Source organism: Pleurodeles waltl, chromosome 1_2 (assembly GCF_031143425.1).
Source record: "Pleurodeles waltl isolate 20211129_DDA chromosome 1_2, aPleWal1.hap1.20221129, whole genome shotgun sequence".
In the NCBI taxonomy this organism is placed as follows: Eukaryota; Metazoa; Chordata; class Amphibia; order Caudata; family Salamandridae; genus Pleurodeles; species Pleurodeles waltl.
The window spans coordinates 533,239,649-533,383,827 of NC_090437.1; positions in this window are offsets into that span (position 1 = coordinate 533,239,649).

Sequence of the window (144,179 nt, forward strand, 5' to 3'; positions counted from 1 at the left end):
CCATGACTATGGAACTGTGGGCTATTACATTGGTCCCTTGGTGTTCCAGGGTGGCAGTTAATGTTTGCGTTAGCCATGAGGTGTCCAAGGGTGTGTATCCCATTGTCACAGGATGATCAACATAACTACCAGTGTGTCTCCTATCTTCCAAAACATTAATGTGCATTTATACTGTTGACACGCACAGTGCAGGCTATGGGATGGAGCTCAGCTACTTAGCAAATGAGTCCCTTGGCGCAGTGTATATGAGGTCAGTGATTTCCTGTTTTTTCCTACTAGGTCCTACTATGACATCCATGATCTGCACTGTCTGACTGTGTCTCTGCCTGCTGTTAGTCCATTAATTGTATCTGGTACAGACATGATGGTGTTGTGAGTCAGTGAGTGTTGCATGTGAGGTTGCACTACAGTAAGTGTGGTACCACTTCTCCCACATCTGGCACCTTGCATGTGATGGGCACTGATATTGTATTCCTATGTGTGTGAGTCAATGTGTCAGGCAGATGTCTCTGCACACTACAGGTAAGATAGGTATGTGTTGAGGAGATGCAGTTGATATAGGCACAAGTTGTGTGGTGTTTGATTTTTGTTCTGTCAGTGATTTGCACGGCATGACTTGAGACATCTGTGCCTATTTGGAAGTTACATGAGATGGGCATGGTGTATGCCTTTGACATGTCTGTGCTATTCTTTGTTTGGTGTAGTGTATCTGATGAGTACATAGTGGGCAACTTGAGGACACTTGTAGTGGTCTGTGTAGTTCTGCTATTACCAAAGGGTACATGTCCGCCCCTGCCCTTCCTGTGGTGTGTCTGTCAAGTTGTGGGTGTGTTACATACATGTGGGGGTTTGTATCAGTGTTGTGCACTGATTGTGCTGTACTGCAGCAAGGTACATATGTGTTATCACCTGCACATGTGTGTTACCCTGGCCATATGAAACTGCAGTGGTGTATGACTTGTGTGTCCAACAGGGTTGGTGTGTTGTGTGTACATTATTAGATTTAGGGGGTCATTCTGACCTTGGCGGACGGCGGAGGCCGTCCGCCAAGGTACCGCCGTCAGAACACCGCACCGCGGTCGAAAGACCGCGGCGGTGATTCTGACATTTGCCCTGTGCTGGCGGGCGGCCGCCAAAAGACCGCCCGCCAGCCCAGGGCAAATCAACCTTCCCACTAGGATGCCGGCTCAGAATTGAGCCGGCGGAGTGGGAAGGTGCGACGGGTGCAGTTGCACCCGTCGCGTATTTCAGTGTCTGCTGGGCAGACACTGAAATACTTTTTGGGGCCCTCTTACGGGGGCCCCTGCCGTGCCCATGCCATTGGCATGGGCACGGCAGGGGCCCCCAGGGGCCCCGCGGCACCCCCTACCGCCATCCTGTTCATGGCGGGAGAGCCGCCATGAACAGGATGGCGGTAGGGGGTGTCAGAATCCCCATGGCGGCGGAGCGCGCTCCGCCGCCATGGAGGATTCAGACGGGCAGCGGAAAGTCGGCGGTACACCGCCGACTTTCCGTTTCTGGCCGCGGCTGAACCGCCGCGGTCAGAATGCCCCGCGGTGCACCGCCAGCCTGTTGGCGGTGCTACCGCCGACCTCCGCCATGGCGGTAATTACCGCCATGGTCAGAATGACCCCCTTAATGACTTACCCAAAAGTAGGCCATTTCTAAAGTGTCCATCCTGGAACTGTTGATTGATCCTGCTGTGTCGGAATATGTAGGCATCATGGACACTCCCAGGAAACTTGGCCAAAATGTTTATGAACATTCCGCTGTGGTCCACTATGCTCTGCACATTAATGGAATACATGTGCTTGGGATTCCGGTATAAGTGCCCTGTTGCTGCAAGTGGTATGAGCCTGACATGGGTGCAGTCAATTGCACCAAGCACATGTGGAAAGCCATGGATTTGATAGAACCCCTGTTTGTTCTCCTGCTGTTTTTGCTGGATGTTACGGATGCTGATGTGGCGGAGTGTCAGGGAGATGATTGCATCTAACACCTTTGGCGGGATGCAGAGAACGATGGCTGTGAGGCACCAGCAACCAGTGCACCCGTTGTTTGGAAGGAACCACTTGCCAGCATGTTCAGGAAAGCAAGCAGCTTTGTCATAGGTGGTATGTTGTGTGGGGTCTGCAGGCTGGCTGAAATGTATAGCTCAATGTGGTGCAGCAGGTGTAGTATGGCTTGCTGAGTGAGTCTGTAAGTCCTAACAATGTCCAGGTCCCTGAGGCCAAGGAGGGTTATCCCTCTCCTTCCTTCTGAGTTGCCTTTGTGGGCTGCGCTGTTGTGGTGGTGAGTGCAGGATTCGTTGCTGTCCTGGGCGCCATCTAGCAATCTGTATCAGTACCACCTCCATCTTCTCCTGTGGGTTGTAATGTTGCTTCTGTGTGTTCTCTTTAAGTAGTGGTATGTTTAACGTCTGCCCTGACCCAGGCATTGAATTTTGACGCAAATCAGAGTCAACGTCATTTTTTGGGTCCACTTCCCACCCGTGCATCATTTTTGCCCGGGTGGTTACAGATGGCACAAGGGTGTTTGAGTAATTTTTTGGATGGAACGCCTACCTTGCATGTCATTATCGCAAGGAGGTTTCGTGCATCTAAAAATTCTATTAACACCATTATGTTGATACTAGATATGTATAGTGTAAAAATATAAATATGGTGTTGGGTTTGCATTGAATTAGCTTAAAAAAATGATGCTAATTCAGTGCAAACAGAGTATAAATATGCCCCTCTGTGTCTTTCTGTTTATGTAGCTCGAACAGTCCCAAGCAATCTCCTATTGATGTGTACTCGCATCTATGCATCAAAAAGGGAAACTGACTGAGCTGGCCCATCAAAGGGGGATGCGATTTGCAAAGCAAAGATCTTTCACTACAGTGCCTTAGTATTTCCAAATGTAGTTTAGGAAATTTGGAATAGGGTTTAGATTAAGGTTAAGGTTTCAGAATTTTGGAAAATGTCAACTCAAAAATATGGGTAATCTGATTTAGAAAAGTACAATGTTAATATGTTACTATGTTTGCTTTGCATGTCAACATATTTTCTAGGAGATTAACTGTACCACTAACCTGGAATGATGATCTTGATGTTGAGGGATGACATTGTTATGTATGGTTGGGTAAGGGGGGCAGGTGTGGGCTATCGCAATAGAAGATCCCACAGTGAGCTGGTTTCGCATTTAACCACATTCGCCTCACCAAGTGTGTGATCTATTTGGTGTAAATTAAGACACGCCTATACAAATATCACGCATCCTGGGGGAAGAGGGTTAGGGGTTTGATGAATGGATGGGAAAGAGGATTTGGGGAAAGGTGTCACTAAAACAAAAACAACACAAGAGCAATATTCATCAGGGCGATGTGAAGCACATCATCATCTTCAATATGCTGTGGAAGAAAACAAAGGAATTTGTATGACACAGTTCAGTTAAATGTGCTGCAAGCAGTATTATGGAAGATTGAAGAGAACCTCTCCATGTCACAGTGCCCTTTCCTTGAGATCTGCACGCTGCTGAACAAAACGCCCACCTCCTGGCGTCACCAACTCAGAAAGCTATCGGAGCACAAAGTTATGATGAAGCCAGGTGGGGGGAAGGGAATTAGGGTAGGAAACTGCAGGGAGAGAGATTTGAAAAGAAATGGTTAGAACAAATATGCATATACTCATTCATAACAGTATAAACTCACTAATAGACTCTTGAATAAAGGCGTCTCCGTGGTATCAGATTGAGACCTTTTGTGAATTGGGCATAGCCCCTTCTTTGAATCATGGAACAAGAACAAACTGCAACCCCTGAACCTAGAGATGGCAAGAGCTTTGGACTATGGTCATACTCTGAATATCAATCATGTAACAATTATGCATTCATAACATAAACGTTTGATCTCAGCCTAGAAATTCTCAAAGACTTAAATATGTATCTCACATATTATGCTTCCCAAAAAACAAGGAAACTATAATCTGCTTATCTCCAAAATGTTTTCACATTTACTACTAAGGCCTGAAGTTTTACTCATTGAACTTGAAGCGCTTTGTTCGTTGGGCAGAAGCACCTTGTTTGTTGTTCATGAAGCGCTTTGATCATCATACATGAAGCGCTTTGTTCATTATGCCAGAGAACGCTTTTACTTTTTTTTGTCTGAAGCGCTACACTCATTGTGGGGCGCTTTACTCATGTGGCCTGAAGCGTTTTGATCGTTGTGCCAATACCGCTTTACTCAGGTGGCCTGAAACGCTTTGATTGTCGTACCAAGGTCGCTTTACACTTGTGACCTGAAACGCTTTGCTCGTTGTGCTGAGGGGGCGCTTTACTCATTTGGCATGAAGCGCTTTGACCGTCGTGCCAAGGTCGCTTTACTCGTGTGGCCTGAAACGCTTTTGATTGTAGTGCCAAGGGCACTTTACTCGTGTGACCAAAAGCGCCTTTGATTGTCTTGCCAAGGGTGCTTAACTCGTGTGGACTGAAGCACTTTGATTATCGTGCCAAGAGCACTTTACACGTGTGGCCTGAAGCACTTTGCTCATTTTGCTAAGGGGCGCTTTACTCATGTGGTCCGAAGCACTTTGATCATCACGCCAAGACCGCATTAGTCGTTTGGCCTGAAGCGCTTTTATCATCGTGCCAGGAGCGCTTTACTCTTTGGACTGAAATCGATTTGCTCGTTGTGCTAAGGGGCGCTTTACTTTTGGAAGTAACGAGTCCCTTCAAGATTGGGCTCATCAAGACCTTACCAGTACGAGTATGACCTACTTGTATCTGAATTCACCATGGAAACAAGGATACTCCGATTTGCTGTCAATCTGCCATGCAGGAAATCTGCTCTTCTTCAGAGGAACCCCCATGAGGTTTGACTGCATCGAAGTCTTCAAAATAGTGAGCAATGTGCTTGGGTGTGGCTGGGCTTTATAGGCCTGCCGCACCCCAAGATGGCCGCTGCCTCTAGAAACCTGGGAATTGTAGTCTATTCATAAAATAGCACTGATAAGTGCATCTTGTCCACCAATGTCCTGACCCTGCAGCTACATAAGCTTTACCACAGGGCAGACGACCTTGATAAGAACTTCTAGAACAAGAGGGGAGGACAAGTGGTGTGCATGAAGTGCCACAAATAAGTGCAGCGGAGTTTCAGGCGGGAACTGGGCTTAATTCCTGACATTACACCCCTCTCCCAAGCGCGGTCCAGGGCCCGGCTTATCAGGATGGAGGAGAGGAAAGCATCACACCAAACGTGGTGCATGGACATGTCTTGCAGGTTCCCATGAGTCATTTTACGGTCCGTATCCCTTCCAGGACTCTAAGTACTAAATGGAAGACCCACGATATCTAGAGTCTAAGATAGATCACACCTTATACTCCCAATTACCTTGGACTAATAGAAGAGCAGTTTGTGTGACACTTGAGGGCGAAGCAGGTTTAAGAAGTGAAGTATGAAATACCGGATGAATTTTCAAGGACGATGGCAATTTTTGTTTATATGTTACAGGGTTCACTTGTCGCAGGACTTCATAGGGTCCTATGAATCTTGGATGAAACATATTTTTAGTTTTGAATACAAAGTTTTTCATGGATAACCAAACTCTATCTTTGTCTGTATACTAAGGACCAGGCTGGTGTTTTTTGACATATTGCATTTTATATTTTGTCTTTGCTTCATGTAGATTTGTTTTCAATTGTGAATGTACCTTTTTCATGTGTTTTAACAAGTCCATGACTGCTGGAGTGGTTTGAGTAGAAGCAGGTAGTATAACTGGCAAAATGTGTGGATGACGCCCATATAAACTATAGAAATGAGTTGAGTTTATTGAAGAGTGGTGAGAGTTGTTATAAGCCAGTTCTGTAAGCCACAAGTGATCCAGCCAGGTCTTAGGAGACTCTTTTGCATAACATCATAAGTATTGTTTTAGAATTTGTTTCAGTCTCTCTGTTTAGACCATCCGTTTGTGGATGATAACTAGTGGATAAAGTCGAATCAATTTGTACAGCCTTGCAACATTGCTGCCAAAAACGTGCAGAAAATTGTGTCCCTCTATCAGAGAGAATGACTCTTGGGAGTCCATGAAGGCTAACAATGTTTTCTAAGATGATAGTTGCTAAGGTGTCGGATGTTGGGAGACCTTTACATGCAATGAAATGAATATTTGGTAAGACTATCCACCACTACTAAAATGGTTGAAAATTGCTTTACTTGCAGAAGACCAGTAATAAAATCCATAGAGATATATTCCCAAGGATGATTGGGAACGGATAGAGGTATCAATAGACCTTTAGGCTTGCTATGTTCGCTTTTGCATCTTGCACATACTTCACATGATTGTAGCATTTGCTTTAAGTCATGAACAAATGTAGGCCACCAAAAATACCTTTTCATTAGTTCTAGTGTTTTTTGAGGACCTAGATGACCTGCCAGAGGATGACTATGCAACCAATGAAAAGCTGTCTCTCTTAACTCCTCAGTAAGCAGGAATACCTGAGATTCGTGTAGAGGTAGGCTTTGTTGAATGGACCTTTTGGTGTCTTGTTCTAACCACTCTTGCCACTTGGTGATGTGAAAATGATTACGAATGAGATCAAAGAACTTCTCAGCTGCTATTAAACACAACACTTTTGAAGGCGTTATAATAGGCATGGGTTTTCGTTCAGTATGTGTGATCAAAGAATCTTGTCTTGACAATGCATCGGCCTTACGATTATCTACTCCTGGTCTAAAAGTCACTATGAAATCAAATTCTGCAAAGAATAACATCCATCTCAGTTGCCTGGGAGTTAGTAGCCTGGGAGAGCTCATAAATTGTAAGTTTCTATGGTCAGAGTATACAGTTATGGTGTGTTTTGCTCCCAATAGATAATGTCTCCATTCTTTGAAAGCATTACGAATGGCTTATTTTTCTGCTATGGTGGAATTCTGTTCTGCTTCATTCAGTTTTCTTGACACATATGCTATGGGATGCAATTGTCCAGTTTCTCGGTGACGTTGGGACGTTGGGACAGGATGGCCCCAACAGCGACAGCGGATGCATCGGTTTCCACAATGAATGGTTCCTCCACATTGGGATGAGCTAGAATGGGAGCTGAAGTAAAGGCCTTTTTTAAGTCTTGACATGCTTCCTCTGTCTCTTGGGACCAGTTGAAGACAGCCTTTTTCCTTAGCAATTTGGTAATCAGTGCCACCTTTTGGGAGAAGTGATAGATGAAGCGTCTATAAAAATTCGCAAAAGCCAAAAAACATTGGATGTCACGTACTGATTTAGGTGTGGGCCATTCTGATACAGCTTGAATTTTTCTTTAAGTCATTTGCATGCCGTCAGGTATTAAAATGACTCGCAAAAATTCAACTTCTTTGGTATGGAATTCACATTTGCTTAATTTGCTAAACAAATTATGGTTTCGTAGAGTTTGTAATACCTTTTTTACATGTTCTTCATGTATTTCTTCAGAGTTTGAATAGATCAATATATCGTCAATATAAACGATGACAAAGATATCCAGGTATTCTGTCAGAACATCGTTTAGGAAATATTGGAAAGCTGCTAGGGCATTACATAGACCAAACGGCATCACTAGATACTCAAAGAGACCATAACGAGTCTTAAAAGCCGTTTTCCACTCATCTCCCTCTCGAATTCGAACTAGGTGATCAGCACCTCGTAGGTCAAGTTTGGTGTAAATAACGGCAGATTTTACCCGGTCTAACAAGACTGATATGAGAGGTAGTGGATATTTATTTTTAACAGTGATCTTGTTCATTGCTCTAAAGTCAATACAAGGTCTCAATTTGCCATTAGCTTTGGGTACGAAAAACAGCAGAGAAGCCGCTGGAGATCATGATGTCCGAATTAGCTCGTTGGCTAAGCATTGTTCAAGGTATTCTCGTAGGACTTGATTTTCTTTCTCTGATAATGCATAGATTCTACAATTTGGAATATTGGCGCCGGGTACAAGGTCGATCTGACAGTCGTACGGCCTGTGAGGTGGTAAGGAGATTGCTTTTTTTTTCACAGAAAATTTCTGTATATTCTGAATACTGTGGTGGCAGATTAATTTCCTTCTCGATTGCAGTAGCAATAGAATGTTGAAGATTTCCTTCTCTGTCATGTCTTGGTTGAAGACATTTTTTTAAACAAGAGGAAGAGGAAAAACGCAAAACCTGGTTGCGCCAGTCTATGCATGGATTGTGTAACATTAACCACGGCATTCCTAAAATAAAACCATATTGGGGTGCTTGGATTATATCGAAGCTAATTATTTCACAGTGGTTCAGATTCCCATCATCTTTGCAAATCATTTGCATTTGTGAGGTTTGTTTAGGAATGGGACTCCTGCCAATTCACTACCATCAACTGCATAAACAACTTCAGGAACCTTTTTCTTGACACTGGGTATATGCAAGTCTAGTGCAGTTTGTTGGTCCACAAAATTTCCTGCTGTCCCTGAATCAATTAGAACTTGTACATTATGTTCTTTTCACTGTACAGTCAGTTGTGCTTGAATTAAAAAATGTTTGACATAGCGATTTGTGCAAGAACACACTGAAGGGATTGTCAATTTGCCCAAGAGGTCCCCTTCATTTTTTCTTGGGCACTTTAGGTTTCCTGTGAATTTTCCAAAGCAATTGCTATCTTTTTCTTTGTCACAAATGTTGGATCAATTTTACCTTTGGATTTCTTTTGACATTCCTTTACAAAATTACCCTTTTTTCCACAATACAGACATTGTCCATTTCTTCACCGCATGTCTCTCTCCTCTTTGGTCAATGATGGGCGAACAGTTCCGATATCCATTGGTTCTGTAATAGGATCTGAGGACAACTAAAGGTTGCTGGACCTTTCCATTCACCAGTTGGGTTTCTCCTTTTCTTTCTGAGAGTCTATGATCTAGCCACAGGATTAGTTTAATTAAATCAGTACAAGTTTCTGGTTGCAGTTCCACTTGGGCCAATACATCTTTCAGTTCGTCTTTTAGCCCTTGATAAAATACCGCTGACCTTTTTTCCTCTGGCCAAGCGGTTTTTACTACTAACCAGTTGAAGTGTGAAAAATACGCTATCAAGTCTTTGTTTCCTCGGTGTAATTCTAGTAAGTCTTTGTCTGCAGACATAGTTATTGCGTGCCTGTCAAATACCTTTTCAAATTCTTCTACAAAACAACACCAATTATACAAAAGGGGACTGTCTAATCGGACTAAAGGCACTGACCAAGTAGCTGCATCACCATTCAGATATGATATAAGGAATGGAATTCTAGATTGTACGTCCGGAAAGGCACTGGGAAGACATGTAAAATGTAGTTCCACCTGTGTGAGAAAAACTTAAATCTTGTTGGGGTCCCCAGAAAACCTTTCTGGTGCAGCTAGAGGAATCTGTTTCAGCATGTTCACAGCTATGTTAGTAGGTGTGGAAAGCGTAGGACAAGACTCAGATTCAGAACCATCCACCTTACTCTGTACCTGGGTTACTTTGTTAACTAAATCGGCTGTAACATTTTTTGATTCTGTCAAATCTCTTTGCATTTGAGTGACTACTTGCATAAGGGTGTCTAAGGTGGCCATCTTGTGCAGCTCACGTACAGACCAAGAAGAAAGGATACATTTGTGGGCTCACTATTCTGTAACAATGCCCTTTCCTCGGGATCTGCACGCTGCTGAACAAAAGGCCCACCTCCCGGCGTCACCTACTCAGAAAGCTATCAGAGCACAGAGTTATGATGAAGCCAGGTGAGGGGAAGGGAATTAGGGTGGGGAACTGCAGGAAGAGAGATCTGAAAAGAAACGGTTAGAACAAATATGCATATACTCATTCATAACAGTATAAACTCACCAATCGACTCTTGAATAAAGGCGTCCCCGTGGTATCAGATTGAGACCCTTTGTGAATTGGTTGTAGCCCCTTCTTTGAATCATGGAACAAGAACAAACTGCAACCTCTGAACCTAGAGATTGCAAGAGCTTTGGACTATGGTCATACTCTGAATACCAATCATGTAACAATTATGCATTCATAACATAAACGTTTGATCTAAGTCTAGAAATTCTCAAAGACTTAAATATGTATCTCACATATTATGCTTCCCAAAAAACAATGAAACTATAATTTGCTTATCTCCAAAAGGTTTTCACATTTACTACTAAGGCCTGAAAGTTTTACTCATTGAACTTGAAGCGCTTTGTTCATTAGGCAGAAGCGCCTTGTTTGTTGTTCATGAAGCGCTTTGATCATCATACATGAAGCACTTTGTTCATTATGCCAGAGAGCGCTTTTACTTGCTTTCTCTGAAGCACTACGCTTGTTGTGCTAAGGGGTGCTTTACTCATGTGGCCTGAAGCGTTTTGATCGTTGTGCCAATACCGCTTTACTCATGTGGCCTGAAACGCTTTGATTGTCGTGCCAAGGGCGCTTTACTCTTGTGACCTGAATCGCTTTGCTCATTGTGCTAAGGGGGCGCTTTACTCATTCGGCATGAATCGCTTTGACCGTTGTGCCAAGGTCGCTTTACTGGTGTGGCCTGAAACGCTTTTGATTGCCGTTCCAAGGGCGCTTTACTCGTGTGGCCTAAAGCACCTTTGATTGTCTTGCCAAGGGCGCTTTACTCGTGTGGACTGAAGCACTTTGATTATCGTGCCAAGGTCGCTTTACACATGTGGCCTGAAGCGCTTTTATCGTCATTCCAGGAGCGCTTTACTCTTTGGACTGAAAGCGCTTTGCTTGTTGTGCTAAGGGGCGCTTACTTTTGGAAGTAACGACTCCCTTCAAGATTGGGCTCATCAAGACCTTACCGCTATGAGTACAACTTACTAGTATCTGAATTCACCATGGAAACAAGGATACTACAATTTGCTGTCAACCTGTCATGCAGGAAATCTGCTCTTCTTCAGAGAAACCCCCACGTGGTCTGACTGCATCGAAGTCTTCAAAATAGTGAACAATGTGCTTGGGTGTGGCTGGGCTTTATAGGCCTGCCATACCCCAAGATGGCCACTGCCTCTAGAAACTTGGGAATTGTAGTCCATTCATAGAATAGCACTGATAAGTGCATCTTGTCCACCAATGTCCTGACCCTGCAGCTACGTGAGCTTTACCACAGGGCAGGAGACGCTGATAACCACTTCTAGAACAAGAGGGGATGACAAGTGGTGCACATGAAGCGCAGCAAATATGTGCAGCGGAGTTTCGGGCGGGACCTGGTCCGTGCACAGCCTTATTCCTGACAATCCAGTTCTAAAAACATGATTGTCAAAAGAAAAATTATACTGCAATGCAAAATAGGGTGGTGCATATGCATTCTCCTGCCTGTCTATCACACTTGGGTGTCTGTCTAAAATGTACCAGTAGGTAAGCAGAAGGGTTGAGCTCTGCTTTAGACTTTCATTTGTGCAGGAGAGGAGAAGGCCTTAGGACTGTAAAACAGAAACTGCATTGTACAGTCAAGGAAAAGGACAGAAGGAAGGTAATCTTCATGAGGAGTCCATCAAGAGAACTCAGAGGCAGAGCAAAAAACAAAAGTACTCAGAGTTTCACTTTTGCCACCAGTGCTACACACACACTCAGCAGCATCTCCCAAATCAACACACCTCTCTCCATTCCACATAGCTGGATACTAGTCCTCAGAGTCATGGTTTTTCTTTGGAGTTGATAACTTCCTTCTTCTAGCTGTTTATTGAAGTAGTCCTGCACTGAGTCAATCTATCCTCCTCCTGACTCCGAGTAACTCCATCCCAGTTCAGACCCAAGAGATATTGACCTGCAGTATACTGCAGTTGAAGAGCAAGTAGAGAAAAATTATTGCAGTATTTTGCATAGAAATGTGTTTGTTAACTAACGTGATTGGTCTGTCTGGCCTCTGAAGAACCAGAAAAAAGGAGTGGACCATACAGGTAATTTTGTGCTAAGTAAGTTTGTAAAGGACAATCACCTTCAGGGAAAATGATCACCCATCAGGCATCAAACATTGCAATTCGGCAATACATGTGATATGACTAAACAATTGTGGGGGCATCATAAATCAGACACTAATATAATGTTTCACTAGCAACCCTTTTTTACAAAGAAAGAAGTTCAACAAGAAATAATTTAAAAGTCCTATGGTCGCATTGGCATACTCAGTTTGAGAAATAGAGTTCATTCTCAAACTTAGGTGTTTTAACTAGAAGTTGGTCAGCTAACATACTTGGGGGCATATTTATACTTTCTTTGTGCTGAATTAACTCCATATTCATATTCTGGGGCTGGACCTGTTTAGCGCCAAATTATAGGAGTTAGCGTCTCTTCTTGGATGCACCAAAACACCTTGCATCCGATTGCGACAATGATATGCAAGCTAGGCGTTCCCATCCACAAAATGATGCTAACCCCCTAGCGCCATATTTAACCCCGATGCAAAAAATAACACGCAGCTATGAATCGGAGTGAAAAAATGACATTAACCCTGATTAGCATTGAATTTTAAAGCATGGGTCAGACCAGGCATTACAATGAGGCCCACACACCACTACTTAAGGGAAACTCACAGAAGCAACATTGACAACCACAGGACAAGATTGAAGTATTACTGCTCCAGCTCTGGACACGACACAGAGGACAACAACCACAACAGCAATCTCCAACACTACTGCAGCAACCACACCCACCACTATGGCACCCACAAAAGCAATGCAGAAGGCAGGTGAGGAGATTCTGCAACAGAACAACCCTCAGTGGCCTCAGGGAACAGGACCTCATCAGGACTTATAGTCTCAACTAGCAAGCCATACTACGCCTGCTGCGTCATATTGAGCCACAGATCACGGCCAGGCTGCAGACACCATGGGCCAGACGTGTCATTCTTCACATTGGCGATTACCTAATTGCAATTTTTTGTGAATCACAATTAATTAATCGCTATTGGAATGTATGAAACTCCAGGAGTTTCCAGGAGTTTCATACTGCGATTTGCAAGGGGTTGCAAGTGGACCTACCTCATTAATATTCATGAGGTAGGTCGCAGCAGACCACCATGTCTGTGATTGCTTTTCAATAAAGCAATCTTTTTTTTTTTTTTTTAATGCAGCCCTTTTTCCATAAAGGAAAACGGGATGCATTTAAAAATGAAAAATTTTAAGTTTTCTTTTCATTTATTAGGAGTAGGCAGTTTGACCCTGCTTGAATACCCAAATGTGAATTTGAAGTGGGGGAGACTTCAAAGAGTGGCTTGGGAGTGCACAAGGTCCCCTTTCAGTTTTATCCTGTCTGCCGGGGTCTCAGTAGGGGGTGTAGCAGTCCTTTTTGTGAGGCCAGGCTACTGTCCTTTGACATGAAAGTGTCAGGCCCTCCACCCTTCCAGCCCAGAAAGACCCATTCAATATGCAGATGTATGCAAGTGTGGCTGAGCATCCTGTGTTTGGGGTCTGTCTGAGTGAAAGCGCAAGAGACCTGTCAACTAAACCTAGCCAGACGTGGATTGTAAGGCACAGAAGAATTTAAGTGCAGAGAAATGCTCACTTTCTAAAATTGGCATTTCTAAAATAGTAATATCAAATCCAACTTCACCAGTCAGCAGGTTTTTGTATTACCATTCTGGTTATACTAAATATGACCTGGTTACTCCTTTCAGATAAGAAGCTATGACTCAAACAGCATATGAGGGTAGTCCTAATGTTAGCCAATGAAAGGAGCATGCCTCACAGCAGAGTAAAACAAATGTTGCAGTTTTACACTACTAGGACATGTAAACTACACAACTACACAGGTACATGTCCTGCCTTTTGTCTACACAGCACTCTGCCCTATGGGTTACCTAGGGCCTACGTTAGGGGTGTCTTATATGTAGAAAAAGGGGAGTTTTAGGCTTGGCAAGTACTTTTAAAAGCCACATCGAATTGGCAGTGAACTGCACACACAGGCCTTGCAATGGAAGGCCTGAGACATGGTTAAGGGGCTACCTATGTGGGTGGCACAGCCAGTGCTGCAGTCCCCTAGTAGCATTTAATTTACAGGCCCTGGGCACATGTAGTGCACTTGACCAGGGACTTACAAGTAGATTAAATAAGCCAATTGGGTAGGAACCAATGTCACCATGTTTCAGGGAGAGAGCATATGCACTTTAGCACTGTTAGCAGTGATAAAGTGCGCATAGTCCTAACGCCAGCAAAAATGAGGTCAGAAAAAGAGAAGGAGGAAGGCAAAAACTTTGGGGGTGACCCTGCAAAAAAGCCATTTCCAACACCTACATACAATCCCACTCACAATACAGAACAATTGCATGGTACTAAATGTTCAAAAGTGTCCCATACATGTTTTGGACTCCAAAAGGACTCCATCTGGATTGGGTGAGCTACTATGTGTTGAAAAGTCCAATATGATCAGATATCCAACATCACATTGAGTCGGAGTACAACTAGCAATGTAGGTAGGTTGTTCCAAGAGATGAATACAGACCTGAGATGATTTCTAACTGTTATATCATACAGTCATTGTTAGAGTCAGCTAGGTTGTGGGTTGCTGGAATAATTGCATGACCATGTTTCCTGGACGGTGTGGATGGACAGCTCAGAGATACCCACTGATAGTTCCAAATAGTACATGCCATGTCACCTGGAGACTACACATGTGCTGTGCCATATGTTATGATATGTGTGCATGACATTCATTACATTTCACAAATACTGCTAAACTAACAAGTTGCCAGTAGGAGGAGGAGGCAAGATCCCAACATCACCCAAGTTACATGTTGGATTCTGTCCCCACATCACCACACAATGCAGTTATAGAAGATGTGTACAAAGCAGTAGCTGCCACATATCTGTGATTGATGGAGGACATAATAAATAACTTCACAGTAATGCCCTAAAATAATAGTGAAATGAACAGAGATACTCCAACACAGACACATCAATGATTCCAGGTCTATCCTTCACATAAGTATATTGAGGCTGGTCAGGTATGTTCATTACCCAGACATCTTTGGAGCTACTATAACACCTTCACCTGGCACCACAACATAAGCCTCTTACATACACCACCATCTGTACCATGCCAGTAGTTGATCGTTGAGACCAGTACACTCATACAACCCCTTCACATGCTGCACTTGGAAACAGATAATTAGTCCCATGAATGTGAGATGTCCTTCATGTGCAAGCATCCAAGCACTGCAATGAGAGGGGAAGGCCTGACATCAAGTGCTGCATAGCAGAGCAGCACATCCTGGTCTATGTGAACACATTTGTCCATGTGTAGAACCACTGGGGATTCAGCATAGGCTGCTGAGCTCCAATCATTAATGGGCGAGATCCCAGCTTTGTTAAGCCACAGACCACTGTCCTGACTACATCAACATATGACATAGTTAGGTACCTGTTGTATCTGCGCAGGGTCAAGAACAAAGTGGAGCACCAGGAACCTGCAGCTTCCCAAACAAACATGTGTTTCTTTTGCCATTCATACCCACACAGTGATGATGGAGTGTAGCCCTGCTAACTATGCCACACTGCAACACTGGTAGCCTGTGATATCGCAGACTATGTGACAGTAATGACAAACATGAGCAACACAAATCTGAGAGTCCATTTGGAGGCTAGCACACATACACAACATATCTCAACACAGTATCAACCATAATGGCCCTGGCATTGTAATGTGTCAGGATTCAGGACAGAAAATAACCTAGCCGTACAATGATGGCATAAGTAGCAATACACCTGTGGCATCCTTATATAATCTCCACATGTGTTCTCACATTCAAATTTTATAGGTGCCCGAGATGTGACTGCATATGCAATAGTCAAATTCCAATATCTGCCCATGCTGTCAGATTGTAATGTGACCTTGAACATCCCCTTCAGACACCAATCTCATAATGTGTTACCAAAATGCACTTACATTTGTTTCTACACACAAATGGCATATAACATATATCACTAAAACTGGTGTCACCAGCAACCGTGATGCATGGGCAACCACATGACACACGTGTACCTGAGCAACAAGACAGAACATTCAACTACAAACAACAGAGTCAACACACAATGCCACGTAACTCATTAGTGGAAATGTGATGTTAAAGCAGTTCATGTACACTGCATACTCTTAGTCCAAATTGTAATGGGTGACACATGACTGAGCATGTGTTGGAGTCAGGCCATCTCATATCATCAGTTATGGGTATGTCTAAACACTATTGTCACAGAGTTTGCTAAGTGGTACAACCACACATTCAAATACCTACAGATATCTACACATGGAACACACATGTGCCAAACATATATGGACACACATGCATATTTATGCATGTCATGAGAATGATTGCATGCTGTTGACTGCAGAACACACTTATTGGTGGAACCAACCAATCACACCCTTACCACATTGCTTCATGGACTTCCACATGAGGCCATACCCCATATGCCACATTGCAGCACAGCCATGTCATATGTTTGGTGAATCATGGTGCATTCAAGGACAATGCAAAAAAAATGCAAACAACAAATGAGGAAAAAATATGACACAATGGCATCAAAAACATCCACCAACATGAAGGAAATGACACATAGGCCCTTAGGGAGAATTGTACATTCACACTTCTCTTAATTCAGCCTTGCGTGAAATAGAGGCCTAAATGTCATGCGTCATTATGTACAAAATAAGTCATATCACCAGAATGATGCCTAGCCCGAGAAACTCAATCAGACATAAACAGGCTTTTTTACGCCTTGACCAGATGGAATCCCTGCATTACGTTCAAGCGTCAATATAAATGATGCACGTGTAGCATGCGACTAATAAAATGACTCAGAAGCCTAATGTGTAAAACAAAAACATGCATAACTGAAAAATGTGATGCACACTCACAGGAAGTGATGTAACAGGAAATCCTATCTACAAGCATGGTACATTGGTTGTAATTTAATTTTCTCTTTACAGTCTGTTCCTTTGTGACTGTGTGAGGTTGTTGAGTGTGATTGCAAGTTTGTGGTGTCCCTTGTGCCATGTCCTGTGTATTTTGTGTGCGTTTAGTCAAAGAAGTTGTTGTTTTATGCAGTTGTTGTTCAGTTCTATAATTGGATTGTGGGGTGTCTGTCTGGGGTAGTTAATTAGTTGGGATAGCTGGATTAAGTTAGTGGGATTAAGTTTCCTTTTATTTTTCATCAAAATGTTTTGGGGTGAACTCCATTCGTCGACATGTCTGGCAAGGGCAGGATGAACAGAATGTCTGTAGTTGAGTGGGAGGTTTTATTTGGCTAGTTGCACACTACCTGCCAATGATTCTGCAAATGGTTGCCCGGGTGATGCTCGGCTACCGTACAGATGCCAGGCGGCTGCGGTGGGGCAGGGTGCTCCACCACCTGAGGTGTGTCTACAATACAGGCCAGAATGACCACCAGTTGAAGCATCACTGGGCAGATCTTGTGGCCAGGGAGCAGGATCTACTGGATCACCTGGGGATCAAGATCTGCGGAACTGTTTGTAAGTCTCCCATTGGCATACTATTGACTGTTTATTGCTTTTGAATGAAAGTAGCAGATACGTTGGAGTACTGCATGGAATGCTTGTGAACAGGTTGTTTGCAACCGGTATGAAGAGTCTCTGTGCCAGTTCAGGCCTGGAGTTCACTTGTACAACAATGAAACCAATGCAGGTCAGATGTCTAATGAGTCCTGCACAACCATAATGAAGGAATACATTTCAGAGACAATAGTCACAAAAATTCAACGCATGATCATTGTAGACATTCAAAAGAGCTGCACTTCAATTACAAAGTGCCTCTGGGTGCCTTGCAGGACTAGCTTAAGTATTTGAAATATAAGTCTTGCAAAGCGCAAGTGTAGTGTTATGTATTTCCAACACTCTCCTTACACCATGTTGCACCATTTTGTATACACGGCCACACATGGTGCGTGCTAGAGGGCACACTTCATGTGGGCAGCACTAGGGGATGGATTCACGAAAGGTTAGCGCTGTCCTTGCATCATTGTGTGACACGTAAGCAGCACAAATTTAATATCAAACACATGATTTGTAATTTTGCGTTGCTTGTGCGTCTGAAAATGATGCAAGGATGGTGCTCACTTTTCATTAATCAAGTCCCAAGTGCTGCACCACTGTTGTCCTATCGGCCCCTTTGTGTCATTAGGCAAGGCCATGTAAGGAGATTGAACATGAATTGGGAAGAGAATACTGGCAGTTCCATGATCCAATTCATGGTCTGTCAAAGACAGCCTCTACCGCCCCCATACGACACACATGTGCAAAGTCTGTTCCACTGGCTTACAGCTCCTCACTGACAGTATAAGGCTGTACTGCATCAGCTCCATCTCTGCCACATCACTCACTACCTGCAACACTAGATGCATCCTCTGACTACAAAGCAAGTGTGCCCGTGTTGAGCACCATTTCTATGTCCATGTACACCTCCCTTGCTGAATTAACAATAGTATATAATGGCAACAATGGCAGGCCACCCACTATTTGCAACACATACATGTCACAGTTAAGTCAGTGTGCAGGTAGGTAAACCAACTACACATGAGTCCACAGCCATAGCAATTCCTTCAGTTTGCCTACCTTATGTTGGCACACACATTTAACTCTGTTCATTGCAGGGTATGTAATGCAAATCCCTAACACCTTGCAATACCCTCACAATCTCATGGTAGTAGCGTGTCTGTGAGCTATGATGATGACGTAGATGTTTCCTACATATGTGGCAGGCAGAAATGCTATGGGTATGACATTGGTCCTGCCACTGCAACAACCATAGAATGGCCCTCAGATGGAAAATACTTCATCAAACAGTCCCATTGGTAATGGAGTTGTTGTGCCCACAGACAGCTGCATGACAATGTCACATATAAATGTTGCAGGGTGTAGCACCACAGGAGTCTCTCGCCCAGTGCTAGTGTTCAGATTTGTGGCTCTACCTCATCTGAATGTATGTCTCATTGAGTGATCATAGTGGTGTGTCTGTTGCACTGATTTCCACTAGGATGACTAACTCACTCCTCTTAACTAGTTAACACTGAAATCTATTTTCCACTAGAAGTGACTATGATTTGATACCAATCATGGTTTACCATTCATGTATTACAGGTAGACTGCCCCCTACACAATTGGTGAAGTCCTGATTGATCCAGTAAGTGTGAGAATGCGTGTCCTGTGAAGTAATCCAGGGTTTGATGTGAATGAGCCATGTGAGTGAGTCATGTGTGTAGAATACAATGCTAGATGTTATAAACTGTCCAAAGATCAGATATAATATTAGGCTGGATGGTGATATCATGGCCCATTTTTAAGAGCCCCAAGCACCACCAGAGGGTCACATCTTGTGATGCTCGTGGTATGTAATGGCCAGCACCATGTATACAAGGCGGTGACAAGCCACATTTAGGGCGATATGTAACTAAGAATGACTGAGTGCAACGCTGTGGGAAAATTGACAGTGGTGCACTGCGTCATTTTCACAACACAGGGATGCACCATATTTAATCATATACAGTGCACCCCTGTGTTGTCCCCTGCATTGTTGATAATTTTGCAGCCAAGCCACAACGCAGCCACCCTTGTGCCATGGTGCACAGATGGCTGCATTTAGAATGGGGATAGCTGTTTTGCAGGAGGAACATCCTCCTGCACAAATCTGTCTCCATATGTGAATTGCTCCTACTCTGCCTGTTGCAGAGTGCAGCACGAATAGAAAGACCAACAAGCAAGGGGATATGTCAACTTTTCTCCTCATTGCACCCTGCTAATGCCACCCCTGGCATGTAGTTAGCCAAATTTGCTCTGACTCAGGTGTAAGTAAACTCAAATATCTGTGGCAGCATGATGAACAGCAATGGGTGTTGCTGTGGCACACCACAGCAACACCCACTGCATTTACATGCAGTCGAAAATAAACAGATTTGCTCACACTAGAGTGAGTGCCAAATTCAGCACACACCCCAAGTGGGGGCCTTTGCAATGCACAATAAAAATGAATACTTTTAATATGCTTTGTTTGGGATCTTTCAATGGCTGATGCCTTAGGCAGCACACATCTAACTATATCTTATTTGCCGGTTACTTTATTGTGTTGTAAAGTGGCCCTTCCGGCACATAATCAAACTCCACCTCAATGCAGCAAACTATCCACCATGGGGCAAGGCTCCCTGGATTGACAGATGTAAGCAATATGTGCCCAGGCATAGGTGACAACACAGGGGTGCACCATAATTAATTTAAATTGGTGCATCCCTGTATTGTTAAGAAGGTGGAGGACTGGGCTGCCAATTTTCCCCCAGCAGGGTGCTCTGTCTTTTGCACTCCATGTATGTTTCACTTTTGTGGCATGTCATTGGCTTGCATGCAGGTCAAGGCCCTACGTGTGCTTATATAGAACTGTGTGTGAAAGGTATGGGTAATGCAGATCACGTATTGATGGGTGTCTACACCTTGGCACATGAATGTAGATGTGATTGACAAATGGATACCAGCTTCCTCGTTGGTAGCCCTCCTGACATATGGTCCAGTCCTTGACTCCATGAATGAGTGGTTCGGCCTTGATGAATGACCAGGACTGTTGAGATGATGGATAACATGGCCATCCCCCCCTAGGCTCAGAGGAAGAGGAATACCAAATTTGTAGGTAGATGTGATGGTCATAGTGTAGGTAACAGTTATGTTGATCAGGCTTGCATATGTACCTATCAGCTCTGACCCCTTATGGTGACAAACATCATCCCCTCCTCCCACTGACATGTCCAACATACTGGTGATGTATGGTTGGAAATAGACACAGATGAAGAGGAAATTTGGGCCTGATTTACGAAAAGCTAGAGCATCCTTTGCGTTATTTTTAATGCAAAAGCAGCACAAACTTCCAAAATATAAATATATTTTGTACGTTTGCGCCCCTTTTGCATAAAAAATATGAGCAAAGGCAGCACTGGCTTTACATAAATCAGGCCCTTTGTCTGTTCTGGAATGTGTGCGGGAGTGCATATGTAATTAGATGTAGCAGTGTAAAATAGTAATCTGTACAGACTCTACCCAATGCTGACACTGATTGTTGCTTGTCTTCATATTACAGCTGCCAATATGACAAATGAGGAGAGGCATGACTCCCAGAAGAGGGCAGTACAGTGCCACCACTTCCTGGAAGTGGAGTCAGGATGTGTATGGGTCGCTGCTACCGGGTGGCGAAGGCTACAGGGAAATGGCGGACATTCCCACAGGGGCCCCCACACAGCCTAAAAAGGCTCACAAGCTTCAGGCTCCTCAGCAGTGTGGGGTCATAGCTAGCACTACCCCAACCACATCGGATGCAGCAGTCACCACACCGGCACAACAGCTCACACCACCTGCTGCCATTGCAACACAGTTGCTGCAGGATCTGCAGAGGGACATGTCCCTCGTTCTAATTCGTTTGAACAAATTTGAGGAGGAAGTTGCAGACAACAAAATGATGTTAAAATACATCAAGAGGAAGCTCACAAAGGCCAAACTGTGACTTCATTGTGAGTTGCAACCTCCCAGTTCAGTCACCTCCCTTATGAAGTTATCTGATATTTTATTGTGGGTTTTAGAGGGTTAGTGTTAGACCAGTGTAGGTTTGTAGATTAGTTGGGATAAGTGAGGTTGGGGGTTGTTTTTTTTCTTCTTATGTGTTTATTTGTGGGTGGTTGGGTGGGGGGGTCATGTTGGGGTATCTATGTGTTTTATAAAAAAAATATAAAAAACAATAACAAAATACAAAAGAAGATATATTTGTTGACGATTAGTTAGTAAATGTGTAGTATTTGTTGTCCTGCATGTGTCCTGTAACTTAAGAGGGTAGGGTGGCAATGGTTAGAGTGTGGTGTTCAATATGTAAGTTAAGTTTAGGATAGGTTACATAGCTTTAGTTGTTGGATAAGTATAGTTAGTATAAGTTAGTTTAGGATAGTGTAGGTTTTCGCTTTTTTAGGTTACTGGAATTTATAATAAATATGTTTGCATTCTCCCATACAATTTGTTTAATATGCTTGAGTCTCAGGGTCTTCCCATGAGTGCACAGGGCAAATTGGGGGTTGTCCTAGGGATTCTGGCCTGCCTTCAAATCCCTCTCTTAACATATGCGTCACCTGTTGACAACTGAGGTGTCACATTGGCTGCAACATCAAATCTTCTAAACCATGCATCTGCAATTATGTCTATGTCTGCTTTCTCTTGGGCAGGTAAGTCTGGTCCTTTGGCTGTCATTGTTGGGGTCCTGTTTGGACAATGTTGGGAATTGTGACAGATCTGACATCATGCCCTAATGGTACTCTATCCTTCAACATAGATGGGTGCCCATCACTGATGAGGTTAGCTACCTCTGTACCACACCAATTAGTTATTCTAGTACTCCTAGCTGGCTACATTGCCTTTTACTTGGTTTTCTGCCTGACCTGCCGTATATCTTGACCGAAGTCTAAATGTATCCATCAGTTTATGAGAAGCCTACATCAGATGCCATTGTCATGTTTAGATCCATGTGTGTAGCTTTGTGTTCGCACAGTTCAGCACTCATGTCCCAATCTTCTGCAGTCATTGACATGGTTTCACTAAATACTATTATTTTGCGGAGTAGATGGATCACAGAAAATGTTGACATGGAAAATGTGAACAAAGTGTTTATTTACAGGGGGAAAAGTCTACGTGATTTAACAACAATGTCCAGTTGTGATACCTCATTTGTGAATAAAAGTTTTTTGACATAGTCAGAGTCCAGGGTTTAGGGACATGTCCTCAGACATGCTTCAGAGTAGTGTTGATCAGTGGGGATCAACACAAATCAGAGTCAACGTCATTTTTTGGGTCCACTTCCCACCCGTGCATCATTTTTGCCCGGGTGGTTACAGATGGCACAAGGGTGTTTGAGTAATTTTTTGGATGGAACGCCTACCTTGCATGTCATTATCGCAAGGAGGTTTCGTGCATCTAAAAAATTCTATTAACACCATTATGTTGATACTAGATATGTATAGTGTAAAAATATAAATATGGTGTTGGGTTTGCATTGAATTAGCTTAAAAAAATGATGCTAATTCAGTGCAAACAGAGTATAAATATGCCCCTCTGTGTCTTTCTGTTTATGTAGCTCGAACAGTCCCAAGCAATCTCCTATTGATGTGTACTCGCATCTATGCATCAAAAAGGGAAACTGACTGAGCTGGCCCATCAAAGGGGGATGCGATTTGCAAAGCAAAGATCTTTCACTACAGAGCCTTAGTATTTCCAAATGTAGTTTAGGAAATTTGGAATAGGGTTTAGATTAAGGTTAAGGTTTCAGAATTTTGGAAAATGTCAACTCAAAAATATGGGTAATCTGATTTAGAAAAGTACATTGTTAATATGTTACTATGTTTGCTTTGCATGTCAACATATTTTCTAGGAGATTAACTGTACCACTAACCTGGAATGATGATCTTGATGTTGAGGGATGACATTGTTATGTATGGTTGGGTAAGGGGGGCAGGTGTGGGCTATCGCAATAGAAGATCCCACAGTGAGCTGGTTTCGCATTTAACCACATTCGCCTCACCAAGTGTGTGATCTATTTGGTGTAAATTAAGACACGCCTATACAAATATCACGCATCCTGGGGGAAGAGGGTTAGGGGTTTGATGAATGGATGGGAAAGAGGATTTGGGGAAAGGTGTCACTAAAACAAAAACAACACAAGAGCAATATTCATCAGGGCGATGTGAAGCACATCATCATCTTCAATATGCTGTGGAAGAAAACAAAGGAATTTGTATGACACAGTTCAGTTAAATGTGCTGCAAGCAGTATTATGGAAGATTGAAGAGAACCTCTCCATGTCACAGTGCCCTTTCCTTGAGATCTGCACGCTGCTGAACAAAACGCCCACCTCCTGGCGTCACCAACTCAGAAAGCTATCGGAGCACAAAGTTATGATGAAGCCAGGTGGGGGGAAGGGAATTAGGGTAGGAAACTGCAGGGAGAGAGATTTGAAAAGAAATGGTTAGAACAAATATGCATATACTCATTCATAACAGTATAAACTCACTAATAGACTCTTGAATAAAGGCGTCTCCGTGGTATCAGATTGAGACCTTTTGTGAATTGGGCGTAGCCCCTTCTTTGAATCATGGAACAAGAACAAACTGCAACCCCTGAACCTAGAGATGGCAAGAGCTTTGGACTATGGTCATACTCTGAATATCAATCATGTAACAATTATGCATTCATAACATAAACGTTTGATCTCAGCCTAGAAATTCTCAAAGACTTAAATATGTATCTCACATATTATGCTTCCCAAAAAACAAGGAAACTATAATCTGCTTATCTCCAAAATGTTTTCACATTTACTACTAAGGCCTGAAGTTTTACTCATTGAACTTGAAGCGCTTTGTTCGTTGGGCAGAAGCACCTTGTTTGTTGTTCATGAAGCGCTTTGATCATCATACATGAAGCGCTTTGTTCATTATGCCAGAGAACGCTTTTACTTTTTTTTGTCTGAAGCGCTACACTCATTGTGGGGCGCTTTACTCATGTGGCCTGAAGCGTTTTGATCGTTGTGCCAATACCGCTTTACTCAGGTGGCCTGAAACGCTTTGATTGTCGTACCAAGGTCGCTTTACACTTGTGACCTGAAACGCTTTGCTCGTTGTGCTGAGGGGGCGCTTTACTCATTTGGCATGAAGCGCTTTGACCGTCGTGCCAAGGTCGCTTTACTCGTGTGGCCTGAAACGCTTTTGATTGTAGTGCCAAGGGCACTTTACTCGTGTGACCAAAAGCGCCTTTGATTGTCTTGCCAAGGGTGCTTAACTCGTGTGGACTGAAGCACTTTGATTATCGTGCCAAGAGCACTTTACACGTGTGGCCTGAAGCACTTTGCTCATTTTGCTAAGGGGCGCTTTACTCATGTGGTCCGAAGCACTTTGATCATCACGCCAAGACCGCATTAGTCGTTTGGCCTGAAGCGCTTTTATCATCGTGCCAGGAGCGCTTTACTCTTTGGACTGAAATCGATTTGCTCGTTGTGCTAAGGGGCGCTTTACTTTTGGAAGTAACGAGTCCCTTCAAGATTGGGCTCATCAAGACCTTACCAGTACGAGTATGACCTACTTGTATCTGAATTCACCATGGAAACAAGGATACTCCGATTTGCTGTCAATCTGCCATGCAGGAAATCTGCTCTTCTTCAGAGGAACCCCCATGAGGTTTGACTGCATCGAAGTCTTCAAAATAGTGAGCAATGTGCTTGGGTGTGGCTGGGCTTTATAGGCCTGCCGCACCCCAAGATGGCCGCTGCCTCTAGAAACCTGGGAATTGTAGTCTATTCATAAAATAGCACTGATAAGTGCATCTTGTCCACCAATGTCCTGACCCTGCAGCTACATAAGCTTTACCACAGGGCAGACGACCTTGATAAGAACTTCTAGAACAAGAGGGGAGGACAAGTGGTGTGCATGAAGTGCCACAAATAAGCGCAGCGGAGTTTCAGGCGGGAACTGGGCTTAATTCCTGACATTACACCCCTCTCCCAAGCGCGGTCCAGGGCCCGGCTTATCAGGATGGAGGAGAGGAAAGCATCACACCAAACGTGGTGCATGGACATGTCTTGCAGGTTCCCATGAGTCATTTTACGGTCCGTATCCCTTCCAGGACTCTAAGTACTAAATGGAAGACCCACGATATCTAGAGTCTAAGATAGATCACACCTCATACTCACAATTACCTTGGACTAATAGAAGAGCAGTTTGTGTGACACTTGAGGGCGAAGCAGGTTTAAGAAGTGAAGTATGAAATACCGGATGAATTTTCAAGGACGATGGCAATTTTTGTTTATATGTTACAGGGTTCACTTGTCGCAGGACTTCATAGGGTCCTATGAATCTTGGATGAAACATATTTTTAGTTTTGAATACAAAGTTTTTCATGGATAACCAAACTCTATCTTTGTCTGTATACTAAGGACCAGGCTGGTGTTTTTTGACATATTGCATTTTATATTTTGTCTTTGCTTCATGTAGATTTGTTTTCAATTGTGAATGTACCTTTTTCATGTGTTTTAACAAGTCCATGACTGCTGGAGTGGTTTGAGTAGAAGCAGGTAGTATAACTGGCAAAATGTGTGGATGACGCCCATATAAACTATAGAAATGAGTTGAGTTTATTGAAGAGTGGTGAGAGTTGTTATAAGCCAGTTCTGTAAGCCACAAGTGATCCAGCCAGGTCTTAGGAGACTCTTTTGCATAACATCATAAGTATTGTTTTAGAATTTGTTTCAGTCTCTCTGTTTAGACCATCCGTTTGTGGATGATAACTAGTGGATAAAGTCGAATCAATTTGTACAGCCTTGCAACATTGCTGTCAAAAACGTGCAGAAAATTGTGTCCCTCTATCAGAGAGAATGACTCTTGGGAGTCCATGAAGGCTAACAATGTTTTCTAAGATGATAGTTGCTAAGGTGTCGGATGTTGGGAGACCTTTACATGCAATGAAATGAATATTTGGTAAGACTATCCACCACTACTAAAATGGTTGAAAATTGCTTTACTTGCAGAAGACCAGTAATAAAATCCATAGAGATATATTCCCAAGGATGATTGGGAACGGATAGAGGTATCAATAGACCTTTAGGCTTGCTATGTTCGCTTTTGCATCTTGCACATACTTCACATGATTGTAGCATTTGCTTTAAGTCATGAACAAATGTAGGCCACCAAAAATACCTTTTCATTAGTTCTAGTGTTTTTTGAGGACCTAGATGACCTGCCAGAGGATGACTATGCAACCAATGAAAAGCTGTCTCTCTTAACTCCTCAGTAAGCAGGAATACCCGAGATTCGTGTAGAGGTAGGCTTTGTTGAATGGACCTTTTGGTGTCTTGTTCTAACCACTCTTGCCACTTGGTGATGTGAAAATGATTACGAATGAGATCAAAGAACTTCTCAGCTGCTATTAAACACAACACTTTTGAAGGCGTTATAATAGGCATGGGTTTTCGTTCAGTATGTGTGATCAAAGAATCTTGTCTTGACAATGCATTGGCCTTACGATTATCTACTCCTGGTCTAAAAGTCACTATGAAATCAAATTCTGCAAAGAATAACATCCATCTCAGTTGCCTGGGAGTTAGTAGCCTGGGAGAGCTCATAAATTGTAAGTTTCTATGGTCAGAGTATACAGTTATGGTGTGTTTTGCTCCCAATAGATAATGTCTCCATTCTTTGAAAGCATTACGAATGGCTTATTTTTCTGCTATGGTGGAATTCTGTTCTGCTTCATTCAGTTTTCTTGACACATATGCTATGGGATGCAATTGTCCAGTTTCTCGGTGACGTTGGGACGTTGGGACAGGATGGCCCCAACAGCGACAGCGGATGCATCGGTTTCCACAATGAATGGTTCCTCCACATTGGGATGAGCTAGAATGGGAGCTGAAGTAAAGGCCTTTTTTAAGTCTTGACATGCTTCCTCTGTCTCTTGGGACCAGTTGAAGACAGCCTTTTTCCTTAGCAATTTGGTAATCAGTGCCACCTTTTGGGAGAAGTGATAGATGAAGCGTCTATAAAAATTCGCAAAAGCCAAAAAACATTGGATGTCACGTACTGATTTAGGTGTGGGCCATTCTGATACAGCTTGAATTTTTCTTTAAGTCATTTGCATGCCGTCAGGTATTAAAATGACTCGCAAAAATTCAACTTCTTTGGTATGGAATTCACATTTGCTTAATTTGCTAAACAAATTATGGTTTCGTAGAGTTTGTAATACCTTTTTTACATGTTCTTCATGTATTTCTTCAGAGTTTGAATAGATCAATATATCGTCAATATAAACGATGACAAAGATATCCAGGTATTCTGTCAGAACATCGTTTAGGAAATATTGGAAAGCTGCTAGGGCATTACATAGACCAAACGGCATCACTAGATACTCAAAGAGACCATAACGAGTCTTAAAAGCCGTTTTCCACTCATCTCCCTCTCGAATTCGAACTAGGTGATCAGCACCTCGTAGGTCAAGTTTGGTGTAAATAACGGCAAATTTTACCCGGTCTAACAAGACTGATATGAGAGGTAGTGGATATTTATTTTTAACAGTGATCTTGTTCATTGCTCTAAAGTCAATACAAGGTCTCAATTTGCCATTAGCTTTGGGTACGAAAAACAGCAGAGAAGCCGCTGGAGATCATGATGTCCGAATTAGCTCGTTGGCTAAGCATTGTTCAAGGTATTCTCGTAGGACTTGATTTTCTTTCTCTGATAATGCATAGATTCTACAATTTGGAATATTGGCGCCGGGTACAAGGTCGATCTGACAGTCGTACGGCCTGTGAGGTGGTAAGGAGATTGCTTTTTTTTTCACAGAAAATTTCAGTATATTCTGAATACTGTGGTGGCAGATTAATTTCCTTCTCGATTGCAGTAGCAATAGAATGTTGAAGATTTCCTTCTCTGTCATGTCTTGGTTGAAGACATTTTTTTAAACAAGAGGAAGAGGAAAAACGCAAAACCTGGTTGCGCCAGTCTATGCATGGATTGTGTAACATTAACCACGGCATTCCTAAAATAAAACCATATTGGGGTGCTTGGATTATATCGAAGCTAATTATTTCACAGTGGTTCAGATTCCCATCATCTTTGCAAATCATTTGCATTTGTGAGGTTTGTTTAGGAATGGGACTCCTGCCAATTCACTACCATCAACTGCATAAACAACTTCAGGAACCTTTTTCTTGACACTGGGTATATGCAAGTCTAGTGCAGTTTGTTGGTCCACAAAATTTCCTGCTGTCCCTGAATCAATTAGAACTTGTACATTATGTTCTTTTCACTGTACAGTCAGTTGTGCTTGAATTAAAAAATGTTTGACATAGCGATTTGTGCAAGAACACACTGAAGGGATTGTCAATTTGCCCAAGAGGTCCCCTTCATTTTTTCTTGGGCACTTTAGGTTTCCTGTGAATTTTCCAAAGCAATTGCTATCTTTTTCTTTGTCACAAATGTTGGATCAATTTTACCTTTGGATTTCTTTTGACATTCCTTTACAAAATTACCCTTTTTTCCACAATACAGACATTGTCCATTTCTTCACCGCATGTCTCTCTCCTCTTTGGTCAATGATGGGCGAACAGTTCCGATATCCATTGGTTCTGTAATAGGATCTGAGGACAACTAAAGGTTGCTGGACCTTTCCATTCACCAGTTGGGTTTCTCCTTTTCTTTCTGAGAGTCTATGATCTAGCCACAGGATTAGTTTAATTAAATCAGTACAAGTTTCTGGTTGCAGTTCCACTTGGGCCAATACATCTTTCAGTTCGTCTTTTAGCCCTTGATAAAATACCGCTGACCTTTTTTCCTCTGGCCAAGCGGTTTTTACTACTAACCAGTTGAAGTGTGAAAAATACGCTATCAAGTCTTTGTTTCCTCGGTGTAATTCTAGTAAGTCTTTGTCTGCAGACATAGTTATTGCGTGCCTGTCAAATACCTTTTCAAATTCTTCTACAAAACAACACCAATTATACAAAAGGGGACTGTCTAATCGGACTAAAGGCACTGACCAAGTAGCTGCATCACCATTCAGATATGATATAAGGAATGGAATTCTAGATTGTACGTCCGGAAAGGCACTGGGAAGACATGTAAAATGTAGTTCCAACTGTGTGAGAAAAACTTAAATCTTGTTGGGGTCCCCAGAAAACCTTTCTGGTGCAGCTAGAGGAATCTGTTTCAGCATGTTCACAGCTATGTTAGTAGGTGTGGAAAGCGTAGGACAAGACTCAGATTCAGAACCATCCACCTTACTCTGTACCTGGGTTACTTTGTTAACTAAATCGGCTGTAACATTTTTTGATTCTGTCAAATCTCTTTGCATTTGAGTGACTACTTGCATAAGGGTGTCTAAGGTGGCCATCTTGTGCAGCTCACGTACAGACCAAGAAGAAAGTATACATTTGTGGGCTCACTATTCTGTAACAATGCCCTTTCCTCGGGATCTGCACGCTGCTGAACAAAAGGCCCACCTCCCGGCGTCACCAACTCAGAAAGCTATCAGAGCACAGAGTTATGATGAAGCCAGGTGAGGGGAAGGGAATTAGGGTGGGGAACTGCAGGAAGAGAGATCTGAAAAGAAACGGTTAGTACAAATATGCATATACTCATTCATAACAGTATAAACTCACCAATCGACTCTTGAATAAAGGCGTCCCCGTGGTATCAGATTGAGACCCTTTGTGAATTGGTTGTAGCCCCTTCTTTGAATCATGGAACAAGAACAAACTGCAACCTCTGAACCTAGAAATTGCAAGAGCTTTGGACTATGGTCATACTCTGAATACCAATCATGTAACAATTATGCATTCATAACATAAACGTTTTAACTAAGCCTAGAAATTCTCAAAGACTTAAATATGTATCTCACATATTATGCTTCCCAAAAAACAATGAAACTATAATTTGCTTATCTCCAAAAGGTTTTCACATTTACTACTAAGGCCTGAAAGTTTTACTCATTGAACTTGAAGCGCTTTGTTCATTAGGCAGAAGCGCCTTGTTTGTTGTTCATGAAGCGCTTTGATCATCATACATGAAGCACTTTGTTCATTATGCCAGAGAGCGCTTTTACTTGCTTTCTCTGAAGCACTACGCTTGTTGTGCTAAGGGGTGCTTTACTCATGTGGCCTGAAGCGTTTTGATCGTTGTGCCAATACCGCTTTACTCATGTGGCCTGAAACGCTTTGATTGTTGTGCCAAGGGCGCTTTACTCTTGTGACCTGAATCGCTTTGCTCATTGTGCTAAGGGGGCGCTTTACTCATTCGGCATGAATCGCTTTGACCGTTGTGCCAAGGTCGCTTTACTGGTGTGGCCTGAAACGCTTTTGATTGCCGTTCCAAGGGCGCTTTACTTGTGTGGCCTAAAGCACCTTTGATTGTCTTGCCAAGGGCGCTTTACTCGTGTGGACTGAAGCACTTTGATTATCGTGCCAAGGTCGCTTTACACATGTGGCCTGAAACGCTTTTATCGTCATTCCAGGAGCGCTTTACTCTTTGGACTGAAAGCGCTTTGCTTGTTGTGCTAAGGGGCGCTTACTTTTGGAAGTAACGACTCCCTTCAAGATTGGGCTCATCAAGACCTTACCGCTATGAGTACAACTTACTAGTATCTGAATTCACCATGGAAACAAGGATACTACAATTTGCTGTCAACCTGTCATGCAGGAAATCTGCTCTTCTTCAGAGAAACCCCCACGTGGTCTGACTGCATCGAAGTCTTCAAAATAGTGAACAATGTGCTGGGTGTGGCTGGGCTTTATAGGCCTGCCATACCCCAAGATGGCCACTGCCTCTAGAAACTTGGGAATTGTAGTCCATTCATAGAATAGCACTGATAAGTGCATCTTGTCCACCAATGTCCTGACCCTGCAGCTACGTGAGCTTTACCACAGGGCAGGAGACGCTGATAACCACTTCTAGAACAAGAGGGGATGACAAGTGGTGCACATGAAGCGCAGCAAATATGTGCAGCGGAGTTTCGGGCGGGACCTGGTCCGTGCACAGCCTTATTCCTGACAATCCAGTTCTAAAAACATGATTGTCAAAAGAAAAATTATACTGCAATGCAAAATAGGGTGGTGCATATGCATTCTCCTGCCTGTCTATCACACTTGGGTGTCTGTCTAAAATGTACCAGTAGGTAAGCAGAAGGGTTGAGCTCTGCTTTAGACTTTCATTTGTGCAGGAGAGGAGAAGGCCTTAGGACTGTAAAACAGAAACTGCATTGTACAGTCAAGGAAAAGGACAGAAGGAAGGTAATCTTCATGAGGAGTCCATCAAGAGAACTCAGAGGCAGAGCAAAAAACAAAAGTACTCAGAGTTTCACTTTTGCCACCAGTGCTACACACACACTCAGCAGCATCTCCCAAATCAACACACCTCTCTCCATTCCACATAGCTGGATACTAGTCCTCAGAGTCATGGTTTTTCTTTGGAGTTGATAACTTCCTTCTTCTAGCTGTTTATTGAAGTAGTCCTGCACTGAGTCAATCTATCCTCCTCCTGACTCCGAGTAACTCCATCCCAGTTCAGACCCAAGAGATATTGACCTGCAGTATACTGCAGTTGAAGAGCAAGTAGAGAAAAATTATTGCAGTATTTTGCATAGAAATGTGTTTGTTAACTAACGTGATTGGTCTGTCTGGCCTCTGAAGAACCAGAAAAAAGGAGTGGACCATACAGGTAATTTTGTGCTAAGTAAGTTTGTAAAGGACAATCACCTTCAGGGAAAATGATCACCCATCAGGCATCAAACATTGCAATTCGGCAATACATGTGATATGACTAAACAATTGTGGGGGCATCATAAATCAGACACTAATATAATGTTTCACTAGCAACCCTTTTTTACAAAGAAAGAAGTTCAACAAGAAATAATTTAAAAGTCCTATGGTCGCATTGGCATACTCAGTTTGAGAAATAGAGTTCATTCTCAAACTTAGGTGTTTTAACTAGAAGTTGGTCAGCTAACATACTTGGGGGCATATTTATACTTTCTTTGTGCTGAATTAACTCCATATTCATATTCTGGGGCTGGACCTGTTTAGCGCCAAATTATAGGAGTTAGCGTCTCTTCTTGGATGCACCAAAACACCTTGCATCCGATTGCGACAATGATATGCAAGCTAGGCGTTCCCATCCACAAAATGATGCTAACCCCCTAGCGCCATATTTAACCCCGATGCAAAAAATAACACGCAGCTATGAATCGGAGTGAAAAAATGACATTAACCCTGATTAGCATTGAATTTTAAAGCATGGGTCAGACCAGGCATTACAATGAGGCCCACACACCACTACTTAAGGGAAACTCACAGAAGCAACATTGACAACCACAGGACAAGATTGAAGTATTACTGCTCCAGCTCTGGACACGACACAGAGGACAACAACCACAACAGCAATCTCCAACACTACTGCAGCAACCACACCCACCACTATGGCACCCACAAAAGCAATGCAGAAGGCAGGTGAGGAGATTCTGCAACAGAACAACCCTCAGTGGCCTCAGGGAACAGGACCTCATCAGGACTTATAGTCTCAACTAGCAAGCCATACTACGCCTGCTGCGTCATATTGAGCCACAGATCACGGCCAGGCTGCAGACACCATGGGCCAGACGTGTCATTCTTCACAATGGCGATTACCTAATTGCAATTTTTTGTGAATCACAATTAATTAATCGCTATTGGAATGTATGAAACTCCAGGAGTTTCCAGGAGTTTCATACTGCGATTCGCAAGGGGTTGCAAGTGGACCTACCTCATTAATATTCATGAGGTAGGTCGCAGCAGACCACCATGTCTGTGATTGCTTTTCAATAAAGCAATCTTTTTTTTTTTTTTTAATGCAGCCCTTTTTCCATAAAGGAAAACGGGATGCATTTAAAAATGAAAAATTTTAAGTTTTCTTTTCATTTATTAGGAGTAGGCAGTTTGACCCTGCTTGAATACCCAAATGTGAATTTGAAGTGGGGGAGACTTCAAAGAGTGGCTTGGGAGTGCACAAGGTCCCCTTTCAGTTTTATCCTGTCTGCCGGGGTCTCAGTAGGGGGTGTAGCAGTCCTTTTTGTGAGGCCAGGCTACTGTCCTTTGACATGAAAGTGTCAGGCCCTCCACCCTTCCAGCCCAGAAAGACCCATTCAATATGCAGATGTATGCAAGTGTGGCTGAGCATCCTGTGTTTGGGGTCTGTCTGAGTGAAAGCGCAAGAGACCTGTCAACTAAACCTAGCCAGACGTGGATTGTAAGGCACAGAAGAATTTAAGTGCAGAGAAATGCTCACTTTCTAAAATTGGCATTTCTAAAATAGTAATATCAAATCCAACTTCACCAGTCAGCAGGTTTTTGTATTACCATTCTGGTTATACTAAATATGACCTGGTTACTCCTTTCAGATAAGAAGCTATGACTCAAACAGCATATGAGGGTAGTCCTAATGTTAGCCAATGAAAGGAGCATGCCTCACAGCAGAGTAAAACAAATGTTGCAGTTTTACACTACTAGGACATGTAAACTACACAACTACACAGGTACATGTCCTGCCTTTTATCTACACAGCACTCTGCCCTATGGGTTACCTAGGGCCTACGTTAGGGGTGTCTTATATGTAGAAAAAGGGGAGTTTTAGGCTTGGCAAGTACTTTTAAAAGCCACATCGAATTGGCAGTGAACTGCACACACAGGCCTTGCAATGGAAGGCCTGAGACATGGTTAAGGGGCTACCTATGTGGGTGGCACAGCCAGTGCTGCAGTCCCCTAGTAGCATTTAATTTACAGGCCCTGGGCACATGTAGTGCACTTGACCAGGGACTTACAAGTAGATTAAATAAGCCAATTGGGTAGGAACCAATGTCACCATGTTTCAGGGAGAGAGCATATGCACTTTAGCACTGTTAGCAGTGATAAAGTGCGCATAGTCCTAACGCCAGCAAAAATGAGGTCAGAAAAAGAGAAGGAGGAAGGCAAAAACTTTGGGGGTGACCCTGCAAAAAAGCCATTTCCAACACCTACATACAATCCCACTCACAATACAGAACAATTGCATGGTACTAAATGTTCAAAAGTGTCCCATACATGTTTTGGACTCCAAAAGGACTCCATCTGGATTGGGTGAGCTACTATGTGTTGAAAAGTCCAATATGATCAGATATCCAACATCACATTGAGTCGGAGTACAACTAGCAATGTAGGTAGGTTGTTCCAAGAGATGAATACAGACCTGAGATGATTTCTAACTGTTATATCATACAGTCATTGTTAGAGTCAGCTAGGTTGTGGGTTGCTGGAATAATTGCATGACCATGTTTCCTGGACGGTGTGGATGGACAGCTCAGAGATACCCACTGATAGTTCCAAATAGTACATGCCATGTCACCTGGAGACTACACATGTGCTGTGCCATATGTTATGATATGTGTGCATGACATTCATTACATTTCACAAATACTGCTAAACTAACAAGTTGCCAGTAGGAGGAGGAGGCAAGATCCCAACATCACCCAAGTTACATGTTGGATTCTGTCCCCACATCACCACACAATGCAGTTATAGAAGATGTGTACAAAGCAGTAGCTGCCACATATCTGTGATTGATGGAGGACATAATAAATAACTTCACAGTAATGCCCTAAAATAATAGTGAAATGAACAGAGATACTCCAACACAGACACATCAATGATTCCAGGTCTATCCTTCACATAAGTATATTGAGGCTGGTCAGGTATGTTCATTACCCAGACATCTTTGGAGCTACTATAACACCTTCACCTGGCACCACAACATAAGCCTCTTACATACACCGCCATCTGTACCATGCCAGTAGTTGATCGTTGAGACCAGTACACTCATACAACCCCTTCACATGCTGCACTTGGAAACAGATAATTAGTCCCATGAATGTGAGATGTCCTTCATGTGCAAGCATCCAAGCACTGCAATGAGAGGGGAAGGCCTGACATCAAGTGCTGCATAGCAGAGCAGCACATCCTGGTCTATGTGAACACATTTGTCCATGTGTAGAACCACTGGGGATTCAGCATAGGCTGCTGAGCTCCAATCATTAATGGGCGAGATCCCAGCTTTGTTAAGCCACAGACCACTGTCCTGACTACATCAACATATGACATAGTTAGGTACCTGTTGTATCTGCGCAGGGTCAAGAACAAAGTGGAGCACCAGGAACCTGCAGCTTCCCAAACAAACATGTGTTTCTTTTGCCATTCATACCCACACAGTGATGATGGAGTGTAGCCCTGCTAACTATGCCACACTGCAACACTGGTAGCCTGTGATATCGCAGACTATGTGACAGTAATGACAAACATGAGCAACACAAATCTGAGAGTCCATTTGGAGGCTAGCACACATACACAACATATCTCAACACAGTATCAACCATAATGGCCCTGGCATTGTAATGTGTCAGGATTCAGGACAGAAAATAACCTAGCCGTACAATGATGGCATAAGTAGCAATACACCTGTGGCATCCTTATATAATCTCCACATGTGTTCTCACATTCAAATTTTATAGGTGCCCGAGATGTGACTGCATATGCAATAGTCAAATTCCAATATCTGCCCATGCTGTCAGATTGTAATGTGACCTTGAACATCCCCTTCAGACACCAATCTCATAATGTGTTACCAAAATGCACTTACATTTGTTTCTACACACAAATGGCATATAACATATATCACTAAAACTGGTGTCACCAGCAACCGAGATGCATGGGCAACCACATGACACACGTGTACCTGAACAACAAGACAGAACATTCAACTACAAACAACAGAGTCAACACACAATGCCACGTAACTCATTAGTGGAAATGTGATGTTAAAGCAGTTCACGTACACTGCATACTCTTAGTCCAAATTGTAATGGGTGACACATGACTGAGCATGTGTTGGAGTCAGGCCATCTCATATCATCAGTTATGGGTATGTCTAAACACTATTGTCACAGAGTTTGCTAAGTGGTACAACCACACATTCAAATACCTACAGATATCTACACATGGAACACACATGTGCCAAACATATATGGACACACATGCATATTTATGCATGTCATGAGAATGATTGCATGCTGTTGACTGCAGAACACACTTATTGGTGGAACCAACCAATCACACCCTTACCACATTGCTTCATGGACTTCCACATGAGGCCATACCCCATATGCCACATTGCAGCACAGCCATGTCATATGTTTGGTGAATCATGGTGCATTCAAGGACAATGCAAAAAAAATGCAAACAACAAATGAGGAAAAAATATGACACAATGGCATCAAAAACATCCACCAACATGAAGGAAATGACACATGGGCCCTTAGGGAGAATTCTACATTCACACTTCTCTTAATTCAGCCTTGCGTGAAATAGAGGCCTAAATGTCATGCGTCATTATGTACAAAATAAGTCATATCACCAGAATGATGCCTAGCCCGAGAAACTCAATCAGACATAAACAGGCTTTTTTACGCCTTGACCAGATGGAATCCCTGCATTACCTTCAAGCGTCAATATAAATGATGCACGTGTAGCATGCGACTAATAAAATGACTCAGAAGCCTAATGTGTAAAACAAAAACATGCATAACTGAAAAATGTGATGCACACTCACAGGAAGTGATGTAACAGGAAATCCTATCTACAAGCATGGTACATTGGTTGTAATTTAATTTTCTCTTTACAGTCTGTTCCTTTGTGACTGTGTGAGGTTGTTGAGTGTGATTGCAAGTTTGTGGTGTCCCTTGTGCCATGTCCTGTGTATTTTGTGTGCGTTTAGTCAAAGAAGTTGTTGTTTTATGCAGTTGTTGTTCAGTTCTATAATTGGATTGTGGGGTGTCTGTCTGGGGTAGTTAATTAGTTGGGATAGCTGGATTAAGTTAGTGGGATTAAGTTTCCTTTTATTTTTCATCAAAATGTTTTGGGGTGAACTCCATTCGTCGACATGTCTGGCAAGGGCAGGATGAACAGAATGTCTGTAGTTGAGTGGGAGGTTTTATTTGGCTAGTTGCACACTACCTGCCAATGATTCTGCAAATGGTTGCCCGGGTGATGCTCGGCTACCGTACAGATGCCAGGCGGCTGCAGTGGGGCAGGGTGCTCCACCACCTGAGGTGTGTCTACAATACAGGCCAGAATGACCACCAGTTGAAGCATCACTGGGCAGATCTTGTGGCCAGGGAGCAGGATCTACTGGATCACCTGGGGATCAAGATCTGCGGAACTGTTTGTAAGTCTCCCATTGGCATACTATTGACTGTTTATTGCTTTTGAATGAAAGTAGCAGATACGTTGGAGTACTGCATGGAATGCTTGTGAACAGGTTGTTTGCAACCGGTATGAAGAGTCTCTGTGCCAGTTCAGGCCTGGAGTTCACTTGTCCAACAATGAAACCAATGCAGGTCAGATGTCTAATGAGTCCTGCACAACCATAATGAAGGAATACATTTCAGAGACAATAGTCACAAAAATTCAACGCATGATCATTGTAGACATTCAAAAGAGCTGCACTTCAATTACAAAGTGCCTCTGGGTGCCTTGCAGGACTAGCTTAAGTATTTGAAATATAAGTCTTGCAAAGCGCAAGTGTAGTGTTATGTATTTCCAACACTCTCCTTACACCATGTTGCACCATTTTGTATACACGGCCACACATGGTGCGTGCTAGAGGGCACACTTCATGTGGGCAGCACTAGGGGATGGATTCACGAAAGGTTAGCGCTGTCCTTGCATCATTGTGTGACACGTAAGCAGCACAAATTTAATATCAAACACATGATTTGTAATTTTGCGTTGCTTGTGCGTCTGAAAATGATGCAAGGATGGTGCTCACTTTTCATTAATCAAGTCCCAAGTGCTGCACCACTGTTGTCCTATCGGCCCCTTTGTGTCATTAGGCAAGGCCATGTAAGGAGATTGAACATGAATTGGGAAGAGAATACTGGAAGTTCCATGATCCAATTCATGGTCTGTCAAAGACAGCCTCTACCGCCCCCATACGACACACATGTGCAAAGTCTGTTCCACTGGCTTACAGCTCCTCACTGACAGTATAAGGCTGTACTGCATCAGCTCCATCTCTGCCACATCACTCACTACCTGCAACACTAGATGCATCCTCTGACTACAAAGCAAGTGTGCCCGTGTTGAGCACCATTTCTATGTCCATGTACACCTCCCTTGCTGAATTAACAATAGTATATAATGGCAACAATGGCAGGCCACCCACTATTTGCAACACATACATGTCACAGTTAAGTCAATGTGCAGGTAGGTAAACCAACTACACATGAGTCCACAGCCATAGCAATTCCTTCAGTTTGCCTACCTTATGTTGGCACACACATTTAACTCTGTTCATTGCAGGGTATGTAATGCAAATCCCTAACACCTTGCAATACCCTCACAATCTCATGGTAGTAGCGTGTCTGTGAGCTATGATGATGACGTAGATGTTTCCTACATATGTGGCAGGCAGAAATGCTATGGGTATGACAATGGTCCTGCCACTGCAACAACCATAGAATGGCCCTCAGATGGAAAATACTTCATCAAACAGTCCCATTGGTAATGGAGTTGTTGTGCCCACAGACAGCTGCATGACAATGTCACATATAAATGTTGCAGGGTGTAGCACCACAGGAGTCTCTCGCCCAGTGCTAGTGTTCAGATTTGTGGCTCTACCTCATCTGAATGTATGTCTCATTGAGTGATCATAGTGGTGTGTCTGTTGCACTGATTTCCACTAGGATGACTAACTCACTCCTCTTAACTAGTTAACACTGAAATCTATTTTCCACTAGAAATGACTATGATTTGATACCAATCATGGTTTACCATTCATGTATTACAGGTAGACTGCCCCCTACACAATTGGTGAAGTCCTGATTCATCCAGTAAGTGTGAGAATGCGTGTCCTGTGAAGTAATCCAGGGTTTGATGTGAATGAGCCATGTGAGTGAGTCATGTGTGTAGAATACAATGCTAGATGTTATAAACTGTCCAAAGATCAGATATAATATTAGGCTGGATGGTGATATCATGGCCCATTTTTAAGAGCCCCAAGCACCACCAGAGGGTCACATCTTGTGATGCTCGTGGTATGTAATGGCCAGCACCATGTATACAAGGCGGTGACAAGCCACATTTAGGGCGATATGTAACTAAGAATGACTGAGTGCAACGCTGTGGGAAAATTGACAGTGGTGCACTGCGTCATTTTCACAACACAGGGATGCACCATATTTAATCATATACAGTGAACCCCTGTGTTGTCCCCTGCATTGTTGATAATTTTGCAGCCAAGCCACAACGCAGCCACCCTTGTGCCATGGTGCACAGATGGCTGCATTAAGAATGGGGATAGCTGTTTTGCAGGAGGAACATCCTCCTGCACAAATCTGTCTCCATATGTGAATTGCTCCTACTCTGCCTGTTGCAGAGTGCAGCACGAATAGAAAGACCAACAAGCAAGGGGATATGTCAACTTTTCTCCTCATTGCACCCTGCTAATGCCACCCCTTGCATGTAGTTAGCCAAATTTGCTCTGACTCAGGTGTAAGTAAACTCAAATATCTGTGGCAGCATGATGAACAGCAATGGGTGTTGCTGTGGCACACCACAGCAACACCCACTGCATTTACATGCAGTCGAAAATAAACAGATTTGCTCACACTAGAGTGAGTGCCAAATTCAGCACACACCCCAAGTGGGGGCCTTTGCAATGCACAATAAAAATGAATACTTTTATATATGCTTTGTTTGGGATCTTTCAATGGCTGATGCCTTAGGCAGCACACATCTAACTATATCTTATTTGCCGGTTACTTTATTGTGTTGTAAAGTGGCCCTTCCGGCACATAATCAAACTCCACCTCAATGCAGCAAACTATCCACCATGGGGCAAGGCTCCCTGGATTGACAGATGTAAGCAATATGTGCCCAGGCATAGGTGACAACACAGGGGTGCACCATAATTAATTTAAATTGGTGCATCCCTGTATTGTTAAGAAGGTGGAGGACTGGGCTGCCAATTTTCCCCCAGCAGGGTGCTCTGTCTTTTGCACTCCATGTATGTTTCACTTTTGTGGCATGTCATTGGCTTGCATGCAGGTCAAGGCCCTACGTGTGCTTATATAGAACTGTGTGTGAAAGGTATGGGTAATGCAGATCACGTATTGATGGGTGTCTACACCTTGGCACATGAATGTAGATGTGATTGACAAATGGATACCAGCTTCCTCGTTGGTAGCCCTCCTGACATATGGTCCAGTCCTTGACTCCATGAATGAGTGGTTCGGCCTTGATGAATGACCAGGACTGTTGAGATGATGGATAACATGGCCATCCCCCCCTAGGCTCAGAGGAAGAGGAATACCAAATTTGTAGGTAGATGTGATGGTCATAGTGTAGGTAACAGTTATGTTGATCAGGCTTGCATATGTACCTATCAGCTCTGACCCCTTATGGTGACAAACATCATCCCCTCCTCCCACTGACATGTCCAACATACTGGTGATGTATGGTTGGAAATAGACACAGATGAAGAGGAAATTTGGGCCTGATTTACGAAAAGCTAGAGCATCCTTTGCGTTATTTTTAATGCAAAAGCAGCACAAACTTCCAAAATATAAATATATTTTGTACGTTTGCGCCCCTTTTGCATAAAAAATATGAGCAAAGGCAGCACTGGCTTTACATAAATCAGGCCCTTTGTCTGTTCTGGAATGTGTGCGGGAGTGCATATGTAATTAGATGTCGCAGTGTAAAATAGTAATCTGTACAGACTCTACCCAATGCTGACACTGATTGTTGCTTGTCTTCATATTACAGCTGCCAATATGACAAATGAGGAGAGGCATGACTCCAGAAGAGGGCAGTACAGTGCCACCACTTCCTGGAAGTGGAGTCAGGATGTGTATGGGTCGCTGCTACCGGGTGGCGAAGGCTACAGGGAAATGGCGGACATTCCCACAGGGGCCCCCACACAGCCTAAAAAGGCTCACAAGCTTCAGGCTCCTCAGCAGTGTGGGGTCATAGCTAGCACTACCCCAACCACATCGGATGCAGCAGTCACCACACCGGCACAACAGCTCACACCACCTGCTGCCATTGCAACACAGTTGCTGCAGGATCTGCAGAGGGACATGTCCCTCGTTCTAATTCGTTTGAACAAATTTGAGGAGGAAGTTGCAGACAACAAAATGATGTTAAAATACATCAAGAGGAAGCTCACAAAGGCCAAACTGTGACTTCATTGTGAGTTGCAACCTCCCAGTTCAGTCACCTCCCTTATGAAGTTATCTGATATTTTATTGTGGGTTTTAGAGGGTTAGTGTTAGACCAGTGTAGGTTTGTAGATTAGTTGGGATAAGTGAGGTTGGGGGTTGTTTTTTTTCTTCTTATGTGTTTATTTGTGGGTGGTTGGGTGGGGGGGTCATGTTGGGGTATCTATGTGTTTTATAAAAAAAATATAAAAAACAATAACAAAATACAAAAGAAGATATATTTGTTGACGATTAGTTAGTAAATGTGTAGTATTTGTTGTCCTGCATGTGTCCTGTAACTTAAGAGGGTAGGGTGGCAATGGTTAGAGTGTGGTGTTCAATATGTAAGTTAAGTTTAGGATAGGTTACATAGCTTTAGTTGTTGGATAAGTATAGTTAGTATAAGTTAGTTTAGGATAGTGTAGGTTTTCGCTTTTTTAGGTTACTGGAATTTATAATAAATATGTTTGCATTCTCCCATACAATTTGTTTAATATGCTTGAGTCTCAGGGTCTTCCCATGAGTGCACAGGGCAAATTGGGGGTTGTCCTAGGGATTCTGGCCTGCCTTCAAATCCCTCTCTTAACATATGCGTCACCTGTTGACAACTGAGGTGTCACATTGGCTGCAACATCAAATCTTCTAAACCATGCATCTGCAATTATGTCTATGTCTGCTTTCTCTTGGGCAGGTAAGTCTGGTCCTTTGGCTGTCATTGTTGGGGTCCTGTTTGGACAATGTTGGGAATTGTGACAGATCTGACATCATGCCCTAATGGTACTCTATCCTTCAACATAGATGGGTGCCCATCACTGATGAGGTTAGCTACCTCTGTACCACACCAATTAGTTATTCTAGTACTCCTAGCTGGCTACATTGCCTTTTACTTGGTTTTCTGCCTGACCTGCCATATATCTTGACCGAAGTCTAAATGTATCCATCAGTTTATGAGAAGCCTACATCAGATGCCATTGTCATGTTTAGATCCATGTGTGTAGCTTTGTGTTCGCACAGTTCAGCACTCATGTCCCAATCTTCTGCAGTCATTGACATGGTTTCACTAAATACTATTATTTTGCGGAGTAGATGGATCACAGAAAATGTTGACATGGAAAATGTGTACAAAGTGTTTATTTACAGGGGGAAAAGTCTACGTGATTTAACAACAATGTCCAGTTGTGATACCTCATTTGTGAATAAAAGTTTTTTGACATAGTCAGAGTCCAGGGTTTAGGGACATGTCCTCAGACATGCTTCAGAGTAGTGTTGATCAGTGGGGAGGAACAAAGATTGCCAACTGGTAAGTGAGAGACAATGAGAGTCCATAGCTGGCAGGTCATCAGTGTGTGGGTGAAGAGTGCACATATCCTACTGAGCAAACACTGGCATGATCTTTAGCACAGAACTAAGGAGAACACTGCCCATGAGGCATAGGGGGTCATTCTGACCCTTGCGGTCCGAGACCGCCAGGGCTATAATGACTGAAAGCACCGCCAACAGGCTGGCGGTGCTTTCTTCCCCATTCTGACTGCGGCGGTAAAGCGATAATCCGCCAGGGCAGCACTGCTTGCAGCGCTGCCCTGGGGATTATGACCCCCTTACCGCCAGCCTGTTTCTGGCAGTTTTCACCGCCAGGAAGAGGCTGGCGGTAAGGGGTGTCCTGGGGCCCCTGGGGGCCCCTGCACTGCCCATGCCACTGGCATGGGCAGTGCAGGGGCCCCCTAACAGGGCCCCAGCCAGCTTTTCACTGTCTGCATAGCAGACAGTGAAAAGCGCGACAGGTGCAACTGCACCCATCGCACGGCCGCAACACCGCCGGCTCCATTCGGAGCCGGCTCCTGTGTTGCAGCCTTATTCCCGCTGGGCCGGCGGGCGCAAACTTGGTTTGCGCCCGCCGGCCCAGCAGGAATGTCAGAATGGGGGCCGCATGAGTGCAGTCGCATTGGCGGCCGCATGGCGATTTCCGCCTGGCGGGCGGCGGTATCCGCCCGCCAAGGTCGGAATGACCCCCATAGTCTGGTGCTACCGGGTACTCTACAGAGTAAAGGTGATCTGTTCTAATTCTTCATCCTCTGATGTGTGTGGTGTCTCCTGTGCCATTGGTGGTGGTGGTGGTGGTGGGAGGTAGAGCTTCAGTGGTTGGAGATGTGGAGTCTCAATTCCCAGCAGATGCCATTTGTGAAATAACTTATGGCATCACTGCAGCAAGGAGGAACTTCTGATTTTTCAGGATAGCAGCAACATCCCAGTGGTAGGCAGCTCTGTCTTCCCTGAGGGAGGCCACTTCACGCTGAATGGAGTCCAGCTTGTTCTCAATCATGCTGTTGACAATTTGGGATGGCAGTTGTTGTGGCCGCTCCTGCATGGCACCAGCTATGTCCATCAGATACTGCTGGACTCCACGCAGTGGGGAGAGTGTGCCTCATTTGGCAGCTATGTGGTCATTAGCTGTCACAAAGGACATGCGCATTTACTCTAGGCTGGCTGGGTGGGCCTTACAATGGCTGTTGCAGTGGTCAAGCCACACCAACACATATTGAAATTTGTCCCTGTCACAGTTTTCCGTGTCTTTCAAACACCAGGGTGGCACTAAAAGCTTACACCACCCCGTGGATGGCATTACCAAGGCGCTATATTGTTGTTTACTTTGATTGTTCTGCATGCTGATGCATGTGTATGTGTACTACATTGCACAGCACACATGGACCTAGCAGACTGCAATTTCTGTTTCTGTTTGTGCTGGAAGGTGCTCCTTTCTACACAGTTATGATATCCCCCCTAATGCAGCCATCCTTGCACTATGGTGTAAGCGATGCAGCATTGCGGCAGTGCAGAACATTTGACACTGTCACAGGGGTGGATCCAGGGATGGCCAGCATGGGTATTATTTGTTGATGTGGACATCATTTTCTACATGGTTGCCTGATGCCACAAAATCATGGACATAGCCAGTTGACTGATGTTGAACTGAAATCAGGGTCACAAGCTAGTTTGATGGAGATTTTGCAGGTAGTTGTACTGGTGCATACATGGACCCTCATTGCAAGTCTGGCTTTCCTATGACAAGCAGACTGCCATTGACAATATGACCACCACCAACATCACAGGTGGAAGTGGCACATTTTCTTCATGGGGAATGCCCCATGGGCCAATGGCCTGGCACTGGCAGGTTGACGGCAGCTTACAGATTGGCAATGCCACCTGTCCTGTGACACCAGACCAGCATTATGAATAGCACTACCCTCCAGGTATGTTCCTGCTTATCTGCCAGGCTTTGCACGGCAGTCAAACCCTCATGCAAAGGTAGGTGGTAATGTGGTGTGGTGTGCCCCTGGGTGCCCCTGCAAAGCCCCTGCACCTGGCATGGGCAGTGCAGGGGGCACCATGTACTTTGCGCTTTCCACTGACTGATTTGCAGTGATAAGTGCAGCGTGTGCTGTCACACCCAATACACCCCAAGAGTGGCGCTGCCTCTATTTGATACATCAACAATGTAGTGGTGACTGCCCCACAGACATGAGAAGACAGATTTCCACCCACCATCCCAGCGTGAAACTCATATTGCCAACCATAGGGGGTACACTGCACTAGCATTCTTATCAACACCAGACTTGCCCATGCACCATCCCCCACCCGTCAATGTGATATAGTACACCATGATGTTCACAGACATATACCATATATTGTGTGTGTGTGATTGTTTCCCCATTGTTATGTGGCTCACATGGTTGTGTCAGAGTAGTTGTGGGCTCAGCCTGTATGTGTTGTGCCTACAGATTGTAATCTATGATGCATTTTTTCTATTGTGGCATAACTGATCTGTGTCAACTTGTGTGGCTCCACACTGGACGAGGTTAGTTACACTGGGTAGGTCCATATTTACTGTGATACTGGACCACCCTGTAATTCCGCCAGTAGCTGCCCATATTACTTTTCCCTGCACCCAGATAGGCATCTTTACTGCATGACGGAGAAGTGTCTGCCTTATGAGGATGTGTTGTTTATGTGCAGGGTGGTGGTGCTTCATGTACATGTCTGAGTAATATTAGCTAAGGTGCCATTTTAGTGTGTGCTGTATTATGCAGCACACATATGTTTTGGCAATAGGACAAGGCAGTTGCGAAGTGTTTCTGCAAAATACACCACCATGATGTAACTCCAGGAATGGTAGTGACTGACTTCCTAGTCTCTGATGTCTGAGTTGTGTTTGTAGGGTTTGTTTGACTATATGCTAGGGATGTTGTGATGACACAACCACAGGCACAGTAATTAGACATGCCTTCCATCCTATGTGCTGCAGATGTACATGTTGGTATGTGGTCCTGGTGATTAGCATATGTCCAGCTTGTTTATGTGTTGTGGTGCATGGCACAACCAGGGCGCATGTACATGTGTTGCTTTTGTTTGAATGGTGCAACTTGATTCATGGCCAATGTGTCTCTCTGCACTCCTTTCACATGCATTGAGTGTGTCCTATGTGCCTCCCCCATCTTGCATTTGTTAATTTTGCATTTAATTACCCCATGCATTTTTGGTAATTCCTGGTAGTCTGCGCTGTCCTGTGATTTCAGTGACCAGTTCCTCCGGGATGACCGCTGCAACCATCTCCTCCAGGTCCTCCTGTGGTGCTGGACTGCCACCTCCAGTTTGCAGTGCTGCCTTTCTGTTCCTTGCCATTTTCTCCTAAGTTATTTACTTACAATCATGCCAGCGTTTCTTGCACTCGGTTACAGTTCTCCGCACCTCTGCCACACTGTTAGTTTTGTCCACTATCTGCTGCCATATAGCCCCTCTCCTGACAATTGGAAATGTGGAGGTGACGAATAGTTGATGTTGGTGCTCCATCACCTCTCTCACAAGGATCTGCCGCTCCTCCGCACTAAAACAACACTTTCACTTTTTGTTCTCTTACCCCTGATGCTTCTCAGTTTTGCAGCAAAAAGTATAACTATGGGTCTTGATTCTGACCAATCATCCTCATCCACCTTTGATGCTGTTTCAGGAACAGTGCGTGTGGTATTAAATGTTGGTTCATTTTGATCATGGCCAATCTCTCCAAGCTTTGAGATGAGAGATTGGCCCTTTTCACTGTAACTACTGTGCCAGCTGCACTGAGCACATGCTCAGCAGACACCCTGGATACGGGACAAGCCAGATACTTTATTGCCAGCTTACTGAGCTCTTGCCATTGGTGCATCTTCCCATAGCAATACACCAATGGTTTTTGATCCACATACACCTTTTTTGGGTCATCCAGATACTCACAGAATATCCTTTGAATGTTCATTTGTGCTGCCACTTGCTCAACCTCTTGTACATTCACCTCTGCACTTGACTTGCCAACGTTCTTGTTGCTGGTGTTGGCTGCTGTGATGAGACAGCACTGCCCTCTGTGAAAGTTGAAGGCAGCACCCCAGAACTACGGAGTGGGCCTCTAAGTTCCAGCCATTCTTCTTCCTGGTATTCAGATTTTTCAACGATTCACCTCTAGTATTTTGAAACATCCTCTTCAGAAAAAGGATTATAATGAAAGTTGGCTGATTTTTTCCTTGGATCAAGTAGTGTGGTCCAGATGTACTCTTTGGATGAGATGATGTCATTTTGCACATCTATGACTGCGAACCTTTCAGACACCTTCTTTAGCTTGTCCTATGGCAAATGCAATAACAGGATAGCTTGGCTCACTGTACTGTCTTCCTTGACAACTTCCAGTGCGAAACCCCAAAAGGGAGTAGCATTTGTGTCAGGCATTTGGCTTGGCCCCATTTGTTTCGCGCCCATGCTCCAATTGCAGCCCCTCCTCTTTGAATGACAAAGTCATTGGTCTGTCTGTACTGCTCCAATAGACGTTACAACATGTAATACTTCTACTGAGGTAGAGATTGGTGCAGGTCTCAGCTCGGGCCTTACAAATATGGGAGCTGGTGGTGCTACCTGTGCCACATCCTTCAGAGCAGGCTGAACAGGAAGAGTAATCAGACTCCTCTGAGCCAGCTTCCATAATGACTGGCTTGTCATCGTCATCCTCCTCATCATCTTCCTCCATAATTCTAAGGCTTTCAGGAACTTTTCTTTTCCCTTTCCTCTCCTGGCATCTGCAGGGGTCCTCTCCATGTCACCTTCATCATCATCAGAAGTGGTGCATGGAAACATTGGTGGAGTACCCTTCCTTTTCCTTGCTGGAGATCTGATGGCCAATGATTCTAAAAGATGAGATTCTTGCTCGACAGGAAGCTTGACCTCCGGTTCTTCTCCAACTTCAGGAAGATCTACTATTGTTGGCTGGAACTGCACTCCACTTTGCTTGGTTTCCTGAAACTACTAGGTACTACTTTGTAAAAGAGAGAAATCCAATTCACCGTCACTGCTTGTTGGCATCACCATGGCTGAAGTAGCTGGAACACTGACAGAAATGGTCTTGGGCTTAGGTTGGGGTGGTGATGTTGATGCAGGAGTGATGCTCCCAGGTTCTTCACCGGAGGCTGGTGCAGCAGGCACAGGTCTCCCGAAAAAATCTGTAGTCTGCACACCACTGGTGGTAATCTACTTCTTCTCACTGCACATTTTCTTGGGAGCAACTTTATTTGGAGTCATCTTGAAGCTCTCAGTTGGCAGTGGCACTAATATGCACAGGCAGAAGAGATTGGAGAACTGACATCAATGTACATGCCTTCTGTCTGGCAGTACTACAGGTGATACATTTAGTGAAATGTGGCATTGTTGCAATTTGAGTTAGTACAGACAAAGGAAATATTAGTGTGGTTGGTTACTTAGGTAATAATAAATCAACCATTTTAAAGTCAAAACACACCATACCATAAAATATAATTTCCAATCCGGATAATGCAACATACAGCTATAGCTCTTTGCTTATCTGTCTATTCTAAAGGAGAGACCTGTGGTAGTCAGGGAGGTGCATGGATAAGTGGAATAATACTTAAAAAGATGAAAGTCAGTGTGTGCCTATGGCAGGCAATGTGCTCTGGGGGAAATGGAATAATCATTAAAAATATAAATGATGCTGACATGTCTGCTGTGAACCGCAGGCAGGGTGTCCAGGAGGAAATGGAATTATACCTAAAAAAATGAATGCTGTTGTGGGCTCAGAGCCTATGGTGGATTGATGGATCGAGGCAAAATGAAAATAATAAATAAATAAATAAAATACATTTAAATTAAAAAAGAATTGTAAAAAACGAAGAAGAAAAAAATGAAAGCAAAACAATTACAATAAAACAGTACAAAAATACAAAAAATTATAAATTGCTGATATTTGTATGGGAGTAGGAGAAGAAAGAGATACAAATGACAAACACATGAAAATGCATGTAACATAAACAATGTTCATCATAATCATATTTATAAAATGCATATATTATATTAATCCTTAACATATTGTTAAGCTGATATCACATCCATCCACGCAAGCCTATGACACAGGTACACTGGCTGGATGCACAAAATGGCAGCCATCCACATGGTCAAACAACAACAACAGCGAGCAAGGAAGCATAAGGAAAAATAACAAATTCAAGCCTATGACAAAGGCACACCGACTGGATGTACAAAATGGTTGCCAGCCACACGGTAAAAAAAAAAACAGTGTGCAGGGATGCATGGGAAACAAGGAACACATGCAGGCCCATGGGCACAGACTACACAAAATGGCCCCTGGCCACATGGTATGGAGAACTAAGACAAATGTTGGCAGATGACAAACACACACAAACCCACACACAGGCCAGAGAACATAGGCATGGTTGTAACTCTGAAAAAAACACTACAATTAATTCAGCAATGTAAAACACAAATATTAACTGAACTATAAAAATTGTACAACACACATTCTCCTATGGCATCAAATATTACCCCACATATACACTTTTTGCAGGAAAAACATGACATACAAACAATATTCAACCTTTTTAATTGAATCCAATGGCACTGATAAGTAGTACTGGGCCTGCTGGCTGGATTGCCCGTTGGAAGACTAGCTCACATAGTAAAATAAATAAATGGTGCAAATGTAACAAACATGGAGAAAAGGTACTGAAACATGAAACATTTTAACTTTACAAAAGGTGACAAATGAAATGCTAAAAATAACCAGACCCTTATTTAAACTCCAGGCCACCCACCACAGTGAAATTTAAAAATCAAATATAAGTACAAAGAAATACTGGTGCGTGTCCTATCAAACAAACAACACCTTTATGCAATAGTTTTTTAACTTAGTTGTGAGATATCACAAAAACAAATCCTTATGTCTAAAGGTATATATCCAGCAGGCAAGGAGATTGATCCTCCCACCTCTATTCCAAGTGGAAAGAGACTAAGAGATGGACAGAGCAGTGGGAGGAGTCTCCTGGACAGGAACAGGAAGTTGACATCTACTGGGCACTTCCTCCCTGTTGATAAAAAAAGGCCTCTAGCACTGAAAAATATCTTGAACAGTTCATTGAAGAAGAAAATCAAGTGCAAAATGTGCTTTTGAGTAGATTTAGCTGCTTCCCAAGTAGAAAATCTACTCAAGATGTGCTCATGGTTAAGAGCAGCATTATTTTGCCTCTTTCATTGCTGGAAGCCATGCGAGTGGATGCGAAATCATGTGCATGCTTGCTAGTGGCCTGAAAATATTGTGGTGCTCACTTACAAGGGCTAAAAACAAATCTCACACATGTGAACAGAAACAAAACACAAGGCTTAGTGCAGGATTGCAGAATTTGGGAATTCCTTGCTACTCTGCACAGCACATAGTGACCAAATTAAAAGAAACTCTGCTAGTGAGCAGAGTTTGTTGCCCTGTCACAGTCAAGGCGAGGGGTTGCTCCTTTCCCTTGCCACACTCCTGGGATTGAGACACAGGCTCTGCACTATGGAAGGAAGGTTTTGCCATCTTGGACTTAGGCAGAGATGGACATTGTAATATTGCTTGCTGTAGTGCACACTGGAAGTGATACAAAAGTGGGTAGAGCTGACTCTTTGAACTCTTTCCTCCATTGGTTAGAGAGGGGCAAGGAGTCACTTCCATCCACAGTATGGCATAAATATGCCTTCAAAATGACCCTCCTGAGAACACCACTTGACCTGTGGATGTTTGAAACCTGAGAAGAGACTAAAAGATTGGGCCTGCTCATCCTCTTGTTCCAAGGACAAGAAAGTTGGCTCCAATAGTCATAAGGCTGCCCTTGTGTTCAGGCTACAGGTTTGTGACAGCTACAAGAATCATTTTCCCCAAATGACTAGCCGACCAGTTCCAACTACACCCCGATCCTATTGGTGGATTTTGTAGAAGTTAGTCTAGTCACCCAGATGCTGTCCCCAGTGGGTCCCTTAGCTATGTAAAAGTGTACTCCTAAATATCCTGAAACCTGGGGGCTTAGAACCTTTTTGGCTACAAGGATCGCCAGAACATTGGAAGCAACCTGCCAAGCTAGTCAGATGATGGTGCGTCACTGTTGGGCTGAAGATTCAGGTTGTTCTCTCTCAGAGCTTTTTTGCAGCAGAAAATCCAATTCAGCGAGACCTCACAGAGAAGGAATATGGTCTCATGGAGCCCTCTTTGGCTAAAGCCTGCAGCTGTGTCCCTGTGGAAGAATCTGAGCTCCACAAAAATGACTAAGGTCCTCATTACGAGACTAGACCGGCGCTTCACGGTGACGGTCAGACCTCCACAACTGTGGAGGTCTGATGTCTACATTACGACCCAGGTGGGCGGACCCACCAGGAGACCGCCGTCCCTGCTGGGAACAATGATCCTGACTTGGTAACGGAGGTCGGAGTTGTAGCCAGCCAGGGAGGCTCTGAAATCAGCACCACCTGGCTGATTGCAACCCAAATTTCCACCAGCTTTTTCATGCCATGAAAAGTCTGGCAGAAAGTCAGTGCTGGGGACCAGAGGGGGCCTATGGTATGGGCAGTGCAGGACCTCTCTACCCAGCACCCTCAGAATGCTCATTGTCTGCGCTGCAAAAGTGTGTGTTCCAAGGTTGCTTGAGTGCTAGGATATTGCCCTTGTGTCCCTTAAAGGAGCTGAGGCCAATATCGTAGCACTGTTCCCACTGGTATTCAGACGGATTTGTGTTAATCAGCTTGTGGAAGACCATCATTTTTCTGTACAGATTCCTGGGCGCGCGGTTTGTAGCTGACGTCAGCCTGACGGGAATGCATATTGCAATGTTCCTGCCAGTCAGCTTAGGGGGAACACTGTAATACACCTGGGGTGGGACGCCACCAGTATGACAGTGGCATCCTCCCCACTGCTTTGGACCACCAATGTCAGCATGAGGACCTAAGTTTGAATGTAGAAATGTTTACTGGATGAAAGCGCCAAAAGAATCAGATGAAGGACCTTCCCTATGCATAACATTTAAATTTTTTCCCACTCTGAGCTTTCCTTCTAAAATCAAAGGCTTCACTGAGAACTTGTACAGTGGCTTTCTGACATCGCTGAGAATTTTTTACTTCCATTTCAGGGACTCAGGGATTGATTAGGTGTTTGATGAATGGAAATAACTGTCTGCCAAATACCCAACAGAGTAGATGCTGCCATGCTGGTGACCTCCCTGCCAGTCCTATTACAACTTTCCCAAAAGGTGCAGCAGCATTGTCGCCACTCATAATAGAGCCGGTGACAATGCTGCCGCAAAGAGGGAGCGCAAGCACCCTCGAAATGTGCACTGTCTGCACTGCAGACAGATTGCATTTCAAGGGTGCTGGGAAGAGGGGCCCCTGCCATGCCCATGCCACAGACATGGGCAATGCAGGAGCCCCCTGTGTCCCTCTGCACTTGCTCTCCGCCAGCCTTGTCATGGTAGTTGAGCCACCAAGACGAGGCTGGCAGAGAAAAAGGTTGTTATCAGCAAGGCGGCATTACAACCTGCACAGCCATCAGCCTGTCGGGATCTGAGATCCTGACGGGGACCGTGTTAGGCTGACGGGTGTGTTTGCTAACCGTGTAATGTGGTGGTCGGACAGCCATGGCTGCCTGACAGCCACTGTGATAATCAGGCCATAAGTCTGAAGATTAAAACTTCTGACTGGGTCAAACCTGATTTGTATAGCTAACCCACCACAGTCAGTCTGAAATCCCCCCAAGTTCCTAGTTGACTGTAGTTGGTGCTTTTTTAGTGCTCTTTTTAACCTAAATCTTTAGAAATGCATAACTCTTGTTCCTTGTACTGGATTTTGTTTTGTTTTAGTGGCATTTTACTTATTAACATCCACTTCATTTTCCTACATTAATTTGGGATTTTTCTTGTTTTGCAGTTTGACTGATTTTTTACTGCATACATTTCTTTACACATTGCCTTCTACGTAGCCTGTTTTCTCTGTGCCATTGTTATGAGGGGATTGATGGTATCTGGAGTCACAGAAAAGAGCAGCCGTTTTAGATTGCCAGTCATTAATTTCAGAGCTGCAAATACAAGGCTTTCTCAACTTGACAGGTCTGTGTACACAATTTAATGTGTTATATTTAAAGTATAATTGTAAAAGAACACATACATCATTACAAAGGCAAGTTAAAGGATGAATTTCTTTGGTATTCTTTTCACTGTGGCAAGGCTGTTGCTCCCATAGTTTAGCACTGGTTTACATTATTATCTTTCATAAGTGCCAAATTAATATGGGGAATAGCTAGAAAAGTGACTCAAGGACTCACTTTAAGAGTAATTTAAAATCCTACTTAATGGCTGAGCCAGATTTTATCTTACTATTTGGGAAATTACATTTTTAGAAAATTGCCATTTTCATGTCTAAAATCAAAAGGCTGTGCTGCCAGTATAGAGCTGTCACTGACACCTCCCCTATGGTGATATCTGCATTTCTCCCAGACAGTGGACAAAGAGTTCTGAGTGTAGGGAGAAGAACGCCTCCCTTGACAGGGCAGTCTAGGGACAAGACCTAGACCCTGCCTAAGTTTCAAAGGTTCACGGCTGGATAGGTCCTATGGGGCATTGGGCATTTCCACGGAAGCTGGAAGGGTGGGGAGTTTTTTTTTTTAGCCGTGCAGCAGTTTTAAAACTATTGAAAATTTCCTTTATATCCAGCCATTTTCAGGCAACAATAAAAGTGCCAAGATAATTCTGGTGATTAAGGCACCTGCTGGAGAGAGATTGGAGTTTTGTCTAGTGGCAGTTTTGACTCATCTAAGGTATCACAGAGGGTTTTTATGCCAGCTGCAAAGCATATGTACTATATCAATCAAAGAACAGTATTTAATGTGTAATGTTCAGTGGGATACTGCCTTTATCACAGAGATCGTATTGTTATGTGCACTTCACAAGTTACCATCACAATCTAGCACAGTGAACTACGAACTGCCATCAAAAGGCTACGTTGAAACTGTACGGTAGAGGTCAGAAAGTTATGTTTTTCACAGTCTTTGATTACCTTATTTTTGCTAAACATAGTTTTTTTGGGTATGCTATGAGTCTATGCTTTCCCAGACCAAGCACTCTTAAAACTTAAAAAATGCCTACCAGTATGGATGACGTGAATCCTACACCTTGTAGTCCCCATTGTCTTACATAACATTTTCTATGTACTGATTTACACATGTATGATTCGTTGTCTCTGTATGGGTGTGTGATGTAAAGTGCTCCAGCACCCTACACTGGTATAAGAGGTGATATAAAACAAATGAAATTCATGTGAGAGAGGGGCTATTGAAAGTTGAGAGTCACTGTTAGAGGGTGATGGTAAGGAAATCACTGAAGAGCTGCAATAAAGATTGTTGTATCCTGGTGCACTGGACTAATTGTTTACTATGCATTAAAAATAAATACAATTGAATATATAATGTAAAATGTGTTGTAGAGTACACTGTTTTTGCCATTGTTTCCCAAATGTTCTTTTCTTGAGGGGGGGGGCAAGCCCCATTGTAGTGGTCAGGCTTGCTTGCTATGCACTCAGTCGGGGCTGACAAAATTTGCCTGAACTGCTTTGGGTTCCCAGTCCAGCCCTAGAAAGGATGCCTACCTTGTCACAGATAGGAGAAGATTTCACCCAGGCCTGCCTCACTTTTTTCTCTGTGGTCAGCCTGACACCAAACATACTGGGAGAGTAGGGACTGACCATAATGTGTATAGGGGTGAAAAAAAGCTTGCCTTCCACCTGTAGGCTAGCAGTGGGCATTAAAGAGGACCAGACAAACATCTCCTCAGAACACTCCTGGACTAGTGAAGAATCAGAAGAAAGACTGTCCTGCTGTCTAAAGAACCTGAGGGAGGACTGGACCTGCTTGTATGGAGCCCAGGACTCCAGAAGTGACTCCAAAGGTCAGTTGACCAACCTTCTGTTTGAGCGACAGAGACACAACAGACTTTCCAGAGACCTCTCTCCTTGCAAATGCCTAGCTGAAACGTTCCAACTGGACATACCTTGTCACTGTTGCTGGTCTCCGCTGGACTGATTCTTAACCCCCAAGTTGTGCCACCCAGGTCCTGGACCCTTGATTGCTGTTAAAGTATACCACCTGTCCCCACTCTGCAAGTAGACATAGAAACATTTTGCCAACGCTTTGTTTGGTTAACCCACTGAGAAAGTGTTGCCAATAAAGCCACAGCTGTCAACGCCAGACTGCTGGTCAGCCACACTGAAGGATATCTGATTTTCAGGAATGTTTTTAAGGCCGAACATAGAGATCTTCACCTGCACTGACTCCAAGCAGCATCCGATCAAAGTTGAGGCTTTCCTTGGCATGGACTTTAGTCTTTGGCCACTAGGTACTTTCCCACCTTCATTGACAAACACATTGGGCCACCGCTCGAGCCCTGCTTTGGATCCTGCTTGCAGTTTACCCTGCTAATGACTCGACAACCACTTTTCTCCATAAAAGCTTCTATGTCAGAATGAAAACTTTCCACCTAGATTAGCCTGGTCCCTACATTTGACCCAGGATCCAACTTTTGACTTTGATCCACTCTAGCGCAACTAGACAACTGTGGTTGGCAATTTGTGCTTTTTGAAGCCGCATTTAACTTAAACTTTAAAAAATCATAGCTTCAGGTTTACTTATTGGATTTCTGTGGTTTTAGTGTCATTTCATTGGGGTTTTTACTTTCGTTGTGTTTTCACATTATTACTGCACAAATACTGCATAACTACTTTACACATTACTTCTAGGTTAAGCCTGAAGGAACGGCTGAATGAATAGATGATGGACTTCTAAAGTGCAGGCCTCCACTGAACAGTGCCCCAGTGTAACCAGGAATAGTTGAGGTACACAAACCTACTACAGGGACCTTACTTCCACCCTGAAAAAAAACCTGGTTTTATGTTTTTTCCTGAAAGTAAGTTCAGAAGAGATCAAACGCAATTTTTGTGGAAGTTCATTCCAAGCTTCAGCAGCCAGAAAGAAAAAGGCTTTCCCACACCTTTAAAAAGGCTTAAAGTGGAGGATAACCAAAAGAGAAGCAAAAGCAAAGCACATTGCTCTGGAGGGAAGATATTGAGTGAATCTTTCTGCCAAGCAACCAGGTCTGGAAAGAAACACTACAGTGTGAAGCATAGCTAAGGCTTTGAAGACAATCTGTTTCCTAATGGACAGCCAATGCAGGGCCATGAGTGCAGCTTCAGTCAAAGAGCGTCTCAGCAGAAGAAGAAGAAACCTGGCTGCCGCATTTGAACCACCTGAAGATGCTTCATCTGAGCTTCCACAACTCTTAAAGATAAGGTTTCACGTAATCCAGATGTGATGTGATCAAGGCATGGATCACAACTCTTCTTGCATCCAGAGACAGGAGGGGGAGAAATTTCTTGAGAGTGTGGAACAGCCTGAATCACTGGCCTACCAACACAGAGATCTGAGCCCTCATGGAGAGGGTATTATACAAAGTCACCCATAAGTTCTTAACTATTAGGGAAGGAGGCAGTGGGGCTGGAAACCCAGGGGACCAGAGGTCTTCCTATCAGTGGGACACGTGATCCAAAGGGATAATTTTGGTTATCTCTGCATTGCATTTATGTTGGCTGCTCTCTACCCAATCAAAGACAGAATGGTAAAAGGCTCTGCAATGGAGGCGGGCAAACCCTCAAAGGCAAAGAGAAGTTGATTGTCATCAGTGTATGAAATTATTTTACATCCAAACGGTTCGAATACAGAAGGGAAGGTGGCCATAAAGGCATAAAAAATGGAAGGACTAAGTGAAGAGCCCTGCAGAACCCCTTGGTTAACCTCCTTGACCTCTGAGGAAAAAGGAGCTAGCCAAACTGATTGTTTTTCTGGCAGTGAGGAATGACTTGCACTATTCCCAAGCAGAACCTCCCACCCAGAAGACAGAAAGAGGATGCAGGAGGATAGAGTGTGGGATGGTGCCAAAGGCAGCAGACAGATCAAGCACGATCAAAGCCACATTTTTCCTTGCATCAAACATCCATTTAATGTGGTCAAATATTTCCAAAATGGCCTATTCTGTTTTACAACAGAAAGAAAGACAGATTGATTGGGATGTAACAGTTTACTTCCCTCAAGATAATCAAAGAGCTGAGTGTTTACTAACTTTATCAGCATTCTTGTAAAGGCTGGAAGAAGAGAGATGGGCCTATAATTGCAGAAAATGCTAGAGCCCAATGTAGGTTTCTTAAGCAGAGGGACCAACTTGGCAAGTTTAAAGGCAACAGGCACAACCCCTGAAGAAAGGAAGATTGAAAACATAATTAATAACTGGATTAATAATGTCCACTGGCTCCGCAAGCAACATCGATGAACAAGCATCTAGGGTATTTTCCAGGACTTACATTCCTTAGCCAAGAATGGGGAAAATTTGCCACTTCTCTTACTCCGCTCCTGCAAAGGAGTTAACACATTCACTATCCCCTGAAGCCAGATGTTAACGGTCTCTACATTAAGATTGACATCATTAGTCAAATGGGGGCATGTGCTGGCAAGGAAGTCACATAGTGTGAAGACTGGGCATGATTTAGGTCTTTGCAGAGGGGAATATTCCATCCCAAATGTGATGGATATGATGGACAGTTGTAAAAAATCAAATGAATAATGTGACCTGCCAAAGGCGTGGGTGCCAGAACCAACTGAGGCATATTCAAAGCAAGCATATCCTTGGTCAGCAAAGAAGCCAATTGGCCCTGAGAATCGTCAACATGCAGATTAAAATCCCCAAGGACAGTAAAATTGGCCCATTTCAAAAGATGAGGGCCCAGGGCTTCTTCAAGAGAATCAATGAAATCACCAGCAGTTTCCAGGGGGCAATAGATAAGTGGCCCTGAAAACGAGATTTGAGCAGAGAGCATAAGACTCTCCGCTTCCCTAAGGTCACAGAGCTAAAAAATGGAGATTGTAGGTTGTTGTTTAAAAGCTATCACCATCCCTCCACCCTGTTTATGGCATCTGTTATGGTGGACCAGAGAATACCATCAGAGACAGCCAGCATGATTTCCAGCACAGACGACTCATTCAACCAAATTTCTGTCATAAAGAGCACATCCAACTCCCACCATCACTGAGCAGATCAAGAATGTGGTGGGCATGTTTGGGCAAAGAGTGGACATTGATAACTCCCTTCTTTGCCTGCCCCCTGGACATCAGGTAACTGTAGAGCGTGTCTCCGGCCTACAGGAGAAGTCAGGGTATAAATAATCCATGGGGGGAAATAATGGCAGGAAATCCTCTGGGTTCAACAGACAGAGAGAAATGAAATATGGGCGAAGGGCTCTAAGTTCACTACTAGAATAATAAAGACCTTGGCAGTTAGCAGGAGCCTCGCAGGCAACGTGACTTGCACTGCCAATGTCAGGATGCGGACGGGTGCAGACAGGCTTGCCTTCAGCATGCCTTTGGTGAGCCAACGGCATGTCCTCTGGGCCTCCCCACTGCAGTGCTGTTTACATGACAATAACAAAAAGAGGGGACAGGGAGAGTTAAAGGTCCAGTGTATAGTCTCCCACAGTAACTATGAACAAAATAAATACACTGTTCCTAGGCAGAAAATGGAAACCCTAAGGTTAAGGAGCAAGAGCCCTCACACATTCAATTGGATGTCATGCTTCATCATTGGGGTGCTCCTCGTCAGACCGGCGCTGCAATGTCTGGCGGGCTCCCCGTAAGGGGGCTCTTTGCCAGAGATCTTTTTTATGGAACTGCCGTGACGGACTACAGACAGGTCTTATTTCAAAAGCAGGAGAGAGTTTAAAATTGGTTCTATACCCCAAAGGAAAGATTCAAATTTAATGGGTAGAGAGAGGATAAGACCAAGGTTAAAAACGCAATGAAAGTGGTCAAATGAGGTAATGCTCAAACACTTTCCAGAAATAGTGGGGGCAAGAAATTATCTCTAAGTCACTTGTATATAGGTCTACATGTTTCGCGTCTCTCGGTCTCAAAGATCCACTGACACTTCTTCAGGACCATACATCATATATGGATAGTTCTCCTGTGACACAAAAATCTAAACTTTATAAGGTAGTTTATCAAAAATCTAATAAACCAAGCCAAACATTGCAGTCACTTACAATGAAGTAGACTGTCCATCCAGTCACATTAACACAATAAGGTCACCCTAAAAAAAGTAAGACGGCATGAGTAATAAAGATAACAGTGACCAGTGATGGATTAGTGCACACACTGAGTGACAAACCAATAGCACAATGTGAAAATGAAAAAAGGAGCTTACCATCCCCTGTTGTAGGAAGGGTTCCATAGGAGGCACATGCATGAAGTTGTCCCTACTAGGCAAAAAAAAGGAAGAAAATACCACAATTGCAAACATTTCTGACAGTTTAAATAAGATTCAATTCATACCAGATAACTAACTTAGTCAGGTAAACAATATGTAGTAGGAAGACAATTGTCATGTGCCGGTCGAGGTTGAAGATTTGAACCAGGCTAGAGCATATATCAAAGTTGTGCCCCTGATGCGATCAAGCGCTTTGTGAAATGAGATTTAATGGGTTAAATGGTATCGTCAGCCCAGTCAACCATAAAGTGAAACCCCGGCGCTGCAAATCTCAGCGTCGGGGGTGTTGAACTAACATAACCAGCTCGTATGGTAGAGTGCCGGTTAAAGTAAAAATACAGAGAGACAGCCGGTTGCACACAAAGTCTATCCAACGCATCAGCGTCAAACACGCACACAACTGCCACACGAAAAATCTCACGGGGAGCGAGGGACAGTGCATACTTACAGAGTCCTGGAACACTCCCCTTTTCCACACCTACCCCAGCGTGTCCTCCTGAATCTATGCACGCTGCGGGTAGAGTCGGTATTTTAAATTCGGAGAACGCGGAAGTACAGCGTTTCTCCGACGTGTAGTATGAAAATAAAAGAAGGACTATTCAATGTAACTGGAATCATGACATTGAAAAAGGACTTATCATTATCAGTATGGGAGCCATCTTGGAAAGAGAAAATCGTACTTGGGAAAATAGAAAATGTTAAATAAAAATGGAATGATGGTCAATTCAAATGAAATGATGGGGACACCAAAATTGAAGTAGATAGGCCACTAGCCCATGGTCAGAGTGCAAAAACAATGTAAGCTCAAAGAAAGAGGGGATAGATACGTTTCACCCAAACATTCTCTGAGGAGGAATATCTAGACCAAAAATCTGAAAGTCACTTTAACAGCTATGTAACAAAGGATGGACATCAAGTGTCTGAGAGCCAAACGTTCATTAACATAGTCATGCTAACAAAATAGATACTGTTAGTTCTTTTGAGACAGGCTAATCCAGGGTATATCATCATTAAGGCCAACGACATGTGTCAGAAGTCTATAAACCCAACGTTGTTCAAGTCTAAACAATAAACGTGTCACATTGCTCTGTCCAGTAGGTGCATCAAGCACCACCCATTTCAAATCGTCTGGATCGTCCAGGCAATGGGTACAAAGTTTTGTAGTAGCACATTTACATCTGATATTACTGCGGTGCTCATTTATTCTTAACTTCACAGGTCTGGTTGTCATGCCCACGTAGCGTAATCCGCAGGGACATGTGATCATATAAATGCACTGTTTGGTGTTGCAGTTTGTGTGTTTTGTAAGGCGCCAGTGGCCAAAAGGTTCTAAGTCAAGAGTCTTACAGACGTTGGTCAAAGGGAAGACATTGCATTGCCCACAAGGATAGTGGCCAGTCACTGGAGGAGGATTCCATAGTGTCGATTGTGAATTGTCACTCCGGTTATTGCGAGGACGCGTATGTACCACTAAATCTTTGATATTCTGAGTCCTTTTAAATGCAAAGAGAGGTCTGCGGATAGTTTCTCCTCCACTCGTTAGGATTGCCCACCTTTTGTTAATGAATTTCTTAACAATATTGGACGATGGGGTGAAGGTTGAGACACAAGTAAGGCGTGGAATACTTTCCTCACTTTTACTGCAAAGAAGAGCTTCACGGTTGTTATTACGAACTCTCTTGCCAGCCGATCTCACGATATAAGGTGGATACTTACGTGCATGTAGTTTGGTCTGAAGGTCAAAAGCTTGAGCCTCATAAGCCGTAGGTGAACTACAGTTATGTCGCAATCTGAGGAATTGTCCAAAGGGTAGGTTATCGCGTAAGGCTTTGGGGTGGTGGCTGTCATATGTCAGTAAACTATTACGATCAGTGGATTTATGGTAAGTGCATGTGAACAGTTTACCGTTGTGAATACTGATCTGTAAATCAAGGAAGGCAACCTGAGTGGTAGACACGGTAGATGTGAACGTAAGATAGGGGTCAAGTGAATTAATTCCAATCGTTAAAAGGATTGACCTTGGTCAAAGGTCCCTGCCATACTACCAAGATGTCATCAATGTAATGTCACCATAATTTAATGTAGTCATGGAACGAATTAGTCCCAGTGAAAATACAATGTTTCTCGAAATTGTACATATATAGCCAAGCCAAACTCGGGGCAAAGGTACTGCCCATTGAGGTACCCCTAATCTGGTGGAAAATCTGATCCTCAAATTGAAAAAAATGTTTTTTCATTGCCAACGTTGCACATTGCTTGATGAAAGAAATAGGGGAGGACAAATTCCCCAGGTAGTCATGTAATAAGGCTTCCACTGCCTGTAGTGTTGCCTCTTGGGGTCTGTTTGTATAAAGGGCTTTGAAATCGAGGGTGATCATTCCATGGACCTCCACTGTCGTGTTGATTAATCAAATTTAATACATCTTTCGTGTCTTGTAGATAGGTGGAAGTTCCCTTAACCACTGGTTGGAAAAATTGATCACAAAAGATGGACAAGGGTTCCAGCACAGATCCTATCCCAGAAACTATAGGACGTCCAATGGGCAGAAGAATTCCCTTGTGGATCTTAGGTAAGCAATAAAAATAAGGAGTCTGAGGATCCGGAGTTTCTAGGAATGCCGCCTCCTTTGGAGATATCCAAGAGTTATTCAGAGCTTCTTCTATCATTGATCTAATCTGGGACTGAAGTTTGGGAGTGGGATCCCTGTCAATAGGGACATAGTAGGTCAAATCACTCAGGAGGCGTAAGCATTCTTGTCTGTAGTCATCAGTATTCATAACAATTGCACCTCCTTTGTCAGCCTGTTTAATGACAATGTTTGGATCACTAGATAACCTTGCTAGTGCTTCTCTTTCGACCGTGGAAATATTCTGAAATGATTGTTTAGGTTGCAAAGAGGAAAGGTCCGATAGCACTGCTTTTTCAAATCAAGGACCTCTCAAGGAACCATGGAAGAAGGACGGACAAAGGTTGAGGGAGGTCGTAACCCAGAGTCTAAAGGCAAAGATGTTTCTGGTTTATTCTGAAAAAAGAAGTGTAACCGGATTTTTGGGAAAAATTTAGAAAGTTCACAGTTCAATCTAATGAAGTCTTCTCCCGGGGTAGGGACGAACCCTAAGCCCCTATTGAGGACACGTGCCTCGTCCACTGACAGAAGCTTAGAGGATAGATTTAACACTAGGTTTTCACTGTCGGGGTCATGCCCTGGCTCCTGGTGACCATCTGGGGTTCCTCCCGCACCCATTGTACGTGTCTGTCTCTTCTGTGGTAGTTTACATGCACTGGTCAAATCAGATATTTCCCCGCCTACACCTGAGTGACTAGAATGCATTCGCACCAAAGATGGCACCTCTAGTCATCTCAGGGAAAAACTGTCCGCCAATAGCAGCATTTCCCAACAGACCCCGCATTACGGCCTGGACCCCCAGCAACATCAACAAATTTCCCCAACAAAATGAGTATAGGGGATCACCAATTTAAAAACAAGCTAAAAACTTGTTTCCCTGTATTTCAGCCCCAGGCCCCCAACAACATCATGAAAGAGCCTTGGATAGTATAGTGCAAGCATTCTATTTTTATCAGTATATCTAACCAGGCTAAAAGAAGAGTTATAACATATGCAGGAAAGGAAGCGTACTGGCCAGAGACTGTGCCATGGTTCTGTTTAAATGAATCAGTGGCATCAAATACTCACCTTCCTATTCCCGAGTGACTTGAGTGCAGCCTCACCACAGTCGTCTTAGGGGGAAAAATAGCCATCAACAGCATTGGTTTCCAGCAGAGCCTGACCTCTTTGTGCCAAGCTACCAAACAGTTCAGCACAGGTTTTTTTAGTGATTGTGATGGCTCTTCCTGACAAGGATTCTGACTATTATTTGAGGTGGCTTCTCACTCAACTAATACCGCAATTTCTTAAAGTAGTCTATATACTGAGAAGCCCAGGGCTATGGAGGATGTATATGATAGGAGATAAATGGGATTCTACATGCAATCCCTCACACTTTGGGCAGTGTACATGTGCTGTCTGCTTCCTGTCTTCTAATGTGAGCAGTAGGAGGCCATGGTTGACCTTTTTTGCATCGTAATGCCATGGCCTCCTCTACAACAGACTGGACACACACTGATGCTCCTACTGGGGAAATCATTCTGAGGTTTAGTGATGGGGTCTGAGCTACCAGTTCACAAAATGATTTATCACAGTAATGTTTGTGTTTATGAATTGTTTTTTCACTGTGTGAAATGGCCCGTGGTAGGGTCTACTTTGTGTTTCCTCATATTCTGTCCTTTTGTTCCTACAGAAGCCTTTGAGGAAATCAAAGTAGTGCTTATGAAATGCTTCCCCTATCATTTGTACCAGTGTGTTCTACACCCACTTGTTAGTGTTTTTGTACCTGTGATATTTGTCCTTTTTTGCCTCTTCTGATGTCTGCTAATCTGCCTTCCCCTTGTCTGACTTCTATTTGGTTCTAACTAGGTCTTGGTACTCTTGAAGATGTGCTTAGCTAATACTTCTACTATTTAAACACATTTCAGATCAGCCGTTTAGTGTTTTTATGCCCTTGGGTTTTTTCTCCTGTGTCCTGATTTCTTTTAGGACATTTTTCAGTATCTCTGACAGGCAAATTCGTAATCAAAGATATTGCTCCTTCATCAAAACATTAAACCACTGATAAAGGAATGAACAATATTTCCAGACCTTAAGACTTCATGGCAGATCCATTGTAGCCTCATATTTTGTAATCAAAGGCTCTGAGTATGACAACCAAGCAAAAACCTTTTATAGATGTTGGTCTATTTCAGTAAGTCGTGGCTACATATTTCTGTCTTCCAAAATGAATTATTTTTATTGCAACTTTTTATTAAAAGGTCTGTAACTTCCTGCCTCATGCTACAACTGTCTCTAATCTTTCAAGAGCGTGTTCTTAAATAGCAGCCAAAGGCATGGCATGTGAACAGGCTCATCTCACCTTACACACGGGCAAACCGCCAAATGCTAAATGCTATTTTTAATTGGTTTGCTGCTTTACCACTTTCTCTATCCAGGATATACTTCACATTTCATCTCTACGAAATGTATTGCAACATGTTAACAGACTCCCTTGGGCTGGGCCAGAACAAGTGTGCCCTTTTGGTTCAGCAAGGGGCTATAATCCTCAACCCTTGGAGCACTGTCCTGGGTCCAGAAATTCAGTAAAAAGCTGAAGAAGTTGTCTACACTATTTAATCAAGTTGATGTCAATTCTTACAACAAACAGCATGCATGCTTCTTATCTTCTTTTCCTATCAGATGTGCTTTTGGGAGATTCCTGACAGCAGTTCTAAAGGAGTAATTAGCTATATTTAGGAACAACCTCTAATTTCATCAAAGTAGAATTCTTGTGCCACACAGTTCCTTTTTCTCTAAAGGTGAAGTAGAGTTCCAGGCATGATTGAGAGATTAATACTAAGGCCGACAGAAATGACGGTCCTTAGCTCTTCTGAAAACTTTCTAAAGCTTCTTTGAAACTTTCTCCAAGTCCTTGCTACAAAAACTCGAGAGGATCATTGAAAAGTCCTCTGCTTCCTTCAAAGAACATCTTTCCCTCACCTCACGCTGAAAACGTCTATCTTGAGACTGAGCGACACCTTTGTCAAAAAAGAAGCAAGTACCTTTGTAACAAAGAATGATGCTGGTTATACTTCTGTTGGATAAAAATAGTCAAATTAAAAATAGTCATTGGTTGTCAATGTTCACCCTGGAGCTCTCTCTGACAGTACATTAAGTAGAGGTCAAACAATGACCTATGTCTCCCCCCGCGCAGGTATAGTGCACTGATGTTGCTGAGCATTGTGAACATACTTCTATGTTTATTTGTAATTAAACTTTATATTCTCAAGCTATTCAACAACTAAGTGGGGTAATTAACTAAATACGTATTCACCCAGATCTCTCTTTGTTTATGAAGGCACACATATTTCATTTTTCATTATCCAACGCTAAGATACCAAAGTTAAAACCCTGCGAGTGGGAGAAGCATGAATGTGGAACAGGGTGTCCTAATGGTGCATCTGTGGGGACTTCTAAATACACTGTGGCTTGTGATTCTACAATCTCTTGGTCAGCTGCTGCAGTTGCTGACCCTACAATGGCCACAAAAGAAGAAAGTAGCATACAGATGGAAGGTGGAAGGCAGTTTAGTAGTAGGGGTTGGCAGGTATCCACAACTAGTAAAAAAGGCAGAATCACAATGTAAGGTCTTAGTGAATTACTCCTGCTCTCAACCCTTGGTAGCTGGCAATGAGCAGGTAGGCTCAACTTAGGAGACAGGTGTGTAAAGCATTTAAAAACAGCAATACATTAAATAGGTAAGACACAGCACACAATAAAAATCCAACACCAATTTATAAAAATCTTTAAAATGACACATAAGTAACATACATTCAATGTAGGGAACCAGAGATATGAATTTTTGAAGAACAAATCAAAAATGTGCTTTCTAGTGCTTTAAACAAATAGTGCCAGCCATGGACATCTGATCACAATTGACCGGGCCAAGTCACAATTTTAGGCCGACTGTGATGGAGCACAATTTGGATACACTGATCAGGAGGCCTAGATCAAAGTTTTACCTTCGGACTTAGTAGTTTTTCTGGAGCTTTTCCTCCTGTTATTGGGGGAGGCTCCTCGTCAGGCCAGGATTCAATGGTGTTGGCGTGGCTCAGCGCGAGCTCCCAGTAAACTCCTGGAAATCTTGTCAATGGAAAAAAGCTCCACAGCTTCAGCTAGACAAAGCTAAAATTCAGGCCGGGTCGCGGTTTGACGTTGGCTGCTTGACTCTTGACTCTCGTTGGCGCGTCTGTCACCTTACTTTCACCAAAGTTGCTCCAAACGTATCTAAACTTCTGGATCTTCTCCCAGAAGTCCTCCCTTTGGTCTCCAGTGGTCCACAACTCAATTCAAGGGTCTAGAAGCTCTGAGATGGTCCTTGTGATATTGAGACTACGTTTCCCCGACTGCACCTGGCAAATCCTCAAAAGTTCATGTAAAGGTGGTCAGCTGGGCTCCTCTTGGTGGGGATGATGCAGGTAAAGCTCTTTTAACCTGTTGCATTCAGGAAGTCCATTCATTCACTTCTGGAATCCAGGAAAAGTCCTTAGAGTTGTAGTTCCTCAGGGTGCAGGCCAGGGTTCAAGCAGGGTAGTCCTTCTTCTCCTTGTAGTTTCAGTCAGTGATCTGAGTTGCTGGGCGACTCTTCCATATTTATCCAGTGTTTGTGGTCTGGTAAGCAGGGGAACACCCATGAGCAAATAGGTGCAGGGTGCCACCCTCTGGGGTGACTGCTTCCTGCGAAGTACGGCAAGATAAATCCCAGAAAGCACTATTCTTTCAAAATCCAAAATGGAGAAACTTTCTCCTGGTGGTTAAGATCTGGCTAAGCCATTCCACTGGCGTGGCTAAATTTCCTAAACACTCTCCCTTCAGTCCCTCTGCTAATCCAATTACTGGGGCTCCCACCTGGCTTGGGTGGCAGGAAGCTGGGGTGATCTTGTGTCCTGCCCTAACTGCTATTCCCTCTTTGAAGACCACTTTGGCTACCGAGCCCCCTTCCTGCCATTTGCTATGCAGCTTGCAGATCTCCACCCAACAGCTGTCCCATTGCCTCAATGCAGGCCACTTCAAACCTCCTTAAGGCAGCTTTGCTCAGCGTGGCAGAGGCTGGTCAGTCCGAAAAGAGCTGCTGGAAGGCTAAACAGAAAAGCAAGTTCTATACCCTCTTTTCTGTGATAGTTATAATAAATCTAACAGTGGCAAGTTGTTGGATTTAATCTATTTATCATTTTAAGCCCAATAATGTTATTTGTAACTTCTTCCTATCAATAGTATACTTAAATAAAGTATTCCCATGTTAGCCTATGGAGCTAATGCACTACAATTGGGATAAACAAAATTGGTGTTTTTTTCCCTCAGCAGGGCATATAAAACATATTTCTAATCTCCCTGCTTATAGCTACAAGGTACCCTACCATAGGCCAACTAGGGGAGGCCTTAAGGGTGACATCTGTAAAAATATAAGGTAGCTTAAGACATTGGGAGGACTGTTAATTTCCAAGTCATATTTGAATTTAGTTTAAAAGTAGCCTGAAAGTCAGGGCTTGCTTTTAAATTCACAACAGACCACACAGCAGTGCATACTTAAATGTATTAAATCTGCTGGGCCCCCAAATCTACATGCCCTACCATATGCTAGGGACTTACAGATAGGTTGCCACACCAAATATAATTATGCCTAATTTGCATATATATTTCAAACAGAGCACTGGCCCTAGGTCTGGTTAGCAGGGCACAGTCAAAATCAAAACCACTAGTATCTGCAAAAAATAGGGGTGATCAGGGCAAAACAATGACTTTCTCACACATATCTTAAATTGACAAGGGAATAAAAGCTAGTCTTTGAGGTTTCAGAAAACATGGAAGCATTTTCAAACAGCACAGTTTTAAAAATATTTGAAGACCACCTTTAGGGGCAGATTTATTAAAGTGGCACTGCACCGAGTGCAGCTCCACTTTCCTGAGTCCCTTAGCACCCCCCTACTGCCACCATGTGTGCGCTGTATTTAAAATATAGCTCACCACGGTACAGGGTAGGGGCAATAGCATCATTTTTAATGATGCTATTGATGTACTCTGCAGGAGTAGCGCCAAATAATGGTGCTACACCTGCCGAGTACATAGGGCTCCATTCTAAAGAATGGAAGCCCCCTTTTAATGCCTGTTTTTGAGCAGGCATTAAAAGAGCCAGAAAAATGGTGTAAGGAAATCTCTAAAGGGGAATGCCCGGTTTGCATCCATTATGCCTGGCGCAGGCATAATGTTGCACAAAGGGTTACAGAGTGGCTCAATGCATGCATTGCACCACTCTGTAAATAGGGCACGGGGATTTCAGCCTTGTTGGGCCACATTAACGTTAAAAATAATGACGTTAATGTGGCACAAAGTGGAGCTAGGGCATTACAAATATGCCCCTAAATGTCAGATTTGAAGAATATGAAACTGACTTACTATATGTTGAATCTGCTATTTTCTTTTTCTTTTTCTTTTTCTATTAACCCTTTCGGTGTTAATGACGGAATGGTTCAGTCATGAGCACCGCTCTGCTGAGGACAGAACCATTCAGGGCTTGTACCCGTGCATGGGGGAAGCGCTAGTACTCCCAACATCGGCATCCCACTTATACCCCCTTTCGGTGTTCATGACGGAATGGTTCAGTCATGAGCACCAGTGTGCTGAGGATAGAACCATTCAGGTCTTGTACCCATGCATGGGGGAAGCGCTGGTGCTCCCCACATCGGCATCCCACTTATATCCCCATAGAGGATGGCAGCAGAAGTGCTTCTGCAGCCACCACCAACACCACCGTCGGAGATCTGAGGATGTTGTTGTGCTTGCGCCAATGTCATCACATGCAGCTGGGAACGCACTGGAAGCCATTTCCTTCCAGACCGTCCAGGGAGAGGATGCATTCGTAAGTCCTTATCCTTGGCTCTTTGGGGTGTTAGTTTTACAGATGCAGGTGGAAAGGACTTTCCCCTTCATCTGTAAAGAGTGGATTCAGGCGGTGCTGCGATCATGGAGCTGGAATGCACTCACAATGAGCCACCAGGGATTCATTTTGTGATTTTTGAGAGAGTGCCCCCTTAGGCAAGGGTCAATCCCCAGAGGGAATAAAATATCTGTAACCCCTCAAAGGGCTGATTTGACTCTTTTTAGGCCAATCAGCCTCTAGGGTGAGATGAAACCCACTAGAAGCCAGGGAATAGTAATTAATGATGATTGTGAGGAGTGACCCCTTAGGCAAGGGTCAGTCCCCTTATGGGCATTTTTTTATGTATTCTGCCCCCCTGAGGGCAGATCAGCCATTTTTAAGCTGATCTGCTGATTGAGGGGGTGGAAGGCCACTAGACACCAGGGATTTCATTTGTCTAAGTTGGGGAGTGGCCCCTTGGGCAAGGGTCACTTCCCTTTATTGGGAACATGTTTTGGCCATTTTCTGCCCCCCCCCTGGCAAATTCTCCATATTTCTAGGCCCATCTGCTCTCAAGAGAGCAGGAAGTCAGTAGACTCCAGGGATTTTATTTAAATGATGGGAAGTGGCCCAATTGGCCAGGGTTGCTCCCCTTTTTTGGCACATATAGTTTGACTGTTTCTCCCCCCCCCCCCCTTGGGGACAAACTGGCTGTTTGTCAGGGGGCAGAAAACTACTAGACCAGGGAAAGTATGTGTATGTGTGTGTGTGTGTGAACTGGAGTTTGGCTGATGGTTTGTGTGTGGGCTAGCGTTTGGTTGGCGGTGTTCATGATTTGGCGCTGAGCATGGATTGATGGTTGGCTGATTATGTGTGTGGCTGGCATTTGAATGGTGATGGGCAGACTTTACATTGTTTTATTTTGTTAACTGTTTTATTTATTGTTATAATTTGTGATCATATTGCTTTATTTCTCCTTTTTTTCTACTGCAAAGCTTTTGTTTTTCTTTGCTACGACTCCTGCTTGGGGTTTCGGCACTGGTTGATCTGCAGTTGCATGTGTTTTTGTACTGTTTGCTCCAAATGAGTGTCATCGCCCTTCATGAATACGTGTTTTTGTAAATGCTGTAACAATAGCAGCATATTTAGCTCCTGTTTTATTGTGTGTGAAATCATCTTTGGGGTTGTGCTTAATGTGTATTGTGTTGCCCTTTTTGTAATTTTCTTTTGTTTTTCCTTTCTAGTGGGTTATAGCTGGTGCTTTCTGTGTCTAGGCAGAGTAGGTGCTGGTGAGTCTAGCTGTCTTTGGCAAGTGAGTGGTATTGTTTTTGAGTATATAGGTCTTTGTGATAAAGCCACACTTTGTTTATTACTTATTTTACACAGTGGTTGTTGTTGTTGACTTAATTGTCAAGTTACTTTTATTAGTAAGGATTATGGCTGGCCGCAAGAGAATCACTCAGCAAGTTGTTGGTATGCTTTTTGTATCCTCCTCTGATGATGATTATGAGACTGACTCTGCATCTCAGGCAGAGGAGGAAGTGGAGGATTCTGGCAGTGAATTCGCTTTCCAAGAGAAATCATCTGATGATGAAACTACTCTCAGTGCAGACGAAGTGCATCTTTTTGAGGAGGACACTGATGTGGAGCTAATACAGATAGAGGCATCTGGATTGCAGCCTGGGTCTGGAAGGCTTCTAATTGGAAGAGCTGAACTCTGGGTTGCTCCTAACAAGATGCAGCTGGTGTTGCCTGCCTTTGCTGGTATTGCAGGGAGCACAGTGATTGCTAAAAGCTTTTCTCCTATACATTTCTTTCAGTTGTTTATAGTTGATGTATTTTTGGATGAGATTGTTGAGCAGACTAATTTGTATGCTGAACAGTATTTGAGAGACAATAGTGTCAGACTTAAACCCCAATCTACGACCCGGTGAACTTCCACACATCAGGATGAGTAGAAGAAGTTCTTGGGTTAAACTTTTTTGATGGGCTTGATAAGGAAGGTGTCACTGTCTTTATATTCAACTACAAGTCCCTTACTGGCAGCCGCTGTATTTCCTGCCACCAACATTGGTATTTACTTTTGCTTCGGATGCTGCATTTTGTTGATAATGCTTTAGCGCTGCTACAAGATCACCGATTGTGACCGTCTTTTTAGGATTCAGCCTGTCCTTGATCATTTTGTAGATCAGTTTTCAGAGATTTTTGTCCCAGGGAAATTAAATAACTTTGGATGAGTCTTTAGTCCTATTCAAGGGAAGTTTGGTTTTTAGGCAGTACAATACTAGAAAAGGGCCACGCTATGGAATTAAGATGTAAATGCAGTCTGAGAGTAGCACTGAATATGTCTATAATTTAATTTCAGGGCATGCACTGGTTGAGATGCCAGTATTGACCCCCCTGGTTGTCCATCCACTTTCTGAGTTAGTGAAAAAATTGTGTGGGAACTTGGTAGAGGACTTCTTAACAAAGGTCACCATTGATATGTAGATAACTTGCACACTGGTGTGCAATTGTTCAGGGAATTAGTTAAAGTGGACACTGTTGCTTGTAGCACAATCTGCTCTAACCATAAAGGTTAACTAAAAGAGCTTGTTTGTAAAAAACCTCATAGAGGACATTGCTTTGAGTAGTGATGACCTTCTAGCTGTGAAATTTGAAGACAGTAGAGATGATTCTAGCTGACTACCATTCGCTTGAAAGTACTTCACTTGTGACTGTTTGAGTCAGGTTGCTGAAGTGAGCAAACCTATGTGGATTTTACACTATATATAGGCACATGGGTGGTGATGACAGAGTAGATCAGAGGATGGAATTTTATACTGCTGTTTGTAGGGCTTATATTTGGTACAAGAAGTCGGCTATCCATCTTTTACACTTAGCAACCTTTAATGATTTTGTTGTATTTAAGGATTGTTCTCCTGAGTGAACAATGACATTTGTTAAGTTTCAGGAGTCTGTGATATGCAGCCTAGTTGCAGTGGAACAGGCAAATGTTCCTAGAGTTGGAGTGGTGGAGGATGCGGCTAGATGGAAAGATCACAACTTTGCTGATCACATTCCTCCCATGTCCAAAAAAGACTTTCCCAGTAGGAGATGTAGAGTCTGTATGTGAAGAGGTGCGTAGAAGGAGAGTCGTATTTACTGCCATGTCTGTCCTTCTAAACGTAGTTTTTGTGTGCCCCTTTGTTTTAGAATGTACCACACACAGAAGAATTTTTGGGAGCTCCTGTGAGCGTAAAAGTGAACTGCCTGTTCAATAGTTTTATCTTTTTTGTATTTCCATGGATATCTACTTTTCATGAACGTACTGTAGTGAATCCTATTTTGTGTTAATGGGATACAGGAATTACTTAGCCTTTGGCTTGCAGGCTCGTGCCCCTTCACCTAGTGACTTTTATCCTACTTAGCTTGCTCTGTTTTAGCACATATTTAATTATATCTTTTAAGATGGCTGTCTTGTTTTTAGTTAGGCCAATGTTTTAGTTTTATGTTATCAGTGCCACCATGCTAAGGTGTCAATATCAAGCGACAAAGATAAACAAATTGGAAATGTTCACATTAGGTAGTTTCCCTCTTCATGCTTCTGAGGGAATTGTTTATATAAAGTACTGTCCCAAGCATGTCTTGTTATCTATTGTTTGGGAACAGACCTACGTCAGGGGTCCAAGCAGATCTTTATAAATACTCTTCACTTAAACAGATAGTCAGAGGGATTCTGACCAGATGCAATCACTGCTATCGATGCGGCACGTTGCCTTGATGCTAACACAGTCTTCATGTCCTTACGGAGTCTGAGCTAGAGACCTCATTCCAAGGTAATAAGGGTTGGGGGGCTCTTATCATGGACATTGCATTAGCAGATTAGGTTTAACAGTCCTAGCTCTCTTCTAGGTTAGAGGTTAGGCTCATTATGCTAGGGTATAAGGACATATCTCATCCTTTATGTCATTACATGTTATTGCAAGATGGTTGGGGTCTTTGTATTAATGGTTCTTGACTTTATCATTCTGTATCTTACACTGTTCATTATCCTAATCATTGCAGCCCATGCACCTTATCGCAGATTGCGGTTTTGCTAAATAAAACCTATTGAAACTTTAACTGCATCTTCTTCATTGCCTGTGTTTGATTGAGACATGCTGTTTATGTGAGAAAGTGGTCATCTCCATTTAACCACAACACTCCCTGAGATGTCATACTCTGGAGTCCCTGCCTATAGGCTGCCACAAATCACCTTTTACTGTTTGGGTTTTTGGTGAGGTGCTGCTTGTGAGCCCAGAGGGTTGGGACGACCATTGCAACTTGTTGTAGGACTGGCATAGTCATCTACAAACATAAGTACTGTCATCCTTAAACCAGCAGTCTTGCCTAGAGCAAGAGTCAAACTACAACATTACAGGATTGCTAGATTTCTCTAGGTGCTGGCTGAGCTAGAGTCCAAAATTCACAGCTAGGCACATTGCAAAAAAACAGTCAGATTTCAGTGGAAAAATATGATGTGTCCATGTTGTGTTTTGGGACATTTCCTTTCACGGTCACGATGTCTGTCCACATAATTGAGGTACTATTTTTATTGGGAGGCTTGGGGGAATGCTGAGTGGAAGGAGGTTTGTGGTTTCCCTCAGATTCCACAACCTTGCATCACAGAAATATGACATAAATTTGTTTTTGGACAACTGTTGAGGTTTGCAAAGTATTCTGGGTAGAACAATATGGTAAGAGCCGCACAAGTCACCCCATGCTGGGTTCCCCTGGGTGTCTCGTTTTCATTAATGTCCAGACTTGCACTATTTCTCTAGGTGTCAGCTGAGCTACAGGCCAAAATCCACAGCTGGGCACATTGCAAAAAACAGTCAGTTTTCGGTGGAAAAAAGTGACATGTCCATGTTGTGTTTTGAGTCATTTCCTGTCAGGGGCACTAGACCTACCCAGATAAGTGAAGTACTAGTTTTATCAGGAGGATTGGGGGAATGCTGGATGGAAGGAAGTCTGTGGCTTCCCTCAGATTCCACAACTTTGCGTCACAGAAATATGAGGAAACTGTGTTTTTAGACAAATCTTGAGGTTTGCAAGGGATTCTTGGAAGAAAAACATGACAAAAGCCATACAAGTCACCCTATCCTTGATTCCGCTGGGAATCTAGTGTTAAAAAATGTACATGTTTGCTAGGCTTCCCCAGGTGCCTGCTGAGCTAGAGAACAAAATCCACAGCTAGGCACATTTAAAAAAAATGTCAGCTTTCTGTGGAAAAATGTGATGTACCCATGTAGTGTTTTTCAACCATCTACTGTTGTGGACACTATGCTTACCCGCACAAGTGATCTACCATTTTTATCAAGAGACTTGGGGGAATCCTGGGTGGATCAGATTCCACAACTTTGCATTACGTCATAAGAGGAAAATGTGTTTTGTAGACAAATCTTGAAGTTTGCAGGGGATTCTTGGTAGAGAAATGTGGTAAGGGTCCCACAAGTCATCCCATCCTGGATTCCCTAGGAGTCCAGTGTCAAACAATGTACAGGTTTGCTAGGTTTTCCTAGGTGCCAGCTGAGCTAATCCACAGTTAGGTACATTGCAAAAAGTGGGTCCATTTTCAGTGGAAACATATGGGCCCTAATTACAACATTGGCGGTAAATCCCGCTTAACGCCGCGCAGAAGACCGCCAACACACCGCTGCGGCCGCAGAATTCCGCCACAGCCATTACGACCCACAGCTCGGAATCTGCCAAAATCCAGACACACACAAAAGTCCGCCACACCAAAGGTCAGTGATAAACTGGCGATAACAAAACCTCCACCTTCACGCCAACATGAATACGCCCACACTATCATGACCCACGAATCCACGCTGCGGTCTTTCAACTGCGGTATTCTATTGGCGGTACACACCGCCACGCTCAAAATACACACACCTGATACACATACACACACCACTCCCACACACCCAATACAATATAAAACACACACCCACATCACCCACAAACCCTTATGACCAGAAATTTAGACGAAGGCCAGAGAGACAGCACAGCAAAGACAACCCCACCATACAGAGGCACACAACACCATCACACATACACATCCATGCACAAAACACCACACACCCCTGAACATCACCCCACACATCACAACACACACCACCTCACACATCACCCACACCATCCCATGGCACCGCAAAGACACCCCAGGTTTTCTGAGGAGGAGCTCAGGGTCATGGTGGAGGAAATAATCCAGGTAGAGCCACAGCTGTTCGGATCACAGGTGCAGCACAAGAAGATGGAGCTATGGCGCAGAATCGTGGACAGGGTCAACGCAGTGGGACAGCACCCAAGAACACGGGATGACATCAGGAAGAGGTGGAGCGACCTACGGGGGAAGGTGCATTCTGTGGTCTCAAGACACTACATCGCAGGAAGAATAGACTCTGGTAAGTCAAATCTTAACTACCATATCCCCCACCCTACCTGCATGCTATCACATACCCCCACCCTCACCCCCATCACTCCAACTCCTCACATATGTCCCACTATCACAAACCACACATCCCAAAACCAAGCCCTGCATGCAACAACAGAGCATGGACACCTATCACCAATGCATGGCCACTACACATACCCACACAGACCCCTGAACAATTAGCACACAAGGTCCTAGACAAGAATGCAGGCACTGGGGTACAGGGTCACCCACCCATTGCACACCATGGCACACACAGATGCAATAATCATGCCTTTATACCGCTGCAGGACCCCTACCCAACGTCACTGGACAGGAGGTTCCAGATGTGTCCACTCCCCCCACAGAAGAGGCCCACAGTGATGACAGCAGCTCTGTCCACTGGATCTAGATGACCAGCCTGGCCCATATGGGACCTCGGGACAGTCGGTTCCCCTCACACTGGCACAAGCCACAACAGAGCGTTCCCCCTCTGGAAACACCAGCACAGCACCCACCGAGTGGGCCCATACCTCTGTCCCCAGGACATGTCAAGCAGCAGTGTCCACCACTACAGGAAACCCAGGCTAACCCACCACCCCAAGAACAGCAAGCACCTGGGGGCAGTGGCAGTGGGCACACGGTTCAGGAGACAGAGGCCCAGGAACACAGGGGAACTGGGAGGGCTGCTGTGTGACAGGGGAAGGACAGGCCCAAGAAACCCACTCTCCATGAGGCCCACTCCAACATCATGGGAGCCTACCACCATTCCCAGGAGACAATGGCAACGGTACTGGCCAAGTTTCAGGGGACCCAGCGGCTGCAGGAGGAACAGTATTTGGGGTTCAGGGAGGAACTCAAATCCATCAATAACACCCTGGGCACCATTGTAGGGGTGCTGAAGGAACTCGTCAATACCATGAGGGACACTGTGGCACAACAAGGGGCCCCTGACACTAGCCAGGACGATGAACTGCCCACCACCTCCGCCGGCACTAGTGGACAGGAGGCACGCCACAGGACCAAGACACCAGCACCCCACCCTCTGCAGATGGAGAACCACCCCGCAAGCAGTCCCTGAGATCCAGGACAAAGACAGAGAACAATGCCAAGACCCCACCAAGAAATGAGACCACCCTGAATGTCATCCTTTTGTCCCACTTTGTCACCCTGTCCATCCATCAACTGCCCCAGCTCCACTTCCTATGCCCCTTTGGACAATGCACCTGTGAGACTAATAGACTGGACTCTCCCATGGGCATTCCTCCACCCTCACCCCTGACCATTTTACAATCCCCTCCACTAGTTAGCACTTAAATAAACACCCTTAAATCACAAAACTATCTGCAGTCAGTCTGTGCTTTCGCAAATGTGTATTTGCAATAACTGAGGAAAGATGCAATATCCATTGTATTGTCAACATACCTATGTCACACAGCTCTAGTCCATGAGGAAACAAAGCAGATGTCACAAAGTGGGACCAACATCTGTGAAATCGAAAGGGAAAGTGACAACTCAGGGTCCATACACTGGGTGAAAGTGACAGACAGATGAGAGGTTGAACAAGTTTATCAGATGTAGCAGGCAGTGATGTCTTCTTACCTGTGTCTCACTGAAAGTATTGATGAATCACTGTGTTTCTGTTGTCGATATCCTCTTCTTCTGCTTCCTCGTTTTCACTGTCCACAGGCTCCACAGCTGCCACAAGACCTCCTTCAGGACCATCCTCCTGCAAAAAAAATGCACCTGCCGTCGCAAAGCCAAGTTGTGCAGCATACAGCAGGCCACGATGATCTGGCACACCTTCTTTGGTGAGTAGAATAGAGAACCACCTGTCATATGGAGGCACCTGAACCTGGTCTTCAGGAGGCCGAAGGTCCTCTCTATAACCCTCCTAGTTCGTCCATGTGCCTCATTGTAGCATTCCTCTGCCCTTGTCCTGGGATTTCTCACAGGGGTCAGTAGCCATGACAGGTTGGGGTACCCAGAGTCACCTGCAAATGTTGAGGGACAACTGTTAGACACACTCTAACCCTTAGGGACAACCCCAGACCCAGACACCTAGTCACACTGTATATGGTCCATGTCCTCACCTAATAGCCACACACGGTGCCTCTGGAGTTGCCCCATCACATAAGGGATGCTGCTATTCCTCAGAATGTAAGCGTCATGCACTGAGCCAGGAAACTTGGCATTCACATGGGAGATGTACTGGTCAGCCAAACACACCATCTGCACATTCATTGAATGGTAACTCTTCCGGTTTCCAGACACCTGTTCAATCCTGCGGGGGGACCAATGCCACATGTGTCCCATCGATGGCACCAATGATGTTGGGGTATGTCTCAGGGCATAGAAGTCACCTTTCACTGCAAGCAAATCCTCTACCTTTGGGAAAACGATGTAGCTGTGCATGTGTTTCAGCAGGGCAGACAATATTCTGGACAACACTTTGGAGAACATAGGCTAGGACATCCCTGATGCTATGACCACTGTCGTCTGAAAAGACCCACTTACCAGGAAATGGAGTACTGACAGGACCTGCACTACAGGGGGATACCTGTGGGATGGCGGATGGCTGACATCAGGTCCGGTTCATGGATCGTGGCATGGTCCAGTATGTAGTTGACAATTACATGTCGCTCTTCCATTGTCGACAGGTCCACCAGCGGTCTGTACATCGGAGGATGCTGCCATCCCCTCACCTGCCCCAGCAGACGTGCTCTATGGAGGAGAACAGCAAGCAGAGGGTCAGCCAACACTGAGGTGCGAAAACACAACTTTATTGCACACATTTTTAAATCCACTATGTGCCTGTCTTAGTGTGTATGCAAGGCCTAGATATGTGTGACGCATTTAAAAATAATGCCATGTGGTCCCCTGAAATGGCGGCTACCTGACCTGTAATGTGGGACAAGGGGCTATGAGGTAACTGCACTGGCGTTGTACACCGTTGCGGTATGCAGCGCAATCCTGCATTGGTTAACATTGGACCCTATGGGTCCCAGGAGCCAATGACGATTTACGCCGGCGGTGACGGTACACAACATGGCGGATGTGACCGCCATTTTCTATCTGTTCACTCACTTGATACCTGATCTTCGACAGGAGAGGACCTACACTGCAAGTGCTGCTGTGACCTCAGTCTGGAAGAGACAATGGCTCATGTGTCTGGGGAAAATGCCCCTGCCTTCACCACGGAGGAGTTGGAGAAACTAGTGGATGGGGTCCTCCCCCTATACACGCTACTCTACGGTCCTCCAGACAAACAGGTTAGTACACTGTGAGCATGCTGTATGGGCAATGCCTGTGTGGATGGAAGATAGAGTGAGGAGAATGAGGAGTGCATGAAACGACGGTGAGTGCATGTGCGTCATCGCAAGGGTAGGAATGTGGGCCAATGAATGTGACGGTCCGGACGGTTATATCTTCTCCTTTTCCCCTGTACTATTCCTGTAGGTCAGCACCCACCAGAATAAGGATATTTGGCGTGCCATCGCCAAGGAAGTCCGGACCCTGGGGGTCCATACAGACGGAGCAACCACTGCCGGAAAAGATGGGAGGACATTCGCCGCTGGAGCAAGAAGACGGCAGAGGCCCAGCTGGGGTTGGCCTCCCAACGTGGGAGGGTTGCCCGTCGCACCATGACCCCCCTGATGTTCCGGATCCTGTCGGTGGCGTATCTGGAGTTGGATGGGCGCTTGAGAGCATCACAGCAGCCACAAGGGGGTGAGTACACTCTCATTCAGCTGAATCAGTGCGCATTGGAGCTGTTTGGGTGGGTCGGTGGGCTGTGGGTTCCCCTAGGCCAGGGCGAGTTTAGTAGGCAAGGTCCCTTCGTAAAGCAGGCCATGTAATCTAGTCAAGCTCGTGTGACTTCCATGTGTGCAGCAATCGGGCATAGGCCTTGTACCCTATGTCCCTGTGATTAATTAGGGAACTCTAAGTGCACTGCGTAGTGCAGAGGGCTTCTGTGTCTGTAGTGTCCGCCAACGGTAGCGGTATTGCAGGCACTGAACATGTCTTTCTTCTGTCTCCCCCCCCCCTTTTTGTGGTCTCCCTGTTCTCGTGTGCAACAGCATCATCAGGCAGAGGAGCAGTGGCACCGAGCACGAGGGAGCAGCATCCCACATGGCCCTGGAGGGCGAGACAATGGAGTCTGAAGGCACCAGTGGGACAGAGGGCGAGGGGAGCTCCACGGCGGGGACAGGAGCTGAGACCAGCGACACGGACTCCTCCTCTGATGGGAGCTCACTTGCGGTGGCGGGCCCCTCTGTGCCCCCTGCATCTACAGGTACAGCCGCCACCCCCCTTCCAGCATAACTGTCCCAGCAGCCCCTCACCGTGTGCCCTGTGCCCGCTCACCCAGGAGGGTAGGCACCTCCTTCGCCCCAGGCACCTCAGCCCCTGCCCCTGTCAGCCCTGCTGCCGTCAGTGAGGAGGCCATTGACCTCCTCAGATCCCTCACTATTGGGCAGTCTGCCATTCTGAATGCCATCCAGGGTGTAGAGAGGCAGTTGCAACAGACAAATGCATACCTGGAGGGCATTCATTCTGGTCAGGCAGCCCAACAGTGAGCTTTTCAGACTCTGGCCTCAGCACTGATGGCAGCCATTGTCCCTGTGTCCAGCCTCCCCCCTCCAACTTCCTCCACCCAGACCCCTGTACCTCAGCCTGTCCCAAGCACACCATCACACCAGCATGCACACACCTCAACACACAAGGGAAGCTCTGGCAAACATAAGCACCACACATCCCATGCAGACATACCAACATCCACTGCCTCCACTGTGCCCCCCTCCCCCTCGTCTCTCTCCTCCCTCCCTGTCACATCTCCACTCACACCTGCATGCACTACATCTTCAGCCACTACGTCCATCACCAGCACACCCATCACCACACACCGCTCACGTGCACTCACCACCACCACTACCATTCACACATCCACTGTGTCCTCTCCGAGTGTGTCTGTGAGCCCACCTCCCAAGGTACACAAAAGCAGTCACACACCCACCCAACAGCAATCCACCTCACGACAGCCTCTAGCCCATGCACCTTCACCCAAAGTCAGCAAACGTACACCTCCTACAACCACTACCTCTTCCTCCACTCCCAAACCCCCTCCATCTACCCATCCCAGTGTGTCTAAAAAACTTTTCCTGTCCAACCTTGACCTCTTCCCCTCAGCTCCCCCTCCCCTTCAGTCCCCTAGGGCACATCTTTCCAGGTCCTAAACCCAGCACCTCAGCCACTACATCAGCCGGAACAGTGGTGCCAGCAGTAACCGGCTTCTGGAGTGTGCCAAGCAGCAGGGCAGCCAGTGTGCCAAGGAGCCAGACCACGGACAGTCCCCTACCTCAGAAGCATAAGAAGTTGGCCACTGCCCAGAGGGAGAAGGGCAAAACACCTGCCACCAAGAGCTCTCCCTGGACTACAGTTGGGAGTGGGAAGACAGCTGTGCCACCATCCAAGGTGGGGAAGGGGCACAGAAAGAAAGGGAAGTCGCTGCCAACCTGCACGGCGGACAAGACTGCCACCGGCACCGCTTCTCAGGACACTGCACCCACCAGCACCGCTGCCAAGGACACCGCCACCACCAGCACCACTGCCAAGGACACAGCAGCCACCAGCACCGCTTCCCAGGACACCACCGCCACCAGCACCGCTGCCAAGGACACCGCCGCCACCAGCACCCCTTCCCAGGACACCGCCGCCACCCGCACCGCTTCCCAGGACACCGCCGCCACCAGCACCGTTTCCCAGGACACCGCTGCCACCAGCACCACTGCCAAGGACAGCGCCGCCACCGAAACACAGCTGCCAAGGACACCGCCGCCACCAGCACCGCTTCCCAGGACACCGCCACCACCAGCACCGTTGCCAAGGACACCGCCGCCACCAGCACGCTCACTGAGGCACCCACCAGCAATGAGCCAAGCACCGCCGCTACTGAGGCCGCCACGAGCAGGATGAAGCACTCTGGGCACCAAGTCCCCTCCAGAACCAGTGGAGATTCACATCCACTACCTCAGTCCTTGGCAGGATGAAGCACTCTGTGCACCAAGCCCCCTCCAGAACCAGTGGAGATTCACATCCACTACCTCAGTCATTGGCAGGATGAAGCACTCTGGGCACCAAGCCCCCTCCAGAACCAGTGGAGATTCACATCCACTATCTCTGTCCTTGGCAGGATAAGCACTCTGGGCACCAAGCCCCCTCCAGAACCAGTGGAGACTGTTATCCACTTGAGAGACTGTGGCATTGCACTCCCCAGGATAAAGCAGTGGGCATCCCACCCACTTGAGAGACTTGTGAGACCGTGGCTTTGCACTCCCCAGGATAAAGCAGTGGGCAAACCACCCACTGAAGAGGGAATGGAGCTCCCTCGTTGATCTTGCGTCGTGCACTCATCCGGCTGAGGTGCCTTCCCTTCCCCCTGAGGTGCCTGTTGTATTTCTATGTGATGCCCCTGCAGTGTTCTCTCCATTTTGATCGGGTATTTTGTGTGGGCTTCGCCCATGTATTTTGCGCCTAGTGGTCCACGGACTATGTATGTGCAGTACATGGACTTGAATTCTTGGTGTATATATTTGTTAATAGTGTATATATATTTTTGAGTACTGGATTTTAATTGATTACAATTGTTACAATCATTTACTTTTGTCTTTGCATTCTTCCTGAGGGGTTGGGGGGCGTAACTGTAATGTATCAACAAGTATTTGTGTGTGTGTTGTAGTGGGTGAGGGTGGGGGTTGGGGTGTTGCGTGTGTGTGTCACTCTCTTTTCCCTTCCCCCTCCCCTGTATCGTAGGTGCAGTACTCACCGTGGTCTTTGCTGCCGGCGTTCGTGCTCCTGGTAGAGGAGCAGGAAGACAAAGGCAGGTAGAATATGGAGTTCTGACTCCATGGCGTCCTGGTTCCTCGTGGGGTGTGTAGAGGTGAGTGTTTTCCCTTCCAAGTCCTGTTTCCACTGTGCTTTTGTTTGCGGTGAATCCGCCCTGGAAAAGGTGGCGGATTGACCTGTTGTAATAGTGTGGGCAGTACATTGTCTCCCGCCTGTCTGTTGGTGGTTACCGCTGCGGTGTTTGTTTGTACAGCCATGGCGGTCGGTGTGTTAAAGTGGTTGTCTATTTTGGCGGTTTCCGCCATGGTCGTGATTCCATTTTTTTTACCACTGGTGGTTTTACCGCCGCTTTAACACCGACCGCCAGGGTTGTAATGACCCCCATGGTGTCCACGTAGTGTTTTGGGCTGTTTCCTATCGTGGGCTATGGGCCTAGCCACACAAGTGAGGATACCACTTTTATCAGGAGGCGGAGACTTTGAGGTACACAGAATAGCAGAACAAGTTTTACTGTCAATTGTCTTTCTCTACATGTGCAGCTTCCAAATGAAAAACAGTGTGTAAGAAAGAAGACATTTTGAAAAATGCCCTCTAACTCAGATGCTAATATGGGTATCCAAAAATTCAGAGATGTGCAAATAACTACAGCGTCTAAACTCCATATCTAGTGCCTATTTCAGAAATACATAGGTTTCCTTGATACCTATATTTCACTCTTTATATTTGACCAATTGCTGTATTCGCCGGTACACATGGCTTGGGGTATATTGATTCTTGGTAAACCTACAAGCCCTATATATCCCCGCAACCAGAAGCATCCAGTGGATATAACAGTAAATTGCTTTTGAAAATATGCTATCATTGGAAAATGTTACAAAAGAAAACGTAGACAGAAATTGCTGTTTTTTCCAACTCAATTTCATTATTAGTTTATTTCAACTGTTATTTTCTATAGGAGAGCCTTGAAAGATCTATACAGATGACCCCTTGCTGAATTCAAAATGTTGGCTATTTTTCAGAAATGTATAGCTTCCCAGGATCCACCATTGGTTTCACACTTATGTCACTAACCGGAAGGAGGTTCAAAGCACAAAAAATTGGAAAAATGGGGTATGTCCCAGTAAAATGCCAAAACGGTTTTGAAAAATTTTATTTTCTTATTCTAGTCTGCCTGATTATGAAAGTTGGGAATATGGTGATGTTAGCACCCTAAACCCTTCATTGACACAGCCTGTAGGGGCAAAACAGGTTTCTTCTGCAGTACTTTTTTCAGACCCCCCCCAAACAAAATGCTGTATTTTGGCTGGTTTCCCATCAAAAACTATGCAAATTTGGCATGCATAGTTTATGTGGACAAAAAGTTAATGGGGACTAAATGCAAACTTCCACAAATAGCCAAAAAAAGGCTTAGCACACACGTGTGTGGGGGGAGGGGGGGAGGAGGAGGCCTAGCAGCAAAGGGGTTAAACACATTTATTTTTTATTTTTATTTGTACAACATTTTCTACAGATATAAGTAGGGCAATTATCTACAGCAGGCGCACAGCTGGTATTTCATGTTTGCACGGCATATGCCGCATACTACTCAGCTGATTTGTCAAAGTGTCAAAGGTGTCATTTGAATTGTAAAATGTGTTTTTACATTTAAAGTAAATGAACGTGCAGCTGGTATCTAAGTAGTAGGTCAAACTACCCAAAAGTCCAAATACCAGGGTTTCAGAGTATAAAAGCAAAAGGAAATCAAAGGAATAAAACAAATATGAACTTATCATACAAAGGACCACTCGCCTGTCATAATTCCCCGTGTTCTAAACCTAATCTTCACAGATGTTCCAATCCTCCTACTGCCAACAGACCTTACTATAATTCACATTACACACCTGGCATCCGTAACCTAATGGTGCTCTTTAATTTGCACCTTAATAGGTGTTGTTCTCTCTCTCTCTCAGCTTACAATCCCAACTTTATTCTTCCAATCACCTTCGTTTACCTTGTATTTCTTTGTCCCCTATGGGTTTCTTTTTCTAACCTACTCTCTCACTCCTGGTCTCTTCCCTTATCCTCTATTCTGTCTCTTTTACTACTTTACGCATCTCACTTATGACGTCCGCATTACCTTCTGTTTACCACCTTGTGTGGACAACTATCGTTCGCGACAACTTTTACATTTAGGTCCTAAGACCTTCTTTCCCCACACCTAATATGGCCGCCCTACCGTTCCACCACCTTTCTCCATTCTCGGCGCCATTCCTTGACTGCTCTCGTTTTAAGCCGAGAGCTCAGACCCGTACCTGAACGTTACTCTCAACACCAACTTGTTGCCGCGCGTCTTGACGACCTTTCCAGGTAGGCCCTCGGTTGTTTTTTTCCCTTTTGGCTTTCCACTTACCTTCTCAGAGAGCGTTTATCTCTTCACCACGATAAGCTAGTCCCATAGCTTTGCTGCAGCAGTATATCGTAATTTTTTGACATGCCGCCTCGTTGTTTTAATTCACTGCTCCCAACTTACAGCGCAGCCCTTTACACACGGGTTTTTTTCTACAGATCTTTTTTCCATCTGTTACACCTAGATGCGCTCGCTTTGCGGACCACTTTCATTTTCTATACATATTTATTCAAACGGACCAGGTTGTTTCCTCAGCCCTTTTTACTACAGTTAGCTGATTTCGACTACGTGTTACCGATTGGCTTACATGTTTAAGCTTCACTTTTGTTGTTTTAATTCACGATCTGCATCACTGTATCTTTACTCACGATCATTTGGCTCATTATTCCCCCCCTTTTTTATCTTTCCCCTCATATTTATTACCTACCAGGTTCCGGTCACAGGCTTATCAGGGCCTGCCCACCTTGCATTCAAATACTTTTCCTAACCACTCACTCATTTTCATCATTGACAATTCTACTACAAGAAGGTATGTATTGCTTGTCCCTTTCTCTTTTTTTTCCTTTTTTTTACTCTATCATTGGCTCTTTGATCACTCCTTTCTCTCCACACAGATACTTTTGACGTTCCTCAGCCCATACAACTGTATAGGGTTCTCCCTCATAACTTACCTGCGCAACGTACCCTCCTGGCCGGACGGCCCCGGTACGTGCCATGTCCTCTGCTCCTTTCTCTACCCACTTGGGCTTCATTCATCTTACTACCTTTCTCTTTTTTCCCCTTTTTTTGATATGACCTTCCAAACCCCTGTGTTGTGTTTTCGACCTTTTTCCAGTCTGCTCTCATTGTCTCTGTCCTTCCGTATGGTTCCATTCTTTCACTCTCTCAAACCTGTCTCACTTCCACTATATTCGGTTTCTTTTTCACTTCCAAACACTAGCACTCTCTATCTTATTACAAAATCCTCTCTTTTAGCTCGAAAAATATTGTTTCTAGATTACGTCACACTCGGTCATTATTCACTTTTTTCATACATACCTTGCACTTCGTGTCCCTTTTATAAACTTGATTTGCCATGTTTTCTTTAACCCTCACGCACTTACCTGTCAAGATCCACTGATCTCACGTTTGACACACTGGTCACTGGTATCCATTCTTTCGAGTCCTTTCTACACATTCTCCTTTTAGTTTATATACCTCTATATAACTAAAACTGTTGTTTTGATTATTACTTTGCAGCCTTGATAAAGTCACTGTCGTGACGAAACACGTGTTGGCTGTATTGCGCTGATGACACTTTGATGACCAGTATCTGTTAATTAAAGATACCATCTACACATAAGACTTGAGACTTCTTGCAATTGTGTACTTCAACATCATACTACCAGGGGCAACTATCCCTGCCATACTGTTTGGACTATACTTCCTGTGTGCTGTGGCCATTATTGTTCAATTTTGTCTTTGGGTACTGTGATACCCATTCTTGGTGCCTACAGGGTAGTAAGGCACTGGGCCAGGTTGCACCAGACTCATCTATGATCTTGTCACTTGTCTGCAATTACTGTTTTACTGCCTAGATTGTGCGGCGCCTTTCACCCTTACTACCCTACTGTGCTTTGCCCAAGGTCTTTTTCTGTCTGAATAGGGTGTGCCGCACTCTAGCAATATTTACTGCTTTACTGTATTATGTACTTACCTTTTGTGTAAAAGTATACTATTGAGCTAGGCCTCACGACATGGCATCTTTTGATGATAACCGGGACACTCTAGCTGCAGAACTTTTCTCTATGAAATCACCAGTACCACGTACTGCAGATCACACACCCACTAAAGAAGGACTGAGACAAAAATTCATCAAACTAGAGAGACTTAGAAAACAAGAGCTAGCCCGTTGGTGGGATATCACCACCCTTAAACGTTACTTGGAACTCAAACAAGTCCCTAGGGGACTGCGGGTGATAATATTCCCATCCTTCGAAGATCTTGACCCCGACTTACTGGGGGAATGGGAACATCTTATTTCCTCTACTTCTTTCAGCATGATCAACATACTTACTAAACATGCTGATAGAAAACGTATTAAACTGCTCCAGGATATCTCATCCCTGGAAGAAGAGATCAAGAACCTTAACCTCACTGAAGCCACTGACAAAAACTACACGATCATGAGAGAGATTCTTACTGGGTATCAACTATACATCAAAGATAAGAAAATGCGCAAACTTATCAGGGACGACTACGACTACAAGAATGGTAGAATCTACACTTTTGCACGCAGGTTTGACCAGATCAATAGGGAGACTAGCATCAGACCTACCAAGGCTACTACTCCCGTTGGCTCAATCGCAGGCAGTTTATCTGATATCTCCAATCTTTCTAGTGACTGCTCAGACTTAACTGGTGATGGGTCCTCCACCAACACACACCAACAAAATATAACCCAGCAGCCAAATTCTTTTTTAGAGGAACTTGGCCGTTACAGAAAGGGTCTACGGCAGAATTACAACAGGTCAGGCCCAAATACAAACCCACCCGCAGGGGGGGCAGGAAACACCACAGCAAACACCAGAGAGGGCATGACTACTCGCTCGACCACAAAAATCCAAAGGACCTGAGTGGTCCCCCCTTGGTACAAAACGTCACCACCTCAGAGGATAATGTACAGGTTATGAATCTTTCCAACTTGAAACTAACTATACTTGAAATAAATGTCTTGAAAAAAGGTCTAGGCTTTTGTCCTACTTCTAAACCGGATTACACTAACATACACATTGATCTTTTCAAGTTCGTACGTAATCTCAAACTGAAAAAGTTTTTCCAGAACAAACCAGACATTGACCGGACTTCCCGCACCTCACCACCCATGTGTAACCAATCCATCAAAGACCTACAGGACATTCAAACAATTCTATCCCTTGACAATACTTTGTCTTCACCACCCAATTTTGACGAACTACTCATTCAACTTGACATCACACCCAATTTAGACATCAACAGTGGGCTCAAACCCAGTTCCTCGTTTATACCCACCTTGCCACCAGACAATCACATTGATGTTTTTTACAAAGCTGTCAGCACGGAGTTACACAACCTAGAGGACAAGAACAACACCTGTACCCACAGACCTTACAGAAATCTTAATCCCAATGAACTCCGAGCGCTTCACAGACTTTCTACCTGCCCAGACATAATCATCAGGGAGGCTGACAAAGGGGGTAACGTTGTCATTATGAATAGAACCGACTACATTGCAGAAATCAATAGACAACTCAATGACGCACAGGCCTATTCTGCGTTGCAGTCCAACCCCCTTCTCGACATCACCAGCCGCATCGAGAAGAAGTTAACATCTTGGAAGAATCTCTGTCTCCTTACAGACTCAGAATATAAATTTCTGTACACTGAAACGCCTAGGGCTCCTTGTATCTACATTCTACCCAAAGTCCACAAACCAGGTGGCTTTCCACCCGGGAGACCCATCATCTCGGGTATTGGATCCCCCACGGAACACATTTCTGAGTACATTGACTCCTTCTTACAACCCTTGGTACATAACCTACCCTCGTACATACAGGACACTAGGGACTTGCTGTGCCAACTCGAAGATATTGAATGGACGGAAGAATGTTTGTTTGTCTGTCTTGACGTTAGTTCTCTCTACACCTCCATTCCCTTGGAGAAGGGTCTAGAAATGCTCCAACTGACGCTTAGTGCCCGTGACGCCACTTTGTACGAACATACACTGATGCTTCTGGACCTCACTCGACTAGTGCTTGAGAATAATGTTTTCCTACATGATGGCAGATGGTTCCGTCAATGTCAGGGTGTAGCCATGGGAGCTAAATTTTCTCCATCCTACGCCAATCTTTACATGGGCCAATTTGAGAAAAAACATCTATGGTCCAACTGTCCTACACACATTACCGAACATATCCTTTACTGGGGGAGATACATTGATGATATTCTTACTATCTGGACTGGCAACATCCCTGACCTCAACCAACTTATAGAACACCTCAACACTAACGAGTTTAACCTAGTGTTCACTCACAAAGTGGACGCTACTCAAATTGAGTTCTTGGACTTACTGCTGTATATCACCAATAATAAGATCATGTCTAGACTGTACAGGAAACCCACGGCGTGTAACTCCATATTACATGCGCAGAGTGCTCATCCTCTCACGCAGATCAGGGCCATTCCGTATGGTGAAATGGTCCGAATCAGACGCAACTGTACTGACACGGATGTTTTCAAACAGGAACTTAAGAGTCTGACTGAACGCTTCAAAGCCAGAGGATATAATAACAAACTCATCTCGGCTGCCAGTAAGCGCATTTCAAACATGAACCAACACACCTTACTACTTAAAAGCCATAAACTACCTGGCAAAAAAGGGTCTCCCAACAGACGACCGGTCTCTTTCATTACTCAGTACAGCCCTGTGAGCAAAACAGTACTACGCATTCTCAAGAAGCATTGGCACTTGTTAATGTTGGATTCTTGTCTCAAGAATTCAGTCGGCGTGTCACCCACTATGGTACACACTAGAGGCCGCACGCTCAGGAATATGTTATGTCCCAGTTTTCTCTGCCCCTCCCCCTCAACTCGTCCACTGGGTTGGATTCCAGAAAAACCCAATGGTTTCTACAAATGTGGCTGCTGCATATCCTGTCGACTGGCCCTTAACAAAACTGTATCATTTGCTTACAATACCGGGACCACGCACCACATCAAGACCTTCATGAATTGTAACACCAAATACACGGTGTACTGCCTGATATGTGTTTGTGGCCTAATTTACATTGGTAGCTCCATATGCCCACTTAAGGAACGCATACAGGAACATGTCAGAGCCATCAGAAACATCAACACCAACTATCCCCTTGCTGTACATTTCAACTCCCTGCACGGGGAGAAAGATCTGTTAAACATTAGATTCCATGGTATTACGCATATCCCTAACTCACCAAGATGGGGTGATAGAACAAGGGATCTACGCAGATGCGAGGCTAAGTGGATCCTGAAACTCCGCTCAGTTGAGCTAGGCCTGAACACGGACCGTGAATTACATTACTTTCTTACATGAGCTTCACTGTGTATTATTATCATGTGTTAACCATGTCGTTCCTGATTATGTGGTTCACCATCTACTCTATGGTTGTTTGTTACCACCCGTCGCTTTCGAGTACCTTATTCCGCCATCTTGACGATTTCTTTTTGCTCCTTTACTGTCTGACCAAATGGATATGTGTTGACAGAATCTCACGGGTCACTCCACATTTTTTAGCATGTTTCCATAATGACGCCTTATTGCGTGTATTCCATCATTTATTCCATGCGTATATGTAACTTTTGTCAATATGCCTCGTGGCCTTGGTCTGTATATCTCTCGCCATTATCTACACGTTGTACTTTACACTTTATTATGTATTTCTTTTTGTACCCAAGTGTCACATATTTACTATGATGCCATCTACCTTTTCATTCACATCATCACCCTTGCTCTCTATCGCCTCCACTCACTCTACTTTACTATAATTCACATTACACACCTGGCATCCGTAACCTAATGGTGCTCTTTAATTTGCACCTTAATAGGTGTTGTTCTCTCTCTCTCTCAGCTTACAATCCCAACTTTATTCTTCCAATCACCTTCGTTTACCTTGTATTTCTTTGTCCCCTATGGGTTTCTTTTTCTAACCTACTCTCTCACTCCTGGTCTCTTCCCTTATCCTCTATTCTGTCTCTTTTACTACTTTACGCATCTCACTTATGACGTCCGCATTACCTTCTGTTTACCACCTTGTGTGGACAACTATCGTTCGCGACAACTTTTACATTTAGGTCCTAAGACCTTCTTTCCCCACACCTAATATGGCCGCCCTACCGTTCCACCACCTTTCTCCATTCTCGGCGCCATTCCTTGACTGCTCTCGTTTTAAGCCGAGAGCTCAGACCCGTACCTGACCGTTACTCTCAACACCAACTTGTTGCCGCGCGTCTTGACGACCTTTCCAGGTAGGCCCTCGGTTGTTTTTTTCCCTTTTGGCTTTCCACTTACCTTCTCAGAGAGCGTTTATCTCTTCACCACGATAAGCTAGTCCCATAGCTTTGCTGCAGCAGTATATCGTAATTTTTTGACATGCCGCCTCGTTGTTTTAATTCACTGCTCCCAACTTACAGCGCAGCCCTTTACACACAGGTTTTTTTCTACAGATCTTTTTTCCATCTGTTACACCTAGATGCGCTCGCTTTGCGGACCACTTTCATTTTCTATACATATTTATTCAAACGGACCAGGTTGTTTCCTCAGCCCTTTTTACTACAGTTAGCTGATTTCGACTACGTGTTACCGATTGGCTTACATGTTTAAGCTTCACTTTTGTTGTTTTAATTCACGATCTGCATCACTGTATCTTTACTCACGATCATTTGGCTCATTATTCCCCCCCTTTTTTATCTTTCCCCTCATATTTATTACCTACCAGGTTCCGGTCACAGGCTTATCAGGGCCTGCCCACCTTGCATTCAAATACTTTTCCTAACCACTCACTCATTTTCATCATTGACAATTCTACTACAAGAAGGTATGTATTGCTTGTCCCTTTCTCTTTTTTTTTCCTTTTTTTTACTCTATCATTGGCTCTTTGATCACTCCTTTCTCTCCACACAGATACTTTTGACGTTCCTCAGCCCATACAACTGTATAGGGTTCTCCCTCATAACTTACCTGCGCAACGTACCCTCCTGGCCGGACGGCCCCGGTACGTGCCATGTCCTCTGCTCCTTTCTCTACCCACTTGGGCTTCATTCATCTTACTACCTTTCTCTTTTTTCCCCTTTTTTTGATGTGACCTTCCAAACCCCTGTGTTGTGTTTTCGACCTTTTTCCAGTCTGCTCTCATTATCTCTGTCCTTCCGTATGGTTCCATTCTTTCACTCTCTCAAACCTGTCTCACTTCCACTATATTCGGTTTCTTTTTCACTTCCAAACACTAGCACTCTCTATCTTATTACAAAATCCTTTCTTTTAGCTCGAAAAATATTGTTTCTAGATTACGTCACACTCGGTCATTATTCACTTTTTTCATACATACCTTGCACTTCGTGTCCCTTTTATAAACTTGATTTGCCATGTTTTCTTTAACCCTCACGCACTTACCTGTCAAGATCCACTGATCTCACGTTTGACACACTGGTCACTGGTATCCATTCTTTCGAGTCCTTTCTACACATTCTCCTTTTAGTTTATATACCTCTATATAACTAAAACTGTTGTTTTGATTATTACTTTGCAGCCTTGATAAAGTCACTGTCGTGACGAAACACGTGTTGGCTGTATTGCGCTGATGACACTTTGATGACCAGTATCTGTTAATTAAAGATACCATCTACACATAAGACTTGAGACTTCTTGCAATTGTGTACTTCAACATCATACTACCAGGGGCAACTATCCCTGCCATACTGTTTGGACTATACTTCCTGTGTGCTGTGGCCATTATTGTTCAATTTTGTCTTTGGGTACTGTGATACCCATTCTTGGTGCCTACAGGGTAGTAAGGCACTGGGCCAGGTTGCACCAGACTCATCTATGATCTTGTCACTTGTCTGCAATTACTGTTTTACTGCCTAGATTGTGCGGCGCCTTTCACCCTTACTACCCTACTGTGCTTTGCCCAAGGTCTTTTTCTGTCTGAATAGGGTGTGCCGCACTCTAGCAATATTTACTGCTTTACTGTATTATGTACTTACCTTTTGTGTAAAAGTATACTATTGAGCTAGGCCTCACGACATGGCATCTTTTGATGATAACCGGGACACTCTAGCTGCAGAACTTTTCTCTATGAAATCACCAGTACCACGTACTGCAGATCACACACCCACTAAAGAAGGACTGAGACAAAAATTCATCAAACTAGAGAGACTTAGAAAACAAGAGCTAGCCCGTTGGTGGGATATCACCACCCTTAAACGTTACTTGGAACTCAAACAAGTCCCTAGGGGACTGCGGGTGATAATATTCCCATCCTTCGAAGATCTTGACCCCGACTTACTGGGGGAATGGGAACATCTTATTTCCTCTACTTCTTTCAGCATGATCAACATACTTATTAAACATGCTGATAGAAAACGTATTAAACTGCTCCAGGATATCTCATCCCTGGAAGAAGAGATCAAGAACCTTAACCTCACTGAAGCCACTGACAAAAACTACACGATCATGAGAGAGATTCTTACTGGGTATCAACTATACATCAAAGATAAGAAAATGCGCAAACTTATCAGGGACGACTACGACTACAAGAATGGTAGAATCTACACTTTTGCACGCAGGTTTGACCAGATCAATAGGGAGACTAGCATCAGACCTACCAAGGCTACTACTCCCGTTGGCTCAATCGCAGGCAGTTTATCTGATATCTCCAATCTTTCTAGTGACTGCTCAGACTTAACTGGTGATGGGTCCTCCACCAACACACACCAACAAAATATAACCCAGCAGCCAAATTCTTTTTTAGAGGAACTTGGCCGTTACAGAAAGGGTCTACGGCAGAATTACAACAGGTCAGGCCCAAATACAAACCCACCCGCAGGGGGGGCAGGAAACACCACAGCAAACACCAGAGAGGGCATGACTACTCGCTCGACCACAAAAATCCAAAGGACCTGAGTGGTCCCCCCTTGGTACAAAACGTCACCACCTCAGAGGATAATGTACAGGTTATGAATCTTTCCAACTTGAAACTAACTATACATGAAATAAATGTCTTGAAAAAAGGTCTAGGCTTTTGTCCTACTTCTAAACCGGATTACACTAACATACACATTGATCTTTTCAAGTTCGTACGTAATCTCAAACTGAAAAAGTTTTTCCAGAACAAACCAGACATTGACCGGACTTCCCGCACCTCACCACCCATGTGTAACCAATCCATCAAAGACCTACAGGACATTCAAACAATTCTATCCCTTGACAATACTTTGTCTTCACCACCCAATTTTGACGAACTACTCATTCAACTTGACATCACACCCAATTTAGACATCAACAGTGGGCTCAAACCCAGTTCCTCGTTTATACCCACCTTGCCACCAGACAATCACATTGATGTTTTTTACAAAGCTGTCAGCACGGAGTTACACAACCTAGAGGACAAGAACAACACCTGTACCCACAGACCTTACAGAAATCTTAATCCCAATGAACTCCGAGCGCTTCACAGACTTTCTACCTGCCCAGACATAATAATCAGGGAGGCTGACAAAGGGGGTAACGTTGTCATTATGAATAGAACCGACTACATTGCAGAAATCAATAGACAACTCAATGACGCACAGGCCTATTCTGCGTTGCAGTCCAACCCCCTTCTCGACATCACCAGCCGCATCGAGAAGAAGTTAACATCTTGGAAGAATCTCTGTCTCCTTACAGACTCAGAATATAAATTTCTGTACACTGAAACGCCTAGGGCTCCTTGTATCTACATTCTACCCAAAGTCCACAAACCAGGTGGCTTTCCACCCGGGAGACCCATCATCTCGGGTATTGGATCCCCCACGGAACACATTTCTGAGTACATTGACTCCTTCTTACAACCCTTGGTACATAACCTACCCTCGTACATACAGGACACTAGGGACTTGCTGTGCCAACTCGAAGATATTGAATGGACGGAAGAATGTTTGTTTGTCTGTCTTGACGTTAGTTCTCTCTACACCTCCATTCCCTTGGAGAAGGGTCTAGAAATGCTCCAACTGACGCTTAGTGCCCGTGACGCCACTTTGTACGAACATACACTGATGCTTCTGGACCTCACTCGACTAGTGCTTGAGAATAATGTTTTCCTACATGATGGCAGATGGTTCCGTCAATGTCAGGGTGTAGCCATGGGAGCTAAATTTTCTCCATCCTACGCCAATCTTTACATGGGCCAATTTGAGAAAAAACATCTATGGTCCAACTGTCCTACACACATTACCGAACATATCCTTTACTGGGGGAGATACATTGATGATATTCTTACTATCTGGACTGGCAACATCCCTGACCTCAACCAACTTATAGAACACCTCAACACTAACGAGTTTAACCTAGTGTTCACTCACAAAGTGGACGCTACTCAAATTGAGTTCTTGGACTTACTGCTGTATATCACCAATAATAAGATCATGTCTAGACTGTACAGGAAACCCACGGCGTGTAACTCCATATTACATGCGCAGAGTGCTCATCCTCTCACGCAGATCAGGGCCATTCCGTATGGTGAAATGGTCCGAATCAGACGCAACTGTACTGACACGGATGTTTTCAAACAGGAACTTAAGAGTCTGACTGAACGCTTCAAAGCCAGAGGATATAATAACAAACTCATCTCGGCTGCCAGTAAGCGCATTTCAAACATGAACCAACACACCTTACTACTTAAAAGCCATAAACTACCTGGCAAAAAAGGGTCTCCCAACAGACGACCGGTCTCTTTCATTACTCAGTACAGCCCTGTGAGCAAAACAGTACTACGCATTCTCAAGAAGCATTGGCACTTGTTAATGTTGGATTCTTGTCTCAAGAATTCAGTGGGCGTGTCACCCACTATGGTACACACTAGAGGCCGCACGCTCAGGAATATGTTATGTCCCAGTTTTCTCTGCCCCTCCCCCTCAACTCGTCCACTGGGTTGGATTCCAGAAAAACCCAATGGTTTCTACAAATGTGGCTGCTGCATATCCTGTCGACTGGCCCTTAACAAAACTGTATCATTTGCTTACAATACCGGGACGACGCACCACATCAAGACCTTCATGAATTGTAACACCAAATACATGGTGTACTGCCTGATATGTGTTTGTGGCCTAATTTACATTGGTAGCTCCATACGCCCACTTAAGGAACGCATACAGGAACATGTCAGAGCCATCAGAAACATCAACACCAACTATCCCCTTGCTGTACATTTCAACTCCCTGCACGGGGAGAAAGATCTGTTAAACATTAGATTCCATGGTATTACGCATATCCCTAACTCACCAAGATGGGGTGATAGAACAAGGGATCTACGCAGATGCGAGGCTAAGTGGATCCTGAAACTCCGCTCAGTTGAGCTAGGCCTGAACACGGACCGTGAATTACATTACTTTCTTACATGAGCTTCACTGTGTATTATTATCATGTGTTAACCATGTCGTTCCTGATTATGTGGTTCACCATCTACTCTATGGTTGTTTGTTACCACCCGTCGCTTTCGAGTACCTTATTCCGCCATCTTGACGATTTCTTTTTGCTCCTTTACTGTCTGACCAAATGGATATGTGTTGACAGAATCTCACGGGTCACTCCACATTTTTTAGCATGTTTCCATAATGACGCCTTATTGCGTGTATTCCATCATTTATTCCATGCGTATATGTAACTTTTGTCAATATGCCTCGTGGCCTTGGTCTGTATATCTCTCGCCATTATCTACACGTTGTACTTTACACTTTATTATGTATTTCTTTTTGTACCCAAGTGTCACATATTTACTATGATGCCATCTACCTTTTCATTCACATCATCACCCTTGCTCTCTATCGCCTCCACTCACTCTACTTTACTATAATTCACATTACACACCTGGCATCCGTAACCTAATGGTGCTCTTTAATTTGCACCTTAATAGGTGTTGTTCTCTCTCTCTCTCAGCTTACAATCCCAACTTTATTCTTCCAATCACCTTCGTTTACCTTGTATTTCTTTGTCCCCTATGGGTTTCTTTTTCTAACCTACTCTCTCACTCCTGGTCTCTTCCCTTATCCTCTATTCTGTCTCTTTTACTACTTTACGCATCTCACTTATGACGTCCGCATTACCTTCTGTTTACCACCTTGTGTGGACAACTATCGTTCGCGACAACTTTTACATTTAGGTCCTAAGACCTTCTTTCCCCACACCTAATATGGCCGCCCTACCGTTCCACCACCTTTCTCCATTCTCGGCGCCATTCCTTGACTGCTCTCGTTTTAAGCCGAGAGCTCAGACCCGTACCTGACCGTTACTCTCAACACCAACTTGTTGCCGCGCGTCTTGACGACCTTTCCAGGTAGGCCCTCGGTTGTTTTTTTCCCTTTTGGCTTTCCACTTACCTTCTCAGAGAGCGTTTATCTCTTCACCACGATAAGCTAGTCCCATAGCTTTGCTGCAGCAGTATATCGTAATTTTTTGACATGCCGCCTCGTTGTTTTAATTCACTGCTCCCAACTTACAGCGCAGCCCTTTACACACGGGTTTTTTTCTACAGATCTTTTTTCCATCTGTTACACCTAGATGCGCTCGCTTTGCGGACCACTTTCATTTTCTATACATATTTATTCAAACGGACCAGGTTGTTTCCTCAGCCCTTTTTACTACAGTTAGCTGATTTCGACTACGTGTTACCGATTGGCTTACATGTTTAAGCTTCACTTTTGTTGTTTTAATTCACGATCTGCATCACTGTATCTTTACTCACGATCATTTGGCTCATTATTCCCCCCCTTTTTTATCTTTCCCCTCATATTTATTACCTACCAGGTTCCGGTCACAGGCTTATCAGGGCCTGCCCACCTTGCATTCAAATACTTTTCCTAACCACTCACTCATTTTCATCATTGACAATTCTACTACAAGAAGGTATGTATTGCTTGTCCCTTTCTCTTTTTTTTTCCTTTTTTTTACTCTATCATTGGCTCTTTGATCACTCCTTTCTCTCCACACAGATACTTTTGACGTTCCTCAGCCCATACAACTGTATAGGGTTCTCCCTCATAACTTACCTGCGCAACGTACCCTCCTGGCCGGACGGCCCCGGTACGTGCCATGTCCTCTGCTCCTTTCTCTACCCACTTGGGCTTCATTCATCTTACTACCTTTCTCTTTTTTCCCCTTTTTTTGATATGACCTTCCAAACCCCTGTGTTGTGTTTTCGACCTTTTTCCAGTCTGCTCTCATTGTCTCTGTCCTTCCGTATGGTTCCATTCTTTCACTCTCTCAAACCTGTCTCACTTCCACTATATTCGGTTTCTTTTTCACTTCCAAACACTAGCACTCTCTATCTTATTACAAAATCCTCTCTTTTAGCTCGAAAAATATTGTTTCTAGATTACGTCACACTCGGTCATTATTCACTTTTTTCATACATACCTTGCACTTCGTGTCCCTTTTATAAACTTGATTTGCCATGTTTTCTTTAACCCTCACGCACTTACCTGTCAAGATCCACTGATCTCACGTTTGACACACTGGTCACTGGTATCCATTCTTTCGAGTCCTTTCTACACATTCTCCTTTTAGTTTATATACCTCTATATAACTAAAACTGTTGTTTTGATTATTACTTTGCAGCCTTGATAAAGTCACTGTCGTGACGAAACACGTGTTGGCTGTATTGCGCTGATGACACTTTGATGACCAGTATCTGTTAATTAAAGATACCATCTACACATAAGACTTGAGACTTCTTGCAATTGTGTACTTCAACATCATACTACCAGGGGCAACTATCCCTGCCATACTGTTTGGACTATACTTCCTGTGTGCTGTGGCCATTATTGTTCAATTTAGACCTTCAAGTTCCATCAACTGCTGACAGCATTGTGCATCTTCGTCTAGTATGGAGGATCAGACATGATGGGAAAGAGGAATCATATCAAAGTCATTGGAACTTCCATGTCTAACGCCATCCATTTGCATGACCAGTATTTAATTACGCAACTAGATTTATTGGTGTAATTTCAGAAATTTCACCTAACTACATATTGCAAAATGGTAGAAAAATTGTAAGCGTACTCAAATGTAATGAAAATGTTGCTAGGAGGTGGTAAATACCATTCTGACAAATAGGATTGCTTGAAAATAATAGATAGGAAAAGCCTTAGGCAAAGCACAGTAGGGTAGTAAGGGTGAAAGGTGCCCCACATCTAGGCAGTAAAACAATAATTTTAGACAAGTAACAAAGTAACTGCAAAGTCTGGTGCAAATTGGCCCAGTGCCTTACTACCCGGTAGGCACCAAACAGGGTATTGGAATACCCAAAGACAAAATTGAACAAATGGGCCACAGCACACAGAAAGTATAGTCCAGTAGTATGGTAGAGATAAATATCCCTTATAGTATGTTGCTACGATGCCAAGTTGAATGGAGTCTCAAGTCCTGTTTGTAGAGGGTGTCTTTTATTTGTAGAAGCTGGAAATCATTGTGTCATCAGCGAGATACAGCCAACACGTGTTTCGTCACAACAGTGACTTTATCAAGGCTGCAAAACGATAATCAAAACAAAAGTTTTGGCATATAGAAGTATATGGGCACAGGAGTGTGTTTGTAAGAGAGCATGTGAAGAAGACTCCAAAACTGGATAGTAGTAACCAGTGAGCCATGTGTGAACTAAGTGGGCATTAAAGGGTGGGTAAGTGAGAGGTTAAAAAGTCTGGCAAACATAGTAAGTGGTAGGGACCCGAAGTGCAAGATATGAGAAAAAACAAAAAAGTTAAAGTCACCGTGCTGTGAAAACAAGAAAGAATGTTTCAACGGTATGTGGACAGAGTATACGGTGGATAGAAACCATTACATTCCTGGAATAAGTAAGAGACGAATGTAAGGTGAAAGGAGAAACGTTTGAAAGCTCAATACACACGGAAAGGCTGAGACAAAGCGATCAGAGACGTAGAAGAATACAGATAAAATAATGGAGTTATGAAAAAATCAAATGGAAGGGCCAAGTGTGTGGCTCATACCTGGGCCAGCCGGCCAGGATGGTGCGTAATGAAGGTAAGTAATGCGGGAGCCTCGTGATCAGTTGAGTGGGCTCAGGGACGTCAGTGGTGACTGAGAAAGGAGACAATTGTAGTCAGGTGAAAACGATTAGAGTAGAGAGAAAAATAAAAAATAGAATTTAGAAGCAAAAAAGAAAAGAAAAAGAGGAACAGAGAAGTCTAGGGAAAAGGTATATATATATAGTAAATAAAAGAGTTTATAGAGAGAAAAAGGAACACAAGTACATACCTTCTTAAAGTAGGCCTAATGAGAGTATGGTTGAGTGGGAAAAGATGATGAATGCAGACCCTGGTAAGCCTGTGGTTGGAACCTAGTAAGTAATGGATATGAGGGGAAGGGAAAAGAAACCTGAGCTATTACCATGTAATTAAAGGAAAATGCACATGAATTGCGTAATTGCTGTGTACAGACCAAGCTAAATAGCTAGTAGAAACGGTAGTGTTATACGAAAAATCTAAAATGAAGTGGAGTCCTGTGAGGTGACAAGGTCGTCTTAGTCGTAAAAAATATAATGAACAATAACTGTAGAACAAGTGATCTAGACGGTAAAAACATTGAACGTAAGCTAAACGTGGTCCCGAAAAATTGGGAGACCTAATAACGGTAAAAGTAATGGCCTTCAATAAGCGCGCACACTGGTGTTGTTTGAACAAATATGGTGTGAAAAAAAAGGGGAAGGAGGGGGCCCGTGTGCAAAGGGCAGCGCAATAACGTTGGTGAATAATAATATAAATGAGCAGGTGGCGAGGCAAGCAGTTTAAGTAAATACGTGCGGCAATAAGATACCGCGGTGCGAAGACCAAAGGGCAGCGTTTAGAGCGCTTATATGCTAATAAGTTAGTAGTGAGCAAATGATAGCAACTAACATGAAAAGAGCCCGTATGCACAGGGCAGTTCATTGACAGTGGGAAAAACGATTTAAAATTGAAAAAGCGCGGCGAGGCAAGGAATGTAACTAAAAAATGCAGCAAGTTCTAACCGCGGTATGGCAATAAATAAGCAGCGCTAAGTGCGCTTATAGGCAACTCTAGTAAGTTAGTAAGCTAGTTAGAACCGCTAGCGAGGAAGGAGGGTAAGAAACAGAAGTATAGGAAATCGAAGGTTTACCTTAAAAGGCGAGGCGACGTGTGTCAACACGCTGTCTTGAAAGAGTACTGGTCAGTGTAAACCTGTGCTCTCAGTTTAAGAAGTGCAACTGGGAGTGGCATAGAAATAGAAGAGGGGCTCAAAAAGTGAGAAGTGGAAACAAATGGCGGCCATCTTACGTGTAGGAAATAGTGAAAGAAAGGAGTAAGTGCCAGATCAAGAAAGCGGTAGGTGGAGAGAGAGACTGAAGGTTAAAAGAAGGGGCGGACAACCTAGAGAGGATGAAAGTAAGCGGGAATGAAACCCATAGGTAGAAAAAATAGATAAATAGATAGAAAGTAGTAGGTTGAGACGCAGATCGAATTGGGCGGTAAGAGAGAATGAACATGACCTAACGGAGTACAAGTTAGAGAGCATTGTGAAGTTAGAGTAATAAGTGTGTAGTATGAGGTAAAACACGGTAGAGTGAACCGTGGTAAAGGAAGGCAAGGGTGGTAATGTGAGTGAGGAGAATGATAGGTAACATAGGTGTCCTACTGGTGAAAAGGTAATTGTGTGGGTGTAGTCAAGGAATGTGGTTTTATACATAATTAGTAGGTTACAACCAAGTAACAAAGTAAGACATTTTCGATAAGTACATTTGAGTAATTAGTAGCGGAGCATATGAAGACCAAGGCCATGGGGCATATTAATCAAGTGTACCAAGTGGTAATATACAGGAATGGAAAAGGTGCTGAAATATACGATAAAAGAACGACATTGTAGACACACAATCATGAAACAGAGTAAACCGTAAGCTTAAACCACACAGATGTCCATTGAAAAAAATGACAGTGAAGCATGAAGGGACCAAGGTCACGGGGCATAGTAGTTAGATGTGACAGGGCATGGACTAGTTGGTGTAACAAATGAGCAAGAACGATATTGTTAACACATGATGATAAAACATCTTGAACCGTGAGAGAAACATTATAGGCCATAAGAGGACCTAAATTATGAGTTAGGCAGACCATAAGGGAGTGGGAGTTACCATTCATTTAAGAAAGTAATGTAATTCCCGGTCTGTGTTCAGGCCTAGCTCAACTGCGCGGAGTTTTAGGATCCACTTAGCCTCGCATCTGCGTAGATCCCCTGTTCTATCTCCCCATCTTGGTGAGTTGGAGACATGTGTGATGCCGTGGAATCTGATGTTTAAGAGGTCTTTTTCCCCGTGCAGGTCGTTGAAGTGTACAGCAAGGGGATAGTTGGTATTAACATTCCTGATGGCTCTTACATGTTCTTGTATACGTTCTTTGAGTGGGCGTATGGAGCTTCCAATATAGATTAAGCCACATACACAAATCAGGCAGTAAACAGTACACTTAGTATTGCAATTCATGAAGGTTTTGATATGGTGAGTGGTTCCGGTATTGTAAGAGAATGATGTAGTTTTATTAAGGGCTAAACGACAGGATATGCAGCAGCCACATTTGTAAAAACCATTGGGTTTTTCTGGGATCCAGCCCAGTAGGCGAGTTGGGGGGGAGGGACAGAGAAAACTAGGGCACAGTATGTTTCTGAGCGTGCGACCCCTAGTGTGTACAATAGTGGGTGACACGCCCACTGAATTCTTGAGACATGTGTCCAACATTAACAAGTGCCAATGTTTTTTGAGAATGCGCAGTATTGTTTTGCTCGCAGGGCTGTATTGGGTGATGAAAGAGACTGGTCGCCTGTTAGGGGAACCCCTCTTACCCGGTTCTTTGGGTTTTTTAAGCAAAAGGGTGTGTTGGTTCTTGTTAGATATGCGTTTACTAGCTGCCGAGATAAGTTTGTTGGTGTAGCCTCTAGCCTGGAAACGTTCAGTTAGGTTCTTGAGTTCCTGCCTGAAAACATCCGTGTCAGTGCAGTTGCGTCTAATCCTGACCATTTCCCCGTAAGGAATGGCCCTGATTTGTGTGAGGGGATGGGCGCTCTGTGCATGCAGAATGGAATTGCAGGCCGTGGGTTTTCTGTAAAGTCTAGACATGATCTTATTATTGGTGATGTACAGCAATAAGTCTAAGAATTCAATTTGAGTGGTGTCCACTTTGTGAGTGAACACTAAGTTGAAATCATTCTTGTTAAGGTGTTCTATAAGTTGGTTAAGGTCAGTGATGTTGCCAGTCCAGATACCAAGAATGTCATCAATGTATCTCCCCCAGTACAAGATATGTTCAGTGATATGTGTCAGACAGTTGGACCATAGATGTTTTTTCTCAAATTGGCCCATGTACAGATTCGCGTATGATGGAGAAAATTTAGCTCCCATAGCAACACCCTGACATTGTCGGAACCATCTACCATCATGTAAAAACACATTATTTTCAAGCACTAGTCGAGTGAGATCAAGGAGCATCTGTGTGTGTTCATACAGTGTGGCGTCACGGCTACTGAGAGTTAGTTGGAGCATTTCTAGTCCCTTTTCCAGGGGAATTGAGGTGTAGAGAGAGCTAACGTCAAGACAGATAAACATGCAATCTTCCGTCCATTCAATATCCTCAAGTTGACATAACAAATCCCTAGTGTCCTGTATGTACGAGGGTAAGTTACGAACCAAGGGCTGTAAAAAGGAATCAATGTACTCAGAAATGTGTTCCGTAGGAGAACCAATCCCCGAGATGATGGGTCTCCCAGGAGGAAAACCCCCTGGTTTGTGGACTTTGGGTAGAATGTAAATACAGGGAGCCCTAGGCGTCTCAGTGTACAAATATTTGTATTCTGAGTCAGTTAGGAGACACAAATTCTTCCAAGCCGTTAGTTTCATTTCGATACGACTGGTAATGTCAGGAAGAGGGTTACCCTTTAACGCAGAGTAGGCCTGTGTGTCATTGAGTTGTCTGTCAATTTCTGCAATGTAGTCGGTTCTGTCCATAATGACAACGTTGCCCCCTTTGTCTGCCTCCCTGATGACTATGTCCGTGCAGGTAGAGAGTTTGTGTAGCGCTCTGAGTTCATTGGGATTGAGATTTTTGTAAGGTCTATGGGTACAGATGTTGGTCTTATCCTCTAAGTTGTGTAGTTCCGTACTGACGGCTTTATAAAAAACATCAATGTGATTGTCTGGTGGCAATATCGGTATGAATGTGGAGCTAGGTTTGAGTCCACTGTTGACGTTTAAGTTAGGTGTGATGTCAAGTTGAGTTAGTAGTATGTCAAGGCTAGGTGGTGGTGACAGTGTGTTGTCAAGGGAGAGAATAGTTTGGATGTCCTGTAGGTCTCTGATGGATTGGTTGCAAGTGAGTGGTGAAATGTGGGCAGTATGGTCAATGTCTGGTCTATTCTGGAAAAGAAATTTAAGATTGCGTACGAACTTAAACAGATCTATGTGGATGTTAGTGTAGTCAGGTTTTGAAGTAGGACAAAAGCCCAAACCCTTTTCCAATAAATGTATTTCGTCTACAGATAGTTTCAAATTGGAAAGATTCATGACCTGTACAGTATCACCTGAGAAAGTACGGTTTTGTTCCACGAGGGGACCATTTAGGTTCGTTGGATTTTTGCGGTTGAACGTGTTGTCATGCCCTCCCTGGGGTTTACTGTGGTGTTTCCTGCCCCCTCTGCGGGTGAGTTTGTGTTTGTGCCTGACCTGTTGTAGTTCTGTCGTAAACCCTTTCTGTATCGGCCAAGTTCTTCTAAAAAAGAATTTGGCTGTTGGGTTATGTTCTGTTGGTGAGCACTGGTAGAGGAACCATCTCCAGCTGAGTCTAAACAATCACTAGAGAGATTGGAGATGTCAGATAAACTGCCTGCGATTGACCCCACGGGTGTGGTAGCCTTAGTGGGTCTAGTGCTAGTCTCCTTGTTGATCTGATCAAACCTACGTGCAAATGTAAAGATCCTACCATTCCGGTAGTCATTGTCATCTCTGATGAGTTTGCGCATTTTCTTGTCCTTGATGTGTAGTTCATACCCAGTGAGTATGTCTTTCATAATCGTGTAGTTTTTGTCTGTTGCTTCAGTGAGATTGAGGTTCTTAATTTCATCCTCCAGGGTTGTGATATCTAAATTCTATTTTTTATTTTTCTCTCTACTCTAATCGTTTTCACCTGACTACAATTGTCTCCTTTCTCAGTCACCACTGACGTCCCTGAGCCCACTCAACTGATCACGAGGCTCCCGCATTACTTACCTTCATTACGCACCATCCTGGCCGGCTGGCCCAGGTATGAGCCACACACTTGGCCCTTCCATTTGATTTTTTCAAAACTCCATTATTTTATCTGTATTCTTCTACGTCTCTGATCGCTTTGTCTCAGCCTTTCCGTATGTATTGAGCTTTCAAACGTTTCTCCTTTCACCTTACATTCGTCTCTTACTTATTCCAGGAATTTAATGGTTTCTATCCACCGTATACTCTGTCCATATACCGTTGAAACATTCTTTCTTGTTTTCACAGCACGGTGACTTTAACTTTTTTGTTTTTTCTCATATCTTGCACTTCGGGTCCCTACCACTTACTATGTTTGCCAGACTTTTTAACCTCTCACTTACCCACCCTTTAATGCCCACTTAGTTCACACATGGCTCACTGGTTACTACTATCCAGTTTTGGAGTCTTCTTCACGTGCTCTCTTACAAACACACTCCTGTGCCCATATACTTCTATATGCCCAAACTTTTGTTTTGATTATCGTTTTGCAGCCTTGATAAAGTCACTGTTGTGACGAAACACGTGTTGGCTGTATCTCGCTGATGACACAATGATTTCCAGCTTCTACAAATAAAAGACACCCTCTACAAACAGGACTTGAGACTCCATTCAACTTTGCATCGTAGCAACATACTATAAGGGATATTTATCTCTACCATACTACTGGACTATACTTTCTGTGTGCTGTGGCCAATTTGTTGAAAATAATAGATATTACAGAGAGGAGCTAGGAGGAGCGCTATTGGGATTTTAGCCCATGAATTGAGCAAAATAACTAAATGAGAAGATGTGATGACATCGGAAATAACTAGGACTGACACGTACAGCAATTTCAAGACAGGCACATAGGACAAAATGTAATAAAGCTGCCATCAGGCGGAAAGGTTTGGGAGCGAGAATGTGCACTACACAGAACTCTGCACAACTTCAGAAATTAATTCTACACATAACCAGGTACGGATGAACAGGTGTACTGCGACAGGTGTATTTTGTCAGGGTTTAAGATCAGTAGCTGACAGATCCTTAAAAGAAGATGAGCTCGAAAACAGGTCCTTCAGTCAGTCCCTTTTTGCCCAATAAACGTCAAGATGCGATGTAGGTGCCCCAGATACTTGGTAAATATAGATTAAAAAATAAGCAATAGCTAAAAGAAATCTGTCCTTTTTCTGCCTGCATTCCGCGCATAGATCTCGAATTTCTAGATTTACTCCCTGTTTCACACGTTGACTGTTGAATCCTCTACATAAAAGCAGGTACACGTCTACTCGCAGATTGCCCTGCAGGAAGTTTATGTTAAGATGAAAATGCAACCCCGTTGGAAAATTCCTGTCTTTGTGGTTCATTCAGTTAAACCACCGCCAGAGTGCGTGAGGATAAAATGTACGTAAGCAAACTTTAAAAAAATAATTTCCTTAATGAACCATGTGTACAGATAAAACTGAAAGTTGAAGGCGAGTTGTTGAAATGAAAGCATTACATTTGTAACACCGAAATAAGCAGCGCTCTGAACGATCTCAAATTAATCTGGCAGTACTTGATTGGACAGCCAAGTTAAGCATCAACTGTCATTTTATATATACTGCCCATTTCTCAGTTGCCTGTAACCTGGCATAAAAGTGCACAATTTTACAGAATAACAGGATTGCATGTCCATTTGTCAGACTGGATAAAGTTTCACATTTGCCTTCACGTTTGGTTTTAAATGAGAAAGGAGCTGAGCGATTTTAACAAGTGAACTTTTCAGTATAGTTTTGCTTGAATAGCTTGCAGCAATGCTGTATTCATGATTGGCACATGCAGGGATTCAAACTTCGCCAAGTTAACAGTAAAATGTCCTGTTGATTGAAACAGGGAGTTCCTATGTCGCTCATGTCCAAGACCTGTAAATCCCGGGTTTACGGCATTTTTGTTTTGGCCTCAAAATTTCAGTGTGTTTCCGAATATGATTATCTGTCATTGTTCAACCTTAGGTACAATTGCTCACATCTTCAAGATGGCGCTCCAGTGGATTTGTAGTTTTTTTGAGCTATGAATTCGCCAGTAACAACATAGGGTTGAAAATGAACGTCCACAAAAACTCCACCCTATCTGATTGAGTAGTATTAGGCAGGTATACTTGGAGCTCAGGGGGCCTGATAGAGCGTTCCAGCCTAATAATTTACCTGTAGTTGGACGCTCTTGGGTCGATGAATCTTTTGACCAAGTGGGGCCCTCTTCACCCGGGAGTAATCAATCAAAATCAACAATCAATAATCAATAACGAACATAAGCAATGCCCCGATCAACATAACACTTCACAATTAATCCAGAGTACATTTCGGCGAACCATGACCTTTCGGTCATGAATAACCACACCAGTTTATGCAAAATTAATGAATGTATTTCCCTATATTAACAAAGCTAGCACAATGTAGATGTGTCTCAACACCAAATGATATATATAAATGAACATTAATAGCTGTCCATAACGACGGAAGAGATGCAATCTATGCAGCATTTGAATAACAATGCCTTCTATGATGGCAACGCAAACCACTAAAACTACAATCTGTAATGGGCTAATTGCATACATTTAGTCAGCATAACAAGGTCTCAAATTGCATCGTGCATCAAATGAATCCTCATCTATCCTCAAATTAGCATTGGCATGTGGGACTTCATGCAAAAACAATTTAGCAACATTAATTTAGAAAAACTCCTAACTAAGGCTCTTATCAAAAATCAGCAGTTGGTTACCTAAAAGAAACACAATGCAATTGTACAATTTTCCTTTCATATTTACCAAATTCAATCAGCATTCAAGGAAGTCTTCGTCTCACAGGTACCGATTTCGATCAGCATGGGTACCGGTTCCGATCAGCATGGGACGGGGCAAAGGGGCAGGGTGGACGGGGCAATTGCCTCACAGCGGCAAGATAAAAGGACAACTATTACTTCATGCAAAGGGGGCAAATCAAAGTTAAAGTCTCTACGGCGAGAATTACTTAAAGTCTCTTTCTCTCGATTAGAGAAAGCATCAAAGTCTCATTCAAAATGGCGTCGCAGCAAGATGGGCCATAATAGCCGCAATGTCTGCAATGTCTCAATGGGTTCAATAGGTAATGGCAATAAAATGGCTGGTAATGGCTCCTTTCTCCTCGTGCACCTGGTTTAAATAGACAACAGTTCAAATCCAGTAGGGTCTTCCATTGGAGGGTTCATAGGTTGGCTTCAAATTGTCCAATCATAAACAACAGTTCTCAAGCTTCTACCTAGGCATACATTATCCTTGGAGTCGGGAACTTAAGTTGCAACATATTTTACCAATTAACTCACTTTCAGAGCGTCCATTGTCTGCACCTGCAGATTGACCTTGGAGTGAAGAAGAAGATGCCAGGCTGGCACAAAACCTTAAAGATAAGCATGTGAACGGTCTCACTGGAAAAGTACAGCTTCAAGCAAGAATACACGTTTCATTAGCACATTGGAAAAATACGAGCATCTAAATCGTGAGACACGGCAACTAGGCCAAAGCCTCCACTAAAGTTATGCTAAGCTAAAGCATTTCTAACAAGCAAATCATGGCACACGTTTACGATTATGTCAAACTAGTACAATTCTAATACATCACGTTATATGAAGCACGCTTATAAATGTTGGCAAACTACTCTGAGGGCACATTTGTCCCCGTACAATCTTATTTAGTTCGATTAAAGTCACACTTGATTATTGCAGCACTACGTTTATGCGCTAATAAATGTAAAACCTTCATTTCTGCGTCATCAATCCCTCCTCTGATGACTACTTGTCATCACACAAAACTAATCCCACAAATTTTACTCCATTAAAATTCTGTCAGTTCCCTCTGCCTTTTAGTTCCCCTTGTCCTGGCTTTTTACTCTTCTGCCATTCTTTTCATCATTTTATCTTCCTTCCTTCTCTTAATTCTTGCCATGATCATTAATATTCCCCTTTTTATTCCCCAAATCCCAAATATGCAAATTAGAACTATTAGAATTCCCTGTATTATTTTTAATAATATTCCATTCCAAATGCCACCAAGCCAATTTCCCACTGAAGCAAGTCCCTTTCCAACCTTCTCCCACACTCCTGATTTTTTCAATTCCTTCAAATCTGCACTTTCTTTCGTTAGATTAGCAAGCATTGTTTTAATCTTCACACTATTATCTGGTATATACGTGCAACAGTGTCGTGCACCAAGCATTTTACAAACGCCGCCATCCTTTGCTAAAAGAATGTCTAGGGCAAGCCTATTTTGAAGAGTCATAGCTCTTTCCGCTGCAAGTTCAGCATCCATCAGGATTATAGCACCTGAAAACTTTGTCAACATGTTATCCACTATAGTAGACAACTTTCTTATTTTGATGGAATTCAACACAACTCCCAATGAAGGAATCATGGCTCCAAATATATCTCCTACCACAGCAGCTGCGGTCTCTCTTTTCTGGATCCGATGGGATCCAGATGTCTTTGGAATCATCGATAGGTCATCCAGTTGATAAACCTTTGGGAACACTATACCCAAATAACATCTCCCCCACCATCCTTTTGGAAGACGATAATAGGCATTATGCCCGCAAATGTAATATACACCTGGTATGACAGGATCAAGTCCGTTCAGCATGAATGTCCATTTGGCCTTAAAGATAAACGTATGTTTACACTCACTCGCTCCTACAAAAATGTTGTCATAATAAGATTCACCTCGATATATACAAAATTTCCCTACATGCCAAGCATCTAAAGCTATTCTCCCTTGTGTTCTTATTGCAGCAAAAGCATAATTATCTGCTGAAGTCCTCTTATGTAATTCCTTTTCTAATTTCGCATTCATGTGTGCCCTTCTATCATCTGTACGGTCTAAAAAGCTTATTTCTACTGCAGAGAGGGAGCAGGTAAGATTCTCCCTATGAGCGTGAGCTGTTTCAAAAGGTTGCATTGGCTCGAAAAATTCCCTCATTATTTTAGCATCCCAATCTTTAGCAATCTGGCTTAGCTGCGTGATTATAGGAACATATGCAAAGGTAACATCATAATTTGAGTAAAAATACTGTATGTTGGTTTGACCATAAAATCTAGAAGTTACTATACTACATGTAATCCCATATGTAAGAGGCATGTGATGATGAGTCACCCCTTCCGTTACCGATGTCGGTATCTGTGTACACACATAACAATCTTTCGCATCCATAGTCTCAACATATTCTGTTAGCAAGCGATAGAAAACATTATACGAAAGCTCCTTTTTATCATGCAAGTGTCTCTCATCTAATTCTAGTCTTTTCAGTGCGGTTAGATCAGTGACAGTAACAGGAGCAAAAGTAGAAGCATCAATTTTCTCATTCTCCCCCTTACCATGCGTTCCAAGCACTATTGCCATTATTATTAGTACACATGCAATTACCAAGCCTATACACGCATGTTTACAATATTTAATTCTACTGTTTTGTGTAGCGTACCTAGTCATGATCTGTATAGAATCAGAGAGCTAGAAGCACCTGTAAAAGAAACGATTTAGCAATTCAGTTACAAAGCTGAACGAGCGCAATGTTCACACAGTTTTCTTCAGGAGCCAACTCACTTATCGGTTAGCAGCATTTGTCTCAATTTGGCAATAACTCAGTCTCAATTCGGCAATAACTCAATTTTTTTTTTTTTTTTTTTTTTTTCAAAGTTCAATAACTCACTCTCTCCTTTTTTTTTTTTTTTTTTTTCAATTGGCACGTTGTCTCAAATCGTGTTTAAGAGTCAATCAGGTTTTCAAAAGTCTTATCAGGTTAGCAAATGTCTCATCCGGTTTAGCAATGTCTCAGCTGGTTGTATCACGTTAAATTATAGCAAGCAATGTCATTTACCAGCCTTTCAATCAACAGTGTCCATAAAACTTTTCTTTTCTATTGGTATCTCTTCTTCTTCGTTCTCGAGGCTAAGAGATACAAATTCGTCAGTCCAATCGTCATGGACTACATATGCCCATTCAGGACCGGAATATCTTCTGTTCGGTATCCTTTTCCTTTTCAATTTTGCATCTCTCTTTGACTCTGCCTCACTAGTACTTTCCTCTTTGGCCAAGTCTTTTCCTTCACTTGATGTTGGTGTCACGACAGACACTTCCTTTCTTTTCTCTTTCACTCTTGGCCCTTCACTGTCGTTCAACTTTTCTCTAGTCCTTACTTTTACTGGTGATATACTTGGTCTTTTCTTTGCACTGTGTCCACTTGAGGGACCTGCGATCTCTTCTGAAGAAGTTTGAACAGATTTGTTCTGTTCTGCCTTGTCCCCTCCTTCTGGGGAGTCAATCAGGTTTTGCTTTTCTTTTTCTGTACCGTCTGCTTCTGGGAAAGCCCTCCTCTGATCAGGCTCTCCTGCTTCTTCACTTCTTTCGAGCCCTTTGTCACCGTTATTTTCTTCAGGCTCTGTGTCACTTTCAGCTGCTTCAGGCTCTTTGTTACCTTCAGCTGCTTCAGGCTCTTTATTACCTTCAGCTGCTTCAGGCTCTTTGTCACCCTCAGCTGCTTCAGGCTCTTTGTCACCCTCAGCTGCTTCGTCGCTGTCTGAGGTTTCTCCTTGGTCTTCCCCAAGTGAGTCTGTTTCTTCGTCTTCAGAGAATATTTCTCTCTCGACTATTTCTGCCTGCTTCTAGTTCTGTTTTGCTCTGCCTCAGCGCTCGGCACTTTGTTATCAGGTACTGGCAGTTTCAGCGCTTCAACTTCCTCATCTGTGGGACACAACACTTTCTTTGTGTGACTGGCGTGAATCCAGTTGGGAACCCCCGCACACTTCACAGCGGTAGTGGTTGTCAGGATCACTTGGAAAGGGCCTTTCCAATGGGGTTCCAGACACGACTTCCTCACGTGCTTCTTTACCACGACCCAGTCACCTGCTTTCAGTGTGTGTCCTGGACCTTGGATCGGTGGCAAGGTGGTTGCTTCCACCTGGTGAGAGAAAGAGCGAACCACGTCAGCCAGACCTTTGCAGTAGTCTAACACCATATCATCTGTAATATTCAAAAGCGCGTTTGCGGGAACTGCAGGAAGTCTCATGGCCCTGCCCATGAGAATCTCGTGCGGGGACAATCCAGTCTTTCTGTCAGGGGTGTTTCTCATTGACATTAACACCAAAGGCAATGCGTCAGGCCATTTCAAATTTGTCGATGCACATATTTTCGCCATTCTTGATTTCAGTGTACCATTCATTTGCTCCACCAGTCCTGATGCTTCAGGGCGATAGCTACAATGCAGTTTTTGCTCAATGTTCAGCGCTTCGCAAAGTAACTTTATCACCTCGTTATTGAAGTGACTTCCCCTATCTGATTCTAAAGAGATCGGGAATCCGAAACGTGGTATCAACTCCCTCAACAATAGTTTTGCGACTGTAAGGCTGTCATTTCTACGTGTGGGGTATGCTTCAATCCAGTGACTAAAAATGCACACAATCACCAACACATACTTCAGACCTCCATGCACAGGCATCTCAATAAAGTCCATCTGCATCCTGCTGAACGGGCCACTCGCCCTGCCAATGTGGCTCGCGTTCACAACCGTTCCCTTCCCTGGGTTCATCTGCTGACAAATGACACAACGATGGCAGACCGCTTCTGCAGCTTGACGGAATCTGGGGTTAAACCAATCAATTTTGAACAATCTTATCATGGCATCTCTCCCTAGGTGAGCCTGCCCATGATAGAACCGCGCTAGCTGCGATAAGAGACAATTTGGTAAGACATATTTTCCCTCATTTGAAACCCATAACTCATCTGGTCTCTGTGTACATTGTGACTTAATCCAGGAAGCCTTTTCATCCTCCCTGACGCTATTCTGTAATGCTTTTAGTTCATCCATTGTATCCACGACCTTCAAGGCAAATGCTTCAGCTGGTTCAAGCTCTGGCTCACTTATTGAATTCCATTCATCCCTGAGCAATATACAGTTCAAGGCACAAAATCTTGTGACTTGATCCGCATATGCATTTCCCAAGGAAACATAGTCCTGTCCTTTTGTATGAGCACTACACTTTACCACTGCAATTTCGGCTGGCATTTGAATGGCGTGTAACAATTCTCTTATTCTCTCCCCGTTTTTCACTGGGGACCCTGAAGAAGTCAGGAAACCTCTCTGTGACCACAGTTGCCCAAAGTCGTGCACAATTCCAAACCCATACTGACTATCAGTGTAAATGGTAACCTTCATCAATGTGGACAGTTGACATGCTCTGGTAAGGGCTACAAGCTCTGCTACTTGTGCGGAGTATACTCCTTGAAGCCAGGACGCTTCCAAGACACCTGTTACAGTACATACAGCATATCCTGCTTTCAAAATTCCCACTGCATCTCTTAAACATGACCCATCAACAAAAATAATTTGGTCATTTTCATCAAGCTTAGTATCCTTGATGTCAGGTCGGGGTTTTGTGCAAAATTCAGTCACCTGAAGGCAGTCATGCTCGACGTCTTCAGCGTTCTCAATTTCAGCATTTTCTCCGGGAAGCAAGGTTGCTGGATTCAACGTAGTGCACCTTTTCAGCTGCACATTCGGTGAGCCCAGAATTATTGTTTCATACCTTGTGAGTCTTGCTCCAGTCATGTGTTGTGTTCGGGAGCGGGTCAAAAGTATCTCAACTGAGTGAGGGACCATGACTGTTAATGGGTGTCCCATCACTATTCCTTCACTCTGAGTGAGGCTGATACCAACTGCTGCTACGGCGCGCAAACACCCTGAAAGTGCTGCAGCGACCGGATCCAAAGTAGCTGAAAAATACGCTACTGGTCTGTTTATGCCACCATGGGCTTGGGTCAAGACAGACAAAGAACATGCATCACGTTCATGACAAAACAATGTGAAAGGCTTTGTGTAATCAGGCATACCTAAAGCTGGAGCCCTGCACATGCATTCTTTCAATTCAATAAAAGCATCCATTTCATCTCCTTTCAGCTCAATTTCATCCAAGGCATCCTTCTGGGTCAGTTTCAGTAAAGGCTTTGCTAGAGTTGAGAAGTTGGGAATCCACTGGCGACAGTAGCTCACCATCCCCAAAAACTTCCTCACCTCCCTCCTCGTCCTTGGTGGACTCATTTGAAGTACACTTGTTATTCTTTCCTTCATTATTCTCCGTGACCCTTTCTCTATTTGGTGACCCAAGTATTTCACTTTCTTCTGACAGAACTGCAACTTTGAAGGAGACACCTTGTGCCAATTCCTTCCCAAATGGTTCAGTAGGGCAATGGTATCGGCTGTGCAGCCACTTTCTGTCTTAGCTGCAATCAGTAAGTCATCAATGTACTGTACTAGGACTGACTCGAATGGCAATTCTAACGCTTCCAAGTCTTTCTTTAGAATCTGATTGAAAATTGACGGTGACTCAGAAAACCCTTGAGGAATTCGACACCAACTGTAAACCCTGTCCAAGAATTTGAAACAAAAGAGAAATTGGCTGTCCTCATGAAGAGGCACCGAAAAGAATGCTTGTGACAAGTCGATGACTGAGAACCACTCGGCATCACAAGGGATTTGAAACATTATCACAGCTGGATTCGGTACTACAGGGCAGCATTTGACTATGATGTCATTAATTTTCCTCAAGTCCTGCGCAATTCGGACCTTTCCACTCGGCTTTATTAGTCCCATGATTGGTGAATTACATGGACTGCTCAACACTTCTTTCAGTACTCCCTGTTTTACAAACTCGTCAATTAGTTGGGCGACTTTCATAAGGGTGTCTTGTGCCATGTGGTATTGTGGGGTCTGGGGAAATGTTACATTGGGTTTTACTGTCACTTTCACTGATTCCACTCCTTTCACCAATCCCACCTCCTTTCCTGTCATATCCCACACTTCTTTTCCGACTGTTTCCCGTAATTCAGCTGGAATATCCTCTTCAGTTAACATCGGAAGAAGGTTAATCAGAGGATATTTTTCATCAACAACTTCCATCTCGTCCCCTTCTACACTGTCCTCCTCTTCCCCATCACTGCTCGTCTGAATTCTAATTCCATCGTACGAACACATAATCGAACATCCCAATTTGCACAATAGGTCTCTCCCTAACAGTGCTATCGGGCTTGAGTCACATACCACAAAATTATGTAACCCTTGGTAGTTACCAATGCTGATTGGTACTGGATCTGTGATTGGGTTCGTCAGGTACCTGTTTGCTACTCCCACCACTTGAACTGTTCTCCCTGAGAGTGGCAAATTTGGGACTTCAATGCTCCTAACAGTTGAACGTGTGGCTCCTGTGTCCACCAAGAATGAAACACGGTGACCCATAACTTTTCCCTCCACATATGGACCCTTTTGATCAACTTCCAAGGATGCTGCAAGCACACAATTTCCCTCCTCATCTGAACTTTCACTCTCCCATACATTGTTTATTCCACTCTCACTGTGTAATGGGAACTGTTGTACTGTGCCGTTTGTACTCATCACCTGACTCGAGACCTGTGGAGGAACCATCACTTGCTGCTGACTCATTGGTGCCAAAGGTATTTGCATTTGCTGATTAGGTACCATGGGTAACTGCTGTTGCATTGGCTGCATTTGCGTCATCTGCATACGGGCATCTGGATTTGCTGCGGTTGCATGGGCTGTAATCCTTGCAGCTGATTTATGGTCTGAAAATTTGGGTTTGGACCTCTCATTTTCGGTCCCCTCATTGTCTGAAATGCATTGACATCATTGTTTTGCTGACCAACGCCTGCACCTGCACCTTCCTGCACCATCATTGGGCACTCGCGTTTCCAGTGTCCGACGATTCCGCACACGTGACACGGCATCACCCTTTTCAATGCCTGCACACCATTCGGAGTCACAACAGTGTTCAAATCCAGACCATTATTTACAAAACCTCCTCTGCCTCTGCCTCTCACCTGTGGCTGAAACACCATATTTCCCTGCGGCTGCAGTATCTGCTGTTGGAACCTTTGCAAACCTGTCTGAGCTGCTTTAAGCTGCATCATCATCACCTTCTCTTTCAACCTTTTCTGTTTCACCTCAATCTCGTCACTACAGTATTTCGCATAATTCAACACCTCATCAATAGGTTTCGACTGCCAACAAATCAAATGCGTCTTTATCATCTGACTTATCTCTGGTCTCAGCCCTTCCACAAATCTAAACACAAAATGAAGCATGTCCTTCGCCTCTATTGTTTCCGTGCCACTGTAGTTCTTGAACGCCTTCAACAACCTCTCATAGTAACCATGAATCGACTCTTTAGCCTCTTGGGCAGTTCGATCAATCTTCTGCCAATCCACATTTTTCGCGGCAACCTTCGTCTTCAAATGCTCAATCACCTTATAGTACAAGCTCATCACCATAGGTGATGGTGCACCCGTATCCCTGTCTCTCTCTGGTTCACTTGTCGGCCAACCTACAGCCCTTTTGCATTCTTCCCACAAATCTGCCGGAACCATTATCTCAAAGAGGGTGTTCAGGTCTTCCCAAAGACATTTTGCAAGCTTCACAAACCTATCAGTCAGTTGATACCATTCAATCGGTTTCTCTCTCAGTTTGGGAAAATCATCCGTAAAAGACTGAATGTCGCTTCTGTGCCACGGTACATGTATTAATTTTCCCCCTGCTGTCTCCCTCATTGGTAACATGGTTACTGCATCACTACTCTGTGGTCTTTTCTCCTTGTGCTCTGGGACACTGTCTTTCTTCTTTTCCTTTTTCTTTGCCCACCTGCTTTCCCATTTGTCTAAGCACCTCCACACTTGTGCACTCTGCAGCAATTCTCTAAGGTGCGTCTTCATGCCTGCTGACCTCATGTGTTCAAAGTCTGTGGTCCCGAAATCCAATCTGTAGCTCCTGCTCAAGTGTTTTGTCTTGTCTATCTCAACCCCGTTTTTGTCAGCTATTTCTTGCAACCTTCTGTGTACCTTATTCACTTCTCTCGTAATCCTGGGACATAGATATCTCAGCTCTTCTTCCGAGTAGGACTCTAGCCTATTCACACCCATAGTCCCTTCCACCAACTCTTCTGCTTCCATGCTCAATCTTACCCTATTCAGGTAGTCTTCCTCCTTCCCACTTGTTGAGCTTTGTGTGGAATTCAAACTGTTGAACCACTGTGTTAGCTGTTGCGCATTCAATCCCATCAGTGTAGCATTCACATTGACTGCCATTGATGGTTGCGGCAACTTTTCAGTGTTCGATGTTAGAGGTATCATCAGTGGGGGACTCGACCTCACCACTGTTGACTGAGCACATATGGGACTAAACTCCATCAAGGACCCAGATCCAATTGGCTGAGGCGCTATCGGAGTTATCTTTGGAGTGTTTCCTATGCACCTCCTTTCCGTCCCATTCTGCACCATTGATCCCTGACCGCTCATACCTGAGTTAGGCTGACTGTACAAAGGTACCGGTGGACCTACAGTAATGGGTAGGGATATCGCATCTGGGTTCTGTCCATTCCCCATGTTCTGGGGCATGTTCATTCCCACACTATGGGTCATCATTGCCGGCATGCCCGTCTGACTCCCCGTCATCTGAGCATGTGCTGTTCCCCCCTGTATCTGCTTTTGAGGCATCAAAAACTGGGTTGATTCAGCTTGTGCCAATGTTGGGTTGTGACCATTCTGTACTCCCATTACGGTTGGATCTAGAATCATTCCCATACCGTTGTCACTGCTGTAGTACCTTGGGACCTGCGGCTGATAATTTTCTGCTGGTTTCAACATAGGCACATCTGGGTATATTCTCCTAACCTGCGGTATCTGCGGGGTGAACAGTAAATTCGTGTCCTTATATCCCGATGGCGTTTCTGAATCTGGAGTTTCATTACTCTGTACCGGTGCCGGAGGGGCAGAACTGGTACTTGGACCTTGTCCACTCTCTGCATAAGGCGGTGGACGGTCGTTCAGCAATTGCATGATGAACTCCTCATCATCTGACTCATCTTCTCTATCTTTGGAACACCTCCTGTTTGTCTTACAGGTAGCTTTCTTGCCTGTCGCCTCTTCTTCCTTAGTAATTGCGGGAAACAATTTTATCCCCTGCAATATATCTGACCTCCACACCTTCTGTGAATTATCCCACCTAGCGTCCGCTAGTGTCTTTTCTACCTTTCTTATCCTGGTCTCGAACTTCTTTTGCTGTTGCTGTCTAGCCATTAGTTCCCAAATCGCTAGAGCCTCAAACTGTGCTGGTCTTGGAGGTACCTTCATGTCGTACATCGCGAATCTCAAATTCTCTAGGATCCTTATATTGAATGTCCCATGGATCGGGAACGCTACGCTCCCATGTTTCTCTGTCAGCTTGTGCCATTGCTTTAGCCAAAGGCACGGAGCTGCCCCCTTTTCCTCTATTACAATGTAAGCTGGTGTACCTTCGGGCGGCGTCTCCTCTCCTACGCTCGCTTTAATATAAGACTCCCCCTTCATCGCACTCTTTAATGCTTTAAAAAATTTCATTTTCTCGTCTTTTATTTCACAAAATATGTAATCAATAGGTGACTTTAATTCCCGGAATACTCTTCGCTTGCCTTTCCCCTTCCAATCGAGCCTCACGGACTGCGTCCAATCCGTGCACGACCCTTCTCTGCAACCAACCTATCCCAGCGCGGCTCCTAGTGACGTCACACTCACACACACTGCGGCTGACAAAGCCTCGCGGCTTGTCCTCCTTCACTCAGCTCCTCTCGTAACAACTTCTAGCATGTATCGCGAGCAACCAAAAAATATAAAACAGATCTGTCGGTTTACTACAGGAAGGGTAACACAATCGCTTCAGGACCTTAGGGATTTTTCACTAGCCTCTGCAGTTATTCCATCTTTCTCGGTCCCCACTTTCGCAAGCAAATCTGACCCGCAGACTCTGCTCTCAACTTGTCAATGATCTATTCTAGTGCACTTAGAATTTGTCAAAGCCCGAAGTCGAAGTTTTCTTTCACTCCCTTAACACAGGTGCCGACTCGTTGACCACGCCCGATCAACCTATTAAACCGACCAGACCACAACATAAAACAAGTGTCTCATACACTTTTCAACATACTCCGGAGTCTCTTGACCTCGCAGGGCCCGTCTCAACAACAACAACCACGTGGACCTTTTTCTGCACAAAGCGCCACATGCACATGAAGTTCGACGACTTCCCTACTCTCACACTCGGAGTCGCAGCTCCACTATTCTCTATGAAGTTCGACGACTTCTCTACTCCTACACTCGGAGTCGCACCTCCGCTATTCTCTAAAATCCTCGCAACCTTTTCACACAATCTGCGGCAATAAGCTGTGCAAGCGCAAAACCCTAACTTCACTCATACCGTCACTAGTACCGCCAACGCCGATCTCACACCTCCATTCTTTCCATTCGCAAGCTCCGAGATCCCGGGAAAGTCGCGGGGGACTTAGCCCATCATCATTCTCTCAATCTGTTTTATCCAAGAAAAATCTAATTCAACTTCTCGAGTGGGGTCTCAAAGGGCGAAACCGTTAATTCAACACCATGTACTTTAAGAGTGAGGGGTCCCAAAAGGGCGAAACCGTCCTCTGCTACCATCTACTGATAGAGCGTTCCAGCCTAATAATTTACCTGTAGTTGGACGCTCTTGGGTCGATGAATCTTTTGACCAAGTGGGGCCCTCTTCACCCGGGAGTAATCAATCAAAATCAACAATCAATAATCAATAACGAACATAAGCAATGCCCCGATCAACATAACACTTCACAATTAATCCAGAGTACATTTCGGCGAACCATGACCTTTCGGTCATGAATAACCACACCAGTTTATGCAAAGTTAATGAATTTATTTCCCTATATTAACAAAGCTAGCACAATGTAGATGTGTCTCAACACCAAATGATATATATAAATGAACATTAATAGCTGTCCATAACGACGGAAGAGATGCAATCTATGCAGCATTTGAATAACAATGCCTTCTATGATGGCAACGCAAACCACTAAAACTACAATCTGTAATGGGCTAATTGCATACATTTAGTCAGCATAACAAGGTCTCAAATTGCATCGTGCATCAAATGAATCCTCATCTATCCTCAAATTAGCATCGGCATGTGGGACTTCATGCAAAAACAATTTAGCAACATTAATTTAGAAAAACTCCTAACTAAGGCTCTTATCAAAAATCAGCAGTTGGTTACCTAAAAGAAACACAATGCAATTGTACAATTTTCCTTTCATATTTACCAAATTCAATCAGCATTCAAGGAAGTCTTCGTCTCACAGGTACCGATTTCGATCAGCATGGGTACCGGTTCCGATCAGCATGGGACGGGGCAAAGGGGCAGGGTGGACGGGGCAATTGCCTCACAGCGGCAAGATAAAAGGACAACTATTACTTCATGCAAAGGGGGCAAATCAAAGTTAAACTCTCTAGGGCGAGAATTACTTAAAGTCTCTTTCTCTCGATTAGAGAAAGCATCAAAGTCTCATTCAAAATGGCGTCGCAGCAAGATGGGCCATAATAGCCGCAATGTCTGCAATGTCTCAATGGGTTCAATAGGTAATGGCAATAAAATGGCTGGTAATGGCTCCTTTCTCCTCGTGCACCTGGTTTAAATAGACAACAGTTCAAATCCAGTAGGCTCTTCCATTGGAGGGTTCATAGGTTGGCTTCAAATTGTCCAATCATAAACAACAGTTCTCAAGCTTCTACCTAGGCATACATTATCCTTGGAGTCGGGAACGTAAGTTGCAACATATTTTACCAATTAACTCACTTTCAGAGCGTCCATTGTCTGCACCTGCAGATTGACCTTGGAGTGAAGAAGAAGATGCCAGGCTGGCTCAAAACCTTAAAGATAAGCATGTGAACGGTCTCACTGGAAAAGTACAGCTTCAAGCAAGAATACACGTTTCATTAGCACATTGGAAAAATACGAGCATCTAAACCGTGAGACACGGCAACTAGGCCAAAGCCTCCACTAAAGTTATGCTAAGCTAAAGCATTTCTAACAAGCAAATCATGGCACACGTTTACGATTATGTCAAACTAGTACAATTCTAATACATCACGTTATATGAAGCACGCTTATAAATGTTGGCAAACTACTCTGAGGGCACATTTGTCCCCGTACAATCTTATTTAGTTCGATTAAAGTCACACTTGATTATTGCAGCACTACGTTTATGCGCTAATAAATGTAAAACCTTCATTTCTGCGTCATTAGGCCCTCACAGTCCGGAACTCTGCCCCACCGCGCCTGCTGCACCTTTCAAATCTATAACCATGATGGTCGGGTTTGAAAAGCTCTGCCTACAATACAGTATGCAGCACTTCCAAGGCCCAATTGTTTGACCAAAAGTCGCCTAAACTCACAAAAGCTAATTATACTCGGAAAGGTGTGCATATAATGTGCGAAGAAAAACGCGAACACAATTAGGTGTTTTGATTTTCACTTTCAACCTGCAATGTGAAAAGAACTCTAAGGAACAAACGTATATAAAGATATATGTATCTTTTCTGTTCTACTAGCATATAGGTTCTGGAAAATGATTTAAAGTTCTGAGTGTTTTTTTTCTCTCCATAATTTTTTAAACAAACACATATTAACACAGACTAGTATTTCTCCACCTAAACAGGAAAACCCTCAAAATAAGGGAATTACACTGAATGTTTTAATGCTGATTTTCCATAGAGCAAGACAGAACTAAAAATGAAGGTAGATTGGTGAATATTGGTTTAATGTTTGTCCTAAGTATTTAAGTATATGCATGTTCATGATTTCCCAAATACCAAACAAATGTTGTCAAGTGAAATCTTTTACACATTATGTACTATTTTAACCCAGTGAAAAGGTGCTGACCAAATCCACGTGCTCAACATTTATTAACATTGTGGGAAACTGGCACCTTGTTGCAGTAGCCCCCTCCCACCCACTTTTTACTTGGTTTCTGAATGCAAGTTAGACTGGAGTGCACTGGGATCCTGCTAACCAGGTTCCCAGTGTTCTGTCCCTAAAATTGAAAAGGTAATTGGTAACACCCTTAAGTACCACTATAAGTCCCTAGAAAATGGGTAACTAGGTACCCAGAGCATGGGGTACTAAGGGTAGGCACCTGAGGGCAACAGCACTGATTGTGCCTCCCTCTAGGGACATGCATCCAGATGCCATTGCAGGCTGAGTATCCTGGTGCAAACCTGAAACACAAACTCGACATGGCACACTACCTGTGTGCCCTGTCCACCATACATTGCATACACTATGGGAAAGACACCCCTCTAGAAGGCCTTACGGCCCTGAGGCAGGGTGCACCATACTATATGTGAGGGAATAGCTGCATGAGCAATATACCCCCACTGTGTCCCTGCCAAACCTGGGACATAGTGACTGAACAGAGCAGCCATTTTAATATATGTACTGGACACTGGTCAACACGAGTTTCCCAGCTACATAATGGGTACTCTGAACCCTGGGTTGTTTTGGTATTAAACAACTCAGATAGATAAATCCAAACTGATACCAGTACTGGATTTATTATAAAATGTACCCAGGGGTCACCTTAGATGCGCCCACTGCAAAAGCTAACTATTCTGGCATGGTTGCTGGCTGGTTCTATTCAGCCTACCACCTCCGGACAGACAATATACAAAACTTGGGGGAGAACCCTGTCTCTCTGGTTTGCAAATACATCCAGGAATGTGCACTGCCCTGCTTTCAGCCCTTCAAACTCAACCCCCAGGCCCGCTGCTAGCAGCAGATGGCTTCCCCTTTTGGAGGCAGCAAAGGCAGAAAACCTAACAAAGGGTAGGATGAGTAGCCTCACCAGGCATGCACCATCCCTAGTGCGTTGCCTGTGAGGTGTACTCTCTATTTCATTTTCCTCCATCTTAGATAGAAGGAAAATAGCCAATTAGGTTTAGGGCAGTGACCCTTCCCACAGGAAGTGGTCACATTAATGGGGAGCCACCCAAAGTTAAGTATCCCATTGGACACTACCAGGGTCCCCCTAAAATGCCCACTAAATTCAGCATGTATTGGGCATCCCTGGACCATGTGATCAGATTCGAAAGGACAAAGACTAGCCCAAAGAAGATCCAAGGCACGAGAACTGTGGACCTACTGCACAAGAAAAAGGTACCAAATTCTGCCTACTACACCCAGGCCCCGACAATCGCTGCTGCGGCAGAGATGGATACTGGACTAACCTTAAGAAACCCAGAGGGCTTCCAGGCGTCATAAATCTCTTGCGATCTCCCTTCTGAGTGGAGGTACCACTCTGCAACCAACAAAGAACCAGCAACCCAGTGAGAGTCACTTCACTGACTGGCTAATATCTCCCGAATTGGAAGTCTCAGCCAGACCTGACAATACACCGATGACTGCAAGGACAAGCCCTGCAAATTTGCTACGTTTGGTGGCAGTGCACCCCCTGGTGGCTGGACAGTATTAATACACTGTGTACTGGTCAGTAAATATTGGACACCCAGAAAACCAGTTCCCACAAAGCTGAAAAAGGACAAGGAGGAAGCCCCAGTTGAGGGACTTCAGGAACATCCTAGACCTCACACCAGAGTGCCCCAGTTGTCCTGTAAGCAGTCCTCAGAGAGATTTATCTCCAGCTCTCAAGGACTCCGTTGTGCACAGTTCCTGGATCCACAACTCGCCCTGCGCTCACCCGCACAGTGCCCTGCAACAAGGAATCAGCTGTGCCCCCAGGGACCCACACCCCTTGCAACTTCAACACCACAAGGGGACACCCAAGGCTGCACCTTTAAATTCTCAAGAACCACCCTTTTGCAGGTGGTACCCCTGAGTGGCACTACATCTGCTCCAAGAGACATTTCAATGCTGCTTCCACCAGAACTGGGGGTCGACCGAGCCTCTCCAGCTGGTACAGTGTCGACTGATGACCTCAACCAGCTTGCAGAAGTGAAACCTGGTAACACAACTGTGCGATTGCATATGCATTTTTAAAAGTGACTGCATGTTGATTCCTATGGTGCATAATTACGCACAGAAAGACTGCATTTAATAAAACTTAAAAAATTCATATCTTAAAAAGTACGTAACCAATTTTGATAATTTTGGTATTAAAATGTATATAAATATCAGAAGTGTTTGTATAAATTGGTATTGAGTTACTCCTTCTAATGTGTGAGATGCATGATTGATACTGTGAGTACAACAAATGCTTTGCACTGCTCAACCAAGCTACCTCAAAAAGTAGAGCATTAGGTGATCTAGCTTTTGATTCTGGAAACCCATGTGTGGTTGCCTTGAAATCCTGCACAGTGTGCCTAGTTTTGCACACTACATAGAGGGCCAGCCTCCTACAAACATGTAAAACCTTTATAATTTGATAACATGATTCTTAGGTATTTTAACAATGACGTCAAAGGAAAGTCTCTCTCAAAGGCAATGGTTCATTTTCATTCATTTTCACATATACAAACAATATTGAGGTACAGAAATCTAAAGCGGCCTAGCAAAGTATAAAGAAGTTGGGGCCCATAATCATGCCTTTGTGTTGCCCTGTCACACAAGGTGATGCAAGGACAGGACAAAGGCTTGAGCAATATTTACAAAGCCATGCAAGGCCTGATTATGGGGTGGACGGTAAACTCCACTCCGCTGATGAAGCTAACAGAGTTTTTGGCACTCCACACTCCTCTTGGAGTGCGGAGTTCGCCCGAAAACTCTGCTAGACCCGCAAGTGGAGCTTGCTGCATGCACACTGCAGCCCAGTTATGTGCTTGTGCTGTGCAGCCCATAACTGGGATGCAGTGCACACTCTTGACTCAATGTTGGCATGGCAGCATGGAGCTGCTGCCGGCACCAGCTCTGAACCAGATTCTCCAGACCTCCCTCTGCCAGTAGCGCGGGCAGAGCTCCAGGCCGCTGGCAACAAGGACACAGGTGAGTTCTCGTTTTCTAAATATTTTGTATGTGCACACCTGTGCACAAGAGGCCTGAAACAGCAGCTTTCACCACCTACAACCCTCTCCTGAATGCGCCCGATCTTGAAAGTGCTAAGCAGGGTCGGGCCTGACTAACCAAGGCTGACCCTGCTTAACGCTTCAGAGATCAGGCGTATTCGGTAAAGGGTGCCACCCCGTGTCACACAGAACTCTGCCTCCGCGGAATTCCACGGAGTTATTTATCAATTCTGTGGAATTCCACAGAGTGGAACTCCATCAACTCCACGCAGGCCTAGGCCTCATTTGATTGCTCCTGCATGGCTTTGAAAAGGCAGATGCTTGGCCTGTGTTACATTTCAACCTCGGAGGCATTCCATTGTTGAGACACAGGCTTTCCATACATCTACCCATGTGTTTTTTGGCACATTGCCAGATTTTCAAAGACTTGAAAACCAGGGAATGCGACAATGAGGCGTACTGAGGAGAAATAATTATTTCTCTGCCTTATTTCCTCTTTCCATGTATACTCTATTTTGCAGCACATATAGAAGGAGGAAAATGCCTCTAAGTATTGTTTTTGCACAGAAAGATATCAATTCCTCCACAAAAACAATCCTGCCTGTAATGCATGCCTCCTTGTACTCTGGTGCAAAGGTGCCTGCATTGGCACTAGGCAGCACAGTGTGCAGCAGTGCAAGGAGAAAGCATTAATTCTCCTGAATCTTGGTAAATATGGGTGTTTTCGGCTCTTTCATTTTTATACAACACAGCACAACAACTTTTCTCATGCCCTGCGTTGCTTGAAAGTTTAGTAAATGAGTCCCTGGGTGTCTTAAAAAGTAATTAACAAGATAGGACATGAGACAAAGATATAGACAATAAAAACGACCAACCAGCTCTTTGTATTTTACAATTATGGAATGAAGTCAGTAGAAGAGCTGACAGAAGCATTGTCAATGGCTGCGAGCCAATAGACTTGTACCAAAGAAAAACATCTGCCTGCATGAGTTTTCAGATGCAGGTCCTCTAAATGACCAGTAGCTACACAACTCTTGAGCTGCTCTCTGAATGCCAGTCACTTGAAAAGACTAAGGTCAGCTGTGAATCCTGTATTGGTTGTATTAAACGACTTGAATATTTTATTCAAATAGGCAATAATGATCATATCCCTAAGGATTATCCAAGGTGTTCCGGTAAATGTGCCATGCGAGAAAAGGTTGTTTGCACAATAATGGATGAACTTCACTGATGGCACAATCCGTGTGCACCAGACTATGTCAGTAATAATTTATGTTACTGTGAATGATAATTATTTATTTAAAAAAAAAAAACATATCTATGAAGGCTTAATGTGAAGGTGTATTATTTACTTACAGAGAGTTATGTTACTATGTAAGGACTCGGTTTTTGCTTGAAAACAAGTAAAATAATTGAATATATTTTAGTCCATACATAAAGTAAGCTCCAAATGGAGGATACCTTAGAAGAAGAATATCATAAAGGCATTTGTAAGGGATGATTGAATTTGAAAATATATTTCCAGATGTTACTTTTGACTTCCCCAAAGAATGCTTCATGTTTCAGAAAAGATCAGGATCTGAATGGGAATTATGGATGAGTGTAATCTGTGCTTTATAGTATTGTGAGAAGAGGGGTTACCTGGTGTTTACGTTAAGCTTTATATATATATATATATATATATATATATATATATATATATCAAGGAACCCTACCATGAAAAACAGGATCTCCTCTTGAAATTCAACTATGTGTAGTGCCTATCAGGAACTTGCTTTATTAACTTTTAATGTACAAGAAATAGATGAGGTCCATATGTCTTGGAATGCGTTTGAAAAGTTAAGAAGTTTGACATTTAAGGTATGTGCAGATTCTTTGTTATTGTGTACATGACAGGCATCTGGACCTGTTTATGAATCTTGGACTGTAAGAACTACATGTAGCACAAACTAAAGAAAAGGCAATGTTTCATGATCTAGTTGCCTCTCCTAATTTGTATTAATGTTTGTAATGGAGTACCCTGTCAGCCAACCTCTAAATAGGGCCCTTAATCTTTTTATGGAAGCCAAAATCCTGCAGTGGGACAAGGTTGTAGTCTGTATTCAACAAAGTTCTCTCTAATTCAGATATCTGTTGTATAAAGTTCTGTTGAAGCTGTTGGTTTTGGTGCGAAAACCTGAGAGTGAGAAAATTCACATTTTGTGGTGGCCAGTCCTCATGTTTGGCAGACCTTTTTTGCACACTCACTCAGCCAAGACTTCTATGGACATATGCCCAGATTTACAAAACTGTCAGGCAACGCAGTGCAGAAGTAAAAAATGCTGCACAGGGTTGCATGACGGGAAGAGATAAGGAGAGTGTCATATCTATAGAGATATGGCATTCTCTTCCCTTCACCCTAGTGCCTATGCAGAATTTTGCTGCAGAGCGCCACATACACACCATTGCGCCAGAGTGTCAGTCTGGCATAAGTTTTGTACAGAAAGTGTACATTTTCAGTACACAATACTCTGCTTAGACTTAATTTATAATGTGTCCTACTTTGTATGTGTGCTGCACAGTGCAGTACTCATGCAAGGAAGAAAAAGGAAGGAGAATTAAAAACATTTCTCCTTTGAATGTCTCCTTTCAAATGACATTAATTTCTGGTGCAAAACCCAGGATGCTATTGCAGGTGGATAAGGTTTTGCACCAAGAAGCATAGGTGGTTCCTTGGGAAAGCCCACGTACCACCCATGTAAGGCCTCCTTGATGGTAAGTAACACAAAACAGTGCTTTGCACTCCTTTGTGTTACTTTAAGCCACTTTGTAGCACAAAACAAGATTTGCTGCAGAAGGTAAATTAGAAGAAAAACACTTTGTGCTGGTTTGTGTCACTTATGTGACTCAAACCCAATGCAAATTGTTTATAAGTCTACCCATTATTCTCCTTGTTTTTGTATCTCACAATCTTCCAGCAGAGCAGCCCTAAAGCTGCATCCAACAATGTCCTTCTGAAATCAGGCACTTTTACCAGGAGGTGCCACTGAAGCACTGGTGGTCCTGGTGGTCCTGGAAATCCCAACTTTTCAGACGTTTGGGGGAGGTTCCTCTTTGCCAGTTATCAGGATCTCAGGGCCTCATGGACCACAGTTGAGAGACCAGAATGCACCCAGGCAGAGGAGACTAGCAAGGTCCAGCCCAGCTTTCATTGTAACTGGTCAGCTGACCACTCCAAGAAAAGGTATTCTTGCAGCTTTACATATCACTATCACAACACAGAAGGTGAACCAACTGAACCTTAAACCCCACCTCTTTATCTTGGGTGCAAGTAGGAACAATTCCAATCATTCAGGCCTCCAGACAGGTTACAGATAGCAGGTCCTGTCCTCATACATTCTTCCACAGATCCAGAAAGTGTTCTCAGGAGCTTGTGGTGAGGTGTTTCTTTTGTTTAATTCACTAGCCATTTGGTAGGGGTGATTCCTGGACACTTATTAACCAATAAAGAATAAGTTCCCAAGGGCAAATCTTCCAACTTTTGTAGCACATCCTGTGCTTTCAATACAAATATTCCCACTTTGCACCTTTCTCAGTAAACTTCATCATGCATAATATTTCTGCACAGCTGGGGGTTTGTTTAAGATAAAGAATGCTCCCCTCCCATTGATTGACTTCAAACCGATTCTGGGACCAGTTCCCTCATCCACAGAGACTAAATGCAGGGGCTGCATTGAGATTTAGAATCAAAAGACCCCTCTTCGCATGGTTAACCTTATCATAAACTATAAAACTGTAAAAGTGCAGGTTTCCCGGACCCTTTTAAGTTAGTGCAGTTCCTACACACTCCTAAACTGCTCTGCTTGGGTTATGCTGGGTCACATTTCTTCCTCATGCCATCCTGCCAGGCCATACCATTGTCTCTGCCCTGAGAAAAATATTTCACACCTCATTGAAGCAGCACTAATGTGCCAGCTGCAACTGGCCAATGCTAATAACGGGTTTCAGGCTGGGAAAGTTTAACTTTTAAAAAGCTACATTTCCTTTATATCTATCAAAGATTTTACTCTGCCATTGCATTTGATTTTTAATAAATATAAATATAAAGACAGAGGTTGAACCAACAATGTAGCTCATTCTAGGTCAAAGATAGAGAGCTAGCATATTAACTGTATTTTAACTTTTTCTTTATGGTACCAGCATTTAAAAGCTGCATCTGACAAGCTACACATTTACCTAAAGCCATGTTCTCCTTGTCAACATTGTGAATGGCACAATTGATGTTGCAGTACACAGGTGACGCTTAACTTTCTATGTCATTGGTGTATTTTCTTACATCACATACTATGGACTTAATGGAAAGTTAAATATGTCAGTAGGGGAATGGCTGATTTCACCATGGTTTAGGGGTTAGAGCACATACTTTGGGGCTAGGACAGCAGTATCTCAGTGTGCAAAGTTAAAAAACTAGCACTATCAGAAACACAGTATGCAGTCTTGGAGTCAAATCGTCAAATTGATGGGGTTTCGCCTAAATGTTTGCCTTCAGACCTGCTGTTTTTGCTGACTTTGTTTATGCTGGCCATAGGACTCTGCACACTTTGCCACTGCTGTGCAGTTTTAAAGTGCTTGTGCTCTTTCCCTAAAACATGGTAACACTGGCATACACCCAGTTGGCTTATATAATTTACTTATAAGTCCCTAGTGAAGTCCAATACATGTGCCCAGGGCCCGTAATTTCACTACTACTAGTGGGCCTGGAGCACTGATTTTGCCACCCATTTAATTCGCCCTTTAATCATGTCTTAGGTCTGCCACTGCAAAGAGTGTGTGTGCAGTTTTGCACTGCCATTTTGACCTGGTACAATACACCATTTTCTAGGCCCAAACCTTCCTTTGCCCTATATATAAGTCACCCCTAGGGTAGGCCCTGGAAAGCTAAGATGGCAGAGTTCAATGTCTTTAAGAAGGACAACATGTACTTTTTAGTTTTACCTGTCCTGATAGTGAAAAACTCTTCTTGAACTCGTTATTCACTGCTGCAAGGTCTATTTCTTCCATAGGTTGCCAGTGGAATTGCTTTATTACCCTTCATAAGTGCAACTTCTTAATGGGAAGAGACAACTCCTTCAAGTTTGCTGTCTCTAGAATCACAATTTAAAATCCTAACGTATGGTGAAGTTGGATTTTAAATTGCAATTCTGTAAAGGCCACTTTTAGAAAGTTGTCATTTTCTTGCCTTAAACATTTGGTGGCGGCAGCCCGTCTCTGGTTACATGACTGGGTGTAGTTGGCAGTTGCGGTTTGTGTAGTCCCCTAGACAGTCACACTCAATTGAAAGGCCATCCTGGGAAGGATGGGAGGGAAGAGCGGACACAGCCTCACTTACACCTGAACAGACTGTGTCCTGTCCCCATACAAAGTACTGCTTACTTCCTGTAGTTACTCTGAATCCACAGGAAGACGAACATGACATCTGTGCACTTTCAAGGTGTGTCTTTGAAGTCTCTCCCACATCAAAGGCATGATTGGGTATAAAGACTGCACTTCAGACACCACCACTTCCAGTACACTTCTGGACCTGTGGATACTCTGCCAGGAAGAAGGATGGTTGTGCTGCTGAAGTACTGCCCCTCTTTTGACTGCACCCGGTTGGATTCCTGCTTTTCTGTACTGACCTATTGCCTGCTGCCCTCTTGCCTGGGAGTAAGAAGGCCCTGACATGTATCTCCCCACACATAACCTACAGTGACTCCAAGGGCTAGTTTGATGACCTCCTTATCTGAAGTCTCAGTGACATAAAGAACTTTCCACCACACTGCTTCTGCACCTGGACTCTGCCATCTGTGAGTTTCTCCTACCACTCCTGGGCCCTTGGAAGTAGACCTAATGTCCTTTCCAGTAGAACGGATGCATTCTCTCAATGAGCAGTGTATCCTTGAGCAGAACCAATGCATCCCATGGGCAGAGAGGTGCATCCTGAAGCAGAAACAACTCAAAGCTGCTGCTATGTTTATTGGATGTAATTGCCAACTCATTCAGCATCTTGGATGTGATGCATTACCTTAAAAAACGCCACTGTGCAATGCTTTCCTAGAGCTAGTCCTCAAATACATAGTCGACGCAGCCTCGATGATGATGGCAAGGCTCTGCATCGCACCTTCACTAGTTATCGGAATTGGTTTATCGCCTCAGATGTGCAATGCATCCCCGGCACCGGCCTTGGTATCGCAAGCCCTGTTGATGGGATCCTCAATGACGACTGTTGGACCTGGCCCTTTTGGCAGGTTCATCCCCTGCATTTTTGGCCTCCTTCCTCCTATTTGTTCTGACCTTTTGCTGTTGCCTCTAGAACTCTGAGCACTTTATCACTGCTGATCAGTACTGAAGTTCAGATGCCATCCCTTTTAAAGTTGGTATGATTGCCTTATACCTAATTGGCATATTTAATTTACCTGTAAGTTCCTTGTAAAGTGGCATCCCTGTACCCAGGGCCTGTAAATTAAAGGCTACTACTGGGCCTGCAATGCTGCTTGCACCACCCACTGAAGAAGCCTTTTAAACCTGTCTCAGAGCTGCTAGCGCAGGACCTGCGGGCATTATTTTCTGCCACAGGCACCTGTCATCTAAATTTACTTGCCAGGCCAAGAACTCCCCTTTTACTACATGTAAGTCACCCCTAAGTCAGGCCCTAGCTAGCCCTATGGGCAGGGTGCCAGGCATGTAGAAGGCAGGACATGTGCCTGGTTGTGTGGCCTGTCCTGGTAGTGACAAACAGCCTATTTTGGTTTTCACTGCCATGAATGCTGCCTTCTCATAGAATTGCTGTGGAAATGCACTGCCTTATGTCTAGGGGGTATTGCCTGATTTATGAGGGGTAGCTTAGGCATGTTTGGTATTGTTGTAATGGTAGTGAGAAATGCTGCTTACTGGTGTAAGTGGATTTTTTATTACTATTACAGAAATGCCACTCTTTGAAAGTGAGCATTTCTCTATGCTTATGACTCAAATGTTTTGCAGTTTGACTCCAATCCACGTCTGAGGGACAGTTGGGCTTTGTGCATACTTTTCAGACAGCCTGTACACAGGGAGGGTGGAGGTGTCACAGAGGTGCATCTACATTTTGAATAGTCTTCCTGAACTGAGAGAAGGGAGAAGTGGACACACGTGCATTTGTAAAGGCTGTGCCCTGACCTCACACAAAAGGGTTGTTTACCCTCAACTGATGTTTGGAGCCTGTGCTGGAGGAGAGTGGGCACTCTCAGAAATAGTTGTAACTGGTTGGAACCTCCTCTCCCCTTCTTTGTTAACACATTGTAAAACTGAGTATAAGTACAGAGAAGTTTTCCCCACGGTTTGGTGACATTTTGGAACTGGCACAGAATGCTGCTGGAGGGGCTCACCTGGAACCGCCTGGCACTGCTGCTGCTGTGCTGACCTATGACCTGTGACCTGCCTGGTCATGTGGAGGAACTGCCTGCATTCACCTTGTGCTGGCCCGCTGCTGGGCCCTGCTGCCCTGTGCTTCCTTTGAACTTTGTTCCCCAGGTTCAGGGTGCAAAGGCCCTGACACCTTCAACTGCCAAAAGAAAAAGGAGTGCTTCCTTTCAGTACCTAGCCCATGTAAAGGACTTTCTTTCTTTTGGTTTTTCGCTTGGAACCACGGTGGTGGTAAACCGTTGCGCGCTTTGAGAAGCTCGTTGTTCTGCCCGATATCACGGCCGCAACCCAGCTTTGTTTATAAGTGCGCGGGAGTCGCACTGCCCTGGGACTCCTGGGACTCCTGGGGCACCACTGAAAGTAAGGAAAGGAGCAAGTGCACTCCTACTGTGCCCCCGGAGTGGAGTATGCTCGGAGGAACTCCCCCAGGGCACAAGCAGGCACCCACTCAGGTGCCTGCCGTCTGCTATGGACCGGGCAGACCACAGCCTGTTGTTGGAAGCCAGGTGGGGAAGGAGGCCTCATCGGAGGATCTTAGCATCACCGGGCCTCCTTTGTTGCTGTGAGGACGGGTGGGCAAAGAAAGCCTCATCGGAGGTCCTCTTGCCCCACTGGAAGCCCTGACATTTCTCTTTGAGACCACGTGCAGGGCGGAAGCCTCTCTGGAGGTCCCTGCACTGCCAGGTCCCCGGTTGGACCCCATACCAGTGTTCTGACTTTGCCCCCACCCTCCTCTGGAGGACCAGTTGTGGCCCGGGGGGGCACCCCAGTGGTCACGGCCCCCAGAGGGTCCAAGTATATAAAAATGGAGGGGGTGCATGCTGTCTCCCTCCTGATAAAATCACCAAATGGACCCCATGGGCTCAGTAGAGCACTGGGGCCTCACAGCTACTTTGTGGCATTAGAGGTGCCTTCACATCAGTAAACATGTACTCTTTTTGGGGACATATGATTGCTGAATGATCCTAACATAGATATTATATATTAATATGTTTTCCTGTCCCTTCTCATGATGTGCCATATATGGTTGCTGATGTTCATGACTTGCCATATGTTTTATAATGTTCCTGATATGTGCATTGCTGATATTTCTATGACAAGTGCATTTCTTTAATAACGTGACTTCTGACTACTGCTTATGTTGCAGAATAATAAGTCACCTGTGTGTTATGTGTGTCTACTTCTGGTGCTGCAGAATAACTATGGTGTAACATTCTGACAACTGCTTGAGTAGCAGGGTATTACTGATATGTTGTGTTTGATCTAATAATGATGTTCTGTACAATACAGCTTATGTTTATATAACTTGGTGTTGATTTTCCTTTGTGGAGGATATAGTGCATCACATGTGTTGTGTGTGTCGTGCAAACGCTTTACACATTTCCTTGGGGATAAACCTGACTGCTCATGCCAAGCTACCAAGGGGGTAAGCAGGGGTTATCTTGGACGTGTAACTCCCTTGCTTTGACTAGAGTGGGTGGGTTCTTCCTGGCTTAAGCACATCCCCTAGCCAACCAGAAACTCAATTTCTAACATCGACACAACAGGACCTTGCACTGCAGTCTCACCGTGTCTTGGAGCTAATGCATCACATTGGCTGTTTGACTCATTTTCGCCTACCATCCGCACAATGCTCCATAACCAAAGTTCAAAGTACTTTGTTCAGTGGGTCTAACTGGGACCCTGAGGCCGGCCCGTGCTTCATCTCTGTTGGCCTGAAGTTTTGACTTTGTCCTAGTGTGTTGCGACTAGATATCCCTGGTTGGTGTTTTTTGCATCTAAACGCTATACTACAGTTTATTCCTTAAAAATTAATCACTCAAGTTTTACTTATTGGATTTTTGTTGTGTTGTTCTTGTTTTATTTATTGAATTAATTGTTGCATTTTCAAATGTGTTACTGTTTGAAGTATTGCACAAATACTTTACACACTTCAAGTTAAGCCTGATTGCTATGTGCCAAGCAACCAGAGGGTGAGACCAGGTTAGTTTGAGGTTTGCTTGTGCGTTACCCTGACAACAATTGTGGTTGCTGCTTGACCAGGGCTCACGACCCAGTCAGGCAACAGACTGATTTCTCACAATAACAAACTCACACATCTTGGGCAGCTCATGGCAACACAGTGAGGCCCTTATGAATTCTTGAGTGTTTCACAGTTAAAGAAATATTACTTTTAAAACAAGTCAGTGAATTCAGTGATATACATGTATGTACTTAATACACAGAGAAACTTTGATAACTATTTTTTGATTTTAAAGTTTTAGCATATTTTTTCATGACCTATATTGCCTGATTACATTTTTTGCTAGCTGGTTTGCCTCTCTCCAAGGTAGTCCGTGCGCCCACAGAAGGTTAGTGTCTCCTGTGAGCTTGAACTCGATGCAGCACTTTTTTTTTTCAGTGAACATGGCAAAACTATTGACTGCTCTGGCTTGCTAAATAATGCCCATGTGAGATACCTGATAGGTCTATATCCATTCATACTATGTAGTGGTAAATGTTTGTATAGCCAATATCATAGTTAGGGCTTTGAGTTTTAAACTGTTTATTTTTTTACATTTCTATCTGTAGTTATCCATATTTTTTGGCTCATGTTATCTGTATTTATCCATATTTATTTATTTTGTGCTTATTGTAAAAAATGATACTGAAATGGGTAAATCTCCACATTTATTTATTCAACTCATGTTTATTCATATTTAATGTTAAATAGATTTTAGCAATTTGTAGTACAATACAATCATTTGAAACCATTTGTATTGTAGAACAGCTGTACTGCTGCAGTTATTTAAGCTTATTTTTTAATGTCTCTACATGTCAAGATTGACAGTAATGTGTATTGTTCAATTAAAAAAAAGTACTTTCTATATTTCTCTGTTAGACTTGTGATCCTTAGCGTGGTCTCCCTTAACTTCCTGCCTCTGTTCCCAGGTTGTTGATGTTTGCTGGACTCTGAGTTTGCTGTTTTTGTTACTCTGGGCACTTTACCACTGCTAACCAGTGCTAAAGTGCAAGTGCTCCTTTCCATGATTGGCATATTTAGGGGCATATTTATACTCCGTTTGCGCTGAATTTGCGTCGTTTTTTTCGACGCAAATTCGACGCAAAACTAACTCCATATTCATACTTTGGCGTTAGACGCATCTAGCGCCAAAGTTCATGGAGTTAGCGTCATTTTTTGGCGTGAACACCTTCCTTGCGTTAATGAGATGCAAGGTAGGCGTTCCCGTCTCAAAAAATGACTCCCAGGCATGTGCGTGGTATTTATACTCCTGGGCAAAAATGACACCCGGGAGGGGGCGGGGCAAAAAACCCTGCATTTGCGCCTCTTTTTAACGCCTGGGTCAGGGCAGGCGTTGAGGGACCTGTGGGCTCAGAATGAGCCCAGAGGTGCCCTCCCCTGCCCCCAGGGACACCCCCTGCCACCCTTGCCCACCCCAGGAGGACACCCAAGGATGGAGGGACCCATCCCAGGGAAGAAAAGGTAAGTTGTGGTAAGTATTTTTTTTTAAAAAAAATTGTGGCATAGGGGGGCCTGATTTGTGCCCCCCTACATGCCACTATGCCCAATGACCATGCCAAGGGGACATAAGTCCCCTGGGCATTGCCATTGGTCAAGGGGGCATGACTCCTGTCTTTGCTAAGACAGGAGTCATGTTAATGGCGTCTGGGCGCCAAAAAAAAATGGCGCAAATCGGGTTAAGACGATTTTTTTGCCTCAGCCTGACTTGCCCCATTTTTGGACGCCCAAACGCCATTTTTCCCTACGCCGGCGCTGCCTGGTGTACGTGTTTTTTTTTCACGCACACCAGGCAGCGCCGGTCGGCTAACGCCGGCTAACGCCATTCAATAAATACGGCGCCCGCATGGTGCTTCAGAATGGCGTTAGCCGGCGCTAATTGCGTTAGCGCAGTTTTGCGTCAAAAAGTATAAATATGGCCCTTAATGTATTAGTAGGTCCCTAGTACAGTGCACTAGAGGTGCCCAGGGCACCTAATAATGGGCTTGCAGCACAGGTTGTGCCACCAACCTAAGCTGTGTAATCATGTCTCAGACCTGCCACTGCAGTGTCTGTGTGCAGTTTAACCATAAATTGGACTTGACAAGTGTACCCACTTGCCAGGCCTAAACCTTCTCTTTCCTTACATATAGGACATCCCTAAGGCAGGCCCTAGGTAGCCCCAAGGACAGGGTGCAGTGTATGGTCAAGGTAGGACATATAGTAATGTGTTTTACATGTCCTGACAGTGAGATATTGCTAAATTCAGTTTTCACGGTTGCAAGTCCTGTCCCTCTCATAGGTTAACATGGGGGCTACCTTTAAATCTGATTAAAGTGTAGATCACCTTTGGGAGCGGATGGACAAGTGGAGTTTGGCGTCTCTGAGCTCACAATTTAAAAATACATCTTTTAGTAAAGTTGATTTTAAGATTGTGCGTTTGAAAATGTCACTTTTAGAAAGGGAGCCTTGTCATCCTTATACCAGTTCTGTGACTCTGCCTGTTTGTGGATTACCTGTCTGGGTCAGTTTAACAGTTGGGCTGGTTGCACCTCACACTAGACAGTGACAAAAAGGGAGCTGGGTTGTACTCTGCATTTCCTGATGAGCCATCTGTGCTAGGAGGGAGGGGTGGAGTGGTCAAATACACCTGAAAGGGCTGTGCCTGTCCTCACACAATGCAGTTTCCAACCCCCTGGTGAGTGTCTGGGGCCTGGCCTGGGCAAGGCAGGATTTCACAATCAAGAGAGACTTTGCTTTGAAGTAGGCCTACTTCAAAGGAGAAAATGGGCATAAGAAGGGCACCCAAAACCACAGACTTTAGAACACTTCTGGAAACCAGAGCTGAAGAGCTGAGGAAGAAGAGCTACCCTGCCTGTGACTGTGCTTTGTGGAGCTATCCTGCAGTTGTTCCTGCTGCCAGAGTAAAAGGGCAAAAACTGGACTTTGTGTACCTTCCATCTTGTGAAGATCTCCAAGGGCTTGATTCAGAGATTGCCTCCTGTTGTTTGAAGTTTCAGGGACAGCAAAGACTTCTCTCTGCCAGCACATGGAGTCTCTGGAGAGACTCCTACTCAGCCCTGTGGTGCCCATCCAGTTCCTGGGGCACGGAAAGGAGAAGCTGGCAGCCTACGAGGAAGAAATCCTCGCACAGAACACCATGCCCAGATGTGTTGAGGTAAATAGACTGCAAAATAACATTCACTTCAGTTGAAAGCCTATCCTGCATTCAGCATTGTTGGTGGGGACAGTGCTGTGATCCTCTAGACACATGTTTAAGGATATTTCTTCCTAGTCAGTAGAGAGTAAAACTTTCAATTCGGGGGTGCTGGAAATTATGCTTTCAGTTTTCTCTAGCAAACAACTGGTCCCAATGCATTATAGTAAATACAGTGCACAAAAATATTCAATTGGGTTGATTACTGGATTGAATCTGCCACCTCTGCCAAAACTAAAGTATTTTACTTTCCTATGGCTAGAATGTAAGGTATGGCAAGGGTGCCTGAGTTGCCAGGATGATTGTTTATGTACATTGTTTATGTATTTCTTTAGGGACACCGTCCTGCACATAAACAAGAGAAAGAAATGGGGTGAAATTATGCTATTTCTCTCTGTTGTGCAGCGTCCGAGCAGCGGAAAGTCGTCGGGAGACCGCCGACTTTCCGCTTCTGACCGCGGCTGAACCGCCGCGGTCAGAATGCTCGTGGGAGCACCGCCAGGCCGCCAGGGTCAGAATGACCCCCAAAGTCTCTTTCAAACACAATGGTGCCTGGTTTGCGTGAAAAATCTCAGCAAACAACCGCAGAGGAGGAGATGCGTGGAAACAAAGGGGTGTGCATAGATTTCTCGGTCCGCACACAGCGATGCGTCATTTACTTTCACGCAGTGACGGCTGCGCGTCGATTTCCAGTGCTCGGTCGTGGATCCCATTCAAGTTGCAGGATTTTCAGACGCCCCAGGGATGGTACGTGAATTTCCTGCACTGGCAGGACGAAATCAGAGGAGCTGCGTCGATTCGGTGGGCATTGCATTGAATTTTATACTGCATGGCAGGCACTGCGTCGATTCCTCTCTGGAACTCGGGCTGAGTCATTTGGGGTCAGCTGTGCATCGATCCAGTTGGCCGTGCGTTGAATTTCCAGTCGCTACACTGGCGCTGCGTTGCTCTTCTTGTTGCAAAATTGGTCTGCATCGTTCCGGTTTGGCGTGCAGTGAAATTTTCACCATGGTGCAGGCTGTGCATCGTTTCTGGCAGGCTGTGCATTGAATTTCGCTGCAAAAGGAGTCTTTCTTGAAGAGATGAAGACTTTTTGGTCCTGAGACTTTAGGGAACAGGAGGCAAGCTCTATCCAAGCCCTTGGGGAGCACTTCTTCGCCTCAGCCAGAGAGCAGCAAGGCAGCAGGGCAACAGCAAGGCAGCAGTCCTTCACAGAAAGCAGTCAGGTGAGTCCTTTGGGCAGGATGCAGGTTCCGGTTACACGTTTCTTCTCCAGGAAGTGTCTGAGTTGGTAGGGACAGAGGCCCTGTTTATATACCCAAATGGGCCTTTGAAGTGGGGGAGACTTCAAAGAGTGCCTTAGAAGTGTGCCAGGTCCCCTTTTAGTTCAATCCTGTCTGCCAGGGTCCCGGTAAGGGGTGCAGCAGTCCTTTTTGTGAAGGCAGGCCCTCCACCCTCCCAGCCCAGGAAGACCCATTCAAAATGCAGATGTATGCAAGTGAGACTAAGGGGGTCATTCTGACCATGGCGGTAATTACCGCCATGGCGGAGGTCGGCGGTAGCACCGCCAACAGGCTGGCGGTGCACCACTGGGCATTCTGACCGCGGCGGTTCAGCCGCGGCCAGAAACGGAAAGTCGGCGGTGTACCGCCGGCTTTCCGCTGCCCGTCTGAATCCTCCATGGCGGCGGAGCGATTCTGACACCCCCTACCGCCATCCTGTTCATGGCGGCTCTCCCGCCATGAACAGGATGGCGGTAGGGGGTGCCGCGGGGCCCCCGTAAGAGGGCCCCAAAAAGTATTTCAGTGTCTGCCCAGCAGACACTGAAATACGCGACGGGTGCAACTGCACCCGTCGCACCTTCCCACTCCGCCGGCTCAATTCTGAGCCGGCATCCTAGTGGGAAGGTTGATTTGCCCTGGGCTGGCGGGCGGTCTTTTGGCGGCCGCCCGCCAGCCCAGGGCAAATGTCAGAATCACCGCTGCGGTCTTTCGACCTCGGTGCGGTGTTCTGACGGCGGTACCTTGGCGGACGGCCTCCGCCGTCCGCCAAGGTCAGAATGACCCCCTAAGTATCCTGTGTTTGGAGTGAATGCACAAGGAGCTGCCAACTAAATCCACCAGACATGGATTGTAAGTCACAGAAAGATTTAAGTGCAGAGAAATGCTCACTGTCTAAAAGTGGAATTTCTAAAATAGTAATATTAAATCCAACTTCACCAATCATCATGATTTTATATCACCATCCTGGCCATACTAAATATGACCTTCCTGCTCTTTTCAGATCAGCAGCTACCACTCAAACAATGTGTGAGGGCAGCTCCAATGTTAGGGAGCAGGCCTCACAGCAGTGTAAAAACGAATTTAGGAGTTTTACACTACCAGGACATGTAAACTACAAAGGTACATGTCCTGCGTTTTACACAGCACCCTGCCCTATGGGTTACCTGGGGCATGTCTTAGGGGTGTTTTATATGTAGAAAAAGGGAAGCATTTGGCTTGGCAAGTACTCTTAAATGGCAAGTCGAAATGGCAGTGAAACTGCACACACAGGCCTTGCAATGGCAGGCCTGAGACAAGGTTAAGGGGCTACTTAAGTGGGTGGAACAATCAGTGCTGCAGGACTACTAGTAGCATTTAATCTACAGAGCCTGGGCACATATAGTACACTCTACTAGGGACTTATAAGTAAATTAAATAGTCCAATTGGGTATGATCCAATGTTACCATGTTTAAAGGGAGAGAGCATATGCACTTAAGCACTGGTTAGCAGTGGTAAAGTGCACAGAGTCTTTAAACCAGCAAAAACAGTGTCTAAAAAGTGGAGGGAGGCAGGCAAAAAGTTAGGGGTGACCACCCTAAGGCCCTCAGGTCTAACACCAAGGTTATGGTATTTTAATGATAGCTTTCATTGTAGGAGTCTAAAACTACATGAAGCAATTCATGACACAAACTTAATAAACAGCCTGAAAAGTACTTATGTCTGCGCCTGATTACGAGTTTGGCAGTCAAACCACCAGACCACCATATTGGCAGTCCTAAAAAGACTGCTACACCAGTGGTCCCAAGACCACAGTATTATGAGTTAGACAGCCAGGACCGCCATCCGCCAAGCAAAAAAGGCTGACCGCCATCAGCCTGGCAGCTTGGATATAGGTGGTCTGACCTCCAGCACCGTCAGCACCTTGGCCAACCACCGAGCCTATACCAATCACACAGTTGCCAAGGCGGTCTCCTTGTGGCTGGCAGCCAATGGTAGTCAGAGTCCGCTGTCCATGTCCACCAACCTAACAGGCAAGTGCACATTAGATGAAAAGAACACATCTGACACACATTGGCCAAGTGGACACACCTGCAAAGTACACTACAAAACATACCCCTGCACAGTCCACAATCCTTTGCATTTCCACTACAAGACAGACCGCATATCTTGCCATCAATTTTTCTTTAGAAGACAGTCCTTTTTACCATGACATCTCATTTTACATCCTTCAAATACAGTCTGTTTTTTCCCCCCATATTCACTTGTATTGTTCAGTTAGTCACTGTCACCCCCTTTATTTGTCAGGCATGTCACAGTCCAAACATCCAGTTTATTCAGAGGATGAGTTGAGAGTCATGGTGGATGAAATCATTAGAGTAGAACCACACACTCCTCTCCGTAGAAAAATGAAAATGTGGGCTATGATAGTTGACAGAGTGAATGCTGTAGACAGCATCATTTGCAGAAACGAGGACATCAGGAAGAGGTGGAATGATGTCAGGGACAAGGTCCATTCCCTGGACTCCAGGCACCAGCTATAGGCTAAGAAGACTGGAGGCGACCCTCTCAGTGCCACATTAATATTCCTTCTCTTGGAGGAGAAGGTCTTGTCCATCCTGCATCCTGAGGACTTGACAGGAATACCTGGAGGAGTTGAGTCTGGTAAGTCATGACACAGAAAGAGTCACCAAAATTCAATGTCCTGCATGCTGACAGCTTAGATTTGGCCACTGTCTTGTTTATGTACTTCACCAGCATTCAATACCCAGAGAATCTTAGTGTTAACACTGTCAATCTGTATTGTTGGGCCCAACACCACAGCGACCAAGGCCCATCACATGACATATATCCAAATGGTGCCCTTACATCTTACAATATAAAAAAATCATCCCAGGACTCATAGCACATCTCCACATGTAAATGTATGCCCAAACCTAAATGTAGCTTTCATGCAGATATGTAATACCCAAAATGTGTCTAGTGTGTGCAGTACAGGAAGCAACCTGACTACAATCCCAGGAGTGCCTGTTTCTTTAACTCCAAACACCATCCCAGTGTTCACTTGTCCAAATACGCCTGTTTAAAATCTCACTATTCAAGTGTTCTCACCTGTGAGTATACCATGTGTATACTGTGTGTAGTACAGGGAGTGACATGACTGCAACTCCCAGGAGGCACTTATTCACTAACTCCAAACACATGCCTAGTGTTCACTTTTCCAAATTCTCATGTTTGTAACCTGTCAATTGAAGTGTTCTCACCTGGGAGGATACCATGGGGCTCATTTACAAGCCCCTTGCACTGCTGTAGCATCATTTTATTTTTCGCTACAGTGACGCAGAACAGTCCCTCACTCCACGCCATATTTACAAACTGGTGCAATAGGACCATTGCACCAATCTGTAAACCCATGAGCCGCAACATACCTGTTCCAGGTATAATGTATGCAAGGGAGGTATTCCCTCGCTGGGAGGCCTGCAGGAATGGCACAGTGAAATCTATAAGATTTACTGAGTGCTGCGCAAAAATTCAGACAATGAGGGTCCAAGAACAAGTTTAGGAGGGCACCATGTGGCAAGGGCCCAGGCCTGTGGGGTTAGCATACGTAGGAGGGATGCTGTGAGCCAGCGGGGTGAGGCCACTGGTGCTGCTCTTGATAAGGACACCATCAGCCACGTCTTGGCGTCTATAAGGTGTCCCAAGGCACGATGGGCTTTGTGTTGTTCGACCTCTGGGAAATCAAGCAGCTACAGAGGGACAAGCTTAGGGACATGTGTGTGTGATCAAATGGAGGTCCACATTTCCAACATGGCCTCACTAACAGGGGTGATGAGGGACACACATACCACCCCGAAAACAGCATTTCCAAACCATTGTACCCCTTCATTTGGCTTATCAACAGCAGTCCTATCAGCTTTGGTGCCAAACACAGGAAGGGAGATCCTGCCACAGGAAGAACCAGCCACAGACACCCCTGCCTCTGTAGCAGCTGATCACCCCCCACAAAAGTGGGGACGTCCAGCAAAGAATCCAGGACGTGCGGATGGCAAGATGCCCACCACTGCCAGCAGGTGACCTCTTCCTTAATGTCCTCCATTGTGTGCCACACTTCACTCTGTGGGCTGATCCTGAACCTCATTCCAGTTCCAATGGGAGGAGTACTCTAAACTTTTGACTTCCAGTGGTGTGGCATCTACTCCAATGAGATCATTCACCATGACTGCCTCCTTCACATATTTTGTTGGTTGATTTATGGCACATATATTTCCTGTTATGCATAGCTTCCAATAAAATCACCCATCGCTGATTTTGCTTTCGGGTTGAGCCATGTAGCTACATCAGACCATGTGAACCATATGATAATGATCTAAGTTACTTGTTCAAGATGGAATATGTTGCATGTTCACAGTTTCCAGCTCAGTATTACAGCATCCCACAAAAACACAAACATACAAATGTCTGGTCAAACTGACAAAAATATTAGTGTTCAGCACATAGGCTGTAAATATATATGAGCTGTTGGAAAGTTGAATGATTGTCTCATACTGAGTAAATAAACATATTTATAGGTACAGACCTCCAGACCATGGAAGGAAGGAATTTGTCACACATTGTCCTGTAGAATAGACAAGCATTGAACTTGTTGATGTCATCTGCTTGAGCGTTATCAGATGCCACACCAAAGTTATCCAACATCACATTATCCAAGATTCAGACAGATGGCAGTGCAATAGTTCCTGATCACAGGGCCATTATAATCCAATGTTCAAGCATTAGGTGATATGACACGAACATATATCAGTGTTCTAGTACAAGGCACTGTGGCCTACAATGATGAAACACATCTACAGGTATATACAGGTCATACAAAGTATAGTGTTTAGCCAATGTGAATAGAGAATGACTTGGTTGAGAGCTAGGAATATATATTTTTTGACCATATGATGATGCACATAATGCATCAGGCCCACCACAGGGCATGAAACAAGTCCAATGGGCACTTCTGAACTTTCATCCAAACACTGCGCAAGCTGTCTTGGCACAGGTCTCATGCACCCAAACTATGTGACCAATATTACAATCCATGTCCACTTGGTATGTAAGAACAGCATCACATACCTGCCAATGTCACAACGCTGAAATGCCATTTGAATATGTCAGGGTGAAGGTACGTGCACATGCAAATCAAGTAGTATAGCCTTAAAACCATATATATGACACAAATCAAATATCAAGCATCTCAAAAACAAATTAAATTGCTATAATTCTGACACAAATAAAGCAAAATCATCAATGTGGCGAAGAGTCAAAAGCTATCTTATCAGAAGGCCTTTCGCTGATTTTTGCAGTGTATTAGCTCCCTAGCTATTTGGAAAACTATAAACTCTACATATGCTCACAACTACAGTTCATTGTAAAGTCACATTCAAGACATCACATTACATACTTTCAGACATGAGAAGTAGGTGTGGATGAGATCTTCTCACAAGTCAGCTCTTTTCTCTTCACCACTGTCGTCTTCAGTTGGCATTTCAGGATTCTCACCCGGTGGCACTGCAGACTCCCCTCCTCTGGGATGAACAGGAAATTCCTCTGCAGGGAGATGTTGTGGAGCATAGAGCATGCCACAGTGATGTGAAACACTTTACTTTCCCAGGTGAGTAGAGGAGGGCTCCACTAGTCCTGTCCAGATAGTGAAATCTGGCCTTCAGGACCCCAAAAGCCTGCTCCACTGCTTGCT